General features: G+C 38.2%; 1 protein-coding gene across 4 annotated transcripts; it reads right to left on the bottom strand.

The window, feature by feature from the left end:
* Positions 1–19,000: 19,000 nt before the first annotated feature.
* Positions 19,001–123,224, bottom strand: adarb1b (adenosine deaminase RNA specific B1b). Of its 4 annotated transcripts, XM_056243687.1 has the most exons (12): positions 123,123–123,224; positions 72,309–72,357; positions 42,640–42,717; positions 41,943–41,969; positions 38,040–38,968; positions 33,376–33,490; positions 32,844–33,012; positions 32,106–32,257; positions 31,471–31,639; positions 25,087–25,268; positions 21,128–21,306; positions 19,001–19,672 (listed from the first exon to the last, which is right to left on the bottom strand). In XM_056243687.1, exons 3-12 carry the CDS (start codon positions 42,665–42,667, stop codon positions 19,496–19,498), a joined length of 2,127 nt encoding a protein of 708 aa, XP_056099662.1. In that variant the 5' UTR covers positions 42,668–42,717; positions 72,309–72,357; positions 123,123–123,224; the 3' UTR covers positions 19,001–19,495. The 4 variants fall into 4 exon arrangements, with proteins under 4 accessions (XP_056099662.1, XP_056099663.1, XP_056099660.1 ...); XM_056243688.1 differs by lacking the exon at positions 41,943–41,969; XM_056243685.1 differs by lacking the exons at positions 72,309–72,357; positions 123,123–123,224 and adding an exon at positions 69,338–69,453.
* Positions 123,225–135,849: the final 12,625 nt, after the last annotated feature.

Raw genomic sequence — 135,849 nt, 5'->3', positions numbered from 1 at the left:
TAGAACAGAATGAGGTTCAAACAAACAATATTTGTTGAATAGAGTATTTTCTATAGAATGTTAAGATAATAAGTGAATATTATTAAGTAAGTGAATATTAACGTAAAATAAGAAGAAAATAATAAATTATAACCCTGAGCTTTGGCTTTTGGGATTAACTTTGGTTCTTTCTACAGCCTGGGCATTTTCGGCATCAGTATGATTTTTTAATTTTCAGTTGAAGCAATTCTTGATTTATGGTTATTATTTACTGAGGGATGTGCATCCATATTGACCAGTATGTCCAGCTAATCAACATTTTAAATTCAATATAGCCTATAAATCAATAGTCAATCAATGTCAAATTGTCAATACATTGCTTTCTATCTTGCATAATTAGTGCAGTTGTTTAGAGTTTTTAACTACACTGAGACTAGATAATCAGTGTCTTGTTTTATAATGTGTACTTTGATTGGGAGTGCCATCATTCACGTGCATGTATTGTACAGTATGTCTGGTCTCCACATATTTCTGCTTGAAAAATGCGAGTTTCATTTCGTGCAAGCGCATATTAACGCATGATAACACACGCGACGCGGTTATGTTTTCCGAGCTGCAGTAAACAAACACCGTTGCACTTTGTCGTTTATCAAAAACAAACGTAATAAATAATTGTATTTTACTCTCACTTTTGTCAGGCACAAAGTGATGCAAGAGATGCACTGCCTGCCCTGCCCAGCTAGGTTAGCAAGACCGAAAAACATCAAACTTTGCTGACATCAAACTTAGAGAGGAGAGAACACAAGTTTACCTGATTGTTGTTCCCGCAATTCACTCTCATGTTTTTTTTCTTCTTCCTCTTTTCGTGACCAGAAGGATAGTTTCGCTTCATTTTGTCGTGGATGTTGTAGCTACACATTTGACGGCGCGCTATGACTATGACACGAGATGGAGGCGTGGCCTTAAGTAATTTGCGTGGCCCTACGCCGGTCGCGTGCAGCGTTTGCCCTTCATACTGACTTTCACTTTCGGTGCCCGAATGGAAGTGAATGAGGCTTTGCGATTTTTTTTTTAAATCTAGGCCTACATGAAATTCTGCATCCATTGTACGATTTAATTTTTTTCTCGGAAGGGCAACTTGAGTGAGAAGGGCATATGGGCAGTTGCCCGGGCAACCTGAGCAACCCCCCTGTGCACGTCCCTGCGGAGCAGTATGGTCATTCCTCCACCGACAGAGTGAATTAATGCTGTACGCCTGGTTACGGCTCTGACTGACAGCCGCACGCTGGTCACAGAGACGCGGGAACAGTCTTATTAACGCCACAGATGAGCACACCCTCTCACCTCACCAATAAGACTGCCAGCTCTAGAGCCGCTGTCGATACTCTCTCAACACACACACACACACAGTAAGCCCTTGACAAAGGACAGCAAGGATGGTCACAGTCAAATCAAAGAAAATTGCACAAATAATGAATGTGTTCAGTGCTTACTTTTTGAAGCAACTCCCTCTTGTCCAGCATAAAAAGCATAAAAATATTGTAGAGCGGAGCAATCTAATCAAGAAAAAATCATAATTTTATTTCCTTTGTTGACATATTTCCCATTGAAACAAGAAGTTCGGTTTTCACAAGTTTGGGGTCAGTAAGATTTTTGTTTTTTGAAGGAAATACAAGGTACTTTTGTTTGAGTAGGGACAAATTTAATTTATCAAAAAGTGACAGTAAAGACATTTATAATGTGACATGACAATGAACTTTCTATTCGTCAAATAATTCTTTCTATTCATCAAAAAATTATTCTAAAAAAAGAATCAGAGTTTCCACAAAAATCTTAAGCAAGCACGACTGTTTTCAACATTGGTAATAATAATAAATGTTTCTTGAGCAGCAAATCAGTATATTAGAATGATTTCTGAAAGATCATGTGACACTGAAGACTGGAGTAATGATGCTGAAAATTCAGCTTTACCATTACAGGAATAAATTACATTTTAAAATATATTCAAATAGTTATTTTAAATTGCAATCGTATTTTACAATACTACTGTTTCTCAATGCATTAAGAAAAGAAGAAAATACAGTGTGCCTTAAAACCCCAAACTTTTCATGGTAGTATATTCCAATAAAATGTCAGACAAAAAAAAGTTCAGCAAGTCTGCCTGTATTACTGCACATCTTCATAAAAATATGATTTGTGCTTTTGATATGTTCCCCTCTTCTCGGGCACTGATAAAACGCACAGGCTCTTGTGACCTGCATGCATCAAAACAGAAAAACCACTCTTTCAAACACAGTTCTAAGAGGAAGCAGTCTCAAACAACACCATATCCCAACAGTTCAAGATGGATCCCATATGTCATGTTTTATGGCAGCTGCTCTCAAGCCAGAAACACTGTTGTATACTGTAGAAAGTGTATTCTTCCTGGAGGCCATCACACCATCGATTATCTGCAGCTAACGATTCATTTCACGGTGAGAGACTAGTGTTTGCACTGAGAAGAATCAATACCATTTGGTTGCCTATATTAAGTTATTCCATTGGGTGAATGTAGCAATGTTCGTCAATTCTGGAGGATGTTTCTGAGAGCTCTACTGTTACTCAAGGACAGATGTGACACGGTCATACATAAAATGTGAACGACTCTGAAGTGCAATTTAACATTTCAGAGGCTGAGGGTTGAGACCTCTACAGTTATTTAAGGTTGACTGACAATAATTCAGGCTATATAGTGAAAATAAAATAGAATGTAAATAAATAAATGAGGCTAATGATAATTATTTTACAGTCCTGCACTTACTATAACATAAAGAGCATCATACAGAATAGCTTATAGTTTACAAACGCAGTTGTCGTGTAAATTAATGGCCAGAGCGCATTAAAAGTTTTCTGTTTTCAGTTGAAAACTGTGTGTAAGTTCATAGGCTAATAACTAAAGATTTTTACAACGGAAAATAATCAATTAAAAACTTACTTAAAGCTGCAGTCCGTAGCTTTTTTAAGTTAAAAATAATCCAAATAATTATATTAAAAAAAACTTATTCTGCCAGTGGTCAAAACTATCTGCTTGCCATAGCTAGATTCAAAACGGTTAGCTTGTAATAATGATTTTAATTCCAGTGGTACTGGTGGGTTTCCGCGGGAAATTCGAGCATGTCTTTGCGTCATTACATCACACCCGTACACATAAAGAAGGAGTTTCGGCTAGCCGGCTATACTGCGCGTGACGAGATGTTTAGATGTATAGGCTTTTCTCGCAGCACTTTACATAATTAAACTTATGGCATCCAGAAAGATCCAAACAACAATCATCAGTGTCAACTGGAGATTCAGCAGTTATAAAACCCAAAAGACTTCGTACTTCGGATTTAAGGTGGCTAGAGAAAGAGAAAGAAACCGTCTCATGCGAACACAAGGATTTAAACATCGGCGGGGCTTTTGAAAAGTGCGTGAACTCCGTGTTTTGAAGGGGTTCAAAACGGAAGAAGAGACGGCTTTTTTCTGCTGAACAAGTAAGACATTTCAATAGTTCAATCGTGTAACAGTGCGTTTTCTTAATTCACACAGTTATGGAGTTTCCTTTGTTGTGCCTTTCTCGTTTTGCTATTATGGAGAATATGAATTCTGAACTACACATGTTTACTTACTGGTGGAGGATTTTTCTCCATCTCTGGTAAGATAGCAATCATGATGATAAGTGTGTTCATTAATTATTAGAGGTGCAACGGATCGCAGTTTATCCGTGATCTGTAACGTTACAGACCAGACGCCACGGTTCGGAATCGGCACGCATGTGATTCATGTATTAACCGTTAAGTTTAACCATCATAGAGTGAAAGTTTATTGTGTTTTGTCTTGCGAATTTACACATTCAAACGATTTTAAACGCAGAGAGAGAGAGAGAGAGAGAGAGAGAGAGAGAGAGAGAGAGAGAGAGAGCGCTCGAACACCAAATTGATTCCTCTTTCACGTTTACTTATGCTTGAACGGACACATACACACAATTATTATCTCGGCAAGTATTCTCTCGGATAGTGTCATAAGTGAACGGATGTGTATCAGTATATTCGGTCCGTGCATTCCGTCTCAAAGTAACAGCAGACTAATATTCCTGCTGTTGTCTGTCATTAGTTAATAAAATAAAAAAACATCATCATCATCATCTACCATGTTCGAGAGAAAAGATAAGTGAGGAGAGCAGTCAGGAGGAAAGTGATGACGACAGCTTCAACTAACTAAATATCATGTGTGTTCAAATAAATGGTGTAAATGTTTAAATGTAAACAGACTTTTTGTAGACTTTAAGGTTTGTCGATACAGAATTTAGAAAATAAACCCACCCTGAGATGTTTGCTGAAGTAAAAAAATGTGACAACTAGCCCTACTCTCATCTATATATTTATACAGTGGGGTCCAAAAGCACATACTGTATTGTATTATACACAGTGTAACAAAATATACTTATAATAGTACCAACATTTGCTATTTTATTTTGTGATTTTCTTGAGTATGGGGAGGCAGCAATAGTTACACATTCACTGGTCAAATTCTACAATCCTTTTTGACTTTCTGAAATCTGACAAGGGCAAAGACCCATTAGCTGCCATTCTAGCTCCACACAGACAATTTAGATATTCAAATATGCCCTCGCTTTGTGGAAACTGTTGCAATGAGAATCTGAATAGGTAATGTGACATTAATCTCTCTCTCTCTCTCTCGCTCTCTGCATTTGTCCCGTAACACACCTTTGCCAGAGAGAGGTGTGTGATGTCTCTTTGAGTCTACCGTGTGCCCTGGAAAGAAAGGGGCATCCGTGCCATTGAAACAGGAAGGTCAAAATGCTAATTCGCTCTCATTCTTCCTCCAAGTCTCCCTCACCCATCAATAGAGACTGGGTCGATGTTTTTAATTATTCTGTCAGCTTCATAGAATTCCTCGTCAGAATATCGTGGCGCCCGCGAAGGTCTGAGCTCAGATAAATGTTATCCATTCCTGTGACGACGTCTCTTCTCTCTCTCTGCGGACTCTCAGGTCGTTCCTCAAGAGTCATTTCTATAGATCAATATGGCAGAGGGAACGGGGCCAATTAACTCTCGGGGACATTAACTAAATGGTCGTGTGAAGTGAACGGGCGTGTAGTGCTTTATTTGACATCAGGAAACAATGTAATCACAGGCCGGCTCAATCTAGGGCACACAAACACCAACAGATCTCTATTGTGAGGTGAAAGCTCTTTTCTCAGCATCAACTCACGCAGTTGTCGGTCGGCAATGCAAGAGTCCGCAATAGCAAAGCATAAAGATTTCCAAAATATCAGAATTTGCATGTAAATACACCACAACAAAAACAAGATAAGAACAAAAAGAAGATATAAATTTGAATTTTTTTGAAGAAAATGTGAAACTCACTGCCACAATGCTAAGGGGTTGTTCACACACAACGCGTTTTCCATTCCACTGCACTACTTTTGCGCTGGACGGACATGTTTGACCGCTGTGCTTGCTTCTTTTGCAGCGTCTTGCGCGTGACACGGCGTTCTAAAAACACGTTAAATTAAGTTCAACTTTAAAAGACGCATCTTGAGAGCCGAGACCTTGCGTTTTTTTCCCCATTCCACTATCGGCGTCTTGTGTTTTTCAAAGCAAAAGCCATTTTTCCAAGTTGAAATAAGTTCAACTTGTAAAAAACACGTTTCTAGACCTTTTTTCGTTCCTCTGACCTGCATCTCGCGTTTTTGACAGCACGTGTTTTTTAATACGTGTGAACGGTCTTCGTAAATTTAGTCTTTGATATACACAGGAATACAAGTGGCTAATGAGGAACAGGTGTGTGTGATGACAAATAACCATGGAGACTAACAACTATTGAAACTAACAAGACAACAATAGAAACAGGAACTAATACACAGGAAATGAAACCAGAAACATCAAGGCAACAGAATAACAAATAATAAGACGCAAAGACACAGGGGAATCATGGCAATAACTGCCTGTTAGTGTTGCAAAGTTTGTCAATTATGAATCAAAGTGACTTATCATAGTTAATTGCGAGGTTGCTAGGTAGTTAGTTATAAGTAATTAGTCAAAAGGGCCCAAAAGCCTGATAAGGCTCAGGTCCTTCCTTCAATGTAAATATTATATATTTATTTAATGCTTTATTTGTACAGGGACAGATACAATAAACATAGATAAAACTGGGACAACAGCCATCCAATGCATGTATCATAGAGCTTGTAGCTGAAGCTAATTTGCAACACTCCACAATCATCCAGCATCCAAACATCTTGCTCACTTAAAAACTTTTTTTAAACACACTTCTCCTCAACAAGCTGCTCAATTTGGAGCCTTATGTTTGCAACACAAACAAACAAATTTCATATATAAAAATCATGTTTTAAATAGGCAATTACAGGGGTTTTCAATCTTTTAGATGCCACTGACCCCCAAATAACCATCTTCCTGAGAGACCCCGGTCATACAGTTTAAAAGGCATCTATAAAGTTTATTGTTTAAAGACCCAAATTAGACTGTGAAAAATTATTATAAATGTCTAAAATATTATATGGAAAATATTTAGTTACAGTTACTACAGTATACTGTGAAATGATTTATTTATTCATTAATTTGCTAATTTATTATTTATTTAATCTAAATTTTATTTATTTATTATAAATTCGGTTTATTTATTCATTTATTTATTTTCTCGTTTATTAACTTATTTGTTTCATTTATTTTTAATTCAGTTCAACTTATTTTTATTTGTTGACACAGTTTACACAGTTTTTCTATTTTTTTCCCCCCCACAAACCCCCAGCACTCTTGTGGCCCCCTAATGGTCCCTGGACCCCAGTTTGAAAACCCCCGGGCTATTAGAAATGCACACCATAACAAACGGCACATACTACGATGAAAACAGCAACTATACATCAACGATATAGCAATAACAACTGTAAAAGCAATGATAGTGACAACAAGAGTTATAATAAAAAGGCTGATAGCAACAACCAATAACAACAATAACCACAAAAACGACAACAACAATATATTGTTTCAGCTCATCATCTTCATGCAACCACCAATATATATGCGAGTCAGAAAAGCGTGGTGACATCTCTTCATCCACCCCTGCTATCTTCTCCAGGGGAGAGTGAATGTAAAGTTTAACCAACAACTTGAAATGGGGCCCAGATGCAGGGTCCAAACCAAATTGAAGTGTGCTGGATTCAGATAAGTGTAATGTCCTGGGGTTTGCGGCCCGTCTCATAGCGCGGCACTTCTCTTTGCTCTCGGTGACAGCTGGTGTGGCGTCAGCGCGCGCGGGGAGACAAGGTCACCGGGATTCCAGGCTAATAAATGGTGTGAAGATGGAACGGGCCGGTGGAGAGCGAGGCTGTGGAGCGATTCGCCACATACATCAACTCCACTGAGCAGAAAATTGAAATGGAAATCTGGGCCTTGAATGAGTGCAGATCCCATTGTCCCCAGAATGCAATCTGATGATGTATGATATCTTTTAAGGCGGCCGGTCCCTGCTCGCCGCTTCATTTTGAACCACAACTGGACAGGTGAGCTCATGTGAAACTTTGCAGGCGCGTCTGAATGAGGTTCCCCAGACAGAGTATGATGACTCCTCAGTGAAAATTAGATATATAAGCACATTATGGATTCATGAAGATCAAGATGAATGTCTCCAGGGAGTAACTAATTGCTGTATATATCCAGAGAAATGTGATAAACACTTGAGGTTCAATAGCTTTGATGAGAAAAGCAATAAAAGCATAAACATAAATCACAAATGCAACTGACACAGTAAATTTCAACACAAGACTGAACATTTAAGTGTAAACGAACACAACGACGCCAGTGTAGCACGATTCCTGAATGAAATAAATCATACATGAGTTGTGAATGTGAGTTCGCAGTCTGTGTAGATATGATGCAATGCAAGAGTTTGAGTGCAAATCTTTCTGTTGAATTGTCAACGCGAGCTGTGAATATAAACTATCACACAACGCGGCCAGAGTAGTGCGAATCCCGAACGAAATGCTGAATTCAGAACCTCTTACTAGTAGGCCAGGTACTACTCGTTCTACCTTTATCATACCTTTCTATGGAAGAAATAAGAGTAGTATGCGGTTCCGGGTAACACTTTATTTGGATGTTCCTTTTGAACATCCTGTTGACTGTAAGTAACTCTGCAACTACATGTCAACTAACTCTCAGAGTATTAGTAGACTGTCTGCTGAATATCTGCTAACTCTTTATTGTGATGCTCCTCCTACAGACATTCTGCTGACTGTAAGAACGATGTCCTACTTGCCTGTCAACATGTATTTATTATAACATGTATTTCCATACCTCCGTGCACCTGCTCGCGCAGACATCACACGTCATCACGTTTCATGCTATGCAGAGTTAAAAGCTCTTTAAAAAAAAACGTTCAAAGCTAGCTCGCTGTTAGCCTCTCCGAAAATTTCCTACACTACCTTTAATGAACTTCAAGCTATCTTATACACTCACCTAAAGGATTATTAGGAACACCATACTAATACTGTGTTTGACCCCCTTTCGCCTTCAGAACTGCCTTAATTCTACGTGGCATTGATTCAACAAGGTGCTGAAAGCATTCTTTAGAAATGTTGGCCCATATTGATAGGATAGCATCTTGCAGTTGATGGAGATTTGTGGGATGCACATCCAGGGCCATTTTAGTACAGTGAACTCATTGTCATGTTCAAGAAACCAATTTGAAATGATTCGAGCTTTGTGACATGGTGCATTATCCTGCTGGAAGTAGCCATCATAGGATGGGTACATGGTGGCCATAAAGGGATGGACATGGTCAGAAACAATGCTCAGGTAGGCCGTGGCATTTAAACGATGCCCAATTGGCACTAAGGGGCCTAAAGTGTGCCATTACACCACCACCACCAGCCTGCACAGTGGTAACAAGGCATGATGGATCCATGTTCTCATTCAGTTTACGCCAAATTCTGACTCTACCATCTGAATGTCTCAACAGAAATCGAGACTCATCAGACCAGGCAACATTTTTCCAGTCTTCAACTGTTCAATTTTGGTGAGCTCTTGCAAATTGTAGCCTCTTTTTCCTATTTGTAGTGGAGATGAGTGGAACCCGGTGGGGTCTTCTGCTGTTGTAGCCCATCCGCCTCAAGGTTGTGCGTGTTGTGGCTTCACAAATGCTTTGCTGCATACCTCGGTTGTAATGAGTGGTTATTTCAATCAAAGTTGCTCTTCTATCAGCTTGAATCAGTCGGCCCATTCTCCTCTGACCTCTAGCATCAACAAGGCATTTTCGCTCACAGGACTGCCGCATACTGGATGTTTTTCCCTTTTCACACCATTCTTTGTAAACCCTAGAAATGGTTGTGCGTGAAAATCCCAGTAACTGAGCAGATTGTGAAATACTCAGACCGGCCCGTCTGGCACCAACAACCATGCCACGCTCAAAATTGCTTAAATCCCCTTTCTTTCCCATTCTGACATTCAGTTTGAATGCATTGAAGCAACTGCCATGTGATTGGTTGATTAGATAATTGCATTAATGAGAAATTGAACAGGTGTTCCTAATAATCCTTTAGGTGAGTGTACATCTTTAGTCTTATTTCTGTACCGAAGTAGAAATACGTGGAGTTATTTTGCACAGGAAACAGGTTTTAAAGATTTTCAGACAGCTTATGACAGACTTCATGCTAACACATTAATGAGGATGGATGGAATAAACATCCATGAATAAGTAAGCTTTTCATCTTTTCGTCCATCACATATGCGACACGAGGCCAGGGGAAAGCTTTCTACTTGAAAATGATCTAACAAAACTGAGTCAGCAAAGGACAGAGTCCGTCCTGAGGAGAGGTGGTCGAGATGGACGAGACGGGGGGCAGAAACTCCCCAGCTAATAAACTTCCAGACAGCACTGCTGCCATTTCAAACCAGAGGGGAGGTGAAGGTAATGAAGCTTTCAGTTTTCAGTTCTGATATAGAAGACTTCTGGGGAGAAAGCCTACACAGCAAAAACACAAAAGTACATATATTTTAAAGGGATAGTTCACTTAAAAATTTAAATTCTGTCATTATTTACTTGTATACCAGACCTGTATGAGTTTCTTTCTTGTGCTGAACACAAAATAAGATATTTTGAAGAATATGGGTAACCAAACAGTTGTGGGGCACCATTGACTTAAAAAAAACAAAAAAAAACAACAACTATGGAATCAATAGGGCCACGCAACTATTTGGTTACAAACATTCTTCAAAATATCCTTCGTTGTGTTCAGCAGAACAAAGACATTAATTTGGTTTGGAACAAACTTGAGGGTGAGTAAATGATGACAGAATTTTCATTTTTGGATGAACTATTCCTTTAAGAGAAGTGCTTTGATGTCAGGAACATACCCTGGGATAAGGTGAATCTCATGAAAAGTATGAATTATTCTGATTTAAAATCAGGTGTTTAATAAAAAACATTCTATTACAGTATATCAAAAATATATTTTATTCTTTATTTTGGGATGAAATGTGAATATGTTTCCTTGAGTTTTTTTACACAGAGACAGGACTGATGCAGCAGTGATGGTATAGCAGGTGGAGGTGTTCAGAGGAGAATATCTCCATCTGTTGAGGAACATGGGTCTCCGGCTCCATTAAGCTGATCACTGAAGAAAATCAACGAGCCACCGCAGGGAGAAGCAAACTAATGGCCAAGGTAACTTCATTAAGACAAACTGTGGTTCTATATCAGAGAAGTGGAATTATCTTAAATCCAGATGGACTTTATCACAATAAACGGACAAAATTTTTACAAAAATTTTGTGGAATGGGAAGGTTCTATGAATGTTAAAGGTTCTTCATGGAACCATCGATGCCAATAAAGAACCTTTATTTTAAAGAGTGTACAATAAAATATTCTGAATATTCTCTGGCTGGTTCATTGGAAATAAGACTTTGGAACTGATGTTGCAGTATCTTTATTTTAATAGTGCTTTATTTTCCAGTGCTAGATTCATATTCAGTAAATCTTTTACATATTCACATTAAAAAACTTTTTGAGAAGTCATGTCTGTGTTATCGATTCTTTCATATTTCACTTGATAGACATCCTTAAATATGATTACGTTTTATATCTCTCAGTTGTTCTTAACTAGAGGACTTGTGACACACCAAGAATGATAATAGGCCTATATTAGTGTCCACGCCAACAGACAATAACGCTTTATTTATTATAAGCACGCACTGCAGTTATGTTGTCTAATGCTTTAAATGCTCGAATTCTTTAGGTAAATTCTGACTGTCAATGTTTTTATTGTTCATCTGCTGGAAAAAATTGTTCTGAAAGTGATTCCAGTGATAACTTTCCTCTGTGCCATTATTGTTATGGTTGTGTTGTACAATTACCTATTCTTGTAGAATTAGAAATATTATTAAAACTATGGTTATAATTAACGTTCTTGGTGTGAACAAGCCTTCACTTTCATCTGAAGAACAAAAAAGATGATATTTTGAAGAATGTTGGGGTTAAATCAAAACTAAATTGTATTACATTTACTTTTCTGTACTTTCTTTGAAAAGAAAGATCCACATACAGATTTGGAACAACATGAAAGTAATTAAATGATGGGAGATTTGATCATTAGGTGAACTATCCCCTAAAGTGACTATTCCCCAGACCATCTTTTGAATGAAGAGATTTAAATCACATGTGCTGTGCAAAATTTCTCCATCAAGACACTAAAGTCATCTTGTGAGCAAGTTTTCCTATAACACGCTCGCAAAGAGGAATATTTAGCCTATGAAATTTGAAAGCAGTGCAATCTATGAAGCCAAATTTATAATTCTCTGACAATTCTAGGCTTTTCATGAGCGTGGGAACCTCAATTGCAGTGAATTTACCTCCTATTTCTCAGCCCATATTAGCTGGTGAATAATTCCCTCTGTTAATCCAGATGAAGGAGAAGTACCCAGCACACGTGGAAGAGAAGCATGAATCTCTATGTGCTTAAGATCTCAGCAAGCGCAGAAGACTTCAGGGCTTCCCTGGACGACTCCGACTTGAGAAAGAGATCAACTCCCAGCCGTACATCATAAGCAGATCCCACCGGGCGGACAGGCTTTTTGAGTGGGTCTGTGTCACTGGTTACGGATTCATTATTAATACGAGCACCGTGCATCTGACTACTAAGCCAGACTCAATGAGAGACACTGTGTTTATCCGAGGGAGGGGAAATGACAACATAATAAACACTTGCACTGTTTGTTGGTTCAAGCATCCAGTGGTGCACCTAGTCTGACGATTGAAGATTAATTCCCAGTTAAGTCCACCAGATTCCAGTTAATTCCCATCAGCAAGAAGTTTTGGAAGAAGTTCTCCAGCATCGCCATCCTGAAAGTACCTCAGCAAACTTTACAAGGGCTTGTGGGAGTGGAGAGGACTCCTAAACCTTGACAGCAGCAGTGGCGACTGCTGAGTTTCTGCCTGGATGTGTGAGAAATAAAAAAGCAAACAGACTTTGTGCATGACAGCGCCTAGATCAGTAACAACAGCGAGTGTCAACAGGACTGATCACAGACAAACACTCAGTTCCAAAACCTCCACTGCGTTCCTGTTTGCACGAATGAGGCCTTCACAGGGAACTTCAAAGGAAGTTAAAACTTTACTTAAAAAGTGGGGAACAATTTTCACCCATCTTAAGTGTTTGCTGCAAAAAACCCTCTTTTTTGTTGTTGTTTCATCTGTCCATGAAACAAAAAGATGTGCTTTTTTGGCAGCAAACACTTTGGTAACACTTTATTTTGATGGTCCCTTTTGAACGTGCTGTTGACTATAAGTAACTCTGCAACTACATGTCAAGTAAGGCCCCGTTTATACGAGAACGATTCCGGGTGAAAACGTAAAAATATTTTATCGGATGTGCCTTTCGTTTACAAGGCAACGGCGTTTTGGGGACTTAAAAACGCAAAAAGTGAAACCACCCTCCAGAGTGGAAATCTTAAAAACGCTCCACCGTCGCGTTCCGGTGTTGTGCCGAATTTCGACCCCCGCCAAATTATTACCCCCCTAGCATTGGTAGGTTTAGGATTAGTTGTGGGGGAGGGGTTAGGATTAGGGGCGGGGTTGGGATTAGGCAATCAGGTACTGACTTCAACGAGGGGGGTAATAATTTGGCAGGGGGTCGAAATTCGGCACAACACCCGTCTAAACGGTAAAAACGCAAATCTGCTCACGGTGGCTCTCGTCGCGTACGCGTTTACGTCACATGCATGCGCCAGTACAGGAAAATAACAACCAACATGTCAGATTATTTCCATACGTCGGACCTTCAAGTTGCCCTAGCAGCTCTGAAAAACATACAAGAGTCTTTTCAGCAGTTGTACAAAACATTCTAAGATATTGGTTGTTGTGTGGCAGTGGTTCACATTGCCACCTAGCTGCCTGGAGTGCATACTACATCAAATTTCACACACTTTTGCGTCACCATATGCACGCGGATTTCCCAACCATAACGCTGGTCTAAACGCAGAATAAAAAGTGATAACGCAACTTTTGCGTTTTCTCTTTAGATCGTTTCCGTGTAAACATAGCCTAACTCTCATCAGAGTATTAGTAGATTGTCTGCTTAATATCTGCAAACACTTTATTGTGATGGTCCTCCTACAGACATTCTACTAAGTAATTTTGCAACTACATGTCAACTTAATCTAACCCTAACCCTACCAGTCTATTAATACTCAACTAACACTCTAATGAGAGTTAGTTGACATGTAGGTGCGTGCAACGTTACTTATAGTCAACAGAATGTGTTAAAGGGACCATCAAAATAAAGTGAAACCAACACTTTAGATGGGTTTGGTGCACACAGGGATAAAAAAGTACCCCAAGTGTAAAATGAAATACTCTGTGTATCTTTAATGCTGTGGGCATCATTTTCTGCCAGAGGTCCTGGACATCTTGTTCAGATACATGGCATCATGGATTCGATCAAATGCCAACAGATAAAAAAATCAAAACCTGACAGCCTGTGCTAGAAATCTTATAATGGGCCATGTGTGGATCTTCCAACAGGACAGTGATCCAAAAACAAACATCAAAATCAAAACAAAAATGGGTGACTGAGCACAAAACCAAGCATCTGCAATGGCCATCCCAGTCCCAGATCTGAATCTGAACCCTATAGAAGATGAGTGGGCTGAACTGAAGCAGCGCCAACATGGATCTGGGAATCTGCAGGATCTGGAGAGATTCTGTATGGAGGAATGGTCTCTGGTCTCCTGTCAGGAGTTTTCCAAACTCATCAGGCATTATAGGAGAAGACTCAGAGCTGTTATCTTGGAAAAATGAGGTTGCAAGAAGTATTTAATAAAAAGGGGGAAATAATTGTTCCCAACGTATTTTGGAGACAAACATTTATTTCATAATGTGATTTCCCCCCCCACTTTCAATTCTTTTACTTCAATGAAAGGTTAGATTTTTGCTAATTTTTGTAATAAAATATTAAAAGGATTAACAATGCAGATTTATTTTTTTACAGCCATCTTTGATCATATTTACCAAGGGGGCAAATAATTCTGACCAACACTGTATACCTTATTTCAAAATATGTCATTCATGGAATACGTTTCAGATGCATCACCGTGATTGTGATATTTCAGCACAATCTATTAAATATAAGCAAAATAAATTGATGAAATGCTTTAAACAATGTCTGATTTAATATTCTACTGACACTACCCACCCACCCAAAATTATATATTTTTTTAAATCAGATGACAGCGGATATAAACTACAGGTCAAACCTTTTGTTTTTTTGAAAAGCCTCTTAAAGTCTCACCATTGTAAATCAAAAATACAGCAAAAAACAATAACATTTTAATTTTTAAAATGTAATGTATTGCTGCTGTGATGCAAAGCTGAATTTTCAGCATCATTACTCCAGTCTTCAGTGTCACATGATCCTTCAGAAATTATTCTAATATGCGGATTTGCTGCTCAAGAATAATTTCTTATTATCAATGTTGAAAACAGTTTAATCACGAATACTTCATGAGATCACATTGGACAGACTCCCTGATCAGTGCAATTACTAGAGAGCTGAATAAAATGCTAATTGATATATTAATTTCTTAGCTTAGCAGCACACCAAATGCCACATAAATCTATTTCGAGTTGAGTCTCCCATGTGGAGCAATATTTATATGGCGCACAGAGTTATAGACCACTCCAAATCACTCACTTATGAGGTTCCATTTCACTTTAGAAAGAGTTGCCCTTTCTAGGTAGCTCACTTTGGAACAGCTTTTATAGTTTTATGTGAAGTAGACACACAAACACACACTCTTCAAATAAACCAGAGAGGAGGGGAAAAAAAACACGACACTAATATGCAAAGGTAAACTAAGATCTTTTTTATTTCTTGAATTTTTTTTTTTTTTAAGTATAGATCTATTTTTTTTGTTCCTTTTTTCTACATACAAGTCCTTTTTTTTTTTTTTTTTTTTTTTTTTTTTAAGTATGTCGTCATGCTGGGTGCAGCTTCGGTGAAGTAGCTCATGCAGGTGACCCATGTGGATATTACGAAGGACAGGCAAAAGACGGGGTGGACCGAGATCGAGCTGGACCACCGCCGGACTCCACTGTACAGTCACCAAATCACAAGACGTTTAGAAACGGGCTGGCCAGGACCAGGGGGACGAAAGTCAGGACTCTTTGCTAAGACACGGCTCAGATTCCCAAAAGAACACAATGAAGGAAAACAAATTTTTTAATCGTGACATCCGCTGGCGTCTCACGCCATCAAAACCATCCGTAATAGAAGACGACAGGTAAAAAGGTGAAGACAAAATTAGGATGATGCAAAAGAAAGAAAATATATATATACGTATATATATATTGTTTTTGTGAAAAAAAAAAAAAAAATCCAGAAGTCTCCCGCCCTTGAAAAGTGTCACCAGCAGAAAAAGCTACTTTTTGCTGAGCCACATTTATGTAGAACCGACTGTGCTCATTAATTTCAGGCCGTAATCGTTTCCATTAGAGCAAAAGGGAGTCAAAGTCTACAGTCATTAATCATTACAGTACTGCAGATCCCCACACGCTCATATGGGCCCGTCACAAATACATTACGGCCTCTGCAAGGACACGGCAGCCCTGGCATTTTGAGTAAAGACCTTAAAAAGAAATTGCATGTTGCTTTTTGAGTGAAAAATGAAAATTAGTAATACATATGCAAGGAGTCTACTGTAACAGCATTGAAGAGGGTCACAATATATTTACAGCAGTGCACCAGAACGCTGAGGATGACGAGCACGTCCCAAAGCCAGTCCCGACTGATCCAACGCAAATGCACACAATTAAAGACAAAACAAAAAAATACATTAGTGAATATGAAAGAACAAAACTCAACCAAGGCTGAACTGTAAAATGCTGAACAATCTTTGCACCAATAACTTTCTCGTCTTTTAAAAAATAGTCTCAGCTTTTTTTTAAATGCTTCAAAAGAAAAGTAAATTGACATCTTTGGTGAAGATTCCACAGCAATTCTCTCAGTCTTGTTGCTAGAACGCCAACTGGGCTCAGCAGCAGGTGCACAAACAAACACACTCGAACCAATGGACGGACAAACACGCATACTGCTGGTTTCTTTAAAAGGTTTAAAATCAACAACCATCCTGCTGGAGAAACCTGACGCCATCGAGCGGGAAATGGAATGATAGCACTGGCAGAATGAAGCAGGTCTGATTTCATGGAAGTATTATGAAAGAACCGGCTCTGCGACCCATCAAAGGAAAAGTTCACCGACAGAAAAAACCTGTATGTGGTTCTCTTTTCATCGGGATACAATATGTGAGCTTTTAAAGAATCTTAATGCAGCGTTTCATGGTGGCCATGATATAAATCTTCCAGGAAAGGGACCATTAAACCACCTTAAAAGTAGTCGATATTCAATATTTATGACTTTACTAATGGAAAATCTTTCCTTTTTACAGCAAAGTTTGGGGTCAGTAAGATTTTTTTAAATAAAACAAATACTTTTATTCATCAATGATGCATTAAACTGATCAAAAGATACAGTAAAGATATTTATAGTATTACAAAATACTTCCATTTCGAAAATAAATGCTTTCTATTCATCAAATAATCCTGGTTTTCACTAAAATATTAAATCAGCATAAATGTTTTAAACATTGATGATGATGATACTAATAATAGTAATAGTGATAAATGTTTTACCGAACCAGAATGTTAGAATATTCAAATGCTTTCTGAAGGATCATGTGACACTGAAGACTGGAGTAAAGATGCTGAAAATTCAGCTTTGACATCACAAGAATAAATTACTTTTTTATTTTAATATATTCTAAATGTGTAATTTAATAATGTAAAAAACATTTCACAATTTGTACTGTATTTTTGATCAAATAAAAACCGTCTTGGTGAGCATAAGAGACTTTTTTCGTTTGAAGGTGGTAAGAATTTTAAGTGTACAAAACTGGAAATTGATTTCATTTATTGAATAATTCCTTACATTTCAGTCTATTCCTCACACAAATGATTCCTGAGATCTGAAATATAATGCTCGAGTTATATGTTATGCTGGTTTTATGTCGATGTTTAGTCCTTTTTGAGCTTGACTGTCATTGAACTGCTGTTGTACTCAAAAGAGCTGCATAAAGATCCTTTAAAAATCTCCTTTTGTGTTCCAAGGAAAAAACTACAGCATACAGGTTTTAGGGTGAGTAACTCATTTCTGGGTCAGCTACGCAGCCTTGTGTCTTTCATTTTGTGTGTCAAATCATATGTCTGAAATGTTATAAATCCCACCAGGAGTTTATATTATACAGCAACACTCCTGGAATCTGAAAACCACCAAAGCTCAACTTTAAAAAAAAGAATGATCGGTACAGAAAATAGTTCTGCTTCCTAGCTCTCTATAACCTTACCAGTCAAACATGCTGCACTGGATAAGCCATAAATCAAAGAGCGCCTGAGCTCCTGAGCTCCTGGCTCAGACCTTCCTACAGCAGAAGTCTGCGGAGGGAAAACCTCTTCCTCGAGGACACGGCTGAACTCAGCCTTACAGAAACCGTCTCGGAGGATTCAGGTCTGTGCAGGAAAAGAAAAGATCCTCGAACTAGATGCAAGGATAAAGTGAAAGTCAGAGTCGCCCCTGCAAACCCTCGCTTCCGCATGCAGAGATGACTTATGTCAATAATAAACGTGCATCGTTTTTCAGACCATTCTGCCATCGTGAAAAACTCCCACAATGCCCTGCTCTCGAAATCTGCAGTGACTTAAAGCAGCATGAACGTTGAAGGACGAGTTCAACCAGAAACAAACTGATTATTAACTCACCTACATGTCGTTTCGAATGGTGTTCGTCATGCAAAGCTATTATTTGACTTCAGAAGATTTGGAATAAAAGTCATATGGGGTGCTTTTATGGAGCTTGGAACGACATGTGGGGGAACTTTCATATTTGGATGAACTGTTCCTTTAACATGAGCGTAACTCGTGACTCCATGCCGCTTTAAGTCAATACAGTGTAGAAACGTAAAAAGAAAAGAAGGGCTTCTAAAATGGTCCATTACAGGCCACTAATGTATTTAGCCCAGATAAAGAGCTTTCTTTGAGCGAGGCTGCCCGGAGCCTTGCGTAATTCGCACATGCATTTAAGACCTCTGAGAAATTTAAATAGCCACGACACATTGTTTAATAAGATCAATGCACTTTGGTTGCATCTATAAGAATACTCAATTATCCAATTCAATTTACTGTTTGAGAATACAGTTTTCGCTTCCAAGCTCTAAAGGAACCGTATGCAAAAAATTCAAGTTTCCCTCCGAGGTCAAATTAAAATCTGAAATCTACTCCGACTAGAAAGACTGTGTACGCTAATTCTACACTAAAGTCCTGACAAAAGTGTGTCTATCTAAAGGGACCATGCTTTATAGTAATGATCTATGTGAATTTCTTCCCCTTTAAAAATCCGGAGGGAACGGAATAAAAAATATAAATATGCTTATGTTTTGCATATCAAGGAGAATCATGCTCGAAAGGTGAGCCAGCATTTGGGTAGGCTGGACCAGGAAACCTTCAGACCCGTGCGCACAGCTGTGTGGTCGACCTGAAGCCACGTAACGTACACGTTTACGGCGTCGAGGTTTTGTCAGAAGAACAACCCTCTCTCATGAAAATAGTTTGAAAAACTAAAAATAACTTTTTTTCCAGTTACAAATGACATTACATCCTGTTATCTGCGGAAGGCTAGTGCCGCTAACTTCGAAACAAACATACGTTAAATGACAACCTGCTTCTACATTACAAATTATAAAGGCAAAGTCATGATTCACACAAAGAGAGCAAAATGACAGACACTAAAGGGCTCTTAGTTTGTCTGAGAACAAACAGCAACACACGCACACATACACACACACACACACCCGCACATCAAGTGAAGTATTAACAGCTGGTTGTTGTCATGTCCTGGTCTTATGTCCCCTGTTCAAGAGTTCAGTGAGAACTGGTCCTGTTCTATGGGCTTTTTCACCCAGGCACCCAGGCCCGCTTTGTGAAAGGCCTTGATGAGCGTTTGCTTCGCTGTGTGATACTCCTCCGCTGCTTGTTTGGCTTCGTGGTACGAGCTGGGCTTGGGCACTTTGATTCGCAGAGTTGACGAGAGCTGCCGAGAGAGAGAAAGAATTACAGTACATAATGTGGTTTGTTTGTTTACACTATTTTGTAATATAATACAATAATCATTAGGCAGTTCTATTTTCTACTTAAAATAAAAAATGAAAATAAATAAATAAATGAATTAAAATAAATAAAAATTAACTAATAAATGGAACAAAATGTCTGAAAAGAATACTGCTCTCTCTATATATATATATATATATATATATATATATATATATATATATATATATATATATATATACATTAGGGCTGTCAAAATTAACGCATTAAAGCAACACCAAGTAACTTTCCCTCTGCGGTCGCCCTACAGGTTGGAAGCGGAATTGTCCATTACCGCTGTTGTAAATAACTTAGCCTACCGCAGCCTACGGTCGCACGCTCGCTCGTTGTTCATCCAGCACCGGCTTTGGAATGAACGATGTCCACTCCACAGACAAGGTAGAGTATGTTGCATGATTTCATGAAAGTATGATGTCTTGCGACATCAGAAATGAAGAAAAACTAAATAATGACTATTGTAACGCTTGACGTAAAGCAAGTCAAATTTGTAGTTTTCTTATGTCTCATTAGAACTACAGAAATGCGACCCGATCTGGCAATCTTACATAGCGTGGTTATAGCAGATATAGGACCGCAAAGCGGAGGCATAAGTGCCTTTCACCCTGTTACGACTTGATGAACCACTGAAACGATTTTGGAAACATTATTTTAAGGTAAAAAATCTTACTTAGTGTTTGTTGCTTTAACGCAATGCGATAATTTTTTTCACGTTAAAGCGTTACAAATATTGTTAATCTCCTGTCTGTGTGACAGACACACAAGACTCATACGCACAGAAAGCCGCTTCAGACAGCGTGCCGCATTGAGTTCTCTTACGCGTATGAACGGACAAAAACACACAAAAGTGCCAAAATGCCCGCTTTGACCAGTATCCTCTTAAATGAGTTAAATAAAGCCTTAAATGACCTCAAAGAGTTGTGAGATAACTTTATTCAATTTCTGCTTATATCCTACTTGTTAGATAAAATATACTATATTTTTGTTGTTTCTACATTAAAATGTGGAAAAAAATGTGGCATAAATGTGAAATTATTAGAAATATAAAAACTTTAGAATAGTGAACAACAATCACACCTAAAATTAGTTACACACACATTAATATATATACACTGTATAATCTATATACTATACTGTATATTACGTATAACTATAACTATATGTAATTACACAACTACAATAGTGAACAAGGTGAAAAACGCAAAGGAAACGCTTAACCGTTTTTAGTACATGGTTGTCGTGTATATTATATTTTTCATTCCTGTTCTGTATAGCATTAAATATAAAGGATTTGTTGTGGAAAGAGGTAACTAAATCCTGTTTTTAACATGCTTCAAATGTATATTTGCATGCTTCGTTTCGAAATTTGTGATAGTCTTACCTTAGTGTGTAGTGGCACCCAGCGGCTGTATATGGCGTGCTTACAGAGACGTGAGGGTCTGCCCATGTCATCCTTGCCTGTGGTGGCGTTAATGACTTCTAGAGCCTGATCTCCCACCGTCCAGTTCACACTGAAGTTGGGGGCCTTTCCTGGCTGCCGGGCCTCAGCGTTACTGATTCCTGCAAACACACAAATACACTCATCATAGTAGAAAACTAAACCCAGAGATGGTGTTTGGTGCAAACATACAGTGCGGCCCTTTTTATGCAGACGACTTGATATAACTAAAATATTTCCTGAACAAAAGCTGAAAGAAATTTATTTCAAGGCTTGTTTTTTTAATAAAAAAAACCCCCAGATAAAACAATGTGTCCAAGGTTGTTTAAATTGTTTATGTTACGTTCCTGTATTGCGTGTGTGTGTTCTCTTGTGTTTCTCTTCCCGCTCTCTCTCGGTGACTTTCGCTTTTGCAGGTACCCGTGATTGGCTAAGTGACCTGTCAATCATTGTTAGCGCTGACGTCACCTCTTCTCGCTGTCGCCAATGGGAACAGGCCACCTGGGGAATAAGAGTGCACGCCAGACGTTTCCACAGAAGCTCTCGGCTCGCTGAGACTCAGACCACGCAGCTTTCTGTCATGACTTTGTATACCCTGTTAAGGCTGTGGTTCTCGTTCACTCTGTGTGATGCTGAGTTTATGTATGAGTGAACTCTTCCTGTGTTTAATTCTCTGATTGTATGTAACTTGCTCTACAGCAGACCGCTGAAGGTTACTAGTGCGGAGAGAGAGATAGACAGGTAGCATGTCACGTGACATACACTGCAACACGCAGGGGTTTTCGCTTTTGTCTAAACACATTAGGTTAGGGGCGAGTGCCACTCCCTGTATTTCTGTTTTCTGTTAGTTAGTGGAGATTAGGTAGGGTGTCTTGGACGCTGAAGATTTTTGTTTTCTTCTTTATTTTCTAAGTTAGGAGTAGAGGTTATTTAACAGCTAGACTTCGTTTGGTTTTGTTATTTTCTTTTCTTTGGCGCCGTCCACGTCTATCTTTTTCTCTTTTCATTAACTTAATCCATCTTACAGAAATTCTGTATCTCATGTCTATTTATATATATATATTAATCTATATTCGTATAGATTAATTCACTTCACTTTTGCCATTTACCTTGTTTACTGAATAAAGGTTTTGGCTTTTTGCACAGTAAGCTTGATTGTTGGGTCTTTTGTACAAACCATGGCTTATATATGTTCCTCTATAATGGCACATTTAAAATGTTGGACTCCCGAACCCCTAGACTAATTCGGGGGTCGTAACAGTTTATTTTGAATAAACAGATTCAAACAATTGTACTTACGAGTGTATATCTCCAATAAGATCCTAAACAACAGACTAATGACTTATGCTATTTTACACGTCTTGCACAAGAACTCAAAAAAGCAACACCAAGCCAACGGAAAATGTTAGAGAACAGACTAAACCGGAAACAAAGAAGAAACTACATTACCTGAATATTTACTTGAAGCAATGGTAATTAATTGAAAAATTCTTGAAGGCTGTATGCCATTATTTTAATATTTTATTCTTTAAATATTTATATTCTTATTAAGGTTAAATTAATACTAAAATACATTAAGTTACTGTATATAATTTGTAATTTTATAAAAAATATTTCCATTAAGCATACAATAAATGGCTCATTTCATTACGCATTACCTCTTTACTGGCAGACCAAGACAACAGGAACAAAAAGAGTTGTTAAATGCAGAAGGGTCGTTCTTTGAGCTAGTGTTATGAAGCATAGGTCGAGGATGTTATGCTTCAACCTCCCCCAACACATCATCAAATGGAGATGTTCAGCAGTATGGCTTACTTCTGAAAGTTCTGCTAGGAATCTGATGTAACCTACTGCAAAAGCAGTGTTGGGTGTTTCTCATGAGGAACAAAACAAATTGAGAAAGGATATGTTCTCTCCAAGAGCAGCCAACATCTCCCTGATGACACTTTGAAACTCAAGCAAATATTTAATGAGGAAACCTTAGTGTCTATCTAAACCCAGTGCGTAGAAACTAGCTAAAAGTTGCGATGCTACTAACTTACTAACTAGGTTTTTCAGAAGCATAAAAACAGTTCACCAATTTTTATCAAAAATATCTCAAGGATTGGTATCAGGGCCGATTAGGCATCTCCTGTCACGCAAGTGTATTACAGTAGGCGGTGGTATGCACCTTCAAGTGGGTTTGCTAACCGCCATTAAAAGGAAAACAAGCTCAATTGTGTGTGAGTGACGCGTGATAACCAGTGAGGTCTGTTCTAGCAAGTCACATGCATACATTTTATATCAGTAGTCCCATATTCATAATTGTGACGACAGTATATGTATATATATATACAGGGTGCGATTTGCGGGGGGGGGGGATGCATGGGATTTCCCCCTTTCTGGTCAAAGTATCCCTGCCTCTGCTTAATTATTTTTATCCCCAGTGGGGATAAATTTATCCCACCCTCAAAGTGATCAGTGCTACTACACTAGTGGCGAGACGGATCACAAAACTTATCACGGGTCCGTGGTTTGATTAAAGTCAATTTTATTTTAAAATGCGCTCCTTCGGCTGGCTCTGGTATAGCGGCCGCAGCCTCTCTGTAATCACCTCTCTGCAGACTTGCTCAATGTCCCGCCCACGGCGCTATCTGATTGGTTACTTCTCACGAGTAATAGCCAATCAACACTTGCGAGACTGAGGTTTTTAGCGCGGCGCGGTAGACGCGAATTGACACAGATAATGCATCTGTCTTTTCTATCATTTCACTGTAGCTCAGCATCGCGATGTAACGTTAACGTTGTTACTTTAACAGCAGTACAACTGTTTCTACTGTGATGGTTTAACTTTGCAATCAACCCATGGTTCAGCAGACTGATAGAAGTAGGCTAGCCTAAACTAAGTAAAGCGATGTAATAATGTGAACTGTCAGTGCGATAGAACAATAAAATCCGAAATGGACCACCCACTGGAAAGCTGCGGATTTTCCCACAGGAAAGCAGAAAAAGACTGTTTTCCTAGTATGATGCAAAGGCCTACACTATAGCCTATTTATGTTTAAGTTGACACTACGTTGTGCCATTTAATTTTGCAATTCATAAATAAGTGTTTTGACATGTCAAGCCGAGTGGCACTATCCATGGTAGCTACTGGGAGGGGGATTTAATTATTGCGTGTTTTTTCGTTGTGCGTGATCACAGTTCATATAGCCTAAGCTATTAGAGTAAAAATATTGCGTTAGGCTATGAGTTAATAAGAAAAAAGATTTTACAATTCCTGCAAATGCAGTGATGAAGTTCATGTTCTCGTGATTTATTTTTATGAATAAAACTTTTTCAAAACATCCCCCCTCTGTTTTTTTCACAAATCGCACCCTGTATATATATATATATATATATATATATATACACACACACACAGCATATATATACTGTGTGTAAAATACAAGTATCGAATCGGGACTCGGTATCGGCAGTTTCTAAATATTCAATGACTCAAATCAAGGGCACCAAAAGCATGGTTTTGTACCATGTATAAAATTATGACTGGTTAAATTCACAATTATTACTGCCTCTATACATAGCTTCAAAATAGTTAGCTTCTAGTAGGTAGTTTTTCTAACCACTTAAAAAGCAGCTTGACTATAGCTGAACCACTTAAAATTTTGACAGTTTTGCCCAGCCAGCAGGGGCATCTGCGATTTCAGGCATGATGTGAATGACTGAAACAGGTCGTCGGTGTGTGATGGCGAGATGGAGAGAAGGCCCATCTAAATTCCAGTAATTCATCAAACCACAGGAAATTGAAGGCGAGTTGGGGGAAACTGTCCATCTAGTAAATGGTAATACAATTTGACATCGGTGCCATTTTCAATGATTTGGGAGCGTAAATGGGAGCCGGCCGTATGATGTTGTCTTACCGCTGAGGAGGGGGCGGTTGAGGGAGAATTGCTGGGGCAGGTCTTCGATGTCAGCGATCCGCTGGTACATGGCTCTGGACAGATGATCAGCGTGATACAGGCTGCCCAGGATGATGCTGGAGAAGTAGATGGGCTCAGTGAAGTAGCTCATCAGAGAGCCCTGGATGCCCACCACGTTCCACCTACAGGAACAAACAAGACACAGATATAATTATTTTATATGCACTTTTCTCTCTGATGTACGCAACCCCCATCAAAACAAACCTGGGGTCCATTTTTATTATAAATAAATACATTTAATTTTTTTTTATTTAGCATTTTTCATAGTTTCCCCTCCCGCTGTACTCAACACTATCAGAACAGACCTGCAGTTGATTTTTTTATTATAGTCAATTAGAATTATTGTCACATTTAATTAGAATATAATTATTTTACAATATTATAATTGACATTTTTCATTAATCCCCCCCCCCCCCCCCCCGCTGTTCGCAACCCAATCAGAACAGACGTGTGGTGGATTTTTATCATAATTAATTACAATTATTGAATTTATTTATAATTATTTTATTATTAACATTTTGCATTGTTTTCCCCTGCTGCTCGCCATCAGAGCAGACTCGCCGCCCAATTGTAATATATTTAATAATATGATTAATTATAATTATTACATTTAATTATGATGAAATACCTTTATATTTGGTATAGAATACTTTCTATTATTGGCATTTTCAATATTTTTTTTCCTCTGCTGTATGCAACCCCATCAGAACTGTCCACCAGTTGACAACCACTGCATTTTACCGTTACTGCATTGACGCGGCTTTAAAAGTTAAAATACTTTATTTTTTATTTGAAGTTTGTTACTAGCCTGGAGTACTTCCAGCACTTTTACATAATGGATTTCTAATCTCACCATCTAAAACACTACAAATTACCATGTAGATGGAGCATAGACAATCAGGAACTACAAGAATCACAAAACATGAAAACAACAGAGCAAAAAAAGCAATCTGGCCAGCAGCCCAGATGTGAATGATTTTCACCAGCACCAGAAAAAAATATAAAAACAGCACCAGTGGACGAATTGTTCAATTAGAGCTGTTCTTACAAACCACCTCATTTACATCTTTTCTTTACAGGTCCCAGACTCACCCACTGGGTCACCCTCCTCAGCCATTCACAATCAAAAGGCCTAATCAAACCCAGATCTGCTCCCCAAAACACCTGCTGTATGCAGCTGAAAAGATCAAGTGATTAGAGCTTTTCTTTTCAGCCTGACCAATCAATGCCAGAAAGACACAGACAGTTCAACTTTAGCAATTGCTACTATTAACTACTTAAACCAATCACTGAACACACTGCAGCGTATTCAGAGTTCCTGCTGGCGGATATCTAATCTACCTGCTAAACTAGATTTCTTTTTAAAGATTCGATGACACATCCTGGAAAACTTTTGACAAATCCAGACTATAATGTAAAAAGTGAATGTTTCAATTATTTGATGAAATGTGTTAGAAGTCTTTAACTCTAAATTTAAATCAAAGTCAAATGTAAAAAAAGAACAAAAACAATATTTCAGGAGTTGTTTTGCATTTAATTCTGTTCTAAAAAAATAAAACGGGTGATCAGGAAGAGGGTTTATGCACGATAGACTTAAGCTAAAGATATGGCATCAACAAAAAGACATTCTGCTTGTTTTGGAGCTACTGTTATTCTTATTTCAGACATGGCTGGATCAGCACCTTCCATTAAACATTCACAGGAACACCCTTCCCCCGCAGTGTGTCCCGGTTTGAGACTCACACCTGGTCATGTGTCTAGCAGAGCAGGTACAGGCCCTGACGGAGGAGACACAGCGTTCTATCAACACCACACGCTCATTCATCTCAGCAGATGGGCTGCTTTTCCTTGAGTGTGAGCTGTGAACATCAGTTCTGCTGTGTGTGAGTGTGTCAGACCGTCCCTGAGCAACACATAAACTAGCCCAGCCCTCACTAAATACCGCTTTCCTCTAAAAACCAAAGCAATAAACTGAATCAGCAAATACAGTATCAAACAGATACTGAAAACATGAAAGATTTATTGTCTCTCTATTATTCAATACTTCAACTGATGCATTTGTATATAGACATTAATACAAGCATGTGTTAAGGTTAACCCAGGGCCATCAACATTGCAGTTAAATGTTTTTTTTTCATTAAAAAGCTCTATAAACACAATCTTCAGTGAATAACATATTTTGTTATTATCTCCTTTAGTATTACAAATGAAAAAAATATAGGACTATAAAGTGATTACATTTTTTAATCTAATTAATTACATAAGCTGATTAATCAATCGAATTAATCGCAAATCAATCCCCCAAATAGATCATTTAAAGTCATTATTGTGTTAGATGAGAAAAGCATTGATTAGACATTACAAAAGGTAGCTTTAGAAAAGTATTTTGATCCAACATACTGTAGAATTTATTACACAAACATTTAAGGCTTCAATGTGGCCATAACATTTTTTTTCCCAGAAGCTGAACTGGTATTTAAGTATATTTCCACAGAATGTTTAATGCAGCTCAGAGGTGGCATGAATATGAATAACAATAATTAAATGATACTCTAAATATGAAAGTAAAACATCCAGTAGGTGATGGCAAGTTAGGTCGTATTTACACTGCAGGTCTTGATGCCAAATTCCGATTTGTTGACTATTTCTGATTTTTTTTTGACGACCATCTTACATATTTTAAAAGTGACCCATATCTGATATCTGTATTTACACTATACTTTTGGAGTTTCAACCCAAGGTAGACGTACTGACCCGGAAAAGCTTAGGTTGAAAAGGATGTTCCACATATGAATGAGGATATTGGAATCCATGTGAATTTTTCCATTACATTTACATTACTTGAACCATGTAATGTATATGCGTCCTTACTGTCTTAATGACCGAGTCATTCAGTCATACATTCAACCAATTCAATCTAACGGCTGAAAGTGTCATTGAACCAACTGCTCACCCAATTTGAATAATGATAATGAACCCAATTGTGAAACACTGCTGTGTTGCTCAGAGACGCTCAACAGTTCTGCTGTGGCTTTGTCTGGAACTATTTTCATTGACGAAATTGAGCAACAACAGACAATATTGTGTGATATTGCTAAACCATGTGATATAAATAGACAAAAAACACAAAACTTGAAATTTAGTGGCATTTTAAATGCATTCTAATAGGCTTCATCACAGTAAGTTGTTGCCCTGCATCATGTTCATAACTAAAGTGCATGTAATGTAAGATGATGTACAGGTCTGGGCCGGGCGTTGTGCGGTAATAATTTTAACACATTATTTTCCCCCATAATTAATCGTACCAAATTAATATGTTAAATTGACAGCCCTAAAAAAAAAAAAAAAAAAAAAAAAATCATTAAAAAAAAAATTTATATACCAGTATATATTTATTTTGCAAAGCAGCTTTGCTGTTTTTTTAATTTAAGGCGAGACACTACAGGTGAATAGGGTAATTTTTTTTAACTAGCAGATATCACCATGCAACTTTCCCAGTTGATTACCTACATTAAGATGAGAAAAAAAATGTCTTACAAGTTTTCTGTAATTTAATGTTTAAATATGCAAATTAGGCATTATCTAATTAAATATGCGCTAATTTGCATATATAAAAAAAAAAATGAAATCTGAGTATTGGATAAAGCCAGGTTCAAAATTATTTTTTCATTGTGTTCACATATTAGATGGGAAAAAAATTACAGAGGGATTTATGGATATCTACTTTTGTTATCCTATAAATCAGAATATACTGTCAATAGCCTTAAAAAAATGATTTTTGCCATGTTTTTTGGAATAAAATGTTATATAAATCGGGCCAGGAATAATATATTTACAAATCCCTCTGTATATGTCTTCATAATATAACTAGGTACAAGACTGGAAAGTTTGGTGTATATAGGTGCTACCGAAGTGGAGATTTCGGACTTTGAGTTTGAGAGAAAAGTCATTTTGAGAAAACGGGCTTTAAAGATTTAGCATCAGCCAATGAGATTGCGCATTTGCGCCCTTTTACTTTCACGATTGGTTGCTGATAAAAAGGAAATGACCATATTTGGATCCGACAACATTGTACAAGAGAGAGAGAGCTTTCTAACGGTGTGTGTGATGACAGGGTGCAGATCGCGATCGCGGAGCAACGGATGATTTACAACGCCAACTTTTGATGAATTTATGAGAAATCTACAGACACAAACAGACAAAGTGTAGTAAAATAAAGACCTAAATGTGTATTTCGGACTTTTTTTCACCACAAGTCTGAAAGAAGACATGTTTTTGAAGACAAATATCCCGAAATCTCAAAATTGACCAGTGAAAAAAAAAACTGTTTTTGCTTGCCGTGTCTCACCTTAAAGCAAAACAAAAAAACAATAAGTTTTGTAGTTTCAATGGGGGTCTAAAAAAATAAAATAGTTTAAGTACAATTAAAAAAAGTAGACTGTAGACTGCAGGATGAGGTTGATATAAACGTACTGCAGTGTGACAGTTGAAGTGTGTGTGCTGAGGTGGAGATGCACACTGAGTATTCTCTCATTAGCAGAGACAGGACCTGTGCTCTCTGGTCACAGCTGTCTCTGACATGTTCTTATCTCTTCACTCACAGCTGCTGGGCGGCAGGGACAGACACATCGCCACATTGACCCCACAGGGTAAATGAATGCTCCCTCCTACTCTGATAATACTGTCTTCTTTATTTAACTAGGGTTATAGTAATGTTGAACCCATGCACCTCTTTCCCTGTCAATTATGAAGTCCGGTAATAGCCAACGAGCAATTAAATTCACAAAGCCCTTGTTCTCTTCCCAACGGTGACAGGTACAGCGTCTACCCAGTGCAGTGAGATTAACCAGAAGGTTCCAGACTACCGCTTTTGCTGAGCTGTCTATTATTCTAATGAAGAGGGCTGACAATACCATCACTCCAAAACTTAGTGAGCTGCTTAACTAGGCAGCAACTTCTAACAGAGATATAATAGAAGCAAAGGTAGGCAGGAATTTATGCTCATTGTGGCCAAATTTTTATGCAAGACAAGGACACCCCAGAATGCATTGTGATGAGCTCAGTGAAGAGAGTTGGAATATTTTCTTTTGTAAAATAGCAAAAGAAAGAAAAAAAGTATTGTATATGGATTATTACCGTAATCCATGTAACATACCGGGATCTAATTTTATTCTAGGCTCAAAACAAGGCGGAGGTGGTTAAACCGCGATCATTTATGTACTGATCGTATTTTAATAGTAAGATAGTTCGATTTTTAATTTTGGAAGGCTATCATATATTGTCTTTCCCACAAATATTTGTGTTGGTAGACCGTGGTACCTCTAAGGGGGTCCGGGTGCATGTCCCCCTCCCCCCGGGAAGAAAATTTTGTACATTTTAAAGATAAATTCATTAATCTAGAGCACTTTGAGAGTTCAAAATTAAGAACTCCAACCCATGTTCAGTGTGCAAATTGAACAAAGGAAGTCTGTGCATTGACTTGTACCTGAACTTTAATGGGGGCTCTAGGGCTCATGCGCTAGAGATGTGCAGATCAGCTCTAACTTCACCTGAATACACTGTTAAAAATTAATCCACACGCCAACCGCTCAAACATGATATTCTCTGATTTAGATATCTGCACCTGATCATCATATTACAATTATTCAAATTCTCAGTGTTAAGCATGATGATAAGGTAACATATCACACTGAAGTAGGCTGCTTTAAAATTAAAATGCATTTAAAATAAAGGTTATTTTGGCAAAATTACATATCCTTAATAGCCTAAACAGAGGTTTTACTCCATTCAAACTTAAATTGTCACTGTTTCATTACATCACTGTTGGAAAACACTCTCATCAGAATGTGTTTTTTTTTACCTTTATAAAGGGCATTTCCCCCCTAATTTTATTAAATGTATGCTTCATCTTTCATTTCAAATTCTTAAATCTGAAATTTAATTAGAATAATAAGGCACTATATGGCTGTAACCAATCAAATTAAATCATTTACACTGAAAAATTAAACCGTATTAAATGAGATTGTTTGGAAAATAATCATATACAAATATGAAATTTTGAAAAGAATGATACGTCAATTACATATATATATATTTTTTTGACTAATTAGCTATAATGTAAGAACTAACAGCTAAAAACATCATTAATACTCGATGACACTAAGTGCAAAACATTACTAGACATCCTTAAAACTGAGACGCTGGGATTAGTGTTGTTGCTGAGCATCAGTTAGTATGTATATGTAGGCAGCAGACAGCAAGTCAGCTCACTGGGTTTTACAACAGGGCTCATATGCACATGTGTGTTTACATGCTACCAACTACCTTGCGATTTTGTCACTGCATGACATCGTAAGCAGCCGCTCCCCCTGCAGAACTCCGTCCCATGTCTGTATGGTGTTACTCGTGCGCACCGGGATGGTTCCCTCTCCAGACTCGATCTTGGTTCTCAGTTGGCCCCTTGCCTTCCTGTTGGGGTGTCTGTCTCCCTGGTCTGAGGAGAACAGAGTTAAGCAAACATTTTAGAAGAAAGAGGGGCACTTCCATGCAATGTTTCTGAAAATGTTAATCTACTTCAACTAATCAACTAATTTAATCAACCAATAACAATAAGTTAAAGAAGAGTAATTGTTTGTTTTGCTTCAGCTGAATAATTGTATGGTCTATAAAGCAACACTCAAGAGCAGAATTAATCAGTTCACAAGAGTCGTTGACAAAGCCAGCTAATTAAAAACACTGATGAAATTTGTTTTTGAAATGCAGTCAGACAGTCAAGTGAAATTATAATGAAATGCGACATGATCATAAGAGGGCCCATCCTGATCTTAATTGAACACAACTATTCAGTTTTGATCATTTATTTCCGACAAGTGTTTGAGTAAACTAACGTCCTAATCCACCTCCCGCTAGATCACGTATAAAGGACTGAACAGTTTGATTGAATAAAGACTCAGTTTCACCCTCTACGCCCGCCTCGTGAGGAGAGAAGATCCGAGCGTCTCCACAGGGCGATGTGCTGATGTAAAGATGAAACTGGACGTTGTCTTTCAGCCGGAAGCCACGTTTGTCACACTGCATGAATATGGACTTTTGGTGATCCTCTTTATTGTTGCTAAATTCAGAGAGAAACAATAGAAAAATCAAAATTTTCTCCAGAGTTTTTTGTCATGTACAAAGACATACCATGCATACTTGTATGACCATATTGCAATTATTTTGACATATTGTGACTGCAATTTGAACTTCAAGATTCTAAACATTTAAAGGTGTGGTGAGTATATATATATATATATATTAATATACATTATATGTATATCTCACATACACTTTTTGGAACTCAGTCCACTTGAATTACATATAAAAAGTAATATAAAAAAAAATATATATGCATATATATCCATACTAACATTTCATTATTATTAATATATTGTTGTATTTTAAATATATATGTTTACATTATATATTTATATTTAACATTATATGGCATTTGGTGTTTAATAAATTGCAAAAGTCCATGTCATGATGAATCACTATTCATTTTGCATCTCTATCTAAAACTGTATACAATAACAAAATGTTCAATTAAAACCTGTTTATGAGTTTAATTTCCCTTTCTGCTAGACTAAACATCATCCATCATGCTATGATGACAAATGAGACGTACAGAGACACGCAAGAGAGTAAAGGCGGGGTCTCACCTTAAGAAGTGGTCCAGCTGCATGTACAGATACCTGATCAGGGAGCGACGAGCAATGATTTCAGCGTGACAGTCGTTGAGCGCCAGGCCACGGTCGCTCATATACTCGCCATTTATACACTTGGTTCCCGTGGAGACGCAGATGACCTGAGCGTCCTTGACATCAGTGCCTGTGTTCAAAACAGGTGGAAACATGCCAGGACTGACAACTGAACCAACAGAAATCACACAACACTCGCTCACTCACACGTGAAAACTATTTTACTTAAGTCTAGGAATATCTTTAATGATAGTATTAGTAAAAGTGGACCATTTCAAGTACACGGAACACCATTATAGCAGTCAGTAAGAAATTCATTAGGCTAATTCATAAAGATTACTATTGAGTTTGAGTCTTTTTGATGGATTACTTGTAAAGAACTGTCTTAGAGCCATTTGGAGGCAAAATGCAGATTTTTTAATTTATTATTTAAAATGGGACCATTTCTGAATAAGAACTTGTTCTCAGTTCCAATTCCTATGCAGAACTCTACCTGTTGTCATGACAACACCCGCCAGAACTTTCCGCCGTGCGTGTGGAGAGGTGAAGTTGTCAGTGAGCTCGCTGAATTTGTCCACTACCAGACGAGAAACGGCATCTGCAAGAACCTGGTAAAGAGCATACAGGTGTCAGACTTCAATGCTAACATCAGTAATACATGAACACACATCCGCTACAGGCAGACATGCAATACTGAAAACATGGCTGCACTTTATTTTACAGTATGTGCACTTACATGTACTTACCTAAGAAAGTACTGGGTAATATAAGGTGGGTTAAGGTTAAGTTTAGGGGTAGGTTCAGGATTAGTGCCTTGTTATCACCCAGTTACTATAATAAGTACATAGTATGTACATGGGGAACGGGACTGTAAAATAAAGTGCTACCGAAAACAGTACAGACTTCATGACTAAATTTAACATTGTCATAAAAACATTTAAGTCATCCTCCCCCTTTTTATCCTCTCCCCTTCGACATGTAATACACACTTCTCATGATCCAATCAATTCCTGATGGACAAAATCAAGAATTTATTTTCCTTGTTGAATATGATTTTCTACTCAGAAATATTTAAAGGACAACTCCGGCGCAAAATGAACCTTTGGTCTAATAACACATTGGTACCTAGGCGTCCGTTCTCTGGGATTTGTTTTCATGATAATCGAATGTAAAGAGTTTTATCTCTAAAAACTGTTTAGCTTATAAGGCTAGTATATAGGGCATAGAGTAAGTAAAAAGAAATCGCTAGTTAATACCACTAACAAGGCTCAAAATAGCCCCACACTAACACGGTAGCATAATGAGGGTCCCTACGTGCAAACCGAAGCATTGAGAACTTTTTAAGTGAACAGACAGTTTAATAAGAAGATACTTTATAAAGATAATACACTTGCGTATACAGGCAGGAGCCATCTTGGAAAACAGCCTCGACCAGTCGAACCACGAACGCCGTGCTAAGTGAGCTGGTCGATCGGAATTACGTTTGTGAAATCTAATTACATGGAAATGCATGAATTATATCTGTTTATTCAAATATATGGGTGACTAACTACAAGGGAAAAAGGGGTCCCATACTTTCATATGAGATTCCAAGTCACAGTTCAGCTCATTTAGCACGGCGTTCGTGGTTCGACTGGTCGAGGCTGTTTTCCAAGATGGCTCCTGCCTGTATACGCAAGTGTATTATCTTTATAAAGTATCTTCTTATTAAACTGTCTGTTCACTTAAAAAGTTCTCAATGCTTCGGTTTGCATGTAGGGACCCTCATTATGCTACCGTGTTAGTGTGGGGCTATTTTGAGCCTTGTTAGTGGTATTAACTAGCGATTTCTTTTTACTTATTCTATGCCCTATATACTAGCGTTATAAGCTAAACAGTTTTTGAGATATAACCCTTTACATTCGATTATCATGAAAACAAATCCCAGAGAACGGTCGACTCGGTACCATTGTGTTATTAGACCAAAGGTTCATTTTGCGCCGGAGTTGTCCTTTAAGATGAAAAGTACAGTTTCAACACAAAATAGTCTATACAATTATACTGATTTGTAATGGAACGAACCTAAATTAAATCCCATTCAATTGACCCTTCGCTCTATGGATAACTGTAAAGCTGAATTTACCGTAGACCTCAGATTCACCTTCTGCTGCTGCAATATAATATCAATATTTCATCGAAACCCTTCAGGCACCTCGGTGATTCCTTTCCACTAACAGTGCCCTCCACTTCACATTCCTTAATATGCTGGAAAATGATTATGCCAAGGAAAAATCAATGGCCGAATGGGCACGAATTAGAGACATTAGTCTAACACTGCTTCCCAAATACTTGGGAGTCACTCAGTCGGAGACGGCTAATGGGAGTTTTAAAGCGGAGCATCCCAATACATTATCAGGAGACAGAGAAATCTCCCACCGAACAGAAGGCTGCGTTTTATTCTTATGATAAAACACACTAGTTTCCACCATCATCTTTATTTGCTTTCATTTCCCATTAGCGCCTGGGGACAGATGACAGGAAATTCACTGGCCAACTAGACGCTGACAGATTTCACAGGAGAGCAGTCTAGGAAACTAAGAAAGTGGAAAAAAGGAGGCTAACGCAGAGATACAACACATTTTAACAACAAATAACATTCTTGAGAATGTTTTCAATAGAAATGCTAAATTAATAGTGATTAATCATGACGACGTGGCCTTTTGCAATTTATTAAACTACCAAATGCTACATAAATGTAAAATACTTAATATATAAAATAAAAAATAAATCTAAATATATTTAAAATTATATATATATATATATATATATATATATATATATATATATATTAGAGCTGTTTTAGAGATTTAACATGTTAAATTGCTGTGATTAATTATGGAAAAAATAATGCGCTCAAATTATTAACGCACATCGCCTTGGCCCAGACCGGTACGTCATCTTACATTACATGCGCTTTAGTTATGAACATGATGCAGGGCAACGACTGACTGTGTGATGAAGCCTATTAGAATGCATTTAAAATGCAAGATATATGAGGGCAAAAAAGCCTTATAATTTAGCAATATCACGAGCAAAAGTGCTGTTTTTCCAAATATAACAGATTTAAAGTGTGTTACACTTTAGACACAACATTTTAATTTATTAATATAATAAAAGAATAAAAGTATTTTGATGCAAATAACTGTCCAAGTAATTTTATATAATTTTTTATAAAGTCCAATAATTAACCATAATATTATATAATACAATTATTACATAGGAAATTGTATACATAATTTATGATTTTAAGGGCTAATTAGTTAAAGAAATTTTATAAGTAATGGTATCACAAATGATATCACAATATAAATGTCCATTTATGATAGAATATCGACAAAAAAGAGTATTTTTTTTAAGCTAAATCATACAACCCATTCAAATGTGTTAACAGAGCCAATCTTCGTTTCCTAATTAAGACGCCCATAATGGCCTATAGTAATCAACCTTCAATCCTTGATGTAAGGTCGGTACGTATCGCCATACGAGTGAAGGAAAAACTAAAACGATCAGTTGTCCCGTGACGAGAGTCTATTTAACCTCTTGCCATCTGGTTGAAACAAATACACCTATCCGGCCTCTGGTCTCATATTGACAGCATGTTAAATTTGTGGGTATCGGATTAGGAATGGATAATGAGGTCTTGCATTCATGGTGCTGTATGTGTCACAGAGACAGACGGCCCAAGAGCAATCAGCATCAGAGACAAAACATGCGGCTGACAGGACTGCTCTTTAGTGGACAGGTAGTGGGCAGGCTGAAACAAAATGTTCTTGTTTTGACACGGTTCAGAGGAAGATGTTAATTAAGATTGGGTCGCTTCCAGGCCTGGCCTTATCTCAAAAGCAGGATTAACAGAGGATTTTAGAAATGTGTAAATAGACGTCTTCTCACACAAACGCCAATCGTTGGTCATTTCGGCTCACTGTGTTGCTTCACTGGTAGGGGTGAGCAATATATTGAATATGCATGACATATTCACAATACTCTGCTAGAGACACGGCATTAAGAAACATTGCGAATACCATAATGCTTTTTATTTGACCATTAAAATTACCTAAAGGTCCAAAGTTACAATGTCATTAGGAGCTGGAAATTAGATTTTAAATGAATCCGTTCAGTTCAGGCCAATTAAGTACATCATTTTAGATTTTGTTTGTTTGAAAAACTCAAAAATGCTCAGTCTCAACATGGCAATTTAAATATATATTAAAATGTGTGTAGATAAATTACTGTGTTATGTAGGTACATAAAATGACAAAACAAAATTAACTAAATTAATATATAAAAACCCTTTGATGTCATATATATATATATATATATATATATATACATACATATATTTATTTATATAAGGGTTAAAAGAAAAGTTATTTTAGCTACATAATACAATCCATCCCAGTGTTTTAACAGAGCCCATCTTCATTTCCATTAGGCTTTGTTCCTAATGAAGATGGCCATAATGGGCCTGCTTTGTGCATCCCGGCATAAAGGCTTAGACGATGATCTCCGATAAACTTAAATGGATCAGAAACTTAAATGAAACATTTTGAGATGTGAAAGACCAGTGTCTTTTATTTATCAGATTTTTACACATCAGATAAAATCAAGACTTTATCAGACTGATGTGTGTGTTAAAGGAAGCCACAGTACAAGAAAAGGTTTAAATGAGATTCAACATTAAAGTAGTTTCTGCGGAGTGCTTGTGAAAATATTCTATAAGTTTTATTAAACTATAACTAATGCAATTTTCTTGTACGATATTTCTTTACCAGTTTAGGCCTGCCTATCTCTAGGGTATAAACAAACCATGACTATACTGCTGCATAGTGAGCTATATAAATAATTAAAGTATTTTTCAAAAAGATTGTGAATAAACAAAAGGGTTAAAGGCCGTTTATGACACATGGGAATAGATGTGCCTATGTCGTGCTGTCTAGCTGTTTTTAATGTTAGAATCCAACCCTCATGTATGTGCCTGTTGCATTGCGTTTCAATGTCGTTCATAGTTCAACATCTAGCGTGTGAATGACCCCTTAAGATACGTCAATCATTGTGTAGCCTATAGCCTTCAGGGCAAAAAAGAAAGACTACGTTGAGTCTGAGGTGCGGATCTCTCACCTGTGGCAGGTGCAGCTGTAGGCCCTCTCTGGGGATGGGCTGGCGAGATGGGGTCTGGTCCAGTTGCATGTTGAAGAGCGCAGACAGAGCCGCCTGGGCCGCCCGGGCTTTAGCGAGTTTCTTATTTCGGCCCGAGCCCTCAAACGTCTGCGAGTCCACAGTCACGGACATCACAAAGTTCTTAGCATGGCTCTCCCCGCTCTCCGACACAAACTCGTATTTGAGGCCTGGCCGCAGCTCGTTGAGAATCATGACGGGGTTCTTGCCGCTGGCCGAGGAGGCGAAGGAGGAGGGCGGTGGCAGGGGCGCCTGAACTAGGCTGTTCGTACCTGGCGCCTGGGGCACGGGATACTCTCCCAGCGGGTTTAAGGAGCCGTTGCCGTTGGAGCCCAGAAAAAATGATTCCTCGGGCGGTGCCGGCGTCTCAAACCCGTTGAAGAGCATGTCAGGGAAGTCAGCCTGGTCGGAGGTGAAATCCGTGTTGACGGTGAGCGTACGGCCCATGGCCAGGTGCGCTTCAGACGCGTTAGGGAACTGAACAAAGGAACGCAGGGCCTTCTCGGCGGCATTCAGCTTGGCCTTTTTCTTTGTGGGCCCCGAGCCCTCGAACAACTGCCCGTTAACCTCGACGGTCATGACGAAAACCGGCGCATGGACCGGGCCGGTCTGCGAGAGAAGCTTGTACTGCAAGCCTGGTTTGATCTCGTTCAGCTGCATCAGGGCGTTCTTGGGCAGAACCGGCCCTGGCGTTTTCTTACGTTTCTTGGGTCTGAATTTCGAGTGCGCATGGCCATTGTTGCCCTCCTCCAGGGGGCGCTTGCGACCCCCTCCTCCACTACCGTTGGGGAGCTGCTCCACCAGGCCAGCTCCCTCCTTAGAAGAGACGTTGTCCAGGTTGCGGTTTTCCTTTACGTCGGTGCTGCATGAACCTGCGGTGCCCAGAAAGAGTAACTTACAACGCCTTCGTTGCAGGATCTTGTAAATGTAAAATTTATAGATTCCTTTATCTTTCTTTGTAACCGAACAAGTGATGTGTGTTCCTTTTTTGTGTGCCGAGGTATGCTAGCATGATACATTTTTAAACTGATCTTGTGAAACTTTTTTATGAGAGGAATTTCGGAGAAGACACTGAAAAAAGACCTCCCGATTAATTAACATAATTAAGGAAGACCATGAGGTATGAAATCTAAATGATCATAATCATCAGTTTAATTTAAAGTACAGTTTGAGCATTCAGTTTTGCAGGCAATGGCTCGTACCGGGTCAATCAATCATCTCACTGGAGATAAATGATGTGCTAATGCAGAACAGAAACCAAAGCTTTAAAAGCCTAATAACTAATTAAATGAGGCTCTGTTTGAGTGACAAATGCAATTTTTCAGGTCCCTCCATATAAATAGTGGCTATAAAACACCAACAAATATGGGTTCACAATGGGTTCAGTTTTTAGAGTGGTGTTCTGTGAATTTCACAAAACTTTTTGAGAACATAGTCTTATCTAACAAAACTGGTCAAGCATATTTCAACCCAAAATCAAAAGAAAAAACAAATAACTGTCCAAAAATGGTCACAATAAGGATCTCAATCGATTAAAAGATTTAAATCGTGGTCAATCTTTAATGAGTTCCTTTAAAATACAAATAAAATACTGAATATATAACATTTTTAAATATGCATAAGCAATTATTAGGTGTTGTGTGGATGACATACTATTTATGCAATAGTGCTTTTGACTATTTAATTAAATAAATGCTGTAATTAAAAAAGGCAGCATTTTTAATAGCATGAGCAAAGACATTTAAAAATAATAAAATCAAAAATGGCCTTAAAATTACGCTTGATTTCCTGATTGCAAAATTTTATTTTATTCTATTTAGATTTTGGGGTGAAATAGGATCTGGGCATGTTTTCATGAGATATTTACAGGTCACAATTTTTTTTTTCCCTTAATAAAAAGGGTCTTGCAGAGGAAACACACATCATCATGTCCTGTTGACAAAGCTGATGGAACTTTGGCTAAATTTTCATTTATAACATCCTTCAGCAAAAGCTCGCTAGGTTACTGCTTTCAGTGCTCTGGTAGAGAGAATAGCGTCCGTGAACAGTAGGGGAACAGAGTAAGAGCTCTCTGCAAACAGTAGGAGCAACAGGGTGGATAAGGGAGTGGGTGCAAGGCAGATGGACAAATAAAATGAAGATATCTGAGAAGAGAGAAAGTCTCGTCAGGGAAAACGCGAGGGGGGAGGGGGGGGAGCAAGAAAGAGAACGTGGAGGAGAAAGAAAGAAAAGAAAGAAAAAAAGAAGAGAAAGAAAGAAAAGAAAGAAAGAGACAGAGAGAGAAATATACAAAATACTGGAGCAGAATCTGGAAATCAAAACCCTTCTTATGCGTGTCAAATTTTAATACACATATCCACATCACACGCACACACCCACACACACGATTGACTCTGGCTTTAATGATGGAAATCACTCTTGCTAAAACAACGGCCCTGTTCCAAAACCTAGTTAGATGCCTATATAGGTATGCTTTTAAAGGATCTTAGGCAGGACACTCCAAATGTACTTTTATAATCAATTTACTAACAAAAAATATCTGCAAAACATTCAAACTAATGTACTATTTTGCTTCTTTTTTTTTTTAGTAAACATTTTCAGTCGAATCTGTGCTAGCCAAAAACTTGTTTCAAACTTTTGAGGTTAAATTTCCGTTAAGATGTGGCCTTAGAAGACGACACCAAAGCAGGTCGCTAGCTTTCAGAACAGAGTCAATGTTACACTAACAAAGAATGCCCAAAAATGCAATGCAACTTCAACTTAAACAGCTTTAAGCTTAATAGAGATATTAAAGCTGTATCAGTTTATAGACCTGCCCACCTTCAGCTGAAAATTCAATCAGTTGCACAATGAAAAGCATAAAATCCTAAAAACTGTACTTACTGTAACCAGTAAAATGCATTGGCTCACTACAGAGTATTAAAGGAATGTAAAAGCGAACACCTGCAGTGGCACCGACAGCTTAAATAACATAGAAACAGGATCTTTCCTTTAGAGCCATGAACTTCAATCTACACAAAGGCCCATTAACAGCGAAGTGCACCAGCTCCCTTTGTGTGTATTAGCAATGCCAAAAAGGCCACCATGTTGATTCTCGCTTGGTGCACGCCACGGTGATGTAGTCGAATGCCCTTCTTGGTTAAAATCTTTAAAACTTAAAAATTCCTATGGAGAACAAGAATGGGAAAACACTAACCCTAACCCTGCTTAAAAAAAAAAGGGGGCCAAAACTCGTAGTTTCCTGCTCCTAACGTCTAAAGCTGATAGAGAAATATGCTGCACTGTCAGAGGTAGAAAGCTTTTGGATATCAAATATGCTTATCGGCAGAAAATCTAAATAAGAAAGTCCGCTTCGCAACAGATCCATAATAAATGACAGGTCCCTTCATTGTCAGTGGCTCTGAAGACAAGCTACAGAGTGACGGGACAATAGAGGGTTACATTTCCTCTGGGTTAACAACTCTTCCCAGAATCTTCTATTCACAGCACTTCTGAATAAAGAAGAACGGGACTCAGACACCGGAGGAACGCTGTGTATTTCTTCAGCCTCGAGTCCCGATCTTCTTTGATCACATTCAAGTGTAAAGCCCATGAAATAGGGAATGCTAAATTTGGAAAATATTCAATTATTTAGCACATCATCTAGCGATACTGATTTTTTATGCTACCTTATGTTAAACCACTGATCATTTATAAAAAAAAAGAAAAAAAAAAAAGAATTTAAAATGTTATTATCTATAACATGCTTTGCATTTTGCAGTGGCACAAAAATGAGGGCTGAAAAAAAGACACAAGGGAATAGTTCACCCAAAAAAAAAAAAAAAAATTCTGTCATCATTTACTCACTGTCATGACGTTTTATGATGTATTCTTCTGTGGAACACAAAAGAAAAAAAAATTAGGAAAAAAAAAAAAAAAGTCAGTCAGTACAATGAAAGGGTTCCATGTAGTTTGGACCCCAATGTTCTTCATTTGTTCTTTCATAAAATGTGAGTAAATGAAGATTCATGTTTGGGTGAAGCATCCCTTTAAACAAGATTTAGAAGCAACATCAAAAAGCAGCAGAAACTTTAAATCATTTTGTAATAGGACATGCTTGAAAGGTAGAAGGTGTAACACCCAATACACGATGCAAGCAAGCAACAGAACAAAATGAGAATGTTTTCCTGTAATGTGGATAAATCTTATATATGTCTGATATGTTTAAATTCATTTAAATATTTGTTCATCTAACATATTAAAGATCAACCACAATGTTATTTTGTTGACTAAAATTTTACACCATTTGAGTCAGATGAAAATGTACTGCAATAATGAAAAATGACTAAACATAGAAGACCTTTAAAATAAAATAAAAGATTTCATCTGAACGGACTGAAGTTTCAATGTAAAAATTGTGGCCATGTCTAAACACTACTTTAAACATCTCTGCTGGGATCGTTTAGCGAGATGGGCATATAGAGGGAACTGTTCACTAAATGACACATTAGTTAAGGGGAGTGTGTGTAGGGCTCAGTGCTGGGGTTCAGTTATGAGCACTTACTCATGTTCTCCTCCTCATCAACATCCATGGTGGTGAAACGCCTCGACTGGCCCTGCGCTTGCTGAGCCACAGCCACACCTGACAGAAAGACCGAGGAAGAGATCATCATTAGTGCTGTCTGTTAAATACATAATCACAGGTACTTCTGCTCCATCTTGTGACTTGGACAAACCCCCAATAATAGCATTCACCGTGATAAGCAAAGAGCTACAGACATGAATGACACATTGAATTATGCTCAACAAGTGATTGAATTCATAATTTTCATCTGGTGGATGGAAAATAGTCCATAGACGTACATGCATACACACACATTTATACTTTGGGGATGGTACGATTTTGAAATGCTTTTGAAAGTCTCTTATTCTCACAAAGGCTGCAGTTATTTGATACAAAATACAGTACTTTTTTTTTTTTTTGTCCTGTGATGCAAAGCAGAAGTTTCAGCATCATTACTCCAGTCTTCAGTGTCACATGACCCTTCAGAAATCATTCTAATATGCTGATTTGCTGCTCAATTATTAATATTTAATAAAACCATGCATTTTGAATTTATGATGTCTTACTGCTCATCTATATTATTAGAAGTTATTACTATAAAGCTCCCACAAGCACATTCTATGACTTTTCCAGTGATTAAAATTCATATTAAGAGTAAGATTCAGATTCAAAATCAAATTCAGACTGAATCCCAAATGATTCAGAATTAAAGCAGAAGAAACATTCATGCTGATTTGTGAACCAGCTTGACTGATTCAAACTGATTTGAATTAAAAGAATCGACTCAAAAGAACAATTCGCTCGCACACTATGGCCTTGTTAGAAAGCTTGACTCCACACAGGAGCAATAGCTATAGAATTACAGAAAATGTACGAGACACTTTTTCAGGACTAGAAAACACCATTTTAAAATTCCCTGACACTACCAGGTTTTCTATAAGTGTGGAAGTTACAAATAAAAAATAAAACACACTTCTCTCCAATCATTAATCTCACTATAGTGCACTTGAAAATTGCACTTTACCAAAATAACTGGCGTTGCAAGTATCAAAGAGAAAGTATAGGCCGTCAAATAATGTCTCTAAATAATGGCATCATGCATCCCGTGTGGCTTTATTTAGATGACTGGAGTGGAGCAGTAAGAACAAGAGGGGGAAAAAAGAGGAGAAGAGAGGTGAGAAGAGGACAGAAAGAGGAAAGAGGAGAGTAGAGAATAGGATAGAAGAGGAATGAAACACCATTGACTGTGAGGTTAAGCCTACAGTAAGTGTATAAATATTCAGCAGGAGAAACTAATCTTTGAGAGAAAGGGCCGTGCTTGACAGGCCGTAATAGCAGGAGCAGTCTATTGTGACTTTAATATCCATTCGATTAGACCTCATCTTCAGCTGCCTCGGAGGAAAAATACAGTTATTGACATCAACGGGCTTTTAGACACAGATGCCGCCTGAGCTCAGGTGAAAAACACAACACAAACACTCTACATTTCATTAAAACATTCCTCATAATAGAGCCGAGATGCTGGGCTGTGTTGACTTGAGGCTATAGTGAGGAAGCCTTTATACGCCGATGTGACACAGAGACCATACCAAGAGCTTCTAGATTAACTGAAAGAAAAGATGCCGTCAAAGAAATAATGGCAGTATTCCTGCTTTCTCTTTCTTCAAATAGAATATTTTTAAAGGCATAGTTCACAGAAAAAAATTATTTCTGTCATTTACTCGCGTCTTTCCAAATCTGTATCTTGAAACACAAAAGGTAAAAATGCAGCTAAGACGCCTGAACAACAGTACAAAACTGCTGATCAAATTCATCACCCTCTATACGCTTTATGACAAATAAGGATGCCTGAAATAATGAAAAGGTCAGAGCCGATAGCCTTGTTGGCAGTACTCTGACATCTGACATGTAGTCCCGACTCAAGAACCTTCCAGATCCCGTCCCCCTCTCTCTCCCACTTTGCATGCTGTCAGTCCTCTACTATCCTATTATAATAAAGGTAAAAATAAAAAGATAAAAAAAACACAAAAATAAATCTAGTTAAGTTAAACGCACACGCCAAGTCCTTAGAATAGTATTCTTTGTATTCAATTTCATGTGTAAAATATTTTTTTAAAGGTACATTGTCATTTTTTTTCTTCAAAATGAACAATTCAGTCAATACATCATCAATCCTTCTTCCAAAACATGTTTTTGTCTTACCCTGATTCACTATAGTAAGCCTATTATAAGTGTTCATATTATAGACCTGGGGCCTCATGTATCAACACTGCGTACGCACAAAAACACGGCGTACGTCAGCTTTCACGTTCACGGCCAGATGTACTAACAGTGAAATTAACGTAAGAATGTGCGTTCCTCCAAGTAAACTTCATGTCTGGCGTACGTATATTTGTCGTGATTTTTGTCCGTTGGCGACTCAGAGGCAATAAAGTGAAGTGGCAAACATTACACTACGAATTGTTCTATCGCACCACCAGCTGTCAGATATTGCTTATAATTTGTAATTGATCAATTATTTGACATATTATTGTCACACGAGTTTTATTAAAATATTATATTATGCAAGTAAGAACATAGGCTATATAAAGCATGTCCAAATTGATACAACCCGTCTAGCAATGGCAGCGTTGGCTTAACTAGGAATAAATTTCATTAATTCGGTCAGTAAAGATAAAAAAAGAAAGTAATATTTTTATTCAGCAAGGACACATTGAATTTGTTTAAAAGTGAGAGTAAATGCATTTATAATGTTACAAAAGATTATAAGATTTCTATATCTGTTTGATTTAAGTTTTTATTCATTAAAGAATCCTGAAAATACTATATCACGGTTTCCACGAAAATATGAAGCAGAAGCACACCTGTTTTCAACACTGATAATACTCAAAAATGTTTCTTGATCATCAAACCATCATATTAGAATGATTTCTGAAGGATCATGTGACACTGAAGACTGGAGAAATTATGCTGAAAATTCAGCTTTGATCACAGGAATAAATTACACTTTACTATATATTCACATAGAAGACATTTTCAGTGAAATTTCGTTTCTTGCTTGCTTTAGCCATGTTCTTGCAGGTTTCTTTTGCCAAATTGGACTAATTACCATATTTAAATTAATTTAATTGGGGGAGGAGACTGGGTGGGGCGTTGTGCTCGTGCATGTGCGCTTGAATTTAAGTTAATTGGGATGTACAAAGAGAATATGCATGGGATCCTTCGTTTGCAGAGATTCATACATCTGCTTTTTTTTGTGCGTACGCACATTTACAGCTTTGTCCGTACGCAATGTTTTAGTATGAATTCAACGCAAGTCTTTGTACATGAGGCCCCTGATGGGATGGTTGAGAAAAATGGAGAAAACTTGCTTAGAAGCGTGAGGCACACTAAAACTCGAACCTTCGGGGAATCCCCCGTTTTTAAAAAAAACCCTGAAAAGAGGAGAGTTCGCTGGCAAAAAGAGAACGCGACAGTTCGTAATAAAACAAGAATCAACATATTACTCAACAGCCGAGTAAGGTGTTTTATTGAACATATGAATCTCTCTAACAGAGTTCATTGTAAAGCATTATCTACTGTGAAGGCCCATGACACTACAAAACGACTTCATGCTAATTATACCACTCTGACTTTAACTTGGCTGCCAATCTTATATTTTCAAACAAAAAAAATCTTCATAATTCATAACTACAATGTTTGGAATTTCATGATTCAGATTTTGTTTTCATTACGATCTTTGGACAGCTTTGCCATTTAGACATTTTGAGCCCATAAGAAATACTAATAAATGTAACTTTAATTTAAAATTTGAAATCATTGTCTGCAATAACTTGATATATCTGGACCATAAAAAACAGTATGATGTCATTGAGAAACCATTGAGCAACATTTCCATCTATCAATACTAAAGCACACACACAATACTATATGTGAGACAGCCCAATGAAAGCCATTGCAAAGCACATAAAGAAGCCAATCACAGCTCTCTGCTTCTGCGCTGGCCCATTCTTCATGGGCGACACTTTCTTAAGCTAAACTAAATGGCCTAATTAATCTGGTCTAATGGTGGGTGACATCAAATATGCTACCACAATTATTACCCTATTAAAGATTAATATTCCATAAGAAAATTGAAAAGAGTCAGGGGAGTGGTGTTGTCTGAGCGGAGCTGAAACTTCAGCAGGCGTCAAACGGCTCCTTGATTTTCATCTCTCTGCTCTTTTCTCCTCTTGCTGGTCTGCTAATGGTCTATGGTGTAATGAGCGGCTCCGAGACTTGAGCTCGTTTTGTGTCTGTCGCTTTTGATTTAGCTTCCTCTGCTGTTCTCATTTTGCTCATGAATCCATAAACAGCAAAGAGATCAGCTTCAATCTACAAGTGGTAGACACAAAACCACAGGCAGGGAGCGGTGACAGCGTTTCAGGAGGACGCTGAATGTGTCATTTGCATCTGTGGAGCACAGGAGACTGGAGGATGATCATTACACCAGGGCAAGAAGGTCATTGTCTTAGCTCCACTTCACATATACACTGGAAGCGATTGATGTCGGGACTGCTCACAGACCCCCAAAAAAATATAAGTTCGAAGCTAAACTTCTTTTGAAATAAAACAATAGAAATAACAAGAAAATTTTAAATACTATAATAAAATAAAATATAAAAATGACTGTCTATGTAGTTCATCATCATTTATCAGCTTCCATTTCTGTTAGGATGCTACTTGTGTTGGACCAGAGCCACAGAATCAAGAGTAACCACTAACAAGGTGTTGACACTGGGACTCAAGCCATGTCACATTTGACTGGTTTCTCTGGTCTCTGTGGGCAGCGAGAGGAGATTACAGGATTTCCTGTTTGCACAGCTGTGTCAGATCCCTCCATCTCGCAGTACACAGTCCAGCGACAGTTTAACTAGCAGATGGACACACATCAGTTCATTAATGTTACTAGTTAAACACACAAACAGAGACCGACATCTGCTCTTTCAGAGGATCCCAAAGCCAGCTTGGAGGTTAAAACTCCCAGCATGCATTTCTCAGAGTGCATCATATCAGTGCACCGTGAGAGCAGACTCTCCTGCAATAACAGAGAAAGAGCAATCCAATAAGAAAACCAAAAATAACAAATCTCTGCTCATCTGGGCTGATGTAAAAGTGAAGGACTGTGAAATACAGTTTTCTGGGAGATGTACGTGCACTCGCTGATTTGTTTTTTTTATTCATCTTGCGTGACTGTGTGGAGAAGATGTTCAACCATCTCAGCATCTGGCTAAAGATTATAAAACTTCTTAAAGGAATTTCACCTAAAACTTAAAATTCTGTCTTTATTTATTTATCATCAAGTCATTTTAAAACCTGTATGCTATTTATCAGTGAAAATTTTCATAATTCAACAGAGCAAAATAAATAAATATGACATTTTTGGAATCGAAACAATACGAGTAATGATCATTTTCATAAACCATCTCTTAAAATAATCTGGATTCAGGCAGATTTACCCAATAGAAAGTGCTGTGTCCCCGTCACTGCATGTGCAACTTGCCTCAAGTCCGACAGAAGTCTTTTCACACAATAGGGAAGTGGTCTGAACAATTATTTTATAGTTACATTTCACATTATTTATTCATAAAAGCATATGTTGCACAAAACAGTACTTCCAAAAAGTGCATTTTTACCATATTTTCTGCTTAAACTCTATATGCAAATAAAATGACAAACATGAGCACCAAAACTAATTTTTAGCGCACAGGCCAAAGGAGAAGATGGTATTTTCTGGTTTGCACATGGCTCCAATGGAAATAAAGAGATGATTTTCTCTGAGGCTATGTTTAGCGGCATGTTTGGCATTGAAATTGACAGAAGCATTCCCCGCTCTCAGTTCTTACATCTTTCAAAGATGTGATTTGGAGCAGACTGATGTGTGTTTCGGAGTAAAAGCATGTTTGATGAGCCATGGGCGGAGAGAAGAAAAAGGGGGCGATTCACCGTGAGAGTCTTTAGTGCCATCACACAGCTCACATTCAAATGAAGACTGATCTGCAAGAGTTCAAATCTCTGTGTGAGAGGCTTATAGGACGCAGACATCCATCCACAGTCAACATTACAGCTGAAGAAGAGCCAGATGACAGTGGAGAGCAGCGAGATGAGGGTGATGGCATTCACCGTGATCTGCCACTTCAGAGCCCACTATGTAATTTCACCAAAGTGGCCTGTGGCTGGTATTGACGTACAGATGAAGGGTGACACGCCCGGGGCACTTTAGTCGTACACCTGAGAACATTCTATCACATCTTTAACTTTAACTGCGGCTGTCATGAGTCATGCTGTTAGAGAAAAGCACATATAAAAAGAGAGATGGTCCCGCATTCCACATTAAATCACACCCATTTCCACTAAACTTCAAACTCAAGATGTGACTAATTCACGAGTACAAGGTGTTTTTGTTTTCCAGACTTGAAAAAGTCTTTCAAGGTAAAAAGAAGTCTTGTGGGTCTGCTCTGAAAGGCAGAGCTTTTTTATATTACTAAAAAAGATTATTAATAAAAAAATAAATATTAAATTAATATTATAAATTAAATACTTATCAATTAAAACAATTAATTAATATAATATGTTTTGTATATATTTATATATTAAATTAATATTATTATTAATGTTATATTTCCTTTTTAATACTTATATATAATATATATTTTATATATTAGATACATATAATTTAATATAAATTATAATAAATGTATATACACTCACCGGCCACTTTATTAGGTACACCTGTCCAACTGCTCGTTAACACTTAATTTCTAAGCAGCCAATCACATGGCGGCAACTCAGTGCATTTAGGCATGTAGACATGGTCAAGACAATCTCCTGCAGTTCAAACCGAGCATCAGTATGGGGAAGAAAGTTGATTTGAGTGACTTTGAACGTGGCATGATTGTTGGTGCCAGAAGGGCTGGTCTGAGTATTTCAGAAACTGCTAATCTACTGGGATTTTCACGCACAACCATCTCTAGAGTTTACAGAGAATGGTCCGAAAAAGAAAAAACATCCAGTGAGCGGCAGTTCTGTGGGCGGAAATGCCTTGTTGATGCCAGAGGTCAGAGGAGAATGGCCAGACTGGTTCGAGCTGATAGAAGGGCAACAGTGACTGAAATAACCACTCGTTACAACCGAGGTATGCAGCAAAGCATTTGTGAAGCCACAACACGCACAACCTTGAGGCGGATGGGCTACAACAGCAGAAGACTCCACCGGGTACCACTCATCTCCACTACAAATAGGAAAAAGAGGCTACAATTTGCAAGAGCTCACCAAAATTGAACAGTTGAAGACTGGAAAAATGTTGCCTGGTCTGATGAGTCTCGATTTCTGTTGAGACATTCAGATGTTAGAGTCAGAATTTGGCGTAAACAGAATGAGAACATGGAACCATCATGCCTTGTTACCACTGTGCAGGCTGGTGGTGGTGGTGTAATGGTGTGGGGGATGTTTTCCTGGCACACTTTAGGCCCCTTAGTGCCAATTGGGCATCGTTTAAATGCCACGGCCTACCTGAGCATTGTTTCTGACCATGTCCATCCCTTTATGGCCACCATGTACCCATCCTCTGATGGCTACTTCCACCATGTCACAAAGCTCTAATCATTTCAAATTGGTTTCTTGAACATGACAATGAGTTCACTGTACTAAAATGGCCTCCACAGTCACCAGATCTCAACCCAATAGAGCATCTTTGGGATGTGGTGGAACGGGAGATTCGCATCATGGATGTGCAGCCGACAAATCTGCGGCAACTGTGTGATGCCATCATGTCAATATGGACCAAACTCCCTGAGGAATGCTTCCAGCACCTTGTTGAATCTATGCCACGAAGAATTGAGGCAGTTCTGAAGGCAAAAGGGGGTCCAACCCATTACTAGCATGGGGTACCTAATAAAGTGGCCGGTGAGTGTATAGAATGTAGTTTATAAATAAAACAATTACCTTATATAATAATAATAATAATAATGATAATACAATACAGTGAACTTAAATTCAACTCAATTTTACAACTCTAAATCTTACCACTGAAATGGAATAAAAAAAAAAAAGGAGAAAAAGTTATGAACTACATTAATGGTGCGTCAACTAATTAATGGATTGCTTTTGTATGGATTACTATTTTTTATTTTGGAGCATAACAGTACACATCACCATCCACATTTGCTCTGTGGACAACAATAAAAAACTTGGACATTCTACCTAACATGCTAATTTATGTTGAACAAAAGAATACTGCACTTTACTTAAAGGTGCTGTAAGTGATGTTGGGTGACGTCATTTCTTAAATTTCAAAGTATTGTCAAACAAAACGGAGGCTAGCTAGACCCTCCCTCCTCCTCATCCACACACTAACCCCCCAAACCCTTCTTGTTGGTTATTGGCTGGAACACTGTTTGTTATGTTTTGTGGAGCGGGTTGGCCAAGTTTGTTTTTGTTGCTGTTTGTGGAGCCTGGGCTGTCTACAGAGATCGCGTTTCTTTACAGTGTGTTCAGGGGATAGGCAGCTAGCGGATAGTGAGGAGATGTTTGCTGTATGTGACAAAAAATGTTTTGGCCTAAAAAACGCGTGACATCGCTTAGAGCACCTTTAATATTCATTAGGGATGGGCACAGTACTCGATCACTCGGGTACTCGAACGTGACAGCAACGATCGATCATAGAAACGATGATCTGAGTTTAAAAAAAATGTTTTTTTCTGATTGGTCATAACAGCATTTTGGGTGGGACATTGAGCTCTGATTGGTTAGCGTTACCAGAGCGCGGTCCAAAGACCAAACTGAAAAACAGAGAAAATGGCTTCAAAGTCACGTAGTGATGTCTGGCTTCACTTCGACAAAATAGACGAAAAAACAGTTCAGTGCAAAATGTGCTGCGCCAAGCTGTCACACAAATCTACCACAAGTAAGTACAATGCGTTATCACTTAGTATTTGTACATAAAATGTCTTCCGATACCACCAATGACGCAACTCAGACGAGCATCACATCTTTTACCGTCAGACAGAAATGCACCGCAGCCAGAAATGAAAAAATGACACAACTAATCACCAAAATGATAGCGAAAGATTTGCTGCCCATTCGTTTCGTCGAAGGAGAAGGGTTTAAAGATTTGATGAATTATGTTGAGCCCCACTATAACGTCCCATCGCGCAGTCACGAGTAGAATAGAAGCTCTATATGAAAAGACTGCTTCTTCACTGAAAGACAGACTGTCAAAGACAGCGAGGATGGCTATCACTACGGACGCATGGAAATCGCTGACCACTGAATCCTACACTAACTTGCCATTACATTGCGGAATGGGAAATACACAGTGCAGTGTTAGAGAAGCGCAGTTTCGACGAACGACATACCGCTGTGATATCCTTTAAATTGTATTCAGAATTCATCAATCATGTGTTTTTCAGTAATTTAAGTCAGTTTTACTCTGACTTAAAGCTGCTGTCCGTAACTTTTTTAAGTTAAAAATAATCCAAAATAATTATATTAAAAAAAACATATTCTGCCAGTGGTCAAAACTATCTGCTTGCCATAGCTAGATTCAAAACGGTTAGCTTGTAATAATGATTTTAATTCCAGTGGTACTGGTGGGTTTCCGCGGGAAATTCGAGCATGTCTTTGCGTCATTGCGTCACACCCGTACACATAAAGAAGGAGTTTCGGCTAGCCGGCTATACTGCGCGTGACGAGATGTTTAGATGTATAGGCTTTTCTCGCAGCACTTTACATGATTAAACTTATGGCATCCAGAAAGATCCAAACAACAATCATCAGTGTCAACTGGAGATTCAGCAGTTATAAAACCCAAAAGACTTCGTACTTCGGATTTGCTAGAGAAAGAGAAAGAAACCGTCTCATGCGAACACAAGGATTTAAACATCGGCGGGGCTTTTGAAAAGTGCGTGAACTCCGTGTTTTGAAGGGGTTCAAAACGGAAGAAGAGACGGCTTTTTTCTGCTGAACAAGTTAGTTAAGACATTTCAATAGTTCAATCGTGTAACAGTACGTTTTCTTAATTCACACAGTTATGGAGTTTCCTTTGTTGTGCCTTTCTCGTTTTGCTATTATGGAGAATATGAATTCTGAACTACAGGTAACCATAAAACACATTAAATTTAACATTAGTCACGCAATGCTGATGTGATGTTGTTAACATGAACAATTTGAGAACAAAGTAGGCTATAATTTGCACGGTTGCTGTAAATCGCGTTGATTAAATCTAACGAAGCTTATCATGTCAAATGCTTTTTCCCCCTTAGTTGGTCAGAACAAAAATGGATGTTACTTACTTGTTCAGAAGACATTTTCTTATGAAAATTCTTATGTTGGTCAAACTTTCAAAAAGTGAATCTGTGATTCTGTATGACAGTAGGCTATCCACACAGCGCGGTGACTGACAGCAGCACTCGCCTCAAAGCACTGTGTTCATCCGCGCTGTTTCATGCCGATTTACAACCCACGTAAAGATGATAATTCTGCGAATCACTGCAGTTACAGATTTCGAACAGAGAGTAATGCAATCCAAAATATTTCTAAAATATTCAATTGATATCATTGTCTCCATGATGGACACGCCCCACCACCTCCCCCGAAAAAGCTCCGCCCCCCGAGTAATCGAGTACTCGTTTTTTGAGACCTATCAATGATCGAAATAAGAAATTGACAAAAATGCCCATCCCTAATATTCATAAATGGGTACCTCTAAATCTTAACCACATTAGCTATTCTTCAGCATGCACTACAACCGCACGTTTTCTACACATATGGCCCTCTGTCGGCTTGAGCCAAACACCAGCCCTCAGGACAAATAAATTCAGCTCTCCAAATAAATTTAATAATACTGCCGCTGATATGAGTTCCTGCTCTCCACCCGCCTGAACGCCAATTACTGTGCTCTAATAGAGTGCCGGGGGGCAGGGTGGCCAAGAGCCCAACATGTGTCAGAGGCTGATGGAACGCACTCCTGCAACGAGACCGGGGACTTCAGCACCACGGACAGGGCTGCAGGACCACAGAATAATGATCTCACTTCCTGTAGAAGACACACAAGCCTCTGAGATGAGCATAAGTGCAGAATGACTTATAGCTAAGTACAGAATAACATTTGCTTACTAATAATAACCATAGGACGTTTGTTCTAAAACATTAAAACTTTCCACAATACAAATATCCTGGCTGAGAGTTTAGACCGATACAGACAAAAAACACTATCTGTGTCCAAAACATGACAAATGCTGCCTTTCTAGGGTTGTATAAGGAGGTATAGTTATAAAGTTCAATACTTGCATAACATCTGATCCATCTGGTCTACATGTAAAGGGAGCATAAATTTATTCTTAATTTTGCTACATCAATGCAGCTGACATTATGAAACTCATAACTACATGTCCATTTATTCCTTTCTTGTCACCTTATGATTCCATTTCTACTGTGAAGTAAGCACGGTGGTCATTAAATGACTTAGCTAAGCTGAAGCTCATACTTGGAAATTAAATAAAAATAAATAACATGTAAAAAATAATAAAAAGAATGAATAATATTAATCATTTCATATTATAAGATAATAAAAAAAATCACTTTATGATTCCATTTCTACTGAGTAAGAAGCACATTAAATATATCTTGATTACGTCTAAAGCGACATGGTGCCGCTAGACATGATATTATTGTGCCTTGGAAGCTGAAACGAGTTTCCTTCATGCAAAAATGTCAAACTCTCTGACCGGTTTCAGACAAAGAATGGTTATGAATATTCTTCAGCTTTGGAATTCTGCTGTTCCAGCAACGTCAAGGTTTTGCAAGTGATGTGAGGGTTTTCTGAGAAGGCTGATTCTTGGAGAAGTTGGAGCTAGGGCTGAGGGCAGAAACCCTTTTACTGTGTTAGTGGATTCAATAACTGACAGATGGCTGTTCATCACGCTGCACTAGAGTTAAAAGAATGGCTGGCAAGGAGAACGCGTGTGCAGGATGAAATTTTTATATGATAGTTTTATGTGAGATTGCTTTCTGTGGGGGAGATGTGAAAAGCTGAAGGAGTAAGCGAGGGCAAAGATCATCATCTTCAAACCCTCAGTGTGTACACAAATGTATGGAAATACCTGCAGAAATTCTAGAAGATTAAGCATAAAACCTCCTTCTCCTTTAAAAATAATCTCTCTCTAAAAAAGCAGTATGATCAAAATAATAACTATTTTCACAATATAGTTATTTGTACATGTGTGTGGCTTGCAAAATTATTCAAACCCCTTAAAAACGTGTGTGAAAAAGGACTATGTGGGAATTAATTGTGATGTAATGACTGAATGATTCACTGAGTGTGAGATTCAAACCACTCAAGTTACAAAAATTAATTTTTGCCTGAATGGTATAAAAAACGTGTTTTATTAGAGCTGCACAATTCTGGATAAATTGAGAATCAGTTTTTTAATTGTATTTTTAAATAGAGATCATGATTTTCCCACGATTCTGAAGACACAACTTAAAAAAAATGCAATTTACTAGAGGTTCTAACAACATTTTAATTGAAGTCCAATTTTAAAAAAAATATAAAATTATTTAATATAAAAAAATCAGTTTGAATAAATGATTCAATGACTCGCTCATAAAAACTTTTGCTTGTTTCAGTACTGGATAAATCAGCTGTTTTTAAACAAATATCTTGAATGAATGATTCAGTGACAAATACATCTTTTAACAGTCACTTGTCGCCACCTACTGGTGTAACGATGTAATCAACCATCGTTATTTGAAGCGTCAAGTTACTTTCAAAAGGTGATTTACTCTCTTTACGCTGCCATAGACATCAGTGTTTATATCCGAAATATAAACTTTTATCCCAGTACTTCTGTAATAATCTGAATTATTGTGGCACAGAAATAATGATATTGTGTTGTCGAAAAGGCTGTTTCATAAATGACGACTGTTCTCTCTGGTTCAGCGGCAGCACCAACGCAGATTTGAATGTTCGCTGTAATCGTACTTGTCAAAGGTTTAATAGTCACAGGCGATTCGTTGTCATTTAGGAATAAGATCGCGTGGGTGCTTGAATCGAGATCACAATCTTTTAACGATTAATCACACAGCTCAAGTGTTATAGATGTATTGTAATAAACTAATGGTACCTCACTTCATGATAACTGATGAAACAGCATACGGACTCTCAAAGCTTTAGTCGCAGTCTGGAGTCTCTCAGTATAGTAAAGCAAAAGCACATTTCCACCGCCTCAAAGCACACACTTTTATACATTACACCCGCACACCCTGCATGTGCGCTCGGGTATAAATCACCCACATGTGTAGCTATGAAAGTCCAGGCACTGGAGGAAGGCCAACAAATGGCTGCTCTCCCAGAGTCCATCATTCCAAGGTCGAGTGACCGCCACACTGGGGACAGATGACAGCCCACCTTCTCGATCAATCCACCTCATAGATGCTTCTGGATCCGTTCCTTTTTCAGATCCCCCTTCATTTGTGACCTCCGCTCCATTTAGGCTGAGAAATACAGCCGACGCCGCTGAATGCTGGCTCAAACAGTGCTGAGCTAAGGATTTATGCTTCATTGCTTTAGTAGCTTCATAACAACAAAACTTACAAGGAGACTCTTACACTTTTACACACAGGCAAAAAAAAAAAAAAATCACACGTATTATCCCCACTTCAGAAAACCTTGACACATCTACGCTAGTAAGTTCGAATCTTAATGTCTCAAGCAAGAAAAACTAAATAATAAGAAGAATTCTCCCATGTTTGAACACTTGTCTACATAAATGTGATGCAATAAAATGCAACTCATGCTACTGAGGTTTTCAGGAAGATTCGTTCAAAGGTGCGGCTTTCGACAGAGACGGCGGCATGGATGAACTTCTGGGAAAAACAGAACAGCTCAATGCCACAGTGTTAACAGGATTATAGCGGACAACACAGGGAAAACAGAGATCTGGGAGCACAGGCTAAACACTACAGGCTATTGGTCCAGGAATTAGTATGCAGCGTAGGAAACAAGCACTGGTGCAAAATCAGTTTGCAAACAGTCCCCAACGTCAATTTTATTTCAGGATCCTTTGATGAATGGAAAGTGAAAGGAAAAAAAAAACTGCATTTATTTGAAATCCAAATCTTTTTTAACAATGTAAAAAGTATTTCCTTACAGTTTTGATCACATTTAATGAGCCCTTGCTGAATAAAACATTAATCTCTTTCAAAACAGTAAAGTAATCTTGCTGACCACAATGTATTGTACAGTAGTGTACATGCACAAAATCTGACTGGTAATGACTAAAGCCTTTACATGACTTTTTAAAAGAAATTAAACTTTTATAAATGCATTAACTGGGTAAAAAAACGGCAGCTGCAAACGTGGATTTTCAGTCACAAGAGTCACGGTCATTAAAACCCATTCCACAAAATAATTAAGAGGAAACGGAAAGAAAAGCTTCAGCTTCTGAACATTTCTTTAAAAAAGGAGAGCCGATTTAGAGGACTCCAGAGGCCTTGAGTTTGTATTTAGCTAATTGCATCCAATGGCCTTGATACTGTACGACCTTGTCTTGCTAACAATAAATGCAGTTGGACAAACAAGAATAGAAAATACGTATGCCAAGGTCCTGTGCTGAGCATTTCTTTCTTTCATGCTGCAATGAAATCTGAACATACAAACCCAAATGAGACAGTCAAGGCTTTGGATTGGAAAAAAAAATATTTCCATCTCCCAAAGGAAATACAAATGCATCCAAGGCAAAAGCTTTTGCTAAGTTTAGATTTTGATTGTTTTAGTGTTTTCAATCTGATGCTTCTAAGAACAAAGGGTCTATGCACTTTAAAGGTGGCGTTAAATAGTATATGTATATGCAAGAAAGATGCTATCAAATCAAAAAATCATTATGAAAATAGCTGAAAGGACGAAAACCATGTGTGCAAATGCAAACATGATGTATAAAGTCTACAAAAACCAAAAATAGGGTTAAGACAATCTTGCATATGGTTAGTCAAAATAGAGGCACAACCTATCACTCACAGGAGATCGACCAATAGCAAATCACAACCATCCAATCAATTCCCCACAGGCAAAATCAAGTCCCACCCTAAACGTTTTCTTGTTCGAGAAGCTGTTTTACTTCGATATACATCACAACCGGGAAGAAAAGACTATCGCAACTTCCGTTTCATGGCGACTTTAATACCAACACAATCCCTAAACAGAACGTTTGAGAAATATTAATACAATACCACGTCGTACAATACCACAGATGTAACAAGGTAATTCCATTTTTAAGGCTGAAAACATGATCCACAAGCCAGTCTGTGAGGTGTCTCTCATTGCCAACATCTACCGCAGGTCAAAAGGCCTTGTGCAGGAAAAGTTATCATGAGTGAACAAGTGAGTAAAAAACAAAAAGAGAGAGGGAGAGTGGACATAGATGGATGGGCTGTGCAAATGGAGAGGGATGAGAGACGTGCAAAAGTTCAGCACCGAGTCTAAACCATCATAGCAGCCCCTGTGTGGCCTAACACAGATGGATCACTCCACAGTCTCAAACAGCCGGGACGAAATAAGGGCCTCTTTCCAGAATGGAGGTGCATCCACTCCATTACAGCCCCAGATCAACATTTAAGAAAAAGTCAATATATTCTTTCTCTCTCATGGCATTCATCACTTTTGTTATCTGGAAAAGGCAAATGTAAAGTAACTACATAATTGCAAAGGTGATCAACTAATAATAACATAGAAGTAGAGAACTTCATTGAGTACCAACCAACTAGCTGACTATTAAAAGCTAATATTTAGTCCCTGAAATCCCCCTTTTTTTTTTAAATCGAACTGTACCATTCTTAACCTGAAAAACTAACAAAAAATATGTCAAACCAACAAATAACAAGGAAATCACTTACTGCACTTGACTCAGTTTTTGTAACTTTAATAATGATGAATCTTTATTTAATTTATACAGTCCAGATTATATGCTTTACATTTGATTAATTTAATTTTATTTGCATCTTTGCTCCATTTTACTTACGTATTTGTGCTGTTGCTTGTATGATTTTCTTTATTTTTATTTGACAGCAGTCCTTTTTCTCCCTGAACAACCGTACTGAAAAAGTGGCCCTAAAACAGTGATAAAAACCGAAACATGAGTAATTTGAATATTTTAAGTAAAATATTTTTCAATTTTCTATAATTAGGACTGAAATATGACACGGACATGTCTTCAGATTTTGTAAATGCCTTCCTATGGTTTTTTTGAGGTGTGCTCCTACCACAAAAACCAGTCTTTCCTCAAACGTGGCTCGAGTCTCTCCTCACCCGGTTCTGCACCCACGTAACGATGGTTAATGGACTACACGTGCGGCAGACGCTGGCCAGCCGAGCACCTAATGGAGAGGGGTCCCTGCAGACGGGGCAGGCTGTCGCTCCACCTGATTAGAACTGATGGGACGGGCATGTTAGGAAGACGAGCGCGGCCACCTCAGAAGAACGGTCCGCGAGTAGCCGACCCCCCCGAATGACTGCCGCCATGGCAACCAGGCGCTGCTGAGAACATCCAGCTCCATTATTGAATTTCAGCACTTTAATGACCAATAACAGATTTGAATTAGTCTGCCAACACTCATTTTTACCTCGCCGCAAATTACAGGGTTTTTAGACCGCAGACACATTTAGGAGTTCCTGAACAAAAGCTCGCGACGAGACACTTTGATAAAGTGGCTTTTAATATCTGGGCCTTGATAAATGACGCCGTGGTCAAAATGGGAACAAGCCGCTGCCAGACATGTACTGTACCTGCAAAGACCTCACGCTAGAAGACCACCAGGAGAGACTATGGCCAGCACAAGACCCTATTAAACCCACAAACTCTATTAAAGCTCATGATGACATATGTTATGTGCCTATGGGTTTATTAGCAGCAAAGAACAAACTAGTGGTGCTCGTCTGCTCAAAACTCACAGCTATGATCAAATATGGTCGAATAGTTGCTTAGGAGTTCTGAGTGCTTTCTAGAGCAGTGGTTCTCATTGCTATGGGACCCACATTTTCCCATGGTCATTAATCACATTTTTAGGAACTGAACCAAAAATGGCTGACAAACACAGGCCCTGTTTATAACATCACAAGTAGACGAGGGAGACACATACCCGTTTACACCTGGTGTTTTAATCCGTCTCTTTTGTCCACTTTCAACCACTTCTGTCCTGATTTCTTCGAGGGGAGGGTCTATGGGTGGGTAAATGCATTGGTTTTTTCAGATCTTTCGATCTAATGGACAAAATAAGCTCACGCGTCTAGACTACTAAAGCAATCTGGTCGAATGCTTTTTCGACTACCTCTGGAAGTGGTTCAAAAGTAGACAAACTCAAAACGTTTTAGACCCCCTTTACACCTGTATTTAGCATCATCCACTTGTGATCCAATTGATCAAAAAGCATCTTAATACCAGGTGTAAACAGGGCCACAAAAATACCATCCCACTTTGCATACACATAAATTGTAAGAATATCACTAACACAGTATAAGATAAGGCTATTAAATAGTAGTCCCAAACTAGTTTTTGATAATACAATAAAGTTAGTAAGTTGGTATTAGCCACCACAGAAAAAACAAAGTGAAAAAGTGGTATTTTGGGTTAAGATTAAGGAAACTACATACAGTTACCATGCTAAATACACAATACTGACATGAAAAATGAAATTCTCGCATCAGTAAAACATTTAAAATTATGTTCGTGGATTATGTTTGTTCAGGGGCAGCTTACACCTGGTCACTTCATGTGCTTTTACTGATCTGATTTGGTAAAAAGGCTCCATTTACACTTGGCCACATAAATGCGTCTCTGTAAAACGGATATAAATCTGCACCGCAATAAGAGAAAGAGCAGCATGAGAACTGGCAAGATCATTTTTGGATCACTAATTTTAATAAAGATGATTGTGTTTTGAGCGTCTGCGACTTAGTTTCATACGTGGCAGTTTACAAGTCGGCTTGCTGAAGAGATACTCGACTAGCGCTAGTCATATCTGGCTATAACATGTCATATAGCCAATAACACGCTCTCATGTTTATTTTTTTACACTTTGGGAGTAAAATTTACATGTGGTTTCAACAACCAGATGCATTTACACTTCTCAGACCGCCACCTGAAGTGGTTTGAGTTATCGGATTTAAATCCGTCTCCAAAGCGGCTCGGATGGCATTTACAGTAGTCTTTACACGATCAGATAGCTATCCGATCAGAGAAAACACATGAAGTGACCCGGTGTTAACAAGCCCTTTGACTACTCTGCGACCCACTCAAAACAGTCTTGCGATCCACCGGTTGAGAAACAGTTTAAAGCATCTCTGTAAATGCTAAGAGTAACAATGAAATATTAGCTATATGTATGTTGCTACCAAAAATAATTTTGTCAGAATATATTTTACTTTTGAATGGAGAAAGATGCTTTTTGCCCCCAGAACCGTGACCCTTGTGTGGGAGGGTAGGGATTGACGTGGCATCTTGAAGCATGACAAATTGCTTCAAAATCTTGGTTATGAGCACAGATGAGCCCCTGGAGCTTATATCCAGCTCTGTGTGTGTTTAATCCTCAGCTTTCCTAACCTACACTGGACAGACAGGAAGTTTGCTGGCCTCAGCACTATGTATCATCCTGTTTTTTTGTGCTTTGGTGCTCTCTCTCTCTCTCGCTCGGCTCGTCTCCTTCCCTGCCTATTTTCCTCGCATCAGCGGCCCCGCTGCTCACAACAGATGACTATCACTGTACTCCTAATTCAAGGCCAGGTCAGTTACTCCAATATCCACGGGGAGGAAGGCAGCGCTGGGTGCGTGTACATGCCTGAGTGGATTAGCCGGTGAATTTTACACCCGGTGGCTGGGATATTAACAGCTCTGAAGGTAACAGTGATGGACAGGCAGGAGCGCTGAGCATCTGAAACATCACAGGGAGATATGACTGACAGACAGAGAGACAGACAGGATTAACAGACATGTGCTAAGACTTTCAACACTGTCTGAACTGTTTCCCCAATAAACCAAAGACGGAACGAAACGACAAAATATACAAATGAAGGAAAGAACAAATGCATGAAACACACAAAAATAAAGGACGAAATAGCTAAACAAAAGAATGAGAAGAAAAAAAATGAAATAAAAACGCAATTAAATGAAGAATTAAAGAATGAACAAAAGATCAAGCAACAAGTAAAAAACAGGGAAATTAAAACGTCAAGATAGTGAAAGAATGAATGAAATAAATAAAAAGAAAATAAATGAAAGAATGAACATAAGAGAACAAACGGATGAATAAAAACAAGCACACTTAAAAGGCACAATATTTAAGGATTTTGTATCAAAATATCTAAAAACCACTTCCACAGTGTTATATTTTTATTTCAATTGTGTACTTCCATTATCCTAAATGTTTCCAAGAATTTGTAAATTCAGAGAAATTGACCATTTTAAATAGTGCCCGTCCCATGTCACTTGTCGCCTGTCAATGACGTAATATCCGCGTTATCCCTGGTTTCTGCCTATGGTTTCCTTGTACTGTCATAAGCTATGTTTCCATCCACACGTTTGTATCCGCATTAAGTGATATCGAATGAAAAATGCCTTATGGAAACAGTAAAATTCGATTGAATTTCATGAATATCGACTCAAATGAAATACGATCGGCCTCATCGGATTTTATCTTGATCGATATACGGCTTATGCGATAAAGGCGGATGGAAACGTTATTATGGTGCGATCCATTTTGCCTAGTAAAACTTTGTTCGCAAATGTTGGCTTGAAGGTTGTGCAATTCGGTGAGAAAATGAATGGAAACACCTTAACATGTCTCAAATCAATTCGATATACCAATTTGATCGCAAAACAGCATGTGACGTCATTACGCACAGGTTTTTATCCGCTTTAAAGCCGTTTGATGGAAACACACTTTCACCAGCTTTATTCGCATGAGGTTTTTTACCGAACTTCAGATAATTCGATTGACAAGTGGATGGAAACATGGCTATAGTAACCATGGCGACAGATGTGGACAACTGCGTAATGTTTATCGGCACGCTGTTGTTGTTTCGTTCACACATTATGGATCATGGCAAGCAGACTTTGGGACAAAAGGAGAACTAAAGCAGGGATCAATATCGGCGTGGCGTTTTCAAGGTGCCGAAAGCTCAGAGAAAAACTTCGACTTGACAGATTCATTTGTCTTGTCGCTGATATCTGTCTCTCATTAGCAATCGCGACCTGCTTCATACCACAGTTATGTTAAAAAACATGAATGTTTTCACTCATCCATAAACATTATTAGATCCATGAGCATGACAGCAAGTTCCATGATTCCGCTTATAACTGCGTCATCAATCTACGCCTTTGTTATTGTAAGAGGTTAGCGACCCCTAGCGGTGAAAAAATATATATACCTATTTTAGCTTTAAAGGTGCATTGCGCAACTTTTCATGTTAAAAATACCAGTTTTTCTATCCTATACATGCTTAAAGAACTGCCTGATGGGCTGAATGAGCCCTTCTCTGCGCACTGAGATTGCCTCTATAATCCTGTACAGTAAAATATATAAGAGGGATTCGGGCTCGAATTTGAGACTGGGCGTGACGTCACGCGCGTTCACGCTCACCAGGCTATGTCTCGCAGGTTTGTGTATTCGCCGGCGCCGCCATTCTCAGCATCAGCGAAGACAACTCGTGCGTCAAAGGTAGAAGATGGATTCAAAGAGACCGGCTTGTAGTCCATTCCAAACCCCAACGCAAACTCCACGTAAAGTAAAGAAAAGAAAAATTTTGTCTAGTGCCACCAAAAGGTCCGAATTGGAGTCAGACAGGCGTCGGAGTAAGACGAGAGTTAACCTCGGGAAGCCATTCAACAAATGGAGAGATCTCCGGTCTGCTCTTGGTCTCAAACGGGATCCTCAGTTGGCTTTTTTCTTGATAAAACGGTAAGATATAGCCCAGTCTCTAATGTTTGATACGGCCAATCTATGTATGACAACAAATGACGATGTGTAAAATGTGTAATGCTTTAGCGTAAGCTAGATACATGTACAATCAGAATTGGTTTTACTACCATTGTTAGTGAACAGTTTCATAAACTAGGAATTGTGTTCGGAAGAATAGTACAACATGAAACATAAAACATATCCAATAAAAGATGCGTGTGGTCCATGAGTGTGCACAACTCTGGTTGCAGTTTCGCTTGTCGCCAGAGGGGGCGTAGTTCTGCAAAAACTCAGAGACTTGCGTTTTGCACCTTTAAAAAGAGAAATTAGCAAAAAAGAAAAATTATAAAAATTAAAATTAAATAATGAACAAAAGAACAAGAAACAAATGAAAGAACATTAATACAAGTTAAATAATTAATAGAACAAGAGCAACAAATAAATACAGTAAATAATGAATGGAAAAGAGTGGAGAAACAAGAACAGAATAAAACAAATGGAAAGCAAAAAAGGGGGATCTACTGTAGTAAAAAATACAAAGACTGAAACAAACAAACAAACAAACAAACAAACCAAACAAAATACAGAGAAAGAGAACTAATATAATCAATGAAACAAAAGATTGAGAATATAATGAACAAAGAATAATAAAATGAAAAAGAATAAAGGAAAAGAACAATAAACGAAGCGGGGGGATTGTGTCTGAGTGTTGGTGGACCGCATTGAGTGAGTCATTAAATATGGGTGGGCAGCTTGTTTAAGAATTATTTCAGAAACATTAGCAGTTTTTCAGACTGCAACCTGCAGTTAATGAGCCTGAGAAATGAAGGGATGGAGGGATGATAACCACCTCACACACACTACAGACGACTCTTCCTCACTGATCCAGGCTAATTATGTCATCTCAACTATGTGCTGGATTGAGTCTCAATTAGACTGGAGAGCTGCGGCATTGGGGTGGTCTCTGTTTTCCAATGACAATAGCTAATTCAATCGATATGCAAAGAAAAGGTTAATGGTATCACTTAAGAGAACTGCTCTATTAATTGCTTTTAATCATGAATGAATTCCCTGATCGACTGAGTATTGCCAATTGGGTTACTATGTAAATTTGTTACATTAGCTGTAATTATTTCAGTGCTTATCTGCACATTATTAGCAAAGTACACCATAGCACAAAAGACGACAAAGCTTTAGATTTTCAAAACAAAATGCATCTTAATGACAAACAAGGATGTCAGATTATAAAAAAGGAACAAAAAGCTTTAAAAAATCTAGTTTAAAACAAATGTGCAAGTTCTCAGAAATGTAATCTATAGCTTTGAATATATAATTTGAATTATTGACATTTAAATGTAATGTGATAACCAACTAAAATATCTTCCAAAATAACATACTCCAAGCAAGTATGTGAACAACAGATGATTCTTGGCTCATGCGTTGTTGCATTCTCAGCATTGCCACAAGAACATTATACAGTAGCAACAATGGTCAGATCTTTCAGGTTGTGGTTCAAGTTTAAAGACAATCTTACTGAGTAAGTTAAAACATGTTTAGGATTATTTTTTATCCAACATCTAGTTTAATGGACATCTGAAGATTCTAAAGAGAAATGTATGTAAAGCTGCTGTGTGTGTGTTCATATAGCATAATAAAGAGAGGAGAGCAATGGTGATCTTCCCCATGATACACCATTATCAGACTGCACACGATCCATTCACTCCATCAGAGAAGCTTCATTTCCTCCAGTCTGCTGGCTGGGCAGAAAACTCTCCTCCACGTGCCATCAGTGGCCCACTGGAGAGGGTTAAATGACATGGCAGACACAAGGATCTCAACTACATCCCTGATGCTTCAATTTACACAGTCCTTTTACAAGAGCAGATTTAGCATTTAAAAAATTATTGTTTTTAATTGTTATTTTAGTATTTTTGCATACTATTATAGTTATTAAATATATCATATAAGTATATATTATTATAGTATATTATATATTACAATATATTAGCTTTTATGTTTATATTTTCAGTTTTCATTTTAATTTTGTTATGTGCTCGTCTTTTTTATGTTTTTAATAGTTCAGTTTAGTTTTCCATTATTTTTTTTATTTCAGTTTTAGTTCTTCAGACTAAACTTATTTTATTTCAGTTATAGTGCTTTAGACCAAACTTACACTTTAGTTCACTTAGCTGCCAATGCAACATTTCTAATTTTCGTTTAAGTTTTTCAAGTTTAAGTACTTAAGTACGTAATATTTATATTTCATTTAATTTCAGCTTTCAATAAACAAAAATGATTTTTAGCACTTTAGTATTTCATTATATGTTGCCTGCACGAGTGTGGTCTTATTTATGCAATATCTACAGAGAATATTTTTTGTTTAATAAAAAAACATTCAAAATAAGAAAAATGAGAAGACAATACAATAAAAATAACTTAAAACGAAAAAAAAAAAAAGAGAAGCGTCTTCGAGATTCTGCAAGGTGGAGTAAAATTATGAGCAGGACTGTGTATAGATTCTCAGCTTGGACTACTATTTACACCTAATTTTAAAACACATTGTCATTTTTGTAATTTTCAATGCCACACAATATCCTTATAGCACATTCACTACTACCACCAAGGCTGCAGGAACCATGAGTGACGCAAAGCCCCTAAAGTTCCAAAGATATCTTAGAGCCAGCTCAACGTCAGGCTACAACCACACAGAGAGACGCCGCCGACACAATGCGGCCCAATCAGGCCCGTGAGTGAGGGAATTACATTAGCAGAAGATTTCTTAAAGAGAATCACGCCTCCGTTTTTCTGCCTCCTTTCGGCATCCTGCCCTAGATAAGAGGAGGAGACAAACTCACGGGTTTGACAAAGCCACCTTAAGTTGCCAGGCCGCATTATGGGGTGCGAGGCATGCTAAAAAACGCCACTTCAGCAGCGGAGGATTTGCTTGGATGACAGGTCTCAGTTCTCAACCCGCGTGGCTCAGAATGTAAAGGCAAACGGCGAATGCTCGGATAATACCTCTAAACGCACACCTCAGCGGCTGCCACCAAACCTCGTGCCTGGGCTTATCCACACACTGCCTGAGTGTGACACCCAATACCTCACCCCGCTCCTGGACAGGTGGAGAAACACATGAGCTCTGCTCCAACAACCACTGTGCCGCCTACTTGGACAGCATTTTAAAGTGCACTCCTGACACCAGTATCAGTATATTGGATCTTTGCATTATGTCTTAAAGTGACAGCAGCCTAATATTCCTGCTGCTGTCTGTGTTTTTAATGTTAATCAAACAACAAATGACAAAGAAATCACTCACTGCTCTTGACTGAATAACTTTTGAAACTTTAATAAGGATTAATCTGTTCATTTATACAGTGAAGACTATGCAGTGTTATTTTGCAATTGATTATTCAAATTCTGTATCAGAAAACTACTGTTAGACCTACCTGAAAAGCAGTGTCCATTTTATTGTTATCTTTGCTCTATTGTATTTATTTGTGCTGTGTCTTTTAGCTTGATTATTTGTTCTTATTTTCTGTATTTTTATTTAGCAGAAGTCCTTTTTACCCCTGAACATAGCACATACCGAAACCATGACCCTAAAACTATGACACAAACCAAACCATGAGTATTTTGAATCTTTACACCCCTAACATACACACATACTGTAAAGTTCCCACTAAACACTTAAACCAAGTACTGTGACATTCTTAAATAGGACAGAATAATTACACACATTAACTAAAAAAGATAAAAACTTCCCAAAAAGTCCTCAAGGCAGATTTGGGACAAAGAAGCTGAAAAGTAGATCTCAAACTGACATTCACAAACTCTGATTCCATTACCTACCGCAGAAAGCAGCTAATTAACTTTAACGTTTATATACACACACTTTACTTCTTCCTATAAAATCCGATGACTGTGTAAAAGAAAAAAAAAGCCTTTAAAATAATGCTCCCATTTTAAATAAGATTTCACACCTACCAAAACGAAATTATAAGTTAATATTTCAAAAGGACCCATAAAATTACATAAAAAAAAAGAAAAAAAAGAAAAAAAAGAAAGGAGTTAAGCAAGTTAAAAGTTCCAGTTGCTGAAAGCAATGTTGCCCTACTTAGATCACAACTCTCTAAAATACCACCCTCATATGACATGACTGACAGGGAGAGAGTGCCTTCATTATTGTTCTTGACAGAGAAGTGTGACACCTCAGGATCTCAAAATATCAGTCAGATAGCAGGGACGATCACTGCAGAATTTTCCATAAAAAATATATTTTGTAATTTTATATTATATATATATATATATATATAGTTTCTGAAGTTTATTAATTCAATAGAATTCAAAGTTCGGCATGCATGCAAGCGATCTTAGTTTTTTCTGTTTGTGGCTCATCACCATGGTGACCCATTAGACACACAAGTTGCTCATTCCACGGCAGACTACAACAATTTCAGTGAGAACAGCATCTCATCCTTCCACCTAAACTAACCACAGAAATGTAAATCATTCATAAATCTCCAAAACACATACAAACCACTACAGAAAATGCTGTCTTTATTAATTTTGTATCCCAATGCAATAATATGTGAGCCTAGCCTATATATTAAATATATCATAATCTTCAGGGTATCTGCATGTTCAAGGGGAAATGAAATGTAAGACCTTTTAGGACTTTCAAGAAAAAAAAAAAAAAGAAAAAAAAAGATTTAAGGACTTAAAGATCCTCATCATGTTTATAATTATTTTTAGTTGGCTAAAAAAAAAAACTTCTCAGATGAACTGAAATTTTGACTACATAAATATTCATAACTAACAAAAATATAAACAAAAATACATTAAAGACATACATATGTTAATGTATGACCTAAATGGAGCTAAAATGGAGTACATGAACTACATATACTACATGAACTAAAATGGATTAAAAAAACAAGCATGATTTCCACTTTAGTGCTACACTAATTTAGTTCATGGAAAATTAATATCCAAGCAGATTTTAAAAACAAACTGCTGAACCAACTTTAGAGACTTGCAAAAACAATATTTAAGACTTGATTATAAATATAAGATTATTGGAAAGAACCTGCAGACACAGCCTGATATTTCTAAATTCTTGTGATTGAAATTTCTGAGCTTATTTACTCAATTTCCATCATTTTTAGCAAAGGTACAGTACAGAGTCTCCAGAATATCATAAAACTGTGATACGAGCTTTAGATTTGACCAGACAGAACAATAAAAAGTGCCTTTTCACATTCACTAGTTCATTTCAAATGATCCTGCAGTGTGACAAATAAAAAAGCTAACAACATGTACTCACTCAATTAATATGAGGTCATGATGGATACAAATTACAGAAGAATTACATTCATTAATAAAATAGTTCACTAAATTTGGTGTTGAGTCGATTTTTACTCAGAAACTGCCAAGTAAACTTCCCAAATAATTACAAAGAAATTTGGAAGTAGAAAACTGAAAGTGTTTTCTTATAAAACATACTCCAATAATCTTCGGAAAAACATTATTTACAATGTAAGACAGCAGTACACGTCAACTTCCCTAAAGTATTTCGTCTCAACTAGGCTACTGTATGTCTGTCTAGAAATGCAAATCACACGCACTGAAGAAAGCACTGCGTACGATCAAGTTTTCGAAGTGGAAAACCCCGTTCTCGGATCTCCGTCAGGCCTGTTAAAGAAAGCGCTCTCACCTTTCCGCTCGGACCGCTTCTTGCGTCTCCGCTTGAACCGGGTCCTGATGAGGCAGTAGTAGGCCCCCATGCAGTGCGCAGAGTCCACAAACAGGGCCATGGCCGCTTGACCCTGACGCTCGAGACGGAGACGGGAAGATACCTGACTGCACTGTCCTGTTCTGTGTTTCTGAGCCACTCAGTGAAGGTGTGCGCCGCCAGCCCCCTTCCCTCGCTCCACACTTTCAGCTCTACCACACACACACACACAAACACACGCGTGCTCTCCTCCCCCTCCTCTCCTTTTGGTACTTGGTGAGAGGAGAGAGAGAAGCAGGGAGCTCGGAGGAGAGGACACTAGTAGAGCTTTACAAGGTTAGACTGAGTAAACAGAGACGGCTGGAGATTTGTTTTCTCACTTCCCTTCTCGTTCACGTATCCTGCTATTTTACCTGAGGCAAGAGAAATCTGCTCTCGCCAGTCCAGGTAAAGACATCAACAAACCCTCAGCCAATCAAAAGCATGGGTTCAGTTAAAAAAAAACATGGTTTTCCCCTGACATCCATTCACTAAGACTTCTACTAGGTTATATATGATGAAACTGCTTTTATTTCGTATTTCAGTCCATGTTCTGCTGCAATATGCTCTGCCATGGAATTAAAAACGAATAAAAACGTTGACGCATGTATGGTGTGGGAGTGGCATAGGTTAGTTGTTACAACGAGAGAAAAAGGTTGACAAAACACGGCAAATTTTGAACCACCGGAGAATCACTCGTTTTAAAAACACGCTGAACAGAGGAGAGTCTGCTGGCAAAAAGAGAACGCGACAGAGCTCGTAATAAAACAAGAATCAACATCGGCTTGGCTTTTCGGAGATGCCGAGAACTGAGGGATTTAAAATGTTAAACGGTGAGGCAGAGATGGCGTTTTTAGTACTAATTTTAGTTCATTGTAAAGCATTATCTATTGTGAAGTGTCATATTTATCCACACAATCACACAGAGATAAAGCACAACCAAAACAATATTCTTACACGAAATGCATGGTGTTATGTTTTAACTGCAAGAAGGCCAAAAGTTACAAAGTGCAACTTTAAACTAAAATAAACTTTAACTAAAATATTTTGGGCTATTTAGAAAGCCTATTTTTTCTCTTAAAATCACAGCAAGCTGGAAATATGGTGGTAAAGTTTCTAAATATGTAGTAATTATAGTCTAAAGTGTTGTTCACACAGGATGTGTTCTCGTTTTTTATATATTTGTAAGATGGTAAAAGAAAACATCACAGACTTATTATAATCTCACACTCACTTTCAGCCGCGTTTAAGCTTCTCCCCCATACGTCTAATACTTTATACAAAACACACACATCCCTGCAACTTCTGAAGAATCTCAGAGCTGATTTTTGATCTTGGGCAACAGGGAATCTGTGAAAATGGAATAAAATATCCAACATTTCCAAAGCCACTGGCCAAATAGAAGTTCAGCTTTAAACCAGCCATGATCACTAGAATATTAAATGCGACAGCTGTTCAGTGCAATTAAAGAAATCTTTAATCAATAAGCGGTCTAGATCTGCTCACTTGCTCCACATCAGCTCATGTTTAGTTTCTGATCTGGAAGTTACTCTAACGCCATCATGAGGCCAAAGTAAACCACTACATCTAATCCAGTAATATTACTACACAGAAAACACCCAATGAACCACACACATTCAGACACAACTATTCAAAATAAATAAATAATCAAGATTTTAGTAGACTAACACATCCAATGATATTTCAGACTACATCTATAAACAGCCCAGACCAGAGATCCTCAACTATTCTCAAGAGCCTAGAAAATTACAGCTTAACATCTTTACTGATGTCCTTCAGCATCACTCAGACCCCCCAGCAAAAATGTATATTTAGACATTTTGATGCAAAATGTTGGTAATGGTTGCAAAACCTCATATGCAGTACAAATAAAATGGTTCATTCGACGCTAACTTGCAAGCACCCTTTTCCCCCCATAAAAAGCGCCAGCAAATGTTTTAGTTTAGATTCTGTGCATAAAAAGCAAGATGGTGGCTGCTCTGTAGACTGGTATAATGTATCCAGTAAATTAGCAGGTTGCCACAACTGAACACAGAAGCAGAATGTGTGAATGAAGGTGTCACTAGGTGTAAAGGAGATCTCCTGCACCCTCTAACGGGAATTAGGTGGAACTACAGCATTACCTCAAAGACTGAGTGTGAATACAAGCAAGCATTTACTTCAGTGAAACGTTTGATCTTGGCAACACACTAGACACCCCATCAGTTAAAAAAAAAACCCAAAGGCATTTCAATATTCTATACTATCAAATAATACAACAACTTTACCTACACTTACACTACTGTAAACAAAAAAATGCATTAAATTAGCCAAAAGTGTCAGTAAAGTCATTTATAATGCTACAAAAGATTTCTATTTCAAATAAATGGTTTTCTTTTGAACTTTGTACATCAAAAAATGTCACAAAAATATTAAGCATCACAGCCGTTTTCCACACTGATAAGAAATGTTAATTGAGCACCAAATTAGCATATAATAAGGTTTTTTGAAGGATCATGTGACACTGAAAACTGGAGTAATGATGCTGAAAATTTAGCTTTGTCTCACAGATTTAATTACATTTGAAAATATATTACAATAGAAAAAGAGTTTTTACATTGTAATAATATTTCACAATGCTACTGTTTATTTACTGTATTTCTGATCTCATGCTGACATGGTCACTCTCAAGTGACTTATTTCAAAATCATAGACAGATTACAGAATGATTGCATATAACATACAATTCAGTAATTGCCAAGCAGACTGAATCTGTGCATCAGCGCATGAACAGTCACAACACACACTGCCTAAACTCCACTGAAGAGCAGCACATAGTCGCTTTGGTCAAGAACCAACATTTGCCAAAATTATTATACTAAACTAGAAATAGAGGAAATCAGAAGATACACACCTGGGTTTCCACTTGCTGTCAGAGCAGCACTCCTGCTTGATCACCTAGCCTGCATAGACAAGAAAACAAAAATGCAGATTTTAATACCAAATTCCAGTATAACATGATGCACTTTCAAATAAACCACAGCCACAAGTTTCTACCTTTGTGTAAAGCGATATTCCACACCACTTCACAGACACATTATCTACTCACACACTGCCAGTAGCATTTAGATGCAATCTCCAGCTAATGCAGATTTAGTTTCAATCCCTTCACGTCATCAACTTTCCAAGTTACGGAGAGTCTGAAAACTTTCACCTGCAGGTGAACGTCGCAAAATACATGACCTAACGGTTGTGCTAAACGCATCAGGTGACGTGTCGCGAGCACGAGAACAATACGACCTCAGCTGTAAAAGTCCCTCGTAAAAGACGAAGAGGAAAAATAACAGTCCCTCGATCCAAAGGCCTGGCCGAGCAGAGGGAGGAATGACCTGGAATCAGAATGGAGATGCAAAATGAGGAAAGGAAAAGAAAGAAGGGTGATAATCTCACAATAATAGCCAGTCATATTTCCAAGCAGAAACGCTAAAAGGAAGGAGCTTCCATCCTTCGAGGTCCTTAAATGACTGTTTGCATTACTAGAAAAACCTGCAGAGCAAAAGCAGGACGCTTTATAGAGGAAAAATAAAACAGCAGCCCAATAAAAAACAGTGGCCAGCCGAACCCGTACATCTCCTCGCAGCACGTTTCTTTAACCCTGACAGCCTCCTTGTGTTCACTCAGCGATGCTGCATCAGTGCTGATTCTAGTGGCACAGCAGAATATGTATATTTTACTGAGTTTGCAGGGTATCTGAGGGTGTTGCAGAGAAAAACGAATCCAAATTCAATAAATAATACAGTATTTTTCGACTTCACCTTTCTTCGGTGACTGCATGCACACTTAAACAGATAGTTCATCTGAAAACAAATAAATCTGTCATCATGTTCTCTCCCTTTCTTTTTGGTCATACAATGAAAGTCAAAGTTTTTCAAAATATCTTCTTTGGAGCTGATTACGCAGAAATGACAATTTTGACATTTTTGATTGAATTAAGAGAAAATTAAGAACCTTTTAAGAGCTGGTTCTTGCAAAGAATCGGCCAAAAAGATTTGTAAGTCTGAATCAGTCCAACGAATTACTTACTGAACCTGGCATAATAAAAATGAATACCAGACAAATAAATGTCCCAATGAAAGTCAAGCAAAAAGGAGGAAATAGCAACTAATACCTGGATTGCATCACATTTGATTGTGCAAGCATGCTTTCAATAAACTGCACATCTATTGTACATCACATACACAAAAACATTTGCCTAATTCTAACATTTAAAATAGTAATGAAAAAAATGGCTAATTATTGTGGCTCAAGTTGTGCTAGAAAAGTAGAGACACTTTTGATAGAAGCATTTGCTAAATTAATAATGGTATAGGCCAATCTGACTGATATAACTGACATGAGTATCCTGAGAAAATCACTTTGACATGCAGTACGTACACTGAAAGTGAATGAGTACTACTAAGGTCTCCTAAAATCTCAAAAAAGCCACGATAAAGCATAAAAGTACCATAAAAGTAGCATACATCTCAAAATTTGATAACAAGAGTGAATCAACATATTTTAGTCTGTTCCTTACACAAAGCTTTCATCCGGCTTCAGTCTTGAAATATGTATGGTCAGCATTTACTTTCATCATTTACATTTCTATTTGTATTCCACAGAAGAAAGTGATCTAGGTTTGGAATGGCATGTGGGTTGTTCTCTGCGGTAAACGCCGATACACAGGAGTAAATGTCTGACGGCGCCCCTCAATCCATTTCTTGCATACACACTTTTTTTTAGGACAGCTCAGATTCAGAAAGTGAGCAGTGAGGCATATAAATCACATCTTTCACTTATAGCCAGCTGAGTTCAGCACAGACTGAAGAGAAGCACTCAGCATCTTTCTGAAGCTATCGTCAAACACCAAAGAGAGCGGGTCGGGCCACTGGGAAACCAGCGGGGAAGTGCACATGAAAAGTCAGCCTTGAACTTTTTGAGGTCAGTTGCAGTCTGCGTGTTCTTTCCAAGTAAAATGTCTGAGAAGTACTGTCATTTTAGGTCTTCTTAAAAATTCATAATAAGGAGGAAAACAGTCACGTATACCCGGATTGCATCACATTAGATTGTTATAGTGTGTTTTCTAGACATTCTATATCTATTGTACATTTTAAAAGACAAAAAAAATGCATAATCATTCTAATATTCAAAGTAGTCAGATCAATTGTAATTCCTGTAGCTCAACTGGTACAAGCAAAGCCACTTTGGATAGAAGCATCTGCTAAATGTATAATCCAAAAAACAATATTTTAATCCATAAAACAAACAAATCATTCAATATAAAATAGTTTTCTGCTGCATGAGAACAGTGTTTGGGTCACAGGGGGGCGCTGTTGCCCTTTTCTTGCTGGTTCTTGCATCTCCCAAATGGTTTTCTCCCAACAAGCTTCAACTACATTACAGAGAATATCAAATCAAACTCATCATGCTGTTAAAATAAACCCACAAACCGCTTATATACACTAAGCTATTGTGCCAGTGGTAATAACGCCTAAAACAATGGCATAATGTGCTCTCCAAAACTGTCCAAGCATCTCCTCAGCCAGTTTCTTCAGGGTCAGATTTATTTCCATTATAATAAATACATTTTGATGGTTGAACAACAGCTTTAGGGCTGGAAATGCCAGAGGGTCCCTCACAATTAGGGGGCCACAGCATCAAAAGAGATGAAAAGTTTCTACTGGAGAGCAAATAAGCCAGATAGCAGCCATGCAATGCACCACAATCTGCATTTAAGAGCATTGTGTGACCACAGCTTAAATGTTCAGTGGGGGATCTTTAACCAGCACAGACATTTAGACGACAGGCTCCTCAGTCAGGCTAACTGGGATGAGGGAGTCACGCATGTTTGGATCCGAGAGCCTGAACTTCAGCTGCAGAGGACAAAAGGCTAATTGCAGATACACTCTTCATTACAACGATAAAATTACTCCTCTGTCAACCCTCACGCCCCTCGCATTTTTTCAGTGGTCTAAGAAAAGAGGCGATAACGAGCTCTAACTGTCCAGTGCACTCACTTTTCTTCTTGTTAAGGTTTACGGGAATAATTAATAAAAAGAAGAAACTTCCCATTTAACAAAGCTCTAAGTTACATTTGTTGGCACATGCAATTTTAGCAACCAGCAGAGCAGGTAAAACATCTCAGCCAATTACAAGCCTTCTCTCTATCGCATATGCTAAGAGGTTTCATAAATCACACACGTTTGCAATGTCTTGAACAGCGTTCGAATGTCTCAAGATCAAAGCAGACCAGATGAGACCGGTTTTAAAGCTGCCAAGTAAACCGAGAAAAACGCTAAACACCACTGCCATATTCAGTTTAAACAAAGCACAGGAATTCAATAAAAGAATACATAAATCACACCTCCAGACATAACAGGGAGGAGAGGACAAAAAAATACAGATAAAAGGAATGAGGAACCCCTGCCAACAACAGACAGCTTAGGTGAGAAATCAGTCAGGGTTGAAACGGTTCCCATAAAACAAGAACCGTACGGTTTGCAACCCACAGTTTCATATATGTTAGTACTAGGGTTAATCTAATGTTTAACGATACCTCTTAAATAATAAAAGGTGTCTATTTTTAAAACTAATTACAGTGAGTAATTCTCTCTACTGCTGAGGTTCTGTACAGTTAGAGAGGAAATAAACAGTAGGTGTAAAATAATTATAATCATTATTATTACACTACATCTTAAAGTCCCCATGAAATAAAAATTGACATTTTTTGCCTTTTATTACGAATCTATAAGCTAGTGTGTTCCAAAAAAATGTCAAGGTCCATATTAAGAAGATATAAGCATTCAAAACTTTGTCTCTCACTTCTGCCAATATGGATCAACGATTTTGATGACATCACTCTGCACTTGAACTTCTCATCAGATTTTCTGTCCAATCAAATGCTCTCTAGTATCTGAAGCATCCAGCTCCCTACACGATAAATAGACGCTAAAGCTGGGGCTGAAATCGGTCACTTGTTCACACAATCACATCAACTGTGAATGGCACATAATGCACTAAATAGGGGAAAGGGAATGATTCAGACTGTAAATATGCTTTCCATTGGGACGAATGAACCACCTCCGGTCCAGAGACCCGATAGCACAGAGTGGATCATATGTGAGAGTCAGCGCAGACCACAGAGCGTATCGGACTCTAACCCATTTGAATTCTACACATACTTCTATATTTTAAAGACATAAGGAGTAGATTAGAAGGATAAACGGTTAGACAGATTTGGCATTATAAACAGCACTGACAAGTAGAAAAGATAACACCAATGTCATGCACTTACATAAACTACACACTTTTCAAACTACACATCCTAAGCATGATTATGTTCACTGTTTTGCTTTAGTAACAGTTTCATTATTACATCTAAAAGGGGAATCTATTACACTGTGGTTGTCATAAGCTGTCAAATGCAGCTTTGCCGAGCTCAACGGCTCTGGCTGAGCTGTGATAAGCGAAACGCTATTGGCCATTTAAAAAAAGGGAAGGAGCTGCTCGATATGTTCCACCCTGTCTTCCTGTTTCAGTTGAAATTACATCAACACATTGAATAACGCTGCGCGTTTCAAGGCACTTCAGTGGTCCTTTAAGTTGACCTCAACAGAGGCACTATCACCTTCTTCCTAAAGGGGGCACAAGCACTCAGACTCACTGAAACTTACAGAAGGGAACTCCTACTGTATGTACCAGAGATTACATGGAGGCGGCTGTCCAGAATATGCGACAGTAGAGTGCATATGGAAAGCAAAGAAGAACAGTGCATTCTTGCTGTCAGTCATCACCAGACTCAGAGGCCTTCCTCAGGGCGACAGAACCTGCTAGGATGAAGTATGACCAGAGAGAGAGAGAGAGAGAGAGAGAGAGAGAGAGAGAGAGAGAGAGAGAGAGAGAGAGAGAGAGAGAGAGAGAGAGAGAGAGAGAGAATGAGAGGGTGGGAGATGCAGCGAGGCTATTTTCCCACAGGGACTCAAGTCTGTAGATTCTCATGAAGATGACGTAGAGAGAGCAGAAGCTTGTGTGCCCATCTCTGCTGCAGTGCACTGCCACACTGTTTCCCCCCGCTCCTGCTCCCAGCAGCTACGCTGGCAGAGCGGGCAGGAAATATAAAGCCATTAGACAGTGAAAAAGACACGAGGGGAAAATTACTGCTGCTGCCCTGAGTGTGAACTTCCGACAGCCAAGTCAGTAGGATATAAAATTTATTTAAAGATGCCTGGCTAATATCCTCTGTAGCCTGGTTTTACTATTTCCCTTAAGTCAACGCTGCATACACAGGCAAGGCGCAAACATACATCAGAGATGTGTAAACATTTGGTCAAAGTGTACCTTGTAAACTAGCTCCTCTGTAATATCAACAATATTGGCTCCTGTGTTGAAAGTACAGGTATCGAGGGACGTAGTAAACTTGCAGGGTATTGCTTGCTGTGTGCTAACAAGTAGAGGAGAAAACCGATATCATTTACAGACGTATGACCTTCTCTAACTATTCTCCAGTTACACCACAAGAGATGGGAAGCTTTGGCCTATTACTAGTCATTAACACAAGTCTAAGTGCAAGTGGTCTAACACAACAGCACTGTTGCAGACTCGCTGGCTCCAAAGTAGGATAAGATGTTCTGGTCCAGTTGAAACAAAGCAGAAACCCCCCCTAAAAAATGAAAGATGAACGATGACTTCTTTGGATTGAGTACCATCGATGGTCACTGTGTGAGTTCTTGGCAAGGTGTCGCAATAGTCCAGGTCTGACTGTATGTTGCAGGACTGGGCATGATAATAATGCTCTGCTGTTTTTCCTTTGGAAAACAACATTCCCTGGTTCCAACTTAGAAGTGGAGACAATCTCAAACATTGATCGCACTGCCTGAAACAACACTGTCAACTCCCATAGGACCCCCAGAATGGGGGTTACGACAACTAGAGCGAAGCAGAGGAATAGGTCACAGTGTGGAATGATGGGCGAGGCCATGTTTTATCTACTTGACCATGTTTAATCTACCTGAAACCTAAAAATCCAGAACCATTTTTGCACCTCCACTCTTTACTTGCACTTGACAGATTGGGGTTGTTTGTTTGCGGTGTGTTTCAGTATTCTCTGGGGCTTGCTATTTGGGTCATTTCTTCAGGGAGAAGCAAGGATAGTGTGCAGAAACCAGCTGGCCAGCACAGCTGGGGCTCATGGAACCCACCGGGTGACATCTGCAGTTCTGAGGCCAAGGGCGGGTACCCAACTTTGCCACCTGGGCACTGATTAGGCCTTCAGGGAGCGAAAAAAAAACTCAGTAGAAGACCCTTAAAATTGAGAGGGTGATCTGTCAAAGATGCTTTGAGCAGAGCACTGTAGTGTAGCTATAGTTAAACTTTTCCTAAGTCTTAAAGGGTGGCCTTGTACTATGACAAAACGACGGGTGACGCAGTGCAGCTGGTACCCAACAAAGAAGTCTTCCAGGCCAGGACAAACAAGGGAAGTATCGTAACCCCCCCATCACCTCACACACAAACATTCCAACAAAGCCCGTTCTGTAAATTCGTCAATGAGACTAAACCTGTTTCTATTGAGCTAGGGGTTTTGCTCTGGGGCAGAAACCAAAACCCAGTGATTACCAAGGTCCAGCACCAACCAGTGACAATCCAGACCAGTTACACCTCTGAGGATAAGATCTTTCACAACACTGTTCACCACTCTTGTCGGAGAAGCAGAACAATGCCCTCAAGCTTTTTCCCACGCAGGATCTCCTGAGGTGCTCCAGCTTGTGTTACAGCAGTTGTTTTTAAGTAGGCCAGAAGTGTCTAAAAGAGAGATTGAAAGAGTAAGAGGGATCTCACACTTCCCTCAAGGTGGAAACTGAGGTGGGTTTGAACAGGCCTTTGAACCAGCCAAAAATCAAACACTGTCATAATTTACTCACCTTCTTGTCGTTTCTAACCTGTATGGCTCTCTTTCTTCCGCAGAACACAACTTGTTGAATAATGTTCCAGAAGTTTTGGTTCAAATTATGAAAGTCGACAGAGTTCAAAACTTTCAAGCTCCAAAAAAGAACTAAAGTTGTCTGAAGTAACATGATACTTTGTATGATGAAAATATAGTCTTTACTCACTCTCAAATCAAAACCTTAAAGCAATGCACGCACACTATATTCAAATATGGTGACAGGAACCTCAAATGTCATGACGTTTGGTCACATGATGTGCGAGAACCAGTGAGGTTTGACGCTAATTGACTTTTGAAGTTTGTTACCACATTTTATTTAGAGTACGTTTACACAACAATATGCTTAAAACGGAGAAGTTTTTCCTGTGAGTTTTCCACGTACAGACGACACCATTGTCAAAACGATCCACATTTACACGGATCCGCAAAAACGTCCAAAAACGCTGTATTCTGCTGCCAGGCCATTAGATGTAATGTCCATGATGTCATAGTTTTCAGAGATACGCGTTTTTGTTGTTTACATGGAGACCGTTTAAAAAAACTTGCACATTGAAACCAGTTTTCAAAAGTTTGCGTTTTTAGGCAAACAAAACGCCGTTGTTGTGTAAATGAACGGCCAAAACGCATAAAAGATTTACGTTTTTAGTTGAAAACGGTGTCGTGTAAACAGCCCCTTAGTCTGTGCCTGCATGTGTTGATTGATGTTTTTATATGATCTGAGAGTGAATAAACATTTCAAATGTTAAATATACAGTATAAAGTTTGAGATTCATTCCAAACTACCTTTATTCAAAAGTTTTTCATATGGACAAAAATGGATGAAACAAATATTTTTGGTATTTTAGTCATTCATTTTTGGAACGGCATGAGGCTAAGTAAATGATGAGAGAGTTTTGTGTATGTGTTCAGGTGAACTATCCCTTTAAGAAGAGTAAGAGGAGTTATTGAGCAGAGGGGGAAAATTTGCCCATAAAATACCTGTAATCAAACTTTATATGAAAAGAGCTGAAAATACAGAAATACAGTTTTCCCATCACAGGAGTCTTGGAGTACCACCAACAACACACATTTAGGATGTCTCCCTTATCTGACAGACTCATTTCAGGTCTTGGAGTCTACTATTGAACAGATTAGTTGAATCAGGTGTGTTTGATTAAGGAGACATACAGTGTTGATGATGGTACTCCGGTATTAGGGGTGGGAGACACTGCTCAAGAGATTTTCTCCCAATCAGCATCTAACTGATCAAAACAGAAAACAGGTTTAATACTACTAAAGCTTGACCTTAAATTTATGGACCAAAATAAAGCAAATTAGTTTATACAAGGTTGTTGCATGAGATAAAGAGAAACAGGAAGGAAAACATTGAACAGTGATGAGTGCAATCTGTACAGGAGGGCGTAGAGTTTAAAGCTGGCTGCCGGTCTGCCCAGCATTCATCTCTTCAATCAGTGGGCACGCTCTAAAGCAAACACAGCCATTTCCGCTGAACATGGAAGTAAAGGCTGCTTGTAATTCCTGAATAGCATCATGGGGGAAGGGGCATGTCTGCGTCTATGGTATGAGACCTTGTTCTCCGTCCCATCTGATTCGGTCTTAAGCTCAGAGCGACAAGACAAGCTTTCCTCAATCCAATATCAACAGTAGGCTGCACTCTATTCGGTCTCTATCCCAACACTACACAACATCTGGCCATCTACAACACCCCCAGACGCAGCAAGCCAGACACACACAAGCCAAACCCATGCAACTGTTCGCCTGACAGAAAGACTGATATCCACAAAGGGTTCATCCAATCTGCTGTATATCATTACACAGGAATTATGTTCAGAGAAAACCTCATTAACCCCACCTGCAATTCAGTGACACAAAAAGCCCTGAGGAAGGAAAATAAAAAGGAGCTGGAGGTGGTAAATGGCTTCAGAGGACGCGGGCTAAATCAGATCAGTCATTAGCATATAGCGACCATCGTCACAATCAAACACAACCTTCAGATGATCTTTTGAGGGAGCAGGTGATCATACTACAGCACACCAATAAGAAAGTAGAAAGCCTGGTTGTGTTTGCACTGTGCCAACATTTGTTTATTTTCCTTGAGATTGCTAGGGTTTTCAACGTAGTCGGCACTGCAGAGAAATAGGATGTCGCTGTTCTCCTGCACCCTCGAGCTGTCATTAAATATATAAAGTCCCATATTCATGTTCTACACAAGTCTTTCATTATCATGCCTCTCTTGCTCTCTGAGACTCTCTGAAATATTTACAAGCTCATTGAGTTGTCAGAAGGCAAGGAGCACTTTCTTTTAATTCTAGTTTTCAGTACCAACTCACAAACGCTTTGAAAAAACTGCTGCACTGAGCCAACGGGATAAGGTTACGTAACAAAACTGCATAAGAGCACAAGTAGAGAACTCTGGGTACCAGGATTCATTCATGCCGTATTAATATCAGAGGATATGTTCAGGGCTTGAAGCAGTCAGGATTTAAGAATTGGTACACTTTTAAATCATCATTTTGATTTTGAATTGATCACACCCACAAGAAATTGAATTGCAATGCTAGGTAGAGGAATTTAGAATTTGAATATTGGCTCACTTTTAATTAATCATTGAATCATTGGATTTTGCATTGAATTAGCCACACCCACGGGAACTTCTCTGGATTTACTAAAGATCCATAAGATATGGAATAAGTCCATCTAGGCCTACAGTACTTACACCCGACTTCACAAAGTGATTTAGTCATGAACCTCAAATTCAGAGAAACAAGCGACATGCTTTGCTACGCCTGAAAATCAATATTCAGTGTTCATATTTTACATTCAAGGCATCACCAATGGATTGGCAGCATAATCCATTATGATGACACTTTCTATCATCTCTCTTTAAACACATCATCACTTCAGCTCGAGGCTCTAATCAATTCAGTCAGAGCCTTTCCGTGGGGTCAACCATGCAGAACAGCAGCAGCTGTGACAGGGTAATTTGGAGCCCCAGCGGCACCCACTGATGGGCCACAAGGCATTGTGGGTAGATTCTCAATGGCCCTCAATGACAAACGGAGCTCCTGTGAAATGGAAACAGGTTCTGGTTTCACCTCAGTAAGAGAAAATAATGAGAGACTATTACGAGAGGTTACTCTGCTCGTGTTAAAAAGAAAAGGTACGCTAAGCGTAATGTGCTCAGATTACAATTGACGAGGACAGTCAGGTCTCGACACTACAGGAAATATTGGATTTTAAAGGAATAGTTCAACCAAAAGTGATACATTTGTCACCATTTACTCACCCTTCCGTCAATACAAACCCCTATTAGTTACTTGCTTCTGTGAAACACAAATGGGGAAATTTTGAAGACTGTTTTCATGCAATTACAACGAAAATGTACAGAAGCCTTTAAGCATCAAAAGTAAAAAGCACCACAAAAGTATCAGAAACATGGTCTGTGATTCATGAAGAAAAATACCATTTAAGTCGTTTCTCACCCAAAATCTTGACTTCTGCCCCAGCTCTCGTTGAAGCATTCATGAAAGTTGAAATGAGATAAACAGTGAAGTCTGATTTATGAATAAATCAATTATTTTGCATCAAATCTTTTCAATGAATTAACTGAACCTGTTCACAAAATGATTCATTCAACTCACTACAGATTTTCAGTGGATAACACCTTTCAGTCTGAAACTTGACACACAAAGTTATCATAGGACTTAAAATGACTTTGAATATTATGAATGGGTCCTATGGACTACTTTCATGATGCTTTTGCATCCTTTTTTGAAGCTTAAAGGCTTCGATTTCCCATGTATTGGAAAAGTAATTCCATTAGATCAGAATTCCATGAATCATCCCATTATTCAAGTATTATTTGGACATCTGACATATTGACCCCGCCCTAATCAAAGCATATATTCTGTATTTGCCACAAACAAAAGGTTGAAGCCTTTTCCTCATATAAAAAACAAAACTCAAAAACCTCTCATTCACTCGCACCAACACAATATATGACACCACCACTCCGATCAGATAGCGCTGAACCATCTTCCCGACAGGGCCGATATGTTGACTACGATTTCAAATATCACACGCAGACATATTCCTCACCGCAGAAATGCCAGTTGTTTCTTGGAGGAGGAATTTGAGAACAAAGCTGCCATTCAGCTTTTCTCAGAAACGGGTTTGCATCTCATAACTGCCTCCTCCTTCCCTTGGATCCATTTCAACTCAAGTCTGTTTATGATCTGAATTATAAGATATTAAAAGCGCCATGCGGATTTTCGGCTACGACCACCCTGACATTTTAATAAATTCAATTTGCCCACTAAAGGACATGGCAAACTTGGATTATAAAACATAGACGGCTGAAATTGATTTTTTCCACAGGGTTACGAAGAAAAGATCTTTGTTATGTGTTGAATTCCAATAAAGATAAAGACGAGACTTCGGTGCTGATGATCAGCTGAGACAGGTCATTAGTACCTCCTGCCTGAGAGACAGACACTCACACTCATTAATACATAGGATATCTTCCCTCAGGGAGCACAGGGCATCATTCATCTCCTGTGTGTTTTTTCTCTCTCAAGCACTACTGTGAAATTCCCACTCCGCTGAACTTGCAAAAAGCTCCCACATCCCCGAGCAGCCCCAGGATGAATGAGCGATCCACCGGCTGAAAACTGAAAACGGCAGGCGTGAGAGGAAAAATGTATGGCATGGAAATAGCTTTTTGTATTGTTTAAACTATTGGCAAACGTGAGAAACATTCTTAAATGTTACAGAAGGACATTGGTTGAAAAGAAATGCGGAGTCAGAGCTGATTTCTAGGGGTTAGTGTATGCCTTAAACACATGGGATATGTTTGATTCCGGGTGACTGATTTTACAAATCACTGTTTCGTGATACCACCTTTTGTTGTCAGTATTGACTCGCCCGTATGTCTTTTTTCAAATCCATATGATGTTTTCCACTGAACATAAAGTGAGTTTTTGAAGAATATACAGGTTTCTTTTTCCATTTAATAAGAGACCATTAAAGCGGAGCTGTCAACCTAAAAAATATAAAATATAAACCATTACATGACCTGTCAAGTTTGGAGTCAGTAGGATTTTTTTTATGATTAACTTTATCCAGCAATTATGCATTAAATTATGCATCCATTTTAAATAAATGCAGTTTTTACTTGACTTTTAAATGTTCTATTCATCAAAGAATCTAGAAAAAATGCATTAATCTCCACATTAATATTTAAAAGCAGCACATGCAATGGTTTTCAACATTGATAATAATGATAACTGTTTCTTGAGCAGCAAATCAGCCTAATAGGATCATTTCTGAAGGATAATGTGACTCTGAAGACTAGAGTAACGGAACATTTGCCATCACAAAAATAGATGACATTTAAAAGTACATTAAAACAGAAAATTGGTGTTATATTTCACAATATTACCATTTGTACTGTATTTTTTTTATCAAATAAATGCAGACTAGGTGAGCATCAGAGACTTTTCAAAAATATTTTAATCATCTTACTGACCCCACATTGTAGAGAATGTCATACAATTAAAATATAATACACAGAATTTCATATTTCATAAAAATAAATATATTTTATATAAGCTAAAACGTCATTTAGAGAATAAAATCATTATTCATCAACAGAACTGGCATTCAACCAAACATAAGTTCATAAAAAGCAATGACTAAAATTAATAAACATCCACTTTACAAAACCAGCTTTCAGTGACGACCAGCAAACTGTAAAATGTTTAAATTGTACGAAAAGTCAAACAGAGTGAGCAGAAAGCTGTACACTAAAAAATGCTGGGTTGTTTCACCCAGATTTTGGATTGAAACAACCCAGCATTTTTTAGTGTGTAGATATAACGCAACCTCTGAGGGGTTCATTTCATCAAAGCCTGACCTCTTGAGTTATCAATACAAGCATATCAATTGTTAATAAGAGCTGGACGATGTGTACTTTTGAAATACATGTGTTTGAGGGATCACAACTCTCTGAAGCTACAAAAACACAGGTAGGAATCCCTGATACTAATGTAATATAATATTCTATGTGCCCCTCTGTTCATCACAGAATATATAGCAAAACAGAACGGTAAGGACACAAACAACCAAAGAGGATAGCTTCAGGCCATTATTTGACATGAATAGACGCTGAGGTCACGTTCCTGTTGTGTACTGGTCACTGGTGCCTTAGGCCTGCACGACCTGTGATACTTTAAGAAGTGTGGTGTAATGCAGAGCTGTCTGATCCTTTTATTGGGGAGCTCAGAGGCCAAAGCCTCCAGTTCTGCTCTCTCCTCACCTGGCTCTCGACAACCACACTGCAATTTACTCCAGCAGGAGCCAAACGCAGACAAGCAGATGTGAGAATACTGAGCCATCAGTTCGTCAAGCACGTCTGCAGGACAAGGAGAAAAGCAGAGGAGAGGGGAAGGGAGAGGCGAATGATAAGAAACGATTTAAAAAAAAGAATGTAAAAAGAAATGTGGTAAATGAAAGAACAGGAAAAAAAATTAAATAGGGGAGAAGAAAAAGTGTAATAAACAAAACGGAAAAAGTAAAGTAAAGTGGAGGAGAAGGGGAGAGGAGAGGAGAAATGGAAGAGAACAGAACAGAATAGAAAAGAAAAGGAAAAAAATAGGGGAGAAGAAATGAAAAAGAACAGGTGTAATTAAAAGAAAAGGGAAAAGAAAAGGATATGGAAATGAAAATAGAAAAGGAAAAAGTAGAAGAAAAGATAAAAGTTGAGGAAAGAAAGGAAAAGACAAATGAAAGAGGAAATGGAAAACGGAAAGAAAGTAAAGTAAAAAGTAAACGGACTAAAATTAAAGATCGAACGAATTTAAGAGGAAATAAAAAAGGAAAGGGTAAGGAAATGAAATGGGAAAGGAAATATAAAGGGCAAAAGAAAAGGGAGAGAGAAAAGGAAAATGCAAAATGAAACGTAATAAGATGAGGGGAAAGGAAAGGCAAAAAGAAAAGGTTAAGGAAATGAAAGGAACGCAATAGGAAAGATAAAATTAAATGAAATGCAAAAGGAAGGTGCAAAAGAAGGTAAAAGGAAATGAAAGGCAAAAGGAAGGTGCAAAAGAAGGTAAAAGGAAATGAAAGGCAAAAGGAAGGTGCAAAAGAAGGTAAAAGGAAATGAAAGGCGAAAGGAAGGTGCAAAAGAAGGTAAAAGGAAATGAAAGGCGAAAGGAAGGTGCAAAAGAAAAGGTAAAAGGAAATGAAAGGCGAAAGGAAGAGGCAAAAGAAAAGGTAAAAGGAAATGAAAGGCGAAAGGAAGAGGCAAAAGAAAAGGTAAAAGGAAATGAAAGGCGAAAGGAAGAGGCAAAAGAAAAGGTAAAAGGAAATGAAAGGAAAAATAAAATGGCAAGGAAATGAGAGAAAAGCCAAAGCAAAAGGTAAAAAATGAAGGTAAAAGGATATGAAAGGAAAAGGAACAGGAAGGGGGAAAAGTAAGAAAAATGGAAAGGGCAATACCCTTGTTCCAAACAAAAATACATCAAGATGTGCATCTGAACTGATTTTACTACAGCAAACAGTGCCGAGCTCAGTGAAACAAGATGCAGCGGTGCACCAACAGAGGAAGAACAAAGAGATGAGAGAAAGAACGGCCGATAGAAGCTCCAGGATCCTGCACGGCCGGAGAGCAGAATGAAGAAATCATCAAGTTCGGATGCTGAGGCAGGCTCACTCAGCACAAGTGCTTAGGAATGGCTTCCCAGAGCGCCTCTTACTCCACACAGGATCCAAACACACCACACAACAGGGACAAGCACAAGCAAAGCACCTCAAGCACTACCAGTTCATTCTGTCAAAGTGGCAGTTTCCCTCAGGTCCTTTACAGAAGTTCAGCTCTCACTGCACCTGCAAGTCATCGTTTGCCTATTACGACTCCATTTCACACTGATATAGTGTTTATGGTTAGCCGTTCCAGAATGAGAATTGACTAAAATATTAGCATATGGTACAGCATGTAGAGGGAGAAAAAAAAAACTGAAGTGTAAATGGCACTGCGTTTTAATGAGCTGTTGCTGTTCTGTTATTAGCTCTGTGTGTAGGAGTTGACGTTTATTTAACACAAAAACGATGCCATTTCAGACGTGTCCCAAACCACGAGTGCACACAAGCAGGCTAAAATAATGTTTTACTCTTATGAATGCGTTAAAGACGAAATCCACAGGAAAAGTTGTGTTTCAAAGACAACTTTCTGGTTTTAAAATAAAATACTGCTGGTGTCCCATCCAAAATCAGCATATTAGAATGATTTCTGAAGGATCATGTGACGCTAAACACTGGAGTAATGATGCTGAAAATGCAGCTTTGCCCTCACACGAGTTAATTACATTTTAAAATATATTCAAATTAAAATTATTTTAAATTGCAGCAATATTTCCTTTTCTAAAACATTTTAAAAAAAATCTCAAAAACCCTACACTTTTGAACAGTAGTGTATATCTGATAAAAAATATACAATTTCATGTTATATTTATTTAATATAATATGCATTATAGAAGCTAAAGACAGAGTATGAATAAATTGGTGTTTCAAAGACAAATTTGTGAGTAAAATAACAGTTTTGAAATCAAATCAAGTACTGAAAATCCCATCTGCTACAGAGAACTCAATCTCGTACAAATCACTACCTTAAATCGCAGACATACTTTTAATTTCATTTGGACAACTAATCTCGCCCGAATAGTCCTTAAGTCACCTGGTGCACCACAGATGCTCGCCTTGGCCAACTAAGACAGGCCCTGATTTAATTTGATCTCGAGTATATTGCACTTCCAATCATATTACGAGGTCGGGATAGATGCTCTTATGTCTAGGTTGTATAATAAGGGAGGTTGAATGGAAGGAAAAGGACACTGGAGGACAGGACATCTGCAGGGTGTTTTCACCGTCACAGAGACCTGAATGAAAACTAGTGTGAAACCACGGCCAGCATATTAATCAAAATGCCCAATAGGTTGGTACAAGGCCAAATTTCAGCACTCTGGGCAGGTTGAGTGTTTGGAAACATGTTTTGCATGTGTCAATCGTTAACTAGTGATTCAACAACCAACTAGCTGATTAGTGACGTCCACAAGCTTCAAATTAGGTTTAAATACGTTGTAATATCTTTAGAAGCTAGCCTGGTTAAAACCAGACCATTCTCAGTTATAACTGAGTTATGGTCTGGCAAAGCGTCATAGACAAATCATTTCCAGAGAGGCGCCACCAACGGACGTCGCGGATAGACCTAAACCCAATCAGAGCGATGAAGGAGATGACGTATGCAGAGCGGCCGAGTGTTGTTCTTTGCTCGGTTTTTAACAAAAAGGAAACGTTCAAATCGCTTAAAACAGACGCGATAGCTGATTTGAACGAGTGATGTTCGACGGCGGCATCCATCTTTGTAATGTAGGCTACAAAATCTGCTTCAAAATCCCAGCGCTGTCGTCATCGTGTAAAGCCCGCCCCAACGTTTCTGATAGGGATGTGCACGAATATTCGAATATTCGAATATTCGATCTGTAATTATTATTCGAAAAATAAAATATTATTAGAATTTTACTACATTGCTTTGCTGGCCGTAAATGCAGTGAATCCATGATAAATCCCAAGCACTAACTCGCAGTTATAATTAAATGCACTGGGTGGCGCTGTGGAGTGTATTAACAAGTTGTGTGTATTTGATCACATAATGTTGTCGTCTGCCTCACGAAGTTTGGAATTACTTGAAAATGATCTTACTAAATGGAATTACTTTTGATCGAATTAATTAATCTGAGTTATATCATCAACACAATGAGAAATCACATGAAATCCAAACAGTCGAATGAGGAAAGACAGCTGACCATTCACGACTGCCGGTAAGCGCAGCTGGACCCCGCGTGATCCGAAATGATAACTTATCTTATAGCAAAATGATTTTGAGACATATACTTCCTTTAAGTTTCGTTGAGGGAGACAGGTTTAAGAACAGAAAATGCAAAGTGCTGTTAGAAACTTAGAACACTGTTATCTTTGTGTCTCTGAAGCGTCTGTCAGCGAAGCGCCTTTTCTCACTCGAGCATAAATTGCTGGCGGCGCCCCTGCATGTGGACATTGTTTTTCTCAATAAAAACGTGAAACAATATAAACACGATAATCATATGCTGGCTCGTGTGTGTGTGTACGTTCTGTACGATATCTGGCGCAATCTGCTTTATTAGGCGTTTTTTTTTCCCGTTCGCGCTGCTTAAGCATGCTTTTATTAATGCTTTTGTTTTTTTTATATTTTTTGTTTACACATAGGCCTACTATTTAATGTTTTCAACTAAAAGAAAACTTTAACATATATTGTAAGCTTGTTGTGTATATTGCCTAATTGTAAGCTTGTTCAGAAGTGGTGACAAAAACGTGAAAAAAAAATTAACTTAAAAAATAACGTCTTTTTCGTTAAACGTCATTTAAATAAACGAATATTCGAATATTCGATTTTTATGAGCCCGAATATTCGAATGCAATATTTTTGAAAAATGCCCATCACTAGTTTCTGATTGGTGCCTCAATTTTGACGGATTGGAAATGGTCTTGAATGAGCTCTTTGCCAGAGCTCATTCAGATTTTTCAGAGCAAATCTAAATTTGTCGGAAGTTGTCTGGGTTTTCCCAGGCTATTTAGAAGCAGCACTTCAATAAGAATGCTTTAATTAAGATGCTAAAGTTTGCCAAATCAAAAACAAGCTCCACTTGTGATGAACAAAAAACAGCATGTGTATGAAAAATACATAAATACCATATGGCTGTGATTTAATTAAATGAACATATACACTGTGCATTTCAGAGTAAAGCACGGCACTGTTACTCGAGTGTGGCTCGTGATAATGCTTTCTGAATCTGGATTAGTAGTAAACGCTGCTTAACACAAACATCTCTGCATCTGAGATTGTGTTGCTTATAACGTGATTTGCAATGAGAAGCTTTTATAAACCTGCTGCCGACAAAGCAATAGCTTTAGGGTGCCATGCCAAAATAAAATAAATTAAGATATTTAATAATAGTAAACATAATAAAAATTCAATTCTAGTGATATTGAAATGTAATCCCAATAAGATTTTTTGGGCCAAATTGTGAAGCCCAATCAATTTTTAACAGAAATATTGCAATTCGATTTTTTCTCCCCCAAATCGTTCAGCCCCTAATAGAAAGGTATATAGAATTAGATAAAATGAGGGTGAGTAATTGACCCTTCGCTAAGCCACGCCCGAAAACCGCCACTGGCCAATCGTGTCTTAGCAACCGTAACTAGGCGCGGGAGGTCTAGCAAGCTTTCGAGCGAGGGAAACATGCCGAAACGTTGTGCGTATGGATTGTGCAAATCTGATACCCGGTATCCTAAAAGTTTGGACGGGGGAGTGGAATTTTTTTCCTTCCCGAAAATCTAAAAGCCGGGTGTGGATCAAGCAGTGTGGGAGACCCCATTCACAACTACATGTCCACAGGATTAACAAAAACACCTATTGCTTGGAAGTTGGAAATAATGACGGTTCTTTGTTCATAATGCATATATTTTAACGTAAAATAAGACTATTAAAGACAAGATGGAGGCTCACTGACATACTTTAAAATATATTTCAGCATTTTGTTAATCGACGGCCTACTACCCCTGACTGAGTAACGTTAACTTTAACCCAATCCGACCGCGGCTCTCCCGGTGTTATTCCACAAGATTTATTTCCTGTTTGATTTATAATTATTAGATTATTTTCACATCACTTACCCTGCTGTGCACGAACATAGCTGTTCCTCAATTTGTGTGTTTCCCATTTGAATGGTCAGCGTATGAGGCCTTGCGCTGGGACTATAGGCTTTAGCTTCAATTTGTATGAAATTATTCTCTAATCGGTTGCATATTATGTTGTGGATATATCCCTCGAATGCATACTGCAGTCCCTTTTGTCTTGCTCTCTCAGATATTTCACATGTTCGCCAAAAATTACTAATTATCTCATTGGTGCATACACACTGTAATAGACGTGCCAGGCACGAAAGCTTGACAGGCGTAGCAACAGTAACTAGGGAGGGCGGGACTTAGCGAAGGGTCAATTGAGTAAACGATGACAATTTTCATTTTTGAGTGAACCATCCCTTTAAGACTGATTAGTTGCCTTGTTGTTCATGAACTTTTGCACATATAGTACATTTTGTCTGAACTGCATTCTCATAACGAGAATCACAACAGAACATAAGTGCAAGGATCGGAATATTACCTACATGGCCTTCAAAGCAGAGTCTACTTCCTGCCCTCTTCCTCACCTCCATCCTCATCATTAATTACTACTTTCGCTCCAGCAATAAATCATGCTTCCAAAACCACAACAGCCGTTCTGGCAACTAACACCAAAATATTCTCTCGGTCATCCGTGTCGTGTTGCCTCTCTCCATGCACAAGTCTAATCGGACTTTTATCCGCCTGAAACGAGCAAGATTAAAAGAAGTAAGAACAAAGGAAAACACTGTTGGAGATAATCATGAGAATAATACGAGCAATTTGCTATCGCTCGACGGCATTTGGAAATGGGCTTGAGGAAAATAATCTTCCATTAAAATGATTTGACATGCTTGTTCTTCTCGTTCCAACTCTGTTTTAGTGGTCTACATTCAAAGGGCCAATTATGAGGACTTTGTTTGTCTCAAGCCTGGAAAATGATAGAACTTGCATGGGGTCATTGTTTGGCCATTTGACAGTTATTGCATTGAGTAGCGGATATGAAAAGGGAATGGGGTTGATCAGGGATAAAGCCTCATGGAGCTGAGCACAGAGGAACTGCAGAGGGAAGGAGGCAGCTTGGGTCTTGAAAAGCTTTCTGTGCCCTAAATTACTGGGATAAACACTAAGTTTGGTAAACCTTTGTTTTATCCTGCTGGCAACTTGAGCACGGGTTTCGTGCACCTCATAGGACCTCGCTGGCATCTCTCTCCTTGTGGAGGAAAGCCACCTAGCAACTGTGCTCTAGACTCAACAATGATAATAGTCATTTTCTGAAGTATTCATTCCTCCATGAAACCCAAAAGGATCATTCAAGGCAGAAGTCTGAGCTTCTGCATTTCATTCAACGACAGTCGATGTTTATTTATAATGCCAAGTTGACTGCTCTGAAATCTTACTTGCACTTAAGAACCAATGATTTGTGGTGTCAATAACGTGGAACATCATTTCACCTTTCCCCCCTGAACAAGTGCAAATGAGAACTACGAAAGCAATGTTTTTTGATGAACAATGACTGACATTTTCATATATATAAATATATGAATTTAAATCAATTTAAATAAAAAAGTATTGCCCAAGATGGAGAAGATATAAAACTTACTTAAAGAAAATTAAAAGTAGATTGTCACAAACTAACCTTAAGAATTTAGGATGTGGACTACGGATTAGGAGTGATGATAATGATATCATACAGTATATATAATATATAATATATATATATAAAAAATATAATAAATATGTTACAATTATATATATAATATTAAAAAATATACATGTTTACATTATATATATATATATATATATATACACACACACACTCACCGGCCACTTTATTAGGTACCCCATGCTAGTAACGGGTTGGACCCCCTTTTGCCTTCAGAACTGCCTCAATTCTTCGTGGCATAGATTCAACAAGGTGCTGGAAGCATTCCTCAGGGAGTTTGGTCCATATTGACATGATGGCATCACACAGTTGCCGCAGATTTGTCGGCTGCACATCCATGATGCGAATCTCCCGTTCCACCACATCCCAAAGATGCTCTATTGGGTTGAGATCTGGTGGCTGTGGAGGCCATTTTAGTACAGTGAACTCATTGTCATGTTCAAGAAACCAATTTGAAATGATTAGAGCTTTGTGACATGGTGGAAGTAGCCATCAGAGGATGGGTACATGGTGGCCATAAAGGGATGGACATGGTCAGAAACAATGCTCAGGTAGGCCGTGGCATTTAAACGATGCCCAATTGGCACTAAGGGGCCTAAAGTGTGCCAGGAAAACATCCCCCACACCATTACACCACCACCACCAGCCTGCACAGTGGTAACAAGGCATGATGGTTCCATGTTCTCATTCTGTTTACGCCAAATTCTGACTCTAACATCTGAATGTCTCAACAGAAATCGAGACTCATCAGACCAGGCAACATTTTTCCAGTCTTCAACTGTTCAATTTTGGTGAGCTCTTGCAAATTGTAGCCTCTTTTTCCTATTTGTTGTGGAGATGAGTGGTACCCGGTGGAGTCTTCTGCTGTTGTAGCCCATCCGCCTCAAGGTTGTGCGTGTTGTGGCTTCACAAATGCTTTGCTGCATACCTCGGTTGTAACGAGTGGTTATTTCAGTCACTGTTGCCCTTCTATCAGCTCGAACCAGTCTGGCCATTCTCCTCTGACCTCTGGCATCAACAAGGCATTTCCGCCCACAGAACTGCCGCTCACTGGATGTTTTTTCTTTTTCGGACCATTCTCTGTAAACCCTAGAGATGGTTGTGCGTGAAAATCCCAGTAGATTAGCAGTTTCTGAAATACTCAGACCAGCCCTTCTGGCACCAACAATCATGCCACGTTCAAAGTCACTCAAATCAACTTTCTTCCCCATACTGATGCTCGGTTTGAACTGCAGGAGATTGTCTTGACCATGTCTACATGCCTAAATGCACTGAGTTGCCGCCATGTGATTGGCTGCTTAGAAATGAAGTGTTAACGAGCAGTTGGACAGGTGTACCTTATTAAGTGGCCGGTGAGTGTATATATATATACACACACACTCACCTAAAGGATTATTAGGAACACCTGTTCAATTTCTCATTAATGCAATTATCTAATCAACCAATCACATGGCAGTTGCTTCAATGCATTTAGGGGTGTGGTCCTGGTCAAGACAATCTTCCGAACTCCAAACTGAATGTCAGAATGGGAAAGAAAGGTGATTTAAGCAATTTTGAGCGTGGCATGGTTGTTGGTGCCAGACGGGCCGGTCTGAGTATTTCACAATCTGCTCAGTTACTGGGATTTTCACGCACAACCATTTCTAGGGTTTACAAAGAATGGTGTGAAAAGGGAAAAACATCCAGTATGCGGCAGTCCTGTGGGCGAAAATGCCTTGTTGATGCTAGAGGTCAGAGGAGAATGGGCCGACTGATTCAAGCTGATAGAAGAGCATCTTTGACTGAAATAACCACTCGTTACAACCGAGGTATGTAGCAAAGCATTTGTGAAGCCACAACACGCACAACCTTGAGGCGGATGGGCTACAACAGCAGAAGACCCCACCGGGTACCACTCATCTCCACTACAAATAGGAAAAAGAGGCTACAATTTGCAAGAGCTCACCAAAATTGGACAGTTGAAGACTGGAAAAATGTTGCCTGGTCTGATGAGTCTCGATTTCTGTTGAGACATTCAGATGGTAGAGTCAGAATTTGGCGTAAACAGAATGAGAACATGGATCCATCATGCCTTGTTACCACTGTGCAGGCTGGTGGTGGTGGTGTAATGGCACACTTTAGGCCCCTTAGTGCCAATTGGGCATCGTTTAAATGCCACGGCCCACCTGAGCATTGTTTCTGACCATGTCCATCCCTTTATGGCCACCATGTACCCATCCTCTGATGGCTACTTCCAGTAGGATAATGCACCATGTCACAAAGCTCGAATCATTTCAAATTGGTTTCTTGAACATGACAATGAGTTCACTGTACTAAAATGGCCCCCACAGTTACCAGATCTCAACCCAATAGAGCATCTTTGGGATGTGGTGGAACGGGAGCTTCGTGCCCTGGATGTGCATCCCACAAATCTCCATCAACTGCAAGATGCTATCCTATCAATATGGGCCAACATTTCTAAAGAATGCTTCCAGCACCTTGTTGAATCAATGCCACGTAGAATTAAGGCAGTTCTGAAGGCGAAAGGGGGTCAAGCACAGTATTAGTATGGTGTTCCTAATAATCCTTTAGGTGAGTGTATATACAGTACATACACACACACACAGTTAACAGGGATGCAAACGCATGTATGGTCAAAAAAGAGAGAGGTTATCGAAGCCCTCGCCCCGCGGCAAATATCCATAATTGTGATGAATTTAATCCTTTGTAAGTTATAATTTTGCAGTGTAAGATTACAGTTAACACCTTTAAATATTACATAAATGTATTACCGGTATGTATTTTTATTAAACTGAATGAGTGTATAAATCAGCAGCAAAAAGTAATTCTTGAAAAAATCTGCACAGTAATTTTATAAAAACTAAACATGTTAATAAAAACAAATTACTATTAGTACTCTTATAAAATTCAATCATGCAATCATACATTTCACAATTTTATATTTATATATGTCAAGAATTCAGAAGTGTATATATTTATATAGACTACACTACACAGAAATAATATACAATTAAATTATACTTATTTTAAATGTATTGTGCAGGATAGGTATAAATAAAAATATAGGCTTTTAATAATCTTTCAGTGCGCAAAACCATAAACGCTTCAAAACAGAGCGCACAAAGCGCGTATGCGCATCGCGGGTGCAGAATGATGTGCTCAAAGCAACATGGAGTCACAGTGTGCAGCGCTGCGCTAGAGCGCATTTAAAAGTTCACGGCACAAACCGAAGAAATGTCGAGCGCACAAATCCTAGTGTATATCTGTCCAACAGTTTATTGATCATTTGTTTCTTCACAGTTTTAAATTCCATTGTGCGTTTGATGCCGATTCATAGTCCTTGTGCTAACAGGCACGGTAGCGAGTCGTTTAAAAACAGCAACAAACATAATATACAAACACACAAAATAAAGTAATTTTATGCAAATCCACAGCCTTTTATCTACAGATCAAGCACTATAATGTGAATATATCATATTGGAGAGAGTTTTACCGTGCATCCTGCTGTAACCGGACGAGGCGCGCACGCTGTTTGAATACTGAATGGAGAATGATTGACAGCCGCAGAGGAGGGAAAACGAGTTTACGTAAACTTTAATTTAATGATGTAAATAGTCTTCTGTCCCTCACATTAAGCTATGGAATGGCTTCAGATGACTTTGTGAAATTATAATAAGACCCTCTCAGTCTCAGACCCAAGTCACCCAAACTGACGTGAAAAAAGCGTGAGGCGCCGAAAAGCACGCTGTTTGCATCACTGAGTTAATAAAGCATTTCATATTTTGTTATTGTTGCTACATATTTAATCACCCTTTGGTTAAATTATCATCACCATGACTAAAGTGTGTTCAACTTTTCTAATTCTTATCTAATCAACTGTTTAAAATTCTAAATCAATTAAGGGTCCTTCATTTCAGAGTCACACTCAGGACCTTCGGGTCCAAATGGGCCGGAAGGGTGGGATTAATATTTATTAAAAAAAAACTTCTTTTTTTTTTACTTTTTTTTTATAATATTTTTACTTTTCTTTTTTTGTGTTTTGAAATAATTTCAAAAATAAAAATGATTTATAATTAATATTAATACAATAATTATGACCCATTTTTTCCCCATTGAATATAATAGAATTTTTTTTTTTTTTAAAGCTGTATTTCATTTTAGAGTCAAGCCTAGGCCTCATGAAAGCAATTTTTGAAATGAGATGGATGCCATCTGGTGGACAAACTGAGCATTTTAAAAATTCAAAACCCATATGTAATCTGAATTTATTATTGTGTATGTGTATAAAAGTGTGTGTGTGTGTGTGTTTATGTGTATAAAAGTGTGTGTGTGTGTGTGTGTGTGTTTTGCCCTCTTGATGTTTTATAGATTCACCCCTTCACTGTTGTGTGCTTTTTTTCTGGATCGTGGCTGATTTGTAGATTGTACGCACAAAAAAACTCTGTATTTTCACATTTTTGCCAATTTCCCATTCATTTCCTATGCGGGTCCATTTGGACCCGAAGGTCCTGAGTGTGACTATTTTTTTACAACCAATTAAACTATTCAAATCCTGTCCCCAATTTTTGTGGGTGTTCATATATACCAAGTACCAACAAAGTCACCAAATTTCGGACCATTCCGATAAAGCTATGATTAAAAAAAAAAAAAATTATTTAAATGCTTCGGGTCCATTTGGGCCAAAGGACACCAGAGGGTTAAATAAACATACATATAAATGTGAGTATTAGTATTATCCTATTAATAATGTACGGGCCTAAAAGGCTAATGTAAACATTATGAATTTCCTTCAATTTTACCATTAAATTTAAATGATTTTAATTGAATAGGAAATACAGATATTGTACTCAAGACGTTCGCAATTCCTCCTGCATAACACCACTGCACCGTGACAAGTGAGGTTTCAGTTCAGTGTATGAACACAGGCACATACTCTTGTCGATTGGGATGAAACGGGGAGAGCGAGGGAGGAACAGTGCTTGTTGTCGTCTACTGTTTAACACACAATCACTGTGTTGGCAGTGAATGTAATCTTAATTTATAGAGAGTTGCTTCAACACAGATTACGTCATGCCGCTTCATTGCTAGCGGCGAGTGTTGCGGAGGAGACATGCACACTAGAGCTTCAGAGAACCGTTCAAGCAGATGTTCACATGATCATTTAACATATGCTGAAATTGATTAATCAACAAACAATAATCATAACTGATTAAACTATTAATGACAATGAATCGGTTGCAAAGTCCTTAACCCTAAACTGTTTATTCTGCGTGAGCTGCAGTTTATGTCATCTGTCGCTTTAAATGCTCGAGCTCTTTAAAGCAGGATGGATTCTGATTGGGTGTCAATGGCTATATCACTCATAAGCTGAAAAAAAAAATTTGTTCCAATGATATCGTTCCTCTCTGGCATTATCGTTATACTTGTGGTGTGGTCTCTGCTATTCTTTTATATTTAAAATGATTTTTAGAACTATCTTTATCATTATAGTTATCGCCCTTGCTGTGAACAGGCCTTTAGACCCTCTTCTAACATATCATAGCTTTTAAGGCAATTTAAGGCAACACTTTTCTACAAGTGTACAGATGTGATAAAAAATAAATATATCAAATTAAATAACTTTTAGGACAGTTGATGCATGATGAAACAATGAATAATGAATTGAATCATACAAGGTCATCTGACAAATGCAGGACGTTGTTCCATTCGATGTTGTCCTGCTCTATGATGCTGAATTACATCCATGAGGCTTCATGTTTCAGACCCTATAAGCAGCATCCAAATGCTTGGAGCTTAATCCACCAACTGTTCCAGAGCAGATCTCATGCATAATCACAGATCATATTAAACAGCTCATCTACCGGCAGTCGTCTCCTCAGCTCTCATAGCTTATGTCTGACCTACATGAGGTGCAGCATGACCAGCACAGGCACCGCAGGTTCTAGGAAGATACTGAATCCTTCCCAGGAGGGGGAGGGAGAGGGAGAGGGAGAGGGAGAGAGACACATGGATGTTCCTTATCTGCAAAAGTGTGTTTTTCTGCAACAACAGGTCATTACTGCACAGACAAACTTTGAGTAATGTAGACAAGAAGAATTGATCGGTAGTGACAATAATACATTAAATAAAAAATGTCAATGAATGGGTAATTAATATGAAAAAAATATAATTTAGTTACCGTAATTTAATTTGTTTTAACTGTTATATAACATTGCAAATTATAAACTAAATTTATAATTTGATATATAAAGCAAAATATCACTACATTATTCATATCTTTAAATTACAATAATACGTCAAAATAGCTACATTTAGTGACTAATGTTTAATATGAAAAAAGCTTTTATATTTTAAAGATAACAAACATAATAAAATACAATAAACAATGATAATGATGATAATAATAATACTTTTTTTATTATATTATAAAACTTTAGTAATCATTACAAAATTTAGTAATTAGTAACCGTTGCAATGTTAAAAATGTAAATATGATAATGTGCTTTGGTTAATTTAATGTCTAACCATAATATCATATCTCATAGTATACATACATCATGTAATATATTTAAATTAGTATAATACTACATCCTCAAAAAATGTGGGATTTAGTTGATTTGCAATATGGAAAAAATGTATTTAGTTCACTTAATTTGTTAATTATTATTTTAGTATTACTAAATACTAAAATAATTATTATAGAAACTAAACATCCTGAAAACTTGTCAGGATAAGTGACTTGCGATGTTTAAAATAAAAAAACAATGTGGTTTGGTTAATTTAATTTGTCTTATCTGTTATATAATATAGTATCATATAACAATAATTATTATTATTATTACTAATATCATCATCATCATCATCCTTAATTACATATTTAAACTAATAGAATTAAACATCCTCAAAACCTTTCAATTTAATGAAAGTGACTGTTGCATTATTAGTGATATGGTTCATTTATTTCCACCCAATGTCATTATATATATTGCATTTTAATATTCACATTTCAAATGTTGTGTACTACAGAGGTGGTGCGATGACTGGTGGGTAAATTTCCCTCTTCACTTGCTGTGATATATTGAAGTACATTATCTCCCCATGCCATTTGAAGTGCTCTTCAGACCAAACATAAACGTTCCCTATGATTTGGAATTGCACTTTTGATGGGCAAATACCCTGTGAAGTCCACTACTGGGTGACTTGAACAAACCCGCGCCGCAGACTCTGACATCTCAGTGTGTGTGTACTACAGCAAGAGCATGAGGTCACAGTGTGCTGGGATAAACAGTCTTGAGCGCTGCAGAGCGGCAGATGGGGCCATGACTCAAACTATTAATCCTTTATTACACGCGAGGACGTCTGCAGAGATTCAGCGGGACCAAGCGGGTCACTGACACTGGAATGAAAGAGCACCTGCTTTTAGACAGTCAGCAGAGGAACCAGACACATTTACACTAATCCTTAATGGACAGCAGAACACTCTGAAAAGCCATGATTCTACATGTTTTTTTTTTTTGTTTTTTTTTACTTCATCCAAATAGGAAAACGCTGTCATCATTTACTCACCCTCACGTCATTCCAAATCTGAATGACTTTCTTATGTGGAGCACAAAAGGAAAAAACACTGAAAAATGTCCACTTTTCAAAAGCAACTGTGCCCCGAACTGACAAAACAAGCACCATAAAAAGTAGTCCATATGACTTCACACTTTCTTTGTGATATACAAAGATATCAAATGGCTTTAGAAGACTTGGAATATCAAGTCAACTGGACTACTGGTATGGTGCTTTTGCATCTCATACACGTTTGGAACAACTTGAGAATTTTGGGTGAATATCCCTTTAAGACTTAATGTGGTTTTTTTGCAGGGAAAGCAACCCAATTCTTTAGACAAAAACGATCACTTGTGCGAGAACACTGGGCTCCTCGAAGCAATAGATTCTGGCTATAAAATCATCATGGAGATATTTGCTGAAAACTGCACATCTGGCACAACTTAATCATGCAAATAAATCATATTTATAATTATAATATATATAATTATTTATAAATCAATAAATAATCATGCAGCAATAAAGAAAGAGATTTCACTCAAAAAATTTAAATTGTCATCACAAAAAGAAAGGAAAATGCTGAAGAACGGACACTCGTGAACACTAGAAAGCAAGATTTTCTGCTCATCACACAAAGCTATCATTTGATTTCGAAAGATTTGGAATATAACACAGGAAAATATGAATTACATATGGTGCTTTGCATTCGTTCTGAAGCAGAAAATCATGCATGCATATGCATAATGATAAGCGAGTGAGTAAATGATCTTTAAACAAATGAAGGAACCCAATTTTTGGCCAAAAACAGATTTGTGTGAGAACATTCTGGCTTTATACGAGAACACTGGGCTCTTCAAAGCAAGAGATTCTGGCAATAAAATCTTCATGGAGTTTTTTTTTTTTTTGCAAAAAATCTGCACACCTGGCACAACTTAATCATTCAAAAGAAACATTAGGATAAAAACGCTGGCCTTCGCACAACAAACAGCAGCCCACTTTAAAACCGGTGTACTGCCTCCAACATATGGTCAGCACGCTAACGTTTTGATAAGATAAATGCACATGTACTAGTTCCCACAAGCAGGATTTCAACAGACTAAATCATTAAGTGAAAATTAAATCAGAAATATTGCATTAATATGATGAAAATAAAAGAAAAAAGAAAAAATAGACCGCGCCTCGCATATAGAGATTCGAAAATCTGGCAGTGTGCTATATTGGGCTGACAGAGGTCCCCGAGAAACAGATTGCCTTGGCTTTCCCGCTGAGCACTGCATTCTGTCAAATAACTCGGCGCTTGGCTGAACTATCCTTGCTCGTCCTTGCTTTCTGCCCTTATTCAGAAAATGAAGTGGTGTACTGAATGATGGTTCTCTATAGGACGCCCATCCTCTTATGGAGGACACCCTCGTGGCTGGAGAATTCGTTTTCACCTTCTCTTCTTTAAACCTCCTTCGCCAGAAAGCCGTTCATGCCCCAACAGGAAGCAGTGATTACCTTTCCACTAAACTTCTTTGAGGCGTATTATTTGTTGCTGCCCGTCTGAACAACTTCCTCGATCAGAGGGCACCTGTGTGAGACCGCTAAGATGTCAAACGGTTGAATTACTGCATACAGTGACCCGTATTAGGACATCTCACACTCTTAAAGGGATACTCCACTTTTTTTGGAAATAGGCTCATTTTACAACTCCCCCAGAGTTAAACTGTTGAGTTTTACCGTTTTTGAATCCATTCAGCCGATCTCCGGTTCTGGCGGTACCACTTTTAGCATAGCTTAGCATACATCATTGAAGTGGACAAGACCATTAACATTTAAAAAAAAAAAATGACCAAAGAGTTTCGATATTTTTCCTATTTAAAACTTGACTCTTCTGTAGTTACATCGTGCACTAAGACCGACGGAAAATGTAAAGTTGCGATTTTCTAGGCTGATATGGCTAGGAACTATACTCTCATTCCTGCGTAGTAATCAAGATACTTTACTGCCGTACCATGAGTGCAGCAGGCGTAATGATATGACGCAGCGCCTGAAAATAGTTCCGTTGTGTTGACGGAAGGTGGCCTATTTTCAGGCGCTGCGTCATATCATTGCGCCTGCTGCACTCATGGTACGGCAGTGAAGTTTCTTGATTACTACGCAGGAATGAGAGTATAGTTCCTAGCCATATCAGCCTAGAAAATCGCAACTTTACATTTTCCGTCGGTCTTAGTGCACGATGTAACTACAGAAGAGTCAAGTTTTAAATAGGAAAAATATCGAAACTCTTTGGTCATTTTTTTTTTTTAGAAATGCTAATGGTCTTGTCCACTTCAATGATGTATGCTAAGCTATGCTAAAAGTGGTACCGCCAGAACCGGAGATCGGCTAAATGGATTCAAAAACGGTAAAACTTAACAGTTTAACTCTGGGGGAGTTGTAAAATGAGCCTATTTCCAAAAAAACTGGAGTATCCCTTTAAAAAGTATGAATTCAATCAAACTGGATACAAACTATCATATCAAGTGGTAGTGCTGGTCGGTATACCGGTTCACACCGACTAAACTCTTATGGCTATCCTTTTTATTGAGCCATACATTTCTGCAAAGATGCATGATAAATAATGCACATCATAAGAGAGAAGAATGAGACATATAACATTTATGCACTGTTTTATATTTTGAATCTTTTTGGATGAAAAGTCTAACTTGAAAATTAAGCTTCCGCTATCTTTCTTAAAGTAAATGCCACTTGTTTTATTATATAATGTTAAGACATTCATTTCAGTCACTAAGTTGTCTTACAGCAGGCTCCCAAAGAAGTATCCGGACACTTAACAGTTTCCAAAACAGGAACTTGCTCGCCTCGGGACTCATTCAGTTCCGACTATGTTCAGAGAAATTGCCACAGGAGGACAACCACACAACATATCACAGAGAACGGCACGCTGGCCGACTTTCTACAGCGACGCATGGCAGACTTTCAAAACGGGTTGCATTGATCCAAAAAGGGAGAGTCGGGGGGGGGGAAATAAATGTCTTTCCAACCATGCAGCCTCTAATCCATAGAGGGTAATGTTGTATTAATGTGCACTACGCTCTAACATTCAGACCTCAGACCAAAGTCACTGCAAAGAGGAGGGGGGCAAGACGGATAGAGTGAGACAGGAATGCTGATGTTCAGCTATAGTGACAGTGTCTTCCATTCCCAGTCTCTGTAAGGCAGCATGAGACACATTAAATCAACCTGTCTCTACATTTCCAGATCTCAGCCCTCTGGGACGTTCTCCTGTGGCTCTCTGAGAGATAAGATAAAACGGCAATGTAAAATCAGCTTACAGGAATACTATTAGAGAGAGAGAGAGAGAGAGAGAGAGAGAGAGAGAGAGAGAGAGAGAGAGAGAGAGAGAGAGAGAGAGAGAGAGAGAGAGAGAGAGAGAGAGAGAGAGAGAGAGAGAGAGAGAGAGAGAGAGAGAGAGAGAGAGAGAGAGAGAGAGAGAGAGAGAGAGAGAGAGAGAGAGACTATACGGACAGGATTAGTTTGCTAAGCGACATATGAGCTACAATTAACACAAAACGTCTGCGATTTCGTGTTCTCATTTGGATGGGATTGGGATCTGTAGTTATTATAATAATCTGAATGTGGGGTTACGGAAAGGTCATGTGCTCGGGATGCATGCAAATAACGGTGTGTATAATATTAAGAGAAGGAATTATAATAGGGTCATAATATCTCATGTAAAACTTGAACACAAATTATTTTAGCCATTAAGTTGGTCTAAAACTATTATGAAGATGCACCAGGCAGCTAACTGACGAAGAATATTGTAAGATAGAAATTGGTAGAAATAAAAAATATATGACAGTAAATTAAGCAACAATTATCATTAGAGATAAACCAGTAATCCTTTTAGACAATTTCTGTGTCGTGTAATAATTAGAAAAATATGAAAGACGCCTTTGCAAAATGGCAAAATTAATAATAAACAAACATTTATTTATCTATCGTGTAGTGTTGATCTCTAACAATTCTATATTAGAATGAGCTTCAGGAAGTCAAACCAGCATTTTTTGTTTATTTAATACATTTTTATTTTACCTGTAAAGTTGGAAAAGGTTGGTCTACATCTATAATGAAGGTGCACCAGAACAAGACATTCAGCTTTAGTTACGGTGCTCGAGGAAGGGCAAAATAAATGAGTAAAAATATATGCACAGCAATCTGAAACTTTCCAATCTGGACAGGAGGAAAGTTACCCGGAAAAAAGTAGGTAATTTGTCCTGTAATTTTTACAGAGGTTGTGCAGGGAAACACAGACGTGTTCGATTTGGATGGGATTAAAATTGCAAAGTACATCCGTGCAACTCAAATTTACCTAATCTCCTCATTGTCCTCAATGGTTTAGTCAGTCAGTGAGCTGATTTTGTGTTGTAAGAGATACACCTGTCTGGTTCACGCTCAGATCGGCCCTGATCCTCCCTGGCTTGAGAAACATCTGCATTCTGTTCCCCTAATTCAGTGAGTAAGACAGTGATTAATACAGCTGGAGTGGCGCTGCTGGACTGGACCGCAACTCTTAAAGGGATAGTTCACACTAAAACCAGACTATTTCTTCATGGCAGATTTTACTGTAAAAGTTTTAGTGTAATGTATTGAGACATTGGTTATCAATAATATTACCGGCACATCCAGGTATAAACTGCATTTTCTGATATGATTTTAAGGCAAAATCTGTTAAAACGATTTAAAGTCGGCATGAAACGGAAGTTGCAATAGTCTTTTCTTCCCTATTATGATGTATATCGGAGTAAAACAGCTTCTGAGAAAAAAGAAAAAAAGAAAAGAAAAGAAAAAGTAGGGTGGGACTTGATTTTGTCCACCGGGAATTGGTTGGAATGGTGGTTGTTTGCTATTGGTCGATCAAATATGATTGACAGGTTGTCCCGCCCTTCCCCCAGTCATCAGAGAAGAAATGTCGGTGCAAAAGGTAGGGGAGGTCACTTTGATTAAAGACTACAAAGGCACATGGATTTAAAAAAAAAATATGTGCATGGATAAATCATTTATAATAATTTATAATACTGTGGTATTCCATAAAAGAAACAAGAATTGTCAATGTTGATATCATGGTGACTTTAAATATAGTAGAATGTGTTAAACTGCTAGCTTATATTGAAAGTATAATCAAATTAGCCAAAATACTTGATATTCAAACAAACAAACAAGAGGTGGGAATGTGTAGGACTTGGCAAATTACAGGCGTTAAAATTCTGTGTAGAATCTGTGGAAGAGAATCCGAGTGGGTCCTTCTATCAGTATGAGCTAAACTGAATGACAAAAGCACAATTAGACCTGTAATGTCCTCATTTATTTTTCAATGTCTGATCAAATTACAACACTACGAGCTAGAAATCGAGCCGGACTACCTATCTGAGCTTCTTAACTTCACACCAGCAGCTGAGACACGTACTCAGCACACTACAGGTAAGATAATGCTACTATATTATGCAAGATGACACTGTCACTCTAATTTCCCCGTCCGCCGCGTCGCACGTGATCTGTCTGGGTTTCACAGACTCATTGTCTGCACTCTGATCAATATATGATGGACAGGGTTGGTGCAGTCACGCCGGTGGAAACTATCGCGCTTCGCACAGACGGAAAGCATGACTGAGCCATATGGCCCACAGCTATGATGGAATCAGGCCATCAAGGACACAAGAGAAGAGTCCAACCCTAATGCACCTCACAGCAACACTGTCGGGATCAGAGCTCCTGCAGATGTGCTGAACTTCACAGTACAGCTTTATTCTTATCAAAAATGCTGCTTTCATGACCGGAGGCTCATTCTAAAATAAAACTAATATCAATAGAGATAAACCAATAATTATTTTAAACAACTTAAATATGTAGCTACTAAATAGACAACCTAAAACCTTTGCGTAAAATAGTGGTATGTATATGTGTGTGTATATATATACACACTCACCTAAAGGATTATTAGGAACACCTGTTCAATTTCTCATTAATGCAATTATCTAATCAACCAATCACATGGCAGTTGCTTCAATGCATTTAGGGGTGTGGTCCTGGTCAAGACAATCTCCTGAACTCCAAACTGAATGTCAGAATGGGAAAGAAAGGTGATTTAAGAAATTGAGCGTGGCATGGTTGTTGGTGCCAGACGGGCCGGTCTGAGTATTTCACAATCTGCTCAGTTACGGGGATTTTCACGCACAACCATTTCTAGGGTTTATAAAGAATGGTGTGAAAAGGGAAAAACATCCAGTATGCGGCAGTCCTGTGGGCGAAAATGCCTTGTTGATGCTAGAGGTCAGAGGAGAATGGGCCGACTGATTCAAGCTGATAGAAGAGCAACTTTGACTGAAATAACCACTCGTTACAACCGAGGTATGCAGCAAAGCATTTGTGAAGCCACAACACGCACAACCTTGAGGCGGATGGGCTACAACAGCAGAAGACCCCACCGGGTACCACTCATCTCCACTACAAATAGGAAAAAGAGGCTACAATTTGCAAGAGCTCACCAAAATTGGACAGTTGAAGACTGGAAAAATGTTGCCTGGTCTGATGAGTCTCGATTTCTGTTGAGACATTCAGATGGTAGAGTCAGAATTTGGCATAAACAGAATGAGAACATGGATCCATCATGCCTTGTTACCACTGTGCAGGCTGGTGGTGGTGGTGTAATGGTGTGGGGGATGTTTTCTTGGCACACTTTAGGCCCCTTAGTGCCAATTGGGCATCGTTTAAATGCCACGGCCTACCTGAGCATTGTTTCTGACCATGTCCATCCCTTTATGGCCACCATGTACCCATCCTCTGATGGCTACTTCCAGCAGGATAATGCACCATGTCACAAAGCTCGAATCATTTCAAATTGGTTTCTTGAACATGACAATGAGTTCACTGTACTAAAATGGCCCCCACAGTCACCAGATCTCAACCCAATAGAGCATCTTTGCGATGTGGTGGAACGGGAGCTTCGTGCCCTGGATGTGCATCCCACAAATCTCCATCAACTGCAAGATGCTATCCTATCAATATGGGCCAACATTTCTAAAGAATGCTTCCAGCACCTTGTTGAATCAATGCCACGTAGAATTAAGGCAGTTCTGAAGGCGAAAGGGGGTCAAACACAGTATTAGTATGGTGTTCCTAATAATCCTTTAGGTGAGTGTATATATATATATATATATATAAAGCAAATTAATATAACTAAATAAATGAGTAATACATAAATAAAATGTGCGAAATAAACAAGCAAATTAACAAACATAAATAAATATTATTTGACATGAAAAACAATCCGTCTCATTAATAAATAAGTCAATATTCAGTATCAGTATCATAAAACCATTTCATTAGTTTTTTTCCATATCTGGAAATGCAGTATAAGTTGCTGATGTCTGTGAGATTTGGGATTAATGAGCAGTTCAAAAATAGTGGTAGGGGTGTGTGGTATGACCAAAATCTTATATCACGGTACGAGTCATTTTATTTCACGACAACAATATATATCATGATAGAGTTATTTTTGCTTTAAATACGTTTTTAAATCATCAATTTATAACATTGAAATTTCAGAATTCGTTACCAATTTCAATATCACAAAAAACTAATACTAGCTTACGTTAAAAAAATCCTCAAGCTTACAGAAGACAAGTAAATAGTCAGTAATAAAATAAGAACTAACTAATTACAAGCAAAAGAACAACTAACTATTATAGAGCAAAGACACTTCATTATGTAAATACATGTATTCTTATTAAAGTGAGACAAAAAAGTGATTCAGTCAAGAGCACTGAGAGATTTTCTTTTGTGTTGTTTGATTAACATAATGACACGCATGTCAGCAGATTAATTAGGTTGCTGTCACTTTAAGACGGACTGCACAGATCCAATAGAATGTTACACATGCGTTTTCTTTCTCAACGGTTTGCATTCACGTAAAGGTGCGGTATGTAATATTTACAGCTAGTGGTTGAAATGGGTACTGCAGTTCAATTCAAAATATTGGAGAGGGTTGTTTCTCCCCCTCCTCAGACTCGGCCCTGATATTGGTTGCCAGTTTGAGAATACGCAACAGGAACAAGCGCAATAGACAATGGAAGGCAAAGAGCACTTTACTCTCATAACATCAGCAGCATTAATCTAGTGAACCTGTATTTATGCTTCCTCCAACATCTAATCTCACTGCCTGATGAAATCACTGTGGCAGCGACCCTGCTCTGAAAATGCATTGCTATTCAGCTAATATAGAGGAGTTACTGATTACAAACAAGCAAGCGTGAGCATTAACAATCTGATTTGATTCTGCACAGCAATGGCGTGAACGAAACAGCTGTTCATTTGCACGGCCGATTTAAGGGAGGAGAAGTTAATTTAGGGCTATTCGGAGATATCTAACATCATTAACACTCTATGCATGCATGGCTTAAGTGGAGGGTAAATAAAAAAGAAAAAAAGCTATAAATGTTTTTTTAAAACTGAAGATTATTATTATTATTATCATCATTAATAAGGCAAAAGAGGCTGATATGGAGGGTAAATAAAACAATATTAAACACCTAAAGTTGATGATTATTCTTAAACATTAACAAAAACAAAAAATAAAACAAATACAATATTCCAAGATGACAAAACTGCAATACTCAACAGCCAAAGAAAATCATAAATACTGATGTCGTGCTGAATCCCGGAGCTATATGGAAACCTTTAAAAACAACAGAAAACCGTTTATTTTTTTCTCTGCGGTTCTGACAGGAGTCATTTATCTCATAATGAAATTATTTCTTTATTGCTCACTCTCAGAGCTTGGATGCCACATTTTTGCTCATCCTCGTCACATACAATCACGCCAATTCCTCTCAACTCAAGTCATCAAAAATAAAGCCACCAATACTTCTCTGGCCTTCAGGGAGTGGGAGGCCTCAGGCAATTATTGCTGTGTTAAGGGCAAAAATGACCTTTAGAAAAAAAAGAAGAGAAAAAAAAGGACCAGAAAAAAGAAACTAATTTTTTTGTGACCGCACCTGAAAAATAGGTATGATGGTTGGGCAGCAAATAAGAGGAGAAAGGCAGCGATACATTGAACTGAATTGAAAAGTTTTGGACTAATCAATTTTTTTGGTAGTAAGAAAGTTTAGAAGCATAAATAATAAAGTTGTACCTGCACAAACGGTCTAAAATTAATATTATGCCAGACATTTTAACAGTATTTTTTAAAATGGTCCCCTTGACAGCTGAATTATTCAGAGTTCCCATGCTAAAATATGGTTCAAATCAAAGTTGATTTGGGAGAAGGGTTTTGATTTACATAATCAAGAACCGAACTCCAGCATCCTTTTGAGAGAGCGTCTTCAGGCCCTTATGAGACACGGCCGGGGTCTTTTCTCAGCCTCGTGGAAATGACTTCTGCGACTCTGATGTTTAATGCCACGTGCAGTCTTGCCCAGCAGCCAGAAAACGGCTGATTCACAGGCTCAAGGCATTGTGGGTGAGAGGGCAGTCTAAACAGCTCTCGGTCATAACAGCCCTTTGCTAGCCCCATACCAGCACACACATATGTGCCCCATAACTCCAAACGTAAAGAGTGTGCTGATTTCATTTAGCGCACAGATGTGAAACCAGTGGTTGTGCACTACTGAAACCAGCATGTTGCACATGAGCTTCTTTCCTAAAAGCAAATAGCATCCGAATGTTCGAATAACAACTGCTGCTTTAGCCTTAATAAGGAGTTAGGTTTTTCAAATAGGTATTTTTAAATTGAATACCTCTTATTATTTTTATATGAGAGGGGGAAACAAAAAAAGGGCAAACTGGATTTTGCTTGCCTCACTCAGTATCTCACTTTCAGCACAAGGGAATTTTGTGTGGTTGTTTAATGGCCCATAACAAAAAGCACAACGAAGTCCGGGATTTTTCTAGTGATGCACCAATATTAAAATTCTGAGCTGCATTAAGTCAAGTCACCTTCATTTATAAAGCGCTTTTAACAATATAGACTGTTTCAAAGCAGCTTTACAGTGATAATAGGAAATTAAAGTAACAGAGATTGTTTAGGCTTTACAGCAGCTCTAGAATAAAGTGATTGTCCAGCTAAAGTTATTTTTGATTGATTCACTTCTGTTGCAAAGATCATTAGTTATTAACTATTAACGCGCTCCGGCCCGCTCATCCGCACAACAACAGTGCCTGGTCGCTCGAGAACGCAATCCTTGAAATAGATTCCCAGGTGCAAGTCTTGGAAATAAAAAAATAAAAAATAAAAAATAACGGGATAAATTGTTAAAAGATCACGATTCAAACACCCAAGCGATCTCATTCCTAAATGACAACGACTCGCCTGTGTCTATTAAACCTTCTGACAAAATCATTCAAATCTGTGTTGGTGCTTCTGTTGTCCCAGCGAAAGCAATTATCATGTTTAGGTATTTATCATGTGTTGGTCCTATCAACCACACATTCCCGTTATTTCTGTGTTACAAATATTCATATTAAAGCAGCACTAAGTAGGAATTCCGTTTTTGTCAAACAGCGACCCCTAGAGTCGCTGTGGAGTACTTGTACTGTCGTGAATAGCACTCACGCAGAGAGGGCTCGCACTCACGGCCGGATCCCCTCCCCCTGTACACCGGTACCTGTTCAGTAGGATGGACGCTGTAACGAGTGGAAATAAGGTATGGCCCCTTTAAGAGCTGCGCGCGCCCTGTTTACCTGTCGGCAGTCTGTATTGTATGTGCGCCTCGAACACCACATGTATACGGCGCCGGGTTATTTCTGTTTGATGCTCATTTTATCAGAATTTTATCAGATCTGTTTTTTGCCGTAAAGCAATTCGTTACCTCGCGAGACCTGATATCACACGATACTTCCTAACACTGAGGCTCGCCGGCCCAAAGTTGCAAGGGTGGTTTTGCGGCTCACAGGCACCAGGAGGGTGCGAGACGACCACCATTCAACACGAAATCAGTAATATAAACATTACAATGACTCCAAAGCTGTTCGGTTAAGGTAAAAAAGTTACTTAGTTCACCTTTAATCACAGAAGTACTGGGATAAAAGTTTATAATTCGGATATAAAGACTGCAAATAACTTTCAAATAACAGTTTCAAATAACCAGGTGGCGACAATTGACTGTAAAAATGTATTCGTTATTGAATCATTCATTCAAGAGATCTGTTCGAAAACACCGATTCATTCCAGTTATGAAACAAGTGACGTATTTACGAGTGAGTCATTGAATCATTCATTCAAACCTTTTAATAAATAACTCCGATTAATTAAACATTTTAAATAGACTCCAGCAATTATTTAGTCAGAACCTCTAGTAAATGACATGTTATTTTGTTTAGTTGTCAGTTCAGAATTGTGGGAGAATCGTGATCTCTTTTTGAAGCAAATACAAATCGTGATTCTCAATTTATCCAGAATTGTGCAGATCATTTTTTTTTCATGTTATTGCTGAAACCTGATAAAAGGCTGATATAATGAACCTATGATATTTTGTAAAAAAAAAAAATTAAAAAGAAAATTACAAAACACTGAAGGTCCTCATAATAACAGAGGAACTTTTTGTGGCCTGACAAAGTTTAATGTTTTACATTTCAAAGTAAAAGCAAAGAATAAACAACTGATTTTATGCACAGGTGCACACAGTATTTTCCTCCAACATACACTCTTAAAGGGAAAGCGCTCTTCAAGGGTTATGTCTTTGCCATAACGTCACTATATTCCTTTTTAAGTTAGTAATCGATAGTAGCAAGTGTCGTCACCTAAGGAAAAGTTTTAGATCGGTGAGATTGTTTAATGTTTTTAAAAGAAGTCTCTGCTCCAAAATACAGCAAAAACAGTAATAATGTGAAATATATTTACAATTATAATTTTTTCTGTTTGGCTATAATTTAAAAATCTAATTTCTTCCTGTGATGCGAAGCTGAATTTTCAGCATCATTACTCCAGTCTTCAGTGTCACATGATCCTTCAGAAATCATTCTAATATGCTGATTTGCTGAAACATTTACTATTATTAATCAATCTTGAAAAGTTATGCTTAATATCTTTGTGGAAACCGTGATACTTTTTTCAAGATTCTTTGATGAATAGAAATGAACAGCTTTTATTTGAAACAGAAATACTTTTTAATATTATAAATGTCTTTACTGTCACTAGATGAATTTAATGTATCCTTACCAAATAAAACGATGAATTTCTATAAAAAAAAAATGTACTGAGCCCAAACTTTTGAACGGTAGCGTACATTTCTGTAAATATAAATACCATTAATAATTCTGTAAGAAGAGTTATGCATGAACTATCATGAAAACACATTAACTGAATAAATTCCTAAATGTGCACAATAAAATCATGTGACTTTGCCTCAAGTTATGTAATAATTCTAAACCGCAAGTAATTTACTACATTCAATGAAAGAGCCACAGTGGCTTCCCCCGTGGATACAACTTCTATTTCCATTGCTATTTCCCCAGAAGTGATGATTCTCTGATTTATTGGCATAATGTTTTTGTGATATTCAGATTTTTCACATAAATTAAGTGTGCATGGGAACCGCTAGAAGAGCTCTGGATCCAGCAGCACACACAGATTCAGCTCTGATCAGATAGCACCACCGCTGCCTCAGAAAACCGCAGTGTTCATGTCGTCAAACACATCTGCACTGAATAATCCAGATAAGACAACGCCGAGTTCCCCGGGTAAAGATCTGCAATATCATTGACGGCGTGCAACTTAGCTAAACGAGAAAAAAAAAAGAGGTTATTACAGCAACTGATTCAACAAGCCTCTTTCCCAAAATCCACACTTTTTTGATATGAGATGCATGTAGAGCTTAATAAAAGCTCAGTCAAAGGCCTTAAATAACAAATAGAGGACTATCTGGCAGAGGTCAAAAACTTTTGATTAAAATCATGCCAGATTGGACATGTATTGGGTTTTCCTTACACTACCCAGTCCACATGACAAAAATCACACACATCTACATAATTGGCACTATTGACAAGTCTGCAGAGGCAGAGGTGGAGCGTTATCAGGACGGATGCAAACCTCCAGGGCTTCAGCTCGGATTTATGTTATGGGAGATGATAGGATGGCAGCTGCCCTTAGATTTCACTGAACTTATTTTATTGACAGCGAATTCAATAATGAACTCACACACCACGTCCCCACTCCCATAGGACCACGACTAAACCCAGAGACCTCCTATTTGTCACACCCATAATGAAAATAAATGATGCTAAAGGAAAAAAGGCATAATTTAATTCCCTCATTATCGCACCGGTCATATTTGCAGCAGGATGTCATCATGGCTGTGGTTCAGCCGAATAAATACATTTGTTTCAGAAAAAAATACTGGCCACCCAGTTTGTATATCATCCATGCTAATAAAACCGGTTTAAAAAAAACCGTAGAGTGAAGTTTAAGTGTCACCAAATAGACAATCAATTGGTTCCGACTCTTTACCACTCACCCAGTACTGTCACGCTGAATATTTGCAGTCAAATATAAGATAGTTTTGATTTGTTGAACATTTTTGTTCACTACATTATTTGCAAAACTTCCATTTGTGTTTTTTCATAATAGTAACTTTCAGATATTAAAAAATAACTGAAAGCCATATCCATAATATTAGTGAAATAATAATACTAACACACACTACTACTAACTAATAATAATAATAATAATAATAATAATAATAAAGTAAACTATATATTGTATACTAATAATTGTATATAGCAAGATTATAATAGTTAAACTAAACATTTTTAAAATAAAAAAAAACTAACTCAAACAAAATAATCTATAAAAAACATTTTATTTCAGCTAGTGGCCAAGGCAACATTTCTCGTTTACATTTAGGTTTACTTGATGTACTAAAATAACTAAAAATTAAATAATTAATAAAAACCATAGAGAAAAATCTAAAACTTATTTAAAAAAAAGGTCAAAAACACAACAAAATTCATAAAACTTTCAAATGAAAAAGAAAACTCAATGATACTAAAATAACACTATATATTGTATACTAGTAAAATGCAGCCAATGATTTCTCAGCTGAAATGCTTAGTTTGAAAATGGCAATTACTCTGGAACAAAAAAAATGTGAGAGTACCGTATGCAAACTGATCCTGTGAAATAGTAAGCTGTGTATGTGCAGTGCTCTGTGTTACGGGAACTCTGAGAGAAACAAAAAAAAAAAAAGGATTTAAAAAGTCTTGCTCCGATTGAGACGAGAACATGTAGAATTCAAGCTGGAAACTGTGGAAAGGCCTGCTAGTCTCGACCTGTATCACACAGCGAGGAGCAGTTACCCCGTGAAAATGATCGATGAAAGCTTTATTCGACATTGCCAGTTCTGACATATATAAAGTACTGGACCATTATAGAATTTAACGCCTCACTACCCACAAATGAAATAAAAGAGAGATTTTAATATCGCGGTGAAAAGATGTATTGCTGTTCTACATAAAGGACAGCAGCACAAGGAGATTTATCTCTCTCCAATTGCGTTAGCCGCTGCAGAAGTCCCAGATCTGCATCTGTGAGCGTGAAACGCATGACGCTGCACTGCAGCCCTGCATCTCTTCATCAACGGGGTCATCCATCAATAGGTAGGAGGAGCGGGGGGGGCGGCAGAAATGATATTGATGTCAGTGACTGGTAGGCACGGAGAGGATCTGTGGGTGACTACACAGGCATCAGTAAGAGCGTAACAGCGAGTGCACTTGCTTCCGGAAGCATCTTTCCCATTCATTTTCTCCACAGGCATTTTAAAAAAAAAATCCTCAATAGAGCATTAATAAGCCTTGAACCAAACCAACAACCAGTATAAAGATGATTCACATTAAAACCTTTGATTCGAAGCAAAAAGCAACAACAAAAATATTTTTATTAAATCATTTATTATAATTTTGTGGCACCTAAATTCACTAATGGAAATTAGAGATTTGTGTTTATTTATTTATAGTAGTGCTGTCAAACGATTAAAATATGTAATCGCACATTTTTATCTATTCTAAATGTCTCTTGATTTCTTTTTGTCCCATTATTTTTTTCTCATTTTAATGCTCTTATCAACATGGAAAAGTGGATCGGCTTGCTTTGTGCAAATGTTTTTTTATTGAATACAACCTTGGCATATCCTGTGTTCAATTTCACACTAACATTCTCACTTGGAGCAAAATCTCTCACACAATGTAACACTGTCCATCAATAAAAGGGTGAAGAAATACTGAGGTCCTGATATTGACGAGGGGGCGGAGAATTCGCATCAGCTGTGTGTGTGTGTGTGTGTGTGTGTGCTTGGCCATCAAGTGGTATTTCAGACTGGACGTGCTGCGATGATGATAGCTCAGTTCACAATGACAAAACACACAGATCACTTTGGTCTTGTCAATGTAACCATTTGGCAACTTTTTAAAAGTAAACTTTCCATTCAGAATCTTATTGGCATCCATTTCAGCGTCTCGCGCTCGCCATCCACTCAAAACGTAACGTTAACCTACTATTTGGCCGGCTCGCAAGCCCAAACAAGTGTGTGCGGCGTCGTGTCTGTTGTTTTGTTTCCGGTCTAGCTAGATCCGTTTGCGCTTTGGTCAACAAAGCAACAAAACGTCCTCGCGTGGCACAAGCCATTGAAATGAATGGGTTTCATAGCACAGCGCAGTGCCGCATCCTGTTCCAAAAGCATGTGAAAAAAAAACTACAAAGTTTGCTAGGCCAAAAAGGCCGTTAATCACGCGATAAAAAAATTGACGCCGTTAAAATGGGTTCGCGTTAACACCGTTTATAACACATTGAACTGACAGCCCTAATTTATAGAACATTTTTACAAATCACAAATATGTAACCATGTACTTATATTAAAATCGCAAACATTTTAAATTAAAACTTAAAATTGACAAAAACAACCGACTCTCATGCCTTTTCTTTTGCATTTACATTTTAATACAACAAATCTTGCATGTCACAAAGAACTTGTTTTTCCACCTCCACGAATGAGACGAGTGTCGTTCATTATGTTGCCTTGTTGAGGTAAATTGTAGTTTGTATACGGATACTATATGAACGAGATAGTTATAAATATCCGGATAAGTTACGGCTGGCAATAATGACGGATCTTTACTTAATGCTATTGGGTCTATTTGATATGGGTCCACACCAATCAAGCTTATCTTCTCTTGACACCGACAAGATGAAGCCATTAGGCTAACGTTACTGCTCCCCTCAACTCAAATCTGCACGCGGCTAGGGGCAGCAGGACAGATGTCATGTCAACAATATGGCCGTGGTTAGCTACTTCCGGTGTTTGCGAATAAGGTCTATATTGGTGCTTCACTAGACCGTAAGTTAGGAATAATAAGTAGTGCAATATATGTGAAGTGTACCGCAAAATATAATGGGTTGTGATTGTAGGGAGGCCAACTCACTTTCTCATTAAAGAAAACGGATGGGATTTGAACCTCCATAACCACACTGTTGCATTATATAGTAGTCCGGCTGTTGTTCCAAACTCATGGCTCTGATCCAGGTCTCAGACCGTCAGGAGTCTGGGCAGAACTTCCTCCAAAAGCTCTCAGATGAGAACAAGACGGCTCTTTTTGTAAAGCAGGGAGTAGATTTATAATAAGGTCTACAGGGAGCGACTATATTCATCTCTGATCAATAAACAGCCAAAGAACAGCTTAATAAGTTTTACAAGACTCTGACTTGAGCAAAAAAGTTAGCTTTATCAGATGTGAAATGGGATCGGGCCACAACATCGGATTAGAAGCCACATTTCCTATACGAGCCGAGGCGAATACATGTTAGACACTGCATTTACACATAATCATGGGAAAGTTGTTATTGTGAAAGGTCATTGAAGATCCCTTACAGTCCAAGACAGCTCCTCCTAACTCTGAAGCAAGGCCTTATTATAGTAATGATGACAGAAAGAAAGATCAAACCTGAAAGCACATTTCTGCCTTCAGGGTTTCACTCCTTCTCTTGTGTTCTATAATACATGTAACAAGGAGAATGGATGTAATCTGTGAAAAACAGTAAGTAAGGGAGAAACCTGGAGTGGCAAGAGCAAAAGAAGACTGCAGACCACACTGTGAAACATCAAACGAGAGAGGATTCAAAAACAATGTGAAGAAACATTGGGTAAACTAAAAGTAAATCCTAAACCAGTAAAGACGACAAAACTGTTGGTGTTTGTTCATATTGACGCATATTAATATAGAATTTAACTTGCGTTTGGTTACTTGTTATTGGCTACTAGTGTGGCTCGTCCTACAGAGTTAAAACTATCTAAAAATAGTAACACCAAGTTTAAAAAAAAGAAATCTCATGGGTACTGTCCAAAAGTACTTACAATTACGGATGCACAACATTCAAATACTGGCTAATATTTTAAAGGTGCAATGTGTAATCATTTTGAGTATCTATTAACAGAAATGCAATGACATCCATAACTGTTTTCAGTGGTGTATAAAGAACTTACTTAATATACCGTAATGTTTTTATTACCTTAGAATGAGACATTTATATCTACATAACCGCGGGCACGCCCTTCTATGAAGGTCGACATATTGTGACTCTTCCCTTGTCAGTGGCGTAAAATATGTAGTTGGATTGTTTCATGTAACTTAGTTCTTCTCCCTCGCTGTGTTATGGCTTTGCTATGTGGGGATAAATGTGCTGGTTACGTTCGTGAGACAGCTGATTAGTACTCTTGTCATTGACCGTAAAACAGTATGTTACAGGAATCACCAACCCGTCGATCGCGGTCGACAACTCGATCTTGGAAGTATTTTAAGTCGATCGCGAAGAGTTTACAAAATCAGAGAAAAAAAGCCTATTGTATGTAGTAAATGGTGTCTAGGGGATGCGGAGGCGCGCGCTTAAACAAGGCTTTATGCTTTATCCAGCTCAGCCACAGTAACAGCTCATATTAGTCAGCTAAACTTTTACTACCCTGTTAGAAAAAAATATATATAGTTGCATAGTTGCATGTGGTTCTTCTCCCTCGCTGTATTATGGTTTTGCTATGTGGGGAGAAATGTGCTGGTTACGTTTGTGAGACAATCAGCTGATTACTATTATTATATTATATATTAAGACCCTTGGTCCTCACATGACTATGGATTTGTAAACTTTATCCATGATGTGGTTTATAATGGACTGTGGTACAGAAACTTGGCTTACTCTGGCTATTCTCTGCTGTCTCAGACGACGATATGTTTGTCCCGTTTTAGCCACCGTAGCTTCTTCGAAAGGGAGGGGTGAGCAGTGGGCTGAGCCCTTAGTGCAACTCACAAGCGAACCACTAGATGCCGCTAAAAAATACACACTGCACCTTTAGGTGTAAAAAATAATAAAAAAATTTAAATACATTAAAATAAATGTAAAAAAGAAAAAAATGGGCATTCGTTGCGATCTGATAAATATTATTATTTATTTATAACAGTGTTATTAGTGTTACTAAAACATATACTTTGAGTGCTAGATAATGGCAAAAGTTAGCAAAGATGTAAAATTAGAGGTGGCTAAAATTAATATTTTAAAAATAAATATTTTAAATTAGTGTGCATGTGCACGTGTGTGTGTGTATATATATATACAGGTAAAATGGTACCAATATATATTGTGCATCCTTATTCATATAACTAGTAAAATAAGTAGTAGTACATTTTTTTGATGAAATACCATCTAAAATGAGTATATGGTGATAAATACGTTTGCGGTGATTTAAATCACTCATACGATTTTGGTTCCCCCACCGACCTCTATTGTGGGACAGTGAGAACGAGACTGAAAAAGAGATGAAATGGTTCCATTAATCTTATTTAGTGTTGGAGAGTGAATGCCCTTGATTAAGGATCTCTGCTTGTCTGCGGTCTCCTCTCTCACATCACCTGTAGAGCAGGTGCTCATCTGCTCTCTCCACCCCGCTGCTCCCATGAGCCCCCACTGCAGTCTTAAAGCTGGCGTTTTGGAAGACAGTTAATTCCTCAAAGCAAATGAAAGAAACTCAGAATCACAGAATATCCCAGACCCCAGGCACCCATGTCTTTAGATGGCTTACTTCTAAAACAAGAGGCGCTTTTCACCAGGGACATGCAAAGCCTCCAAGGTTTTGTTAAGCCGGCGCAACAAGCGACGAGACCATAGAAACAGCTCTCAAACAATACAAGCCTTGAAAAGCCATTCCCATCAGCCTGAATGAACATGCTGATCTCCCTCAAATCTGACGGGCTTCTTGGTGTGATGCAGAGCGGCTCGTAATAAAATCAGCTCGGGTTTTGACTTTGACAGAAGGGACGAAAAGACCCTGCTCTATTAATCTCCTTAAAATAGCACAGAAATGATGTAAGACCTGAGAGGACGCAGTAAATGCTGAACCACTTTCAAGTGTGCTGCTAATGAAAGAGTATTACGCTGGGTAAAAACATTGATTTCTTCATTTGAATAATCCGGTATTGACTCTTAACATCCCAAGATTGATCTTTTAATCCAAGCCTTTTAGTGGATGTGTGAAAATATTTGTGAAACATTAGTAGCACGCATCGTGTCCTGCTGTCATAACTATTGAATTTTCGGATATCACATAAAATAACATAAAAACGCTGGATGGAAAAGCAGCATACATTTTAAAAATGCACATAAAAAAAAATAATAATAATGCGGTCAATTGAATTAGATCATTTTTTTATCAAATATAAGACATGCGAATACACTACGACGGAAACACTTTTACAGAATAAATCCCTCGATGCGCAACAAAAAACTTGTGACTTTGCCTCAACAGTGGATGTGATTGGACAACTGGACTAAACAATGGAGCAATTTCATCATTCTGAAATGCAAAATCTGTCATGAAAATGATTTGATATAATTACCTCCCTGAATTGTCACACACGACTTTGTTCCCAAACACCAGGCATCCGGACGCAAGAGAACATGAGTGTTTACTGCATTTGGTCCGCACGCTCTGAGGTGCAAATCAATTATGATGTACAAAAATGAGCCACAGTGGCTCCACCTGACTTCCTTTTTTATTACAGATATTTGAGCGCCGGTTTTCCAGGAAGTGACGATTTTGTTCATTTGAACAAAATGGAAATGGATGGAAACGCTGCTTTATTAGAAGTTAAATTCGCAACTTTGGATGGAAACAGTGTTAATGAATACACTATAAATGCCATGATCATTGGCCCATCTCATTGGAAATGAATCATGTCCTAGCAGGTCACTTCTTCCAGGCAGCTTTTTAATACGCTTCTTATTCCAAATCTGGAAGTATGCTGTCATCTGTGTCATTATATAAGCTTTGTGCAGTAACCTGTAACAGCCGAAATTAAATGCAAATGTGAGGGGGTTGAAAGTGCATCAACAGTGAGCGATCAAGCAACGATAAAATAACTAAAACAAGCCTATTGACGTTGCAACTGAATTATTAAATCTACATATTGTTGAAATCTGAAATGAATCAGTGTTTTTAGTTAACCTTAAAGTGTATACGCTCTGACTGGTAACGTTAATAACAGAACTTGACAGGCGTCATCAGAGCTGAAAAGTGAGAGGTAAATGAATCCAGGCCCATGTAATTTCATCTCTGAGGCTGCCGTATGTCTCTGCTGGCAAGTCGTGGAAACCTAGCACGAAGGCTATATTCATACCTCCTTTGTTAAATAAATGAATACAACTCTTTAATTCTTAAAAAGAGGAGTCATATTACCATGAGAACTAAATGCAATTTTTCATAGGTCATCCACAATTTAAATCAGAGAACCTACTCGTGGTGATACATTTGAAACATCACATATAAAATATTAAAAATTTAGCCCTTTAAATGGCTTAACAGAAAAAAAAAAACATTTTTTTTGTCCAGGAGAAATCATCATTTCAACCTATTAGAAAGAAAAATAAATAAATAAATTGTAAAAACCAGTGAAACTAAGGGTGTATTCACACCTGCCTTGTTTGGTTCGATTGAATCGAACTCTAGTTCGTTTCCCCCCTTGGTGCGGACCTTTTAGGCAGGTGTGAATACAGCAATCGAACTCGGGTGCGGACCAAACAACCGAACCGAGACCCAGCTGAAGAGGTGGTCTCGGTACGGTTCCAAACGAACTCTGGTACGGTTCGTTTACGGTGTGAACATGAACCGACCCAATTGCAAGAAAGCACTGCGCCTTTGAGTTAAAAGGCTTCCGTAGTCGGAGATTTTGGCATAATGGTTTGTGTTATTGTTGTTCAAGTGCGAAAGAGAATTCCATTCCGGCGCGCTGTCTGGCCACACGATACTGTTGCGCGTCTTTCTGCGCGTCGTGTGTGCATCATTGGAATGGAATGAATGAATGAGTGTGTGCATCAGGACATTCACATACAGAGCGTTCTCTTTAGTCTAATCGCGCATAGATGCAAAAAAAGCTTTTGCAGTTCATATAATGTAAGGAGTTACAATACAAGGATGATGCTGCGTTAAACTGGACAAACTTAAATCGCAAGCGTTAACATTGACAGCACTTGTTAGCAGTATATACAATAAGAATCTCATTATTTGAATGTTTGACCATAGCCCCTCTCTATGAATCAAAACTTTATACCTTATCCGTCTTCTGCGCAGTTTCTTCATATTGCTTTTGTACAGAATAACACAAAATTAGTAAAATAACAAATATTGCAGTACGAAATATCTCCATGCTGAGCCTTTTTTTTGCACTTCCTGATTTCCCTACTTGAGAATCCTTGTCCAATGAATGGACGACCTTAGCACACATGTGGTTTTGTTTACAAATTTTGGTTCACTTGCAAAAAGAGCAGTGTGAAAGCGAACCGTACCAAAAAAAAAAAAAAAAAAAAAAAAAGTATTTGGTCCGGACCAAAGCAAGTGAACTATCGTACTTTCCTAGTGTGAATACACCCCAAGTTAAAAAAAAGACATCATTTTTAAACTTTCACTAACTGAAAAGAATGATAAAACAACGATTTCAAATAAATGCTGTTCTTTTGAATTTCTAGTCAAAGAATCCTGAGGAAAAACGTGCCATGGTTTCACAAAAATATTAAGCAGCACAGCACTTCTCAACATTGATAATAATAAGAAACGTTTCTTGAGCAGCAAATCAGCATATCAGAATGATTTCTGAAGGATCATGTGACACTGAAGACATGAGTAATGATGCTGAAAATTCAGCTTTACCATTACAGGAATAAATTACATTTTTAAATATATTCAAACAGAAAACAGTTATTTTAAATTGTAATAATATTTATACAATGCAGCCTATTGTAATAATAAATGCAGCCTTAGTGAGCAGAGGAGACCGCCCAAACTCAATAGCAGTGCTTGCATGTCTATTTAATTATGAAAAATAGGGATAGACATCAAGTCACGATGCCAACTATTCATGAATTATATTTATAAAAACAGAAGGATAAACAGAAATGAATAAAACCTGCCAACTTAGCATTTTTGCAGCTGAGGTCAGCAGACATTAAAACATCTGAACAGGCTCACACTTGCGAGGGATTGTGACAATGGACAAATACAGAATGCATTAAAATCACTGCGATTGTCAGAATATCGATATATCGCTTATCACTAGTTCCTTCAGCCCTTGAAGAAACTCTACACATCAGCAACAGGCACAAAGCAACAGTTTGTTTTGCACACGATTTAATTCGCTACATCCTACCAGCAGCGTTCCACCTTTCTTTCTTTACGTGAACGATCTCTGTTTGAGTGTTTCACTGCAGATTCACTTACCCACTGTTATGAAGCAGCGGATGGTGCTCCGATTTCTCACAGCCTTGAACAAGCTCTTCCTGCTGTCAGTCTCCACTTCTTCCTGGAACACAAAGGAGAATAAAACATCAGACCAGAGCTAAAGCGGCTCTCTCCGATCCTGATCGTAAACTATTCAAATAAGAGCAAATCTAAACTGAGGAGACTCGGTGAGAGAAATGAACACCATAAATTGAGAAATTCCCCCAAACACAGAAGTCACATTTTATACTTCATCATTTACACTTAACAATCACTGTTTAAACACATCTCTGGTTCCACATACAACCGGGGAAGCTGCAATAAGCTTCAGAAAATCCTCACATAAAAAATAAAGACAAACTGTATACACACCCATATATTAACAACTACCAGTCAAAAAAATGGGAATTAAGAATTTTTTTATGTTTTGTCTCTTTTGCTCACCAAGGCTGCATTTATTATGACATTAAAAATGCAGTAAAAACAGTATAAAATGAAATACAATTTAAATTAACTGTTTTCAAAGATACTTTCTTTTAAAATGTAATTTATTCCTGTGATGAAACGCTTAATTTTCAGCATCATTACTCTTCAGTGTCACATGATCCTTCAGAATGCATTATAATATGCTGATTTGCTGCTCAAGAAACATTTCTAACTATTATTAATGCTGAAAAGTTTTTGCCGCTTAATCTTTTAAGCGTAAATATATGATTTCAAAAAACTATTTAGCCATATCAAAAGCTATTTCAAATAAACACTGCTCTGTTCTTTATCCTCAAAACAATGTATGACAGCAAAAACGGTTTACAACATTGATAATAATAAGACGGGTTTACATATGTATATAAACAGTGTCAAGTTGACTTGAAAGATTAATACTGTAATATAATCTAGAAAATGACTAACAGAAACAGCGGGTGGCATCTTTCAAGTGGCATTAACTAGGGCGTGTTTTTGAAAATTTTATCTCACTGAAGTCATTGCATAAATGTCAAGGTTGAGTTCCTGGCAGTGGACTTGTTAGCATGAGAAGGGCCTCAAAGGGCCTCATACTGAAAATTGGCTTACCCCTCATCATCTGCAGTGTAAAGAAAAGCTGTCAAAAGAGAGACTACCCCTCTTTGTTATCATAAATACAGCCCTGAGAGCTAAGGAAAGAAAACTCAATAGAGGTTTCAAAATAGATGACAACACGGCCACCCTGAAATGGAGGTCTAAAAATAGGCAGCATATCCTGCCAAAGGAGAGTGACAACATAGTTCAATTAGGCGGCTCAGGAAAGACTGAGATTGTGAAGAAGGAGATTGTGTAGAGACTGAAAACATACCTCCTTTCACAAACATAACATCCATCTGATATCTTTCATTACCTGCTTTTTTCACTGGCGGATGACCAAAAAAAGGTTTGTGGAAGTGTGAGGTGAATAAAAGGAAAGCAAGATAGTCTTATTTTCTGCCTCGATGCAACACGGCAAAGCTAAACTTGATGGCTTGGTTTTCTACAACTTTTCCCCCAACTTTTGGTGAAAAGGTCAATGTTCAGGCTGGTTGAAACCAAGAGAAGGAAAGAATTTGTTTAGCAGCCGACATGGATTGCTGCTGAAATAGTTGTCAGCAAGTGAATAATAGATGTGTTTTGAGAGTCCGGAGCAGAAAACAAAGGCTGGATCAGGTTATGGGCAGTGGCTGTTCTAGGGTGTCCAGGTGGAGGAAAGAAACAATGTGTAGGCAGGAGGCCAAGAGTTCAGTCAGGATCTGGGTAAGGTTACGCATGGGAATCAGGTTAGAAGTTATTCCTTAAGGAACAGCTATAATACAGATGAAGAGAAAGAATAAGAGATGGAGTGCCAAAAGGACGAAAACAGACAAGATCTTGCACGGATCACAAATATATCAGCTACAAATATTACGTACAACAAAAAGTGAATTCGTTGACTGCACTTAAGATTTGTTGTACAGTTTTTTTTTTTTTTACACTGACATCTTTCAGAATTAAATTTGTTCAACTCTCAAGTTCTGTGCGATAATTTCTAAAAAGTCATCAATATTTTTCAACTTATGGACCGATAAATTCAATCACATGTGTTGATAGTTACAGACAGACAGATAGACAGACAGACAGATCAAACGACAGACAGACAGACAGATACAACGACAGAGACAGACAGACAGAGAGAAATACAACGACAGACAGACAGATAGATACAACGACAGAGACAGACAGACAGACAGACAGAGATAGATACAACGACAGAGACAGACAGACAGACAGACAGACATAGATAGATACAACGACAGAGACAGACAGACAGAGATAGATACAACGACAGAGACAGACAGACAGACAGACAGACAGAGAGAAATACAACGACAGACAGACAGATAGATACAACGACAGAGACAGACAGACAGACAGACAGAGATAGATACAACGACAGAGACAGACACAGACAGACAGACAGACATAGATAGATACAACGACAGAGACAGACAGACAGAGATAGATACAACAACAGACAGATAGATACAACGATAGAGACAGACAGACAGACAGACAGACAGACAGAGATAGATACAACGACAGAGACAGACAGACAGAGATAGATACAACGACAGACAGACAGATACAGTAAAACGAACGACAGACAGACAGATAGATAGATAGAACAACAGACAGATAGAACGAAAGACAGATAGATAGTAGGGGTGGAACGGTACATGTATTCGTACCGAACCGAAACGGTACGGGCGTCACGGTTCGGTGCACGAATTTACACGGAGAATACACGGTATAAAAATAAATAAAACTCGCGTGAAAATTAATTAATGTAATGCGGAACTACTGTTAGATACGCGGGTTCTTTAGGGACACATAATCTGTACCATCGGCTAGCTCTGAACGCGCGTTCACTTCAAACGTTGGCTTTATACACGCGTCCTATTCGCTTTGGACTAGCGTCGAACTAGACGCGATAGACGCGAATTTAACGCTCTATTCGCGTTTGGTGTGACCGCATAATGAACAGGCTGCGATGTCAAGATTGCAATGCTGGAGTGTGTGTGTTTGTGTGTGTGTGTGAGAGAGAGGCGCGGCCGCGATCGAACAGTGGAAACATAAAAAACATAGCTACACCGTCATTTTGTTCATACAGATCATTAAACCTGCAAAGTGTTTACTTAAATTTGTGTACACTCGCAATAAAACACAACATTGTGCTTTTGTCACACTGTAAACTCTTGTCAAACTGTAACCTACAACTGTCACCCAACCAAAATCTCTCTCTCTCTCTCACACACACACACACTGTTTTAAAAGCAAAACATATTTATCCAACTCCATTTCAAAACAGTCTGTGTGTTCCATCTTTTGGACATTCATCGCATTGGTTTTCATTTCTCGTCCTCGGAGCACTAATCTTACACATTCTACATTGATTAAAAAAGAAAATCGAATGCATTTTTAATGGTAGTATTATTTTATACAGAAATCAATTATTTATAATTCAGATGAGAATAATGTTACATTGTTAATTAATAATGTTAATTAAAATTAAGGAAAACAAATATATTGATCTGAAATAGCAAATAAATTTTAAATTAATTCAGGTACAATTACCAAAGATATCGCAAGGTCTTTTTGTCTTTTTATTAATTTAATTAATAAACTAATTATACAAAACTATTGTCAGTGCACTACAAATAAACTGGTTCTATGCCTTTATTAATAAAATTTATTTAAAAAATACAATGCCTTCTGCATTTTTGTTTTGCTTTTCCCTCCATTGTACCGAAATCGTACCGAACCGTGATGTCTGAACCGAGGTATGTACCGAACCGTGACTTCTGTGTACCGTTCCACCCCTAATAGATAGATAGATCTCAACTCCACTGCAGCAGTAGATGAATACCAGACACTTTAATCTGAGTTCTACGGTTAACATCCCTCTTCAGACATTCGAGCGCAGTAACAGTGATCACTGACTGTGGTCGGCACTGACACTCGGTTCACCCCTGTGGTCAGTCTGCCCTTAAAGCCACAGCGTCTGCCATTCACATCAGCTCAACAAAATGCGGTTTTGTCCTGAAATGCTCTGCATGCTTCATAAAAAACAGCCATTTTCTGGAAACATACAAAGTCAATTTCTATAAAAAATGAATTGCTTATAGCATTCACCGAATCAGCAAATTTTCTGGTGTTACACAGGAATGCATGAGATTGTGTAATTTAGTTCCCGCCTGACAGAATAAATATCCGATAATATAAATAACCCTGTAGTCAAAATGCACTCTCAGCGCTGCAGTCGCTTTAAAAATTCAGCTTTCCCAGAAATAATAATGAAATAAATGCTACCAAAAGCCCAGATGTGATCTATGGGTGTGCTGGTGTGATTTCCAGCCCCTATTATTAAAACGACAGCAAATTAAACTCTAGCCACACGAAAAAAAAAGGGTCAATGTCAGTCAATCAGCTTATCAACCCAACAGGCATCAATTGTGTGATGCATTTCAGGAGGTAAAATATTAGGGATGTCAGTACGGCTTTGTAGAGAGGACAGAATTAAGACATTACAGGCCTAATGAGTCCTAAACCGCCAAAGACAAGGAGCCGACTCAGCAGAAACCCAGACTGCAGTCGCCCGAAACACAGCGTTGCTGCCTCTGCATACTAAAACAGCCCACACAATTACTGCACTCTCTCATGTGGCACTGGGAAAAGAGCACCATCAAAATCCTCATTAAACACAAACACTGTTGATCATTTGCATTTAAACAACTTTACTTTGCCTCGATCTGCTAATTATCTATTTAAAGGTACAGCGACCCAAAAACACTCCCCAAAAATGACTCGCCCAAACCCAAATGACTCCCTTACATGGAAAAGTCGAGATGAAGTAAAATGTCTGTCAGTAATGTCCAACGAGCAAAATTTCTATGGATTTTGTTTCTTTTTGATGATGTTCTCAAACCAGATCTGAATGAGTCTTTCATAAATTACACTAATGTGATTCAAGGACTCAAAGATTTGTCAATAAATGCTTAAAATTTGGTCTGTTTGTAACAAAGTTACTGTATGGGTTCATAAGACGTGAAATACGAACAATTTTTATTATACTTTTGATCCTTTAGCATATTTTGTAGGGGTGGGAATCTTTGGTCACCTCACGATCCGATCCGATTCCGATTCTGGGAGTCACGATCCGATTCCAGAACGATTCTTTATCTACCTTCCAAATTATTAATTCATTAGTTTACATAAGTAATTAAGTACTTTTTAAAAAATAATTACAAATTAATTTGTTTTTATTAAAACAGTTGTATGTTAAGAATGTTAAACTAATATAACTAATATAACAAATAATAAAGAGGAGCATAGAAAAATATAAAAAACAACAAACAAAAAGTGCTTTCAGTAGCCTATAGATGATCTGAACGTTTTCCATTCAAGAACTGTAAGTGATTTTTCTTCATCTTTACTGTTGTTTTTTACTATGACATCATAGACTGCGGGAGATCTATTAAGCTGCATTCACGCACGCATCTCTTTTGAAGTAAAAGAAGTAATGCGGTGTGTCCTGTCCGTTTAATCCCTTAAGACATAACTGGCTGTGTTTACGTTAATTTTGCACAAGTACATTAAACCACTACACGGAGTCGCACAGCCGCATGCGCGAGCAGTCTCATGGTGCGTTCACACCGGACGCGAATAGCGCGTCAGGCGCGAGTGATTTCAATGTTAAGTCAATGCAAAGACGCGTTACGCGCGTAAAAAATTCCTGCGGCGCGAATGAGGCGTAGAGCGCGGCGCGGTAGACGCGAATACGCCTCATTCGCGCGTCAAGTTCGCGCGAATGGCGCGAATTGAGCGTCTGGCGCGTTAAGCGCGTTACGCGCGAATGATTTTAGTTAGTGCTATTTGTGCATTCACGCGTTTGACGCGAATTCGCGTCTGCCGCCCGAGTTGAAAAATCTGAACTTCTGCGTCAATTCGCGCCGCGTTAACCAATCAGGAGCCTAGCTGCTTGCTGCTGTCACGTGGTGAAGTATCTGGATGCTTCAATAAATTATTTTGTAATATATGACTGTGGTTCTAATGCACAACAAAGCAAATATTTTATCAAATAAAACTTGATTTCAATATATGAGACATATTCATTTTGCATTGAATGCTATTTATTCCATATCTAGATTATATGAAATATTATTATAATGTAAAGACAACCAACATATAAGTTCGTGTCTGGACAGTGATGTGTGAGAGAGAGAGAAAAATCACAGGACAGATTAATCACTTTTGGAGGCTGGCTTCATTTATTATCAAAACAAAAATAAATGACAGATTAGGTGGATGCGGGCGAGGGTGAACCTCGCGCCGGGCTGTAGAGCGCGGGCTCGACAGGCATAGCTAGACCACTCGAGGCCGAGGGCTTATACGGCCTACGCTGTCCTCATCAGCGTCCTCACCATTAGGTCCACCAAACCTAGCTCCTGGAGCAAATTGTGAAACTCCTGAAACCCTCCGGAGGTTCTGGTGGACCCGAGTACAGCGACGATGTCCCCTACGGAGCTGCTTCTGCTCTCCAGAGCATATACGAGCGGTGACTCTCTCGAATAATGCTAATGCTAATGCTCGATAAACATCTAAAAAGATGGCCGCCAACGGGTTTCGAAACTTTCGCCTCCGGATTTCGCCTCTGACGCGCGTAAATTTCGCTTCAAACTTTTGTTTTTACGCGCGTCAATTTCGCCATTGACACGCGAATTAACACAAAGTGGTCAAGCGTCAAACTATACGCGGTAGACGCGAATTTGACGCGCTATTCGCGTCCGGTGTGAACGCACAGTCACAAACAAAGCGCGCGTCAGCATTTGAAATTGAAAGCAGCCTTCTGTTAGTGAGGTTCATATTTTAAATATATAAGTCCACTGCATTCCAAACCACATAAATGATGACTTCGTAGAGCATTTGTAAGGAAAATACCGACGGGCGAGACAGCACACTTCAAGTGTAACATCAAAGAAAGCGCGCGTCTCTCACAGCGTATCCTGTGCAATGAAGCCTGTGAATGTCCTTGTAATTCGCTTCAACCTATCCGAACTTTATGAAAGATTATTTTACGGAAGGTTCGAGTGGTGTATGTGTGTGAGGAATTGGAAGCAACCAGAATACGGGTGTTTCTAAAGTCAACTCAACGTCATCGCACATCTGGTTAAAAACTAAGCTCAGAATCGATTCTGGAATTCTCAGAATCGATTCAGAATCGTTGGAGAGAGAATCGCGATGCATCGATGGATCGATTTTTTCTCCCACCCCTAATATTTTGTGTTGCTTGAAAAATAAGTCGTACAAACCATTTACATATTACTTTGATATCTTTTTGCATATTTTTAGTTTGAAAGCTCAAGGCCCCATTCACTGTAATTGGGAGAATTGTTTTAACCCTTTAAAGGTAACAACTAATCGTCTTTTTCAAAGCACCTAATGCTGGGTTTAGACTGCACAATATTTTTGTGTGTTACAATAATGTCAGTGTGTTATGCGATTTTAAATCATAACATTTTTGTGTCATGGACAAGAAACAGGTCAGACTACACGTTATTACTTCCCGACCAATCGCCGCTTGCTATCTTTAATGACGTGTGTGATGTCATCGAGAAGGCGGAACTAACGACTTCCGGTAACAAGAGTGCAAACAAACAATGGCTACCGAAGCAGCGTGTTAGCTTAATGCTAATTCCAGTTCTCAACGGGTTGCTGATACAACTCGGCTATCATTCGCCAGCAATTATCTTTTTTTCACTCTGTCCTGGTAGTCCTTCGAGGAAACAAAGGCAGGCGTATTTTTGCCATAGCTCCACAAAACTTTTCTCCAATGCATAATTCCACCTAGCAGCACCAATAACATCGTCTCTTTCGTTTTGCCATTTTTGAAAGCTGTGTACAAAAGAGCTTCTGTTCTCCTATTGGAGTACAGAAACAATTAAACGTTAGTCTATCTGCCAGGATGTTGTGAATCATTGCAGACACGGCCGTCGGTCGTCATCCACTATGACACTCTACGAGATTAAACGATCGATTATTGCAACTCGACGCCCATTGTCATTTACGAATCACCACGACACCCTACGTCAAGCAGATTGTGCCACAACCGGGCTGATATAGTGTAGTCTGAACCCGGCATGAGACCTGAAAGAAAATCTGATATTTTCTCTGTAGCATCCCTCAAACACGTCAGCACTACTCCTGCTAGAAAACCTGTGGTGTCACCAAATCAATGGCCATCTCTCAAGTGACCTTATTAATATCGTCCAAACATGATTTATTATTTATTGCAGCTGAATGTCTACAAGGGTCCATGGTCTGTCTTGATGGATATCTGTGCGACAGGAGCCCATTATTTCCAGCATGTCATATTGAATTCTGCAGGAGTGCACTCAATTTTCCCTGAGCCGCAGGCCCGGGGCCAGGGGGCCAGTTTAGGCTGGGCTACCACAGTGGCAAGGGGAAATCGGACATGATCTCGCTCTGTCAAAACTACATTTCAGTCAGACGGAGACAGCCCCTCTGCATGCCGCTAATGGATTGCTTCTTTTTTTTTTTTTTACCCTGATGAAATTGAGAATCGATGACATCATGGCTGCGGGGACAACGGCTCTGGATTCAATGAGCGTTGATGACTGTTTGAGAAGCATCAAGCCTTTGATCCATGCCTGAACCTCTGGTAATGAGGAAGATCAATTTTGATTGTTGTAGTAGATGAACTATGGGTCTGAGGGCAATTTTATATTCATGCCGAGGCGGCCGTTTGTGGCGTCTAATTGAGCATGGGCTTGATTCAAATTCATCTCGCTCCATGCGGTCTCTATTTTGGGGAGGTTCAAGTAACAGCAACCGTCACCCAAATTGGCTCAGACGAAAAGTTTGAAACCGTTAATCAGCAGGGGGAGCGATAATGTACCACCGAGAATGGGAGGTCTTGAAAAAAAAAGATATGACAAGCTTCACATTGAAGTAAACATCACTCTGATTTAACAAGACAATGTCATTAAAAGGACGTGAAGGGATTTATTCAAAAGAAATGCTTAAATGTGTAGGTACGAGGATTTCCCATAGAATGGGAGCCGAAGTGGTGAGATTTGGATTGGATTGTCATGTTGAGGCAATGAGGGTGGTGTAAAAGGAGATGATTATTTCTGAATACAGAAAACTTAAACTGAGGTGCTTCCATATGGAAGGCAAATGTGTTGCATTGTGGCTTAAAGCTACTTAAAGTAATAGTTCACCCAAAAATGAACAATGTTCCCATAATTTACTCACCCTCAAGCCATCCTATGCGTGTATGACTTTTTGTTAGTTTCTTTATTTTATAAAGGACAACACACATTAATAAACATTTCTGCAAATGTGCCAGTGTTAGCCAGTAGGCTAATTTTCATCTTTCAGAAGAACACAATCGGAGAAATATTAAATAATATCCTGGCTCTTCCCAGCTTTGTAATGGCATTGAATAGTGAGATTTTGAAGCTCCAAAAAGTTCCTCCCATCCATCATAAAAGTAAACCATACACTCCAGTGGATTAATAAATGCCTTCTGAAGTGAAGCGATGGGTTTTTGTAAGAAAAATATCCATATTTAAAACTTTATAAACTATAATCACTGGCTTCCGGCAACGGCCTTACGCGCGATCACAAGAGAGAAGGGTGGCCCCTGACCCGATGTATGACGTAGGAGTAGCTTAAGCTTAGGTGAAAAATGATGAATGCGGAAGTGCAGAGAATAGAGCAAAACAAAACACTGGTCGCAAATTAGAAGTCTAAAACCTGTAAAATGTCTGAGGACTTTGATATAAGAGAAGAGCTATGTCCTATGTCAGGTCAGAGGTCACCCTCCTATACACCTAGAATGGCTTGAGGGTAGGGCTGGGCGATAAAACGATAACGATAATTATCACGATATAATTTTTCTCGATAAAACGATATCAAGAGTTCGATAAATGTTCGATAATGTTTATGCGCCAAAAGCGGAACGAAACTCATTTGAACCGCGCGCCACACGGTCACGGACTGTTTATCCGCTCGGCTCAAAGTCCAAACGGCAGCGCGCGCGAGCTCCCTAGAGCAGATGCGTTTACTCTGATCGTCTTGCTCACGATGGCTCACGAGATCCAGTGAGAAGCGCTTGAATTCAGCGAAGAACACATATGACTCGGTGATTTAAACCAGTTTAAAGGCAGATGAAACAGCACTGATAAACAGGAGAAACACTGTGCGCAACGATACAGTCAATCTGAATTGATACTGAATCCATTTACCATGGATTTACTGTAACGTTAGCCTAGTAATATTAACTGCACCATAAAATGTGGGATATACATATTGAATTGTATTATATTATTAATGCAGACAATGTTTTAAATGACTAATGGAATATAATTACAGTATTTAATAATGTATTTAGGCTACTGTTTTTCATACAAATACCATAGAAACCATAAAGTTACATTTTGCCATGATAGTGAGGTGCTATAGGCTATGCCTGGTTTTATCTGTGGTTATCATGATCAAAATGCATGATACTGGATAAGCAATGGTTAAAAACTATGGTTAAAACTCAAACAGTAAGAATATTACATTTTACCAAATAAAAATGTGGTTGTCAAATTTTTTTTAACAGATGTTACTGTTTTTGTTAATGAACATAAATTTAACATAGTAGTATTAGCTTGAGTTAGGATGCAGATTTACTGTCAACTCACTGTCAAATATGTGTTTCGAGATAAAACATGTAATATTAATATTGCAGCCTGCACTGCAAACTGTGCTGAAGATGAGTGCCATCAAAGTCAGGCAACACAAACCTGTTTCAAGACTTGAAACAATATCCCCCATTAGCACATGCAGAAACTAAGAAATATATGTTTGGCAAGTGTTTGTCATGATATGTTCTGACAATAAAGAGTAGTTTAAAACCACAATTAACGCACTGGTTTCTACAACTTTCACTTAGGAGCAAAAATCTGCCATTAAACTTGAAAGAAATAAAGATTTGACATTTATCGTGATAATTATCGATATCGACTGATATAAAAAAATTATCGTGATAATTTTTTTTGGCCATATCGCCCAGCCCTACTTGAGGGCGAGTAAATTATGGGATAATTTTCATTTTTGGGTGAACTATTCCTTTAAGCTTCACCCTAGTTTAGAAATATATTAATTTGAGAGAAATATAGTACAAACTAACAAAACCTACTACTACAACTACTACTAACAAAAAATAATAATAATAACTTAATAAAATACAAATAACAGGTAAAGCAAACAATTGTAATATATAATAAATAAACAAATAAATTAAAATAAATAATAAAAAGGGTATTTAAAATAAACAGTTAAATAAGTAAATAAAATAAAACAAATAAACCATAAATAGAAAATAACCACAATAAAGTAAACAAACATAAATAAACAGCAATAAATAAATAAACAAACAAACAAACAAACCATCCAGCCAGCACACTGAGGTACAAAAAGAAATCAGTCAGCTCCCTGCCCAGGACTCTTGACATCAATTGTACCGAAAAAGTGATTAGCCAGTGTCTCATTCCAAAAGGCTTCCCATTTGCAGACAACAGGCCAGTAAGCGTCCAACTGTGAAATGTAAATGACTGAAAAGAAACACTGGCGTTTTGTTTGAATATGACGGATTACTCTTTAAGGAAAAAAAAGAAAAAAAGAGAAAAGATGGCAGAGGAATAGAGGAGGTTCTTTTATGGTTATTTTGCTCGATAACGTGCAATTAGGCCTACGTTAAGTATGGCATTTTGAATGAACCCTACCAAGACAGGCAGTCAGCCTTAATCCCTCCTTTCATAGTGGCTGAAAATTACATATTGCTAAGGATCAGTTACATTATGAAAACATTACAAGCAATTCTAGTGAATTATCTATAATGACCACAATGCAGTGCGTTTCAAAGGAGCCATTTAAAAAGGCTAGCCTATGGAAACTTCAACCATAGGCACAATACTATAAAAGGCACCTATCAAACAATAATGTCGTAAGATACTTGTTCTACATAACAGTAAATCTACATTAAATCAAATCAATGAATAAATAAATAACATTTATTTTCAAAAGGAGGACAGAAAGAAACTTATTTCTACTGCTAATACTACGAATTGTTAAATGATGATATAAAATTAATTAAAATGAGCATTATAAAAATAAATATTAATTTATGGCTGCCCCAGACTAAAACTTTCTAGTAGTAGAAGAACGAATAGTAGTCGTTCATTTAAGTCATTGGTTGACTAGTTGCACGTTTATGATGTTAATTTACTTAAATATATGCCATTGGAAAAAAGTTTGAGTTTTAGGGCAGAGAAAGAATATTATACAGTCACATTGCTAACATTGTTATATATTAAAGAGAAATACTAAACCTATCTTATCCATCAATACTAATTTAATCAACACTAATTTAGCTTCCACACAAACACTTGGATATGTGCCTAATAGCACACATGACCTAGGTTGACATTACTATTAGACTGAGCGTGGCTAACATTAAGCAGCTACTAACATGTTTCAAATGCCTTTTTATTAACGACTAACAGACTAATTAAAATTTGGTCGACTATTAAGGGCAGCCATATAAACTATTTCATAAAAATATTTATAATAAGCGACTACTAAATAAGTCATTCAAAGTAAAATACTAGAA

The sequence above is a fragment of the Rhinichthys klamathensis genome, unplaced genomic scaffold (assembly GCF_029890125.1).
Source record: "Rhinichthys klamathensis goyatoka isolate OS25496 unplaced genomic scaffold, OSU_Roscu_1.1 h1tg000827l_1, whole genome shotgun sequence".
In the NCBI taxonomy this organism is placed as follows: domain Eukaryota; kingdom Metazoa; phylum Chordata; class Actinopteri; order Cypriniformes; family Leuciscidae; genus Rhinichthys; species Rhinichthys klamathensis.
Note: the sequence above shows the minus strand (reverse complement) of the source record. Positions and strands in the feature narration are given on the sequence as shown.

Coding starts and splice junctions, on each gene's coding strand:
- adarb1b (XM_056243685.1), bottom strand. CDS start 69,437: ATGGCCCTGTTTGTGGACTCTGCGCACTGCATGGGGGCCTACTACTGC. Junction 33,491..38,039: donor TACAGCTGCACCTGCCACAG/GTGAGAGATCCG, acceptor GCTCTTTACCAG/GTTCTTGCAGATGCCGTTTC. Junction 25,269..31,470: donor TGCAGTGACAAAATCGCAAG/GTAGTTGGTAGC, acceptor TTGTTCCTGTAG/GTGGAACGTGGTGGGCATCC.